The sequence below is a fragment of the Pipra filicauda genome, unplaced genomic scaffold (genome assembly GCF_003945595.2).
Source record: "Pipra filicauda isolate LSUMZ 115617 unplaced genomic scaffold, ASM394559v2 scaffold13_size5146498_pilon, whole genome shotgun sequence".
In the NCBI taxonomy this organism is placed as follows: domain Eukaryota; kingdom Metazoa; phylum Chordata; class Aves; order Passeriformes; family Pipridae; genus Pipra; species Pipra filicauda.
Genome location: NW_024103874.1, coordinates 1,185,454 through 1,326,279, shown reverse-complemented (window position 1 = coordinate 1,326,279; position 140,826 = coordinate 1,185,454). Strand labels below are relative to the sequence as shown.

General features: G+C 44.2%; 7 protein-coding genes across 16 annotated transcripts; 2 read left to right on the top strand and 5 right to left on the bottom strand.

The window, feature by feature from the left end:
• Positions 1 to 10,125: 10,125 nt before the first annotated feature.
• TFAP2C (transcription factor AP-2 gamma) lies at positions 10,126 to 18,298 on the bottom strand. Its single transcript, XM_027710616.2, has 7 exons — positions 18,223 to 18,298; positions 16,576 to 17,052; positions 16,265 to 16,316; positions 14,541 to 14,763; positions 13,792 to 13,910; positions 12,290 to 12,431; positions 10,126 to 10,460 (listed from the first exon to the last, which is right to left on the bottom strand). Exons 1-7 carry the CDS (start codon positions 18,268 to 18,270, stop codon positions 10,175 to 10,177), a joined length of 1,347 nt encoding a protein of 448 aa, XP_027566417.1. The 5' UTR covers positions 18,271 to 18,298; the 3' UTR covers positions 10,126 to 10,174.
• A 24,252-nt stretch (positions 18,299 to 42,550) lies between these two features.
• Positions 42,551 to 69,419, bottom strand: RTF2 (replication termination factor 2). 2 transcript variants are annotated; one of them, XM_027710514.2, is made up of 9 exons: positions 69,317 to 69,418; positions 67,772 to 67,866; positions 67,525 to 67,618; positions 67,185 to 67,324; positions 65,902 to 65,980; positions 49,480 to 49,593; positions 46,319 to 46,373; positions 46,132 to 46,224; positions 42,551 to 44,305 (listed from the first exon to the last, which is right to left on the bottom strand). In XM_027710514.2, exons 1-9 carry the CDS (start codon positions 69,383 to 69,385, stop codon positions 44,121 to 44,123), a joined length of 924 nt encoding a protein of 307 aa, XP_027566315.1. In that variant the 5' UTR covers positions 69,386 to 69,418; the 3' UTR covers positions 42,551 to 44,120. The 2 variants fall into 2 exon arrangements, with proteins under 2 accessions (XP_027566315.1, XP_027566316.1); XM_027710515.2 differs by lacking the exon at positions 46,319 to 46,373 and having other exon boundaries at positions 69,317 to 69,419.
• On the top strand, positions 52,978 to 60,067 carry LOC113982370 (beta-1,3-galactosyl-O-glycosyl-glycoprotein beta-1,6-N-acetylglucosaminyltransferase 7). 5 transcript variants are annotated; one of them, XM_039378508.1, is made up of 7 exons: positions 52,978 to 53,318; positions 55,679 to 55,804; positions 56,297 to 56,415; positions 56,939 to 57,027; positions 57,124 to 58,155; positions 58,597 to 58,692; positions 59,468 to 59,694. In XM_039378508.1, the coding sequence occupies exons 5-7, from the start codon at positions 57,180 to 57,182 to the stop codon at positions 59,692 to 59,694; spliced, it is 1,299 nt and encodes a 432-aa protein (XP_039234442.1). In that variant the 5' UTR covers positions 52,978 to 53,318; positions 55,679 to 55,804; positions 56,297 to 56,415; positions 56,939 to 57,027; positions 57,124 to 57,179. The 5 variants fall into 5 exon arrangements, with proteins under 5 accessions (XP_039234442.1, XP_039234441.1, XP_039234443.1 ...); XM_039378507.1 differs by lacking the exon at positions 56,297 to 56,415; XM_039378509.1 differs by lacking the exon at positions 56,939 to 57,027.
• A 1,310-nt stretch (positions 69,420 to 70,729) lies between the features above and the next one.
• Positions 70,730 to 90,451, bottom strand: CASS4 (Cas scaffold protein family member 4). Its single transcript, XM_027710696.2, has 7 exons — positions 90,391 to 90,451; positions 79,663 to 80,085; positions 76,705 to 76,809; positions 75,652 to 75,801; positions 73,005 to 74,342; positions 72,153 to 72,212; positions 70,730 to 71,515 (listed from the first exon to the last, which is right to left on the bottom strand). Exons 1-7 carry the CDS (start codon positions 90,433 to 90,435, stop codon positions 71,102 to 71,104), a joined length of 2,535 nt encoding a protein of 844 aa, XP_027566497.2. The 5' UTR covers positions 90,436 to 90,451; the 3' UTR covers positions 70,730 to 71,101.
• Positions 90,452 to 92,643: 2,192 nt separating this feature from the next.
• CSTF1 (cleavage stimulation factor subunit 1) lies at positions 92,644 to 101,791 on the bottom strand. 2 transcript variants are annotated; one of them, XM_027710494.2, is made up of 7 exons: positions 101,190 to 101,791; positions 100,182 to 100,346; positions 99,563 to 99,758; positions 97,931 to 98,208; positions 96,501 to 96,698; positions 95,535 to 95,925; positions 92,644 to 94,157 (listed from the first exon to the last, which is right to left on the bottom strand). In XM_027710494.2, exons 1-7 carry the CDS (start codon positions 101,319 to 101,321, stop codon positions 93,898 to 93,900), a joined length of 1,620 nt encoding a protein of 539 aa, XP_027566295.1. In that variant the 5' UTR covers positions 101,322 to 101,791; the 3' UTR covers positions 92,644 to 93,897. The 2 variants fall into 2 exon arrangements, with proteins under 2 accessions (XP_027566295.1, XP_027566296.1); XM_027710495.2 differs by lacking the exons at positions 100,182 to 100,346; positions 101,190 to 101,791 and adding an exon at positions 99,903 to 100,026.
• AURKA (aurora kinase A) lies at positions 101,680 to 108,783 on the top strand. 4 transcript variants are annotated; one of them, XM_039378506.1, is made up of 9 exons: positions 101,680 to 101,778; positions 102,699 to 102,783; positions 103,801 to 104,083; positions 104,642 to 104,720; positions 105,412 to 105,603; positions 106,262 to 106,400; positions 106,776 to 106,924; positions 107,452 to 107,626; positions 108,095 to 108,783. In XM_039378506.1, exons 2-9 carry the CDS (start codon positions 102,730 to 102,732, stop codon positions 108,278 to 108,280), a joined length of 1,257 nt encoding a protein of 418 aa, XP_039234440.1. In that variant the 5' UTR covers positions 101,680 to 101,778; positions 102,699 to 102,729; the 3' UTR covers positions 108,281 to 108,783. The 4 variants fall into 4 exon arrangements, with proteins under 4 accessions (XP_039234440.1, XP_039234438.1, XP_039234437.1 ...); XM_039378504.1 differs by lacking the exon at positions 101,680 to 101,778 and adding an exon at positions 102,163 to 102,256 and having other exon boundaries at positions 103,801 to 104,080; XM_039378503.1 differs by lacking the exon at positions 101,680 to 101,778 and adding an exon at positions 102,163 to 102,256 and having other exon boundaries at positions 107,455 to 107,626.
• A 522-nt stretch (positions 108,784 to 109,305) lies between these two features.
• On the bottom strand, positions 109,306 to 115,769 carry FAM210B (family with sequence similarity 210 member B). Its single transcript, XM_027710581.2, has 3 exons — positions 115,547 to 115,769; positions 113,403 to 113,575; positions 109,306 to 111,986 (listed from the first exon to the last, which is right to left on the bottom strand). Exons 1-3 carry the CDS (start codon positions 115,697 to 115,699, stop codon positions 111,770 to 111,772), a joined length of 543 nt encoding a protein of 180 aa, XP_027566382.1. The 5' UTR covers positions 115,700 to 115,769; the 3' UTR covers positions 109,306 to 111,769.
• Positions 115,770 to 140,826: the final 25,057 nt, after the last annotated feature.

Genomic DNA, 140,826 nt, shown 5'->3' with positions numbered 1-140,826 from the left:
GCATATGATGGTGTTTCAAACCTCAGAAATAAGTACAGGACACAAGTGTCAACTAAAGAGATTTCCAGCAGCCAGACGTCAAATCACCAGCTCCAGAAATGAGCTCTCACACCCAGCAGCAGCAACACAGACAGGTTTACTTGACTCATTATTGTAATGAAACTCATTAAACTGCCAAGAGAGGATATTCCACAACATCCCAACTCCAGCGCATCATGTAATAACCATTTCCACCTTTCCCAGGGTCACACAGAGTGGCTAAATCAGAAGGTACCTCTGGAGGTCATCTAGCCCAACCTGGATGTTCAACCAGTGTCCCCTCAAGCACATGTCAGGATTCTGTCCAGATAGCTTTTGAATATCTCGAGGAAAGAGACTCCACAACCTCCCTGAGCAACCTGTCCCAGTGCTCAGTCACCCTCACAGCAAAGAAGTTTTTCCTCATGTTCAGGCAGCATCAGTTTCTGCCCACTGTTTCTCATCCTGTTGTTTGGCACTACCAAGAAGGGCCTGGCTGTGAAAAAGACCTTTCAAAGGTGATTGAGAGTGCCCTAGAAAGGGGAGAAGAGATGGAAGGAGAAACCTTTCCTAATGGAAGGTGTGATGACATTCCTAAATACACAGTGATCCAGTCCATATTTAGAGTTCAAGCAACTGCATGTTGGAACCACAGGAAGAGTCAGCTCTTCTTGTGTCATCCTAATAAATGCAGTATAACCACACAGCCCATCCAGGATCTGTGCAGGGACACACTATAAAAGAGTCAGGGATATAAACCCAAGGGAAGAACGGGCGGAAAGAAGCAGAAAGCCATTCAGAGATACAGCATGTTCCAAGTGAGCCATATTAGCACAGACATGGAGCTGCTACTCCTCCATGCAATCCTCTCTTTCAACACATTTATTTCTTTTTTACCCTGTTTCTTAGGTTTGCACTTGGTACAAGGCAGGAGATTTCCCCCTCCCCAACTAGTGATTTCATGAGCCTTATTTCATAAGGGATGTGAAAGGGGAGGGAGGAGGAGAAGACACATACCAACCAAAAAAAAAAAAATAAGTCAAAAAAAGTTAAAAATTTTCAATAGACAAGTCCAATTCCTTGTACAACCACTTTTTATGGCCATGCTGACAAGGTAGATTTCCTGTCCACAGCACTTTTTACCCCCAGGACCACAGTGCAGGCCCATTCCTGTCCCTCAGTCCTACAGCAAGCAGCTCTTTGCCTTTTTAGGCATCATTTTGATCTGCAAAGCATTTGGGTATTTCACTGCTATTTATTTCAATAACAGATAGGGGTCCTAAACATGTACCTGATCTAACCATAAATACTTCAGACGTAGCTCACTGTGACCAGACTCAAGTTTCACCTCCTGTGTTCAGATCAAGCAGCTGCCCCTGCCTCTCTACCACGAAGAGATGAATAAAGCCGTGTCCAGGGGCATAGCCATGGACACCACTGCCAAGTCCTGGGGAAAAGCTGAAGACCACAACTCTGGGAGTCCTGCAGGGAGTAGTTGAAACGGGGATTAGTAAACCAAATCCTGCTAAAACAAAGCCTCTCAGGAAATCCAATGCTGCCCCTCATTCAAGTCTCTTCATCACCTACAAGCACAGGGCTGTGCTGGAAGCAGTTTGGTTGGGTCAGAGGGAGCTGGGCACCTGCCCTACACAGCCCAGGGGTCCCACATGCCCCCAAGTTTCACCCTCTCAGGGGAGCAGATGACTCAGTCTCCAAGGCCACACTTACATCCAGCCAGCAGGGACATTTTTTTGCCTTCTCTCATCCCCAAAGTGGCATTTTTATTTTATTTCTTGATGCAACAGCTGTAGCTAATGAGTTCCATGGCCATAGCTACACTCTGGGATATTTAAGCACCAGCCAGCATTTCCTAATGCATCGCAGCAGAGAAAACATCCAAGCTTTGCACTTTCCTGGAATTTTTTTGCCTCGCCTCTACATATTTTTCCACTAAAAAACTTGTGCAGGAGTAGCCCCTGTGGGAAACAGTCAGCCCAGCACAGGAAACACGTGCAGCTGAGCAACAAATCATCATCAGACTGATCAGTATGGTGGCTCTTGTAAGTATATCCAGTGGCTCCCAGAGAGCCAGCACTGGCCAAGTGTGCACATAAGGTGCATTTCTGGAGATCACAGGCCACGGACTGACCTTTGCATTAGTCACCCACTGTAATTAAGCAAAGTGAGAAGCCTTGGTTTGGTGACTCCACAGGCTTTGGCAACACTCTGCTGGAGAAGGAGGGTTTTCTCCTATGTGCAGCATCCAACAGGTTTGGAGAAACAACTCCTTCAAAAGGGATGAGTTCCTCATCACTGGTCCAACATTCTGTTTATGGTCCTACCTCTGGGATTTTGTTTTCCCCAAGTCCTCTATAACAGATTCCCAAATTAGACAGTTACCCTTGAAATAATTTCTGACCAATTACTGATGCTGTCATTCTGAAAACCACAGGTTTCTGACACACTTTTTTTTTTTTTTAACTCTTTCACCTATTTTCTTCTCTTTTATGCAAAAAGTTTCTTCAGTTTTCATCTTGTACAACACATTATGCAAAGGTGTGGGGTTTATGTAAGATGATGGCCCGAGGCCATATCACCCCTGGCCCCGGCTGCGATCTCGTTACATCTCCCAGCCCGAGCAGGCTGGGACCTGCTGTGCTGGCTGGGAGACCTCTGGAGCGATCCAGGTGCTGCCGGAGCCGGGCGGTGCTTCAGTCAGTGCCCGCATCACTGTGAGTCGGCACCGAGCACGACCCAGCCGAGGGACAGCCCAGGACCACAGGGAAAGCCCGAAATCCCCCGCACGAACACTTCGGAGCATCCCCGCATCCAGCCCTGCCTTCACGGAGGGCAGAGCCCTTCCAAGGTGGAAGCCTCGAGGTTTTCAACAAAGGGGCAAAGTCCTGACCGACACACAGGGTTGTTTGACTTGCGTTTGTGATTGGCTTGACTTGCTAATTGTGGTGGTTTTTTCCCCTATCTTTCTTTCCCCTCAGATCTTGAACTACCTGAGGAAAATGAATACAAAAGAAATCCCATAACTGATTTAACACGTTTCTCTCACCTTTTTAGCTCGCACCCAAAGACTCTCACCTTTTTAGCTCTCACCCAAAGACTCTCATCGACCTCTCTGATGCAAGTCATTATCCCCACCCTTGCCAAGGATTGATTTTAGCTACATTTACGTTGCTTTTTAACAGCACGATCACACAAATCCTGAAGAAGAGCAGACAGAAATAATTTTTACTTCCAATATTAACATAGATCACTGAATCCTTCCCCCAGCTTAACAGTTTTTTTGGAGAGAATCCCTAAAAACACTCCACGGGAAAATTAACAGTAGCGTCCCACAACAGCCTTACCAGGATCTAATCAACACTTATCTTCCACCAGACAAAGCCACTGAGTACAGGCATTTGTTCGCCAGTACTTGAGACACTCCCAAGGGGAATTCGGCTCCTACAGAAACATGCATAGTTCTTCTTCTCCCGTAAGTCTTCACAACGACCTCATACACATGCAGATGTACCCTGTCTACACGCTGTTGTGAGACCTTACCTTTGCCGAAATGATGGTCCTGATAAATCCTAACGGAGGAACAACAGCCCAGCAAGCCTCAGAAAGAAGTGTTTCAGGCTTATATCTGCTGCTCTACTGAAGTCAATCAGCCCAAATTCCAGCTGATCCCACTTGCTTGCTCAGGTGACTAATTCCTAAACACTTTAACCTGGGCTTCCAGAATCTGGAAAACGGGAGCCTCTGCAGAAAGGCCAAAATGGTAGCTCTAAGTGATGCCTCTGTCCACATTACACCTTTGTCTGAGTCACATTAACTGGTTACAGCCCAGTTAAAAGCCATAAGTTTTTTCCTTAATATAATAAGACCTCGAATGTGAAAGGGTTTTTTCCTCTTAGGAGGGCAGGGCCAGACCCCACCTGCAATGATGTTTTCTATGCTGTCCCCACAGGTGTTTCTTGTTAAGGTTGTAAAGAACCAGAGCCTCATCCAATGTGCTTCTGGTTTAGAAAATACCCAGTATTTTGCTTAAATGCCAAGGGTAACTTGGCATTAGGTCTCCCCTTGCGGAGAGGTTTGGTGGTCATTGCTTTCTTAGGAATTCAAAGATAGATGTCCAAGCACTGGGCAGTGGCTTTTGGCAGTTTAGGACCTGCCCCAGACCTCACTGACACATTGGCCATCTGGCTTCCTCTGCACCCATGAAAACACAGTTTCCTGGCATCTCCAGCTCTGAACATCCTCCAGCTTCTCTCATGTTTTCTCTGGATTTCACCACACCTTAACCTTAAATATAGAGCACCGTTTTGGGGTAATTAGAGATTCTTAATTAATTAGAGTTATGGATTTAAGGATTCAAAGCTTGACAAATGAGCTCAGGCAAATTTTGCTGCAAGAGTTGGAGAAAATTACTGGTCCCAGGTACCTGCCCTACCTTTCTGCTGGAGGTTAATTACTGTTTCCCTTGCAGAGCCAAAAATATGTGTGCCTCCATCCCAACTGCTTCAGCTCCCAGTCCAGCATCGAGCTCCCAGTCCAGCATCCAGCTCAGTTCCAGCATCATCCAGCTGCCATGTTCCAGCATCATCAGCACCAGCACATCCAGCACGGGCTGTGCTCTGTCTTGGTCCTCCAGCAGACATGGCAGAGGACAACCTCAGACCTGCAGTTTCTTTCCTTAGCCCCTCATGGCTTTTTCAGGTCTGTGGCCCTCCAGCAAAAGCCTAATGCAACATAAGGGGTACCTTACAAAGGCAAATTAATGCCTTTCACTCAGAACTTGCACTATTCATGTAGTTTGGGGGTGTGTGAGGGGATTCTTTCTGTATAGAGTTGATGTGATGCAAAGGGAGAATGACAGGATGAAGACCTGGCGGAAGTGTTTTCTGCTCCCAGGCTGGCACCATCCTACCAGAGGGCTGAAATGAAGTATTTTCCCTTCTCTCTGCTTTAACATTCCTGTTTTTAGCAAGGGAGCTGGCAGAATTTTAGACTACTGAAGAACTCTTTCAATTAATTAGAAATAATTATTTTATTGCAATGATCAGCTAGAGAACACTACCTTTCCAACCCCGACTCTAAACTGCTGCTTTCCCCTTGATGCTACTTGACTCGAAAATATAAACTCTGAAGCTCATCAAAAAGATTCATTCTATTATTTGGTTCGTTGTCCATCTCTGAACTTTCTGCTGCATTCATGAACAAGTGTCATGGTAGAGAGCAAGTGTCTGTTATCATCACATGGTTTTAATGTTAAATTATGGGTAAAACTGTAGATCGCATGGAATATTTAGGGAATGTGTCATGGAATAGTAGTAGCCTGTGAGCAAGGCCTTCACAAAAACCAGTTAAAAAGGCCTGTTTAACCAAAAGAGAGGGAAAACGGAATATTTGTGGCCAGCCCTTACACAACAATGGTACATGGAAACCAGCTGGAACATCCTTGTAAGACATGTGAGAACAGCCAGTGAATGCAAAGGGGCATCTGAAACTGGAGAAAGCTCATTTATATAACCCCGTGAAAGTGAAAATGGGAGAGGGAGAAGGCAGCAAATGATACAGAACAGAAGCTAACAATTTGCCAAAAATATGGTTCCAGTGTAGGCCCTGTGTCATTTTGGCAGAGATGGTCACCCATGCGGTCCCATGGATCATGGGATGTTGGGAAACAGGCAGCAGAAAGAGCCTGGCACCATGGAAATGTCCTGACGGACTGCAACTGGTTGGATAACACAGATTCCATGGTATCTCTGGCTGTGGCCAGGGTTTGGGAACAAATTCCCACGTGCGTGGTCCGTGTGCATTTCCTGTGTCTCACCACCAGACCTTGGGTCACAATCCCAAGGGGACCCTGGAGTGCTCAGCAAAACTGGCTCCAGGTTCCAATCAAATATCCATGAACATGTTCTACTTCAGAGATTTCTTTTAGTGAGAAGGAAGCATCTTTGTCCCTAACCTCATGTTCTTTTGGTGAGTAACAGTTTGGGGACAAAGTCTTAAAAGCACCCTATGTTTTTTTCTAAGTAAAATAAAATAATATAAAATAATCCAGCTGTTATTGCAAAACATGGCCCAGAAGGCAGGTCAGGCCATTGTCATGACCAAGGCTCCATACTATTAGGCCAAAATAGCTATAAGGATGTACATAAAACATTGCATGCAGGAAAAAAACAGAGGAGAAAGGGCTGCAGCCAAGGGTTGGGGTGAAACAAGTCATAACCACTGAAATAAGTGATGGACAAAGAAAAACTGGAGTCAAAAATTAATTTAGCTGGAATCATTTACTAGGGACAGAATTCTTTTTTTTTTCTTGTTTTATTTTAGTAGTTTTGCATCATTATTTCTCTCTGAAGCTGTGAACACTACAAAAGAATTTCTTTTTAAACTGAGAGCAACAGTGCCATGAAGTCACATGGTTTCATGAGCTGGAGTGTTGAGTAGTCCTCAGGTTTGCAGTTAATAATCTGTGGGAATCAGGCCATTTCTCAGGTGATGGGGTTGCAGAGGCCATGCCCTCACCTGCTGCAGGTGGAAGGAAGCAGCACCACTGCTTGCCATGGCTCCAGCACTGCCTGGAAGACCCTAAAATCCTGATGCCCAACTGCTGCTGATGGCCAAGCAAGAGAGGGTTGAAATATTTTCTTATTCCACAAGCCATTTTTATACTGAGTAACATGAATTCAGCTATTTTGTGGGTATGCATCAAATTAACAGTTTTGCAGAAGGGCAATACATAAAAGGCTCTATTTCAGATTTTTTGGTTTTAAACTCTAATAGTTTGAAGTCATTTTTCTTTATACAATGACCAAACCCATTCTTTTTCTGGGAGAATGGCAAGGGAAAAGATTGGACAGTCATTTGAATAGTCCATTTGCAAAGGAAATAAAAAAATGGAACTTCAGAAGAGTCTTACATTAGAACTTCTTTTTCTTTTAGCCAGCTAAAAGGACTAGTGTATAAAAGCAGTAAAATCCCTGAAATTTTGAGGATCAGGAAGAAGCAAACAACTGCCTTCCTGTGTTTCAGGTAACTCTGTTCCTTTTGGAATCCCCAAGAAGTTACTAACCTATTAACATATTCCTTAAGATTATTAATATCACGTGAGACAAGTTCAGATCAGTTTAACTGTTCTTTTCAGTGAATGGAGCAGAAGACATTGTTCTTGTTTCATGTTCCTGGCACAGCTTAGGAGGTAGTTGAGCCTCAAAATAATGTACCAGCTAAAATATACAGTAGGGAAAAGCATTAAGGTAATGGAAACTCAACATTTCTAATGTTCCAAACATATGAATAGAACCCGAGTCAGTACATTAGACAATTGACTGGCTTTGCTTGAATGCACGCAGGAATAAATGGAAACATCCTTATTTCCTATCCCAAGGGGCAATTATTTCACAGCCTGGGTTTGTGCATTAATAAAAAGCAAGATTCCATTGTCTGGTAGCTAAAATATCCTCCTATATATGCTGTATAAGCAGTCCAGCAGCAGAAACAGGAAAAAAGAACAGAACACTAGCATTGCATTCTCTAAACAAGCTCTTCCCATACCCAGCATTTTTCTGTGTGTATATATATATATATACATATATATATGAAATCCATAAAAATACATGATCAGAATGGTACAGTTTGTATATTTTACAAGTTAATAATCTCGTGTCCTGGCTGCTCTTGAGCCTACAGATGGTCCAAAATGCTCATTTCTGAAATGCTACAATGAGTCTAACAAATGCAAAGGCTGGAATTTCACACCTCTAGGAGAAAAGGGACTGGATTACAACTCCAAAAACAGCTTTCTGCCAGCTCACCACTGATATAGTCACTCATTTTTTTGAGCTTCCCTTTCCTTTCTTCTCCTTGCACACCGTCAGTGTTTTGTCTTTATCCTTTAAAGGAAAAAGGAGGACATAAAAATAATTTATAAACAAAGCATTCAGAAATTGTGCATGTTTTTCTCTTCTCCACAGCTGTGGAAGAAACACTGCTATGATGTGAACCCAATTCTCACTCCCCATTCCAGCCCAGTGTCTCCATTCCTGTTTGCCCAAGCCACTGAGCCTCAAGGATGGATGAGGTATGGAAGTGCCAAGGACACAGTAAAGCCCAGATTCATGTTGCTTTTCCAGAGAGCACTGAAAGAAAAAGCCCAGTTTCTCTTCAGGGAGGTTTGTTTGGCAATTTTGCATCTGAGACACCAGAAGCCCCAGCTCCTGCCTCACCACTAAGGCACAAAGCACTTTGGGGACTTTCTGCAAAATGTAAACTTTCTCAAATCGGTAAAACTGGGCCGAAACCAGATGGGAGACCTATCAGATTTCACACCCCAGGTTTTTGCAAATATTTGTCATTAGAGACAGATTATTCTAATAAAGTCAGATTCACTGGGAGACAAAGCTGGTAGGATTGATTTTTATTAAGAAGCCTTGCAGTTTGTGTTTAAGCTGCCTATTTAAGCAGCCAGCAGGCAGGATAATGACATCTGAGTTAAAAAAAAAAAAGATTCTTGGAGATACAGAATGTGTTTAATTGAAACCATTAGTTTTACTGGCAAACAGCTTCATATTTCTGTTCTGTTAATCCGAACAAAGTGCTGCGATTATGACTCAATACATAATGTCCTCTAGTGCTACTCGCCCCACATTCCCCAAGTATAGAAAGAAAACAGAACTGTCTTCAGTTAACAAAACATTCCATGCTTCTATCCAGAATACTTTTATTATATGGTTATCATATACATCAGAATTATATTGGGAACATTTACAAATATGTAAAAGATATTTCGGAACCTCCATTATTCACATACACACTAACTCACACACTCGTTTTCCATGTCTAGTCAGTTATCAGGTGAATGATGCACAAAATTATTGCTTTGTGAACATACACCTCAGATTAAATCTAATCTTCAGTGGCAAGAATTGAGATTAAAAAAAAAAAAAAAGTCTTAAATACCCTGTATGACATACCTGTGCATAAACCTAAAGATATGTTTAGCTTACCCATTACCTTTGAAATACTTACCAAAATTAAAATTTGAAACCCATTTATAAAAAAAAAGTATTAAAAAGTTCACCATTATTTACAAATCCGATTAAATTACACATAAATAAATATTTACATTCAACACACTGCTTCCCTTAATACACATAAAGCCTCCCTGGAAATATTTTTTGGCCTTAATAGGCAAAAAAAATGTAAAAAAAAACAAAACAAAAAAGGTATGTGCCTATTCTTTCAAGTTTCCCCCCCAATTTAAAATACAAGACAATATAAATATGCGAATAAAGCTGCAATATTCTTAGACACAGAAAGTGAATTTTCTAAAAGCATTTCATTTTGAACTATTCCTCGTTAAAAAAATACCAAGATAATATTAACTGCAGCCAACATGACTGCAGTTTTTAAAAGCCTGAATATTTCCATAAAAAATAAGCATGTCAAATGCCATCAGATAACTTTTAAGTCTAGCAGGATTTTAGTACTCTCTTATGGTAATCTGAAAACAATGAAAAAGAAAAAAAAATCCCCAACAAGATAAAACAGAACCAAAAAAAAAAAAGCCCCCCACAGAATAATCTTACTATTTTCAGGTGTTTATAAAAAAAAATTTAATGTACATAAATCTGTATACCATTGTTTAATACTGCTTTATTGTTACTGCTGCGTTTAGAGAGAATAAACCCCTGAAATTGTATCAGATAACAAAACAGGCTTCCACTCTAATATCTGTATGTTAAAAACTGTACATGAAGCTGGTCACCACTAGATACTTAGATGTGGAGAAGAAATCTAAATATATCTCTCTGTGTATTTCCATCAACCCCTCCCTTTATAGCACCACTTTTACAGCAAAGGATTCAATACATTGTACCAAGTACTTATCTTCAGGTAATTGCTTCCACAGAAAAGGGATACTGCAGCTTTTAGAAAGGCTTGTCTCACGGATGGATCCAGGAGGAGTGAAGATCCTGAATGATATTGATATTTTTCCCCTTTTTCCCCTCCTTTCTTTAAAAAAAAAAAATAAAAAAATAAAAAGACAAAACCAAAAGAAAAAACAAAACCACCAAATCTCTATGTTCCCCCTGGCAAGAAGATGCCAGTCTGTGTTTAGGAGGAAGAGTAAAGTCTGGTTTTCCTTTCACTTCCTGTGCTTATCCATTTTATCCATGGTTTTGTTGGTTTCTGCAGGGCTCTGGTCGCCAGCGTTCATGTATGATTTGTCTGCTATTTTTAATGCTTCATTTAGGTAGTTCTGGACGGATGTCATGGCAGCACAGATGGCAGCACTCCCAAAGCCATGTGTGATCAGGCTAAAATGAGTCAAACAGCCCTGGATGCCAGGGTCCAAGATGGGACTGGGTCTTGTGTTTCCAAGAGGAGTTCTGTCCTGAGTGAGGAGGTCTGTGAATTCCTTACAGATCTGCCTGCAAGACACAAAGGGATCACACTTTACACCACGGTGGGAATTTATGCAAAAGCAAATAAATAAATAAAAATAACAGAGGAGTCTGTATCAAATATTTGGCAGTTATGTGGGAATTAGAGAAATTCAGTACTGCCTGAGCAGTGTCCAAAAGTAAAGCCTGTTTATTAGCACCACTTTCTGATGAACCTTCTGTTATATCTACATCATCAAAACACTCTACAAAATAATCTCCCCACCTCTGGTACCTGGCTGGCTCTGCATCATTTGCTCCAGATTTTAAGGGGGGAGTGGGAATTCAGTGCTAGTTTCTATGAGAACTTTCACAGCTGCAGTTTAGTGATTTAGAAAGACTCAAGCAGCTGAACAGGAGATTCAATTCAGTTGTGCATATTCTGTGTATATGCCCCCTTCCAGAGAGACCCAGGCCCTGCTCCTGCAAACACTAACACATATGCCTGGCAAAACATGAGTGGTTAATAATGCTCCAAGCATATGTTGTTTGCTGCTTGCAAATCTGTCCCCTCGAAGGGATTTCACAGGAGCTGAGCAGTCTTAACAGAATCATCACTTTTATCAGAATTTCTCAATCACAAACATCCTCCAGAAGATTATTAGTGCCAATCGCAGTACCAATAATGAGCAGAAAGAGCAGTGCTCAGGAAAAATTATCATCATGTTCAAACTATAGGAAAGAGAGACTAGATTTCTAAATTTATAAGAGATAGAGATCTTTTACAGGAATATTTCTCAGGAAGGCTGGATAAATTCAGCAACAGGAATGTGTTTTGCATGCCTGATCTGAGCCTAAAGTTAGGGCTACACTGCTCTGCAGTTTAAGCAAACTTTTCTCATATCCTCTGCAGAGCAAGGGTGCTGTCATACACAGGGAATTACATTGAGCCCAAACCAGAAAACATGTCAGACCAGAACAAATCATGAACTGAAGCTCTGTTAAACCTCAGCCTGGGAAAGGAACCTCAGCAGGGAGAAGGGGACAGCAAGCACACCAGCCACCAGTTTAAGATTAGCTTAATTTAACACAGATATTTCCTACCAGAGACCTGTTCAGGACGTGGTTTATTTACAGGTACAAAGTGTCTGCAGAACAGCCATAACTAAGCTGCTCTTCTTGACCCCCCCTTCCCTCTTTGTCAAGGTTTGTAATAGGAATTTAGTTTTAAGCACAGGGACTTTCCACACCTACCAAAGGATGGCTTCCAGTGAACTATAAAAATCTTCAGCCATATTAGGGAAAAAGGGACTATCCAGTTCTTGACTCCCAGTGTCCCAGGAGGAAAGCTGTGTGCTGCTACTGCCAAAGGCAGTCAGGAGGACACAGGGGCTGAGCTTCCCCGGCGCCCAGCACGCCCACCAGTAACTCTGCTTGGAGACGCTGCACAAACAGAGATGGGGGAACCATCTCCTGCTCCCAGTCCCAACACTGGTTCACATTCCCAGGCCCTACCTGCTTTCCAGATCCTCAACCCTGTCAGACCCAGGGACATCTCTCCTTAGAGGTATAGTTGTCTGGGTATAGGACATTTTCCTGATGTTTTTACTACAGCTTAAAGCAGTTTGGACCAGTTCTGTTCTTTTTATTTTGAGTTATCCTACAGGATTGTTCCTATTATTGGTTCAGACTAAAATAACTGCTGCCATAATTGAATTCAAACCAAAACCAAATAAAAAGAATTGCTTCATCTTCTCAATTAAAATTATACATGAAAACGTACCAAACTGTCCCGCAGTCACAGATACACATGGGCAGACAAAAGCATGTTTAAAAGGGAGAGGAAAAAAAAAATAAAATCGAAGCTGAAACCTTACTTTGCAGCAAGAAGCATATTCTTTCTGTTTGCCATTTCATTGCGGCCCATGTGTGGTCTGGTTAAATATTCAGCCACTGCTTTGGAAGGAAACTCTGTCTCACAAACGTAACCAAAGTCACGAGCAAGATGTACAGCTTCACCTGGTGTGGGTAAAAGAGTGCTTGTTAAATGGTGTAACATCCATTTAACAGGAGAAAATCGGAGAAATTAAGGAAAAAAATGCTGTGAACTTTTTAAGTGTATTCTTGTTTTAGAAAAGGACACTACGTTACTACTATATCACTCATTACCATTTTCTAATGGATGGATCAGTGTTTCTTTAAGTTTGCATCAAGAAAAAGAAAAATACTTGGTACCTGCTATAAAAGAAAATTATCTTACTTTTATATAAGAAAAATTCTGTCTCTCTCCAGAATAACTGCACAGCAAAGAACAGAACTCAGTTGATATCAAATTATCCACTGATATTTAAGAGTATCTGGCAACTAAATTCCACTTATCCAATAAAAACTTTCAGTTTGTTTTCTACTTTTTGTAAGCATATTCATATAGAAAATAAAATTGCAAGGTGTATAACTAGGCCACTTTTTTTTTTTTTATTAAAGCAATTTGATCAGGCTTACAAAAAATGGATTGACATGGTCAGTGTATTACCTTCAAGGTGCACGTGCACACACATCAGCTCTCTGAAACCCAGCTTCCAAGGAAAAGGTCTTAAATGGAAGTTGCTGTTTTATTTGAGCTGATGTAGAAGTGAATTAGCAGTATTGTTAGATCATTCCTCACTTTTCATTTCAGTTGCTGCTTCTGTTCCTATTAAATTGTGCCGCTACCAGGAGCTGCTTCAAACAGAAACACCAAACAAAAACCACACACATACCTACATATATATACACCCTTCAAGTCAGTTTAACTGACAGAGGGGCCACAGAACATGGTATAGATTAAAGGGGCTCCAGTTTCCTATCAGGAAGTAAAAAGCTATAAATCTCACTTTATATGCTTGTTTATTAGAAAAGCTTCTGAGGATACCGCTGAGGTAGGGCCAGGCTTTGGAGTCAGCTGCCCCAGACTTTTAAAGTTCCCCAATAGGGAACCAAACCCACTAATGTGATGAGTTTCACACCTTTTACCATCCCTGCCTGTCCCTGCACACACCTTTATGAAACCCAAAACAACCTTTAAGAAACACAGACTGGACAAACATGCCTTTTGAACATCTTGGCACTTAGGAGAGTTGCTCCATCCCTTCCACGCAGCTGTGAGGATGAGGAGCATTAGCTGGGTTTGTGTGAGGAGGGCTTAGGGACCAGATTTGAAGGGAGAAGAAGGGGGACAGGAGTCCCTCAAAGGCAACATCCCCATCATGCTCACTTTAAAAATAAATAAAAAGCTCTCCATTACTTTCACTGGCTTTCTAGCCTTTCCATGCTCTGCCCAGAGGATAAAAGCTGTACACAAAGGAAAAAAGTTCATTTTTAAGACATATTCAAGACTGACCTTCCACCAGAGATGTCAATAGTGTCACGTTTGCAGCTTTCCTTCTACCAGCAGGAAGATTCAAGCCAATTTTATCCAGTTTTTCCCTTAATGATCTACCACCATTTTTAGATTTGGCTCTGTAATTAAAGAGAAAAAAATGGCCTTATTTATCTTGGGGGAACACTTCTTTTTAAGATGAGAAATTCCAGTTACTGACATTCAATAGGGTTCTACTGAGGTGAAGATAAAAAACAGGCTCTTTTCAAGTGACCTACTTTTTAAATGCTGTACTACAAACCAGCCAGGATGAAACACAGCAGGTCAAAATCAAAATGTTTCAAACTGCACCACTGAAACCAACAGCTGTAGAACAATCACAAGCCAAATTAGGCGTATGCAAAAAAGGACATCTAAAGTGTCCTCGTAATGATTAATCAGGACCACAAGATTTAATCAAAAAATGGTTCCATGGGGAAACTGTGTTGGCCATGAGCTGGCTTTGAGACAAAAACTGAACTTTAAACAGAGAATGAGAATTGCTGTCAGAGCTGTTAACAGCACTTCTCGAGAGGTAGCAGAAGTGTAAAGAAGTTTTATTTCCAAAGCCTATTAGGATTCAGTGTCGTTGGGCTTCTTAAGAATCAGTAATTCGCTAAAAGGCGTTCTTAGCTCCTCGTTATGCTGATCTGGCCGCTCTCACACCCAGCACAAGGGAAATCACAAACAATAGGCACGGAGGGGATGGTGGGAAGGGGAGTGCAGCCTACCTTCTGAGGACTCCTCCTAGCAAAGAGGCATTGAGACACTCCGGGGGCGAGAGCCGCCTCTGCACCTCTGCTACTGTCACTTTGTATTTCGACGTGGAGCTCAGGAGGGAAAGTCTCCCCGGAACGGAACAAAACACTTCGTTGGGGTTTATGACCACCCCAATTAATCCATCCTTTTGGCAGGGGAGGCTCAGAGCACTGTTTTTCGTTAGGGAAATGGGACCTACAGGAGGAGGAGGGAAAGCAGGTATTTTGTAAAAGGGAAAAATAAATAGGAAGTGGCAACTGAATTTCCTTTCTATAAAAACAACCCAGAAGGCAGGATTTCGTTTGGCATTAAATGCTCACACCACTGACCCCCATCCCCAGTATCGATCTAGGGCACGGGGACTTAAAGGTCCCCACAACTATTCCTGACCAGCTGGACTTTGCCACCGGATTCCAAGGAGCTGCTGAACACAACTAAGAATGCTTTTCATGGCGCACAAACCCCACATCTCTGAAGCAGCAGGCTGCAGGTTACCAAATCCGCGCTTATGAAAAGCCCGACACAACTACAGACTCCAAATTAGCATCCCTCAGCTGCTGCCAAAAACTCTTTCCGAGCCGGGGCAGGGAGAAACCTCCCAGCTCCCGCTGGGGTTCATCTTCCACCTCACACACGCAGATTTAAGAAACCGCCTTTAGAATTTAATCCCAACAAATTCATAACAGACAGTACAACAACAGAGAGGGATGCAGCCCAGGGCTGAACCGAAAGTAAAGCGTTGCTCCTTAATAGCTTCAGCCTTAAGGTGAAGAGGGACAACAAAGGCTTTGCTGGAAGGAGCAAACCACCGATCCAGCTTTTCCATGCCATTGCAAATCCACCCAGTTCACCCAGTGATGTGCTGCTGGCTCAGGGCACCGAGTGAAAGGGTTAAAGAGCTGAGATCGGCCCCACTCCCGGAGGGGGAAGATTTGTCAGCGGTGCATCTGACAGCGAAATTATTCTCCCATGAGCTGAAGGCAGCAATCAGCGCTCTGACACACACTTCTGCTTTTCCTCAGTTAGGTATTTGTTTGAAGTCTTCAGAGGAAACTTCCACTGATTTTTTTTTTTTTTTTAGGACAAATTTGTTTAAAAACAAAAACGGGAAAAAACCTAAATGACTGTAAATTGAGTCAATACGTCTTCCTGCTTCCTCAAAATCTCAGCTACAAACCAATTTCGATTAAGATAAAGCCGAGCAGGCTTCTGTCAGCGATCTCATTCCCTTCTCAAGTCTTGCAAAGAAGTTAAAAAGAAAGTTGGGGAAAAAAAAAAAAAAGGGAAAAATCCCCTGTCTTCGAGTGCTAGAAGCAACAAAAAAACTCAAACAAACAAACAAAAAGCAAAGCCCCGTGTCACTTTACACACACATATTCCAGGGTAGATTAAATTCGGTTCAAGGTCCCGGTTTCGATTAAAGCCACAACACAAGAGCACACGAGTGGGACAGCCGGTGTCCCCCGGAGGAGTCTCACACCCCGGGGCAACCCTGGGGGTTTGTCCCCGCTGCCACCTTCCCTCGGACAGCGTTAGAAAAATCCAGCGACTGAGAAAGTGGAATAAGAACTCCTCCGCCCTCCCGATCCCAAAGGATCCGTCTCTATAAAAATAATAGGACGTCTCTTCACCGGTGCGTTATTAAACTTTTAACTATTGACAAGGGAAAGTTAAACAGCGGTGCCACCTTACTGACCTTTTCTAATGACTGTCTGGTCATGCATTAGTAAGTGTTGATCTTCCACATTCTGGAAAGAGAAAGGGGAGAAAGTTTCGCACCTCGAAGAGCTAAGAGGGAACAAGCTGGGTGGCCTTTGGGAAATCCATCCCCTCTCCGCGCGTCCCCATTTTAAGGGCCGAAGGGGAGAAAAGGTAGATTTCTCTCCAAGGACGGGGATCGGGCAGGTAAAGCCGGGATGTGCAGGAGGGGACAGTGCCAGGGGAGTGCCTGTCCCGCCTCCCCCGATGCGCGGAGCGGCCCGAGGGGGATGCCTGGGGGGTCCTTACCTGCACCTCCTCCATCTGGTGAGCCATGTCGTGCAGGCCCAGGTTATCGGCCAGAGCCGAGGCGTCCAGCCCGTGTCCGTGGGGCAGGAGCAGCTCGGAGCGCCGGTAGGTCTCCCGGCGGCTGCCGGCGGAGCCGCTCTCCAGCGCCGAGAGGTGCGGGACGAGCCCGGGGCGGCCGTGCGGGGCGAGCCCGGCCGGGTCCTGGCTCTGCCGGTTCGGCCAAGCGCTCTGCTGCTGGCTGGGGGGCGGCGGCGGCGGCTGGTGCAGGGGGTTGATGGAGAAGGGGTCCCCGAGGTGCGAGTAGGGGTCGCTGGACTGGGAGTAAGGCAGCGGCTGGTATGGAGGGGGAAAGTAGGGGGGCTGGAAGTCGGAGGCGCCCGAGTGGGAGAGCGGCGGGGCCGGGCTGTACAGGTGCTGGCTGACGGCGGAGAGGTGCGGGAGCCGCGGGTTCCCGTTGCTGCTCCCATCGTGCCGGTCCTGGAAAGCACAGAGGGGTGGGAGAAAAGGGGGCAGCCGTCATTGGGGGTAGCCTGGACCCGGGGACATGGCGGAACGGGGCTGCGGGTGGTGGCACTTGCTGGTACTGGGGAAGGAGAGAGCAGAGCCGAGAGCCGCCCTGCTCCTGCCCAGAGAGCTTGCTCTTAGTAGGGCAATTTTCGGAAGAAGTCAGCCCCGCTCCTAGGGAAGAGACTGCAAACCAGTTCTCGCTGCTCTGCTCATCGCAACTACGCCAGACCAACCCTCCCGCTCGGGCAAGTCATCGGAAGAATCATTAAAATCAGAAAAATTCAAATCAGCGACGCGGCTTCATTTCCGCCGCGCTGCCCTCGCTGGGGAGGAGATACTGGGGCTCGGAGCTGAGGACCCGCCGCCCTTGGAGCGAAAGGCCCAAGGGTCCCCGGCACCCCCATCCCTCCCACCCCCCGAGGTCCCGGGGGCCGCCCGGGGCTGTGCCCGACGGCAGCGGCACGGCTGGGAGGGATGGCGGGGCTGCCTCCAGCCCGTCCCATCGCCGCTACTACCCCGATTTCCAATCTCAGCAGTCAAAGCTGAAATGTCTACATTGAGCTGATCCAGGGATTTAGCAGCTTCTGGCTTCACGGTCATTAAAATAACAGGGCTAGTTAATAAGAGGTGAATGGGGTCCCAATGGAGCGTGAAGCGGGGACTGCAGCTAATCTGTAGGAGCCGAGCAGGCGGAGCGGGGCCGGGGGGGCACAGAGAGACACGGCCGCTTTCGGAGAGATCAAAACCCGGGAGCACCTCGCGGCGGGTGGGAGCCGCTCCCGAGGAGGAGAAACGTGGGAAGAAAGGGTTCGCCCAGCCCGGCTGCTACCTGCCGGCCGGCCCCTCCGCATCGCCCGGCCCTCGCCCGCCCGGGCGGGACCCGCAGCTTCGGGAACACCCGCTCCCGCACGGCGCTGCTCCACGGGCGCCTGGGGGATGCGGGATGCGAGCTCGGTTCTCCCAGCCGGGGCTTTCACCCCGTTTTACTCGAGAGTTCAAAAGACTGGAGGGGAGGCAGAAGAGACGGGTGCCGGCTGGGAGGGAGCGGGGCGGGCAGCGCGGCGCGGGGGCTGCGGAGCTCCGCGCTTGCCCTACGCCCGACCCCCCTTCCCAAAGCTGCCCCCTCCCCGCGCTTCTCACCTCGCAGTCCTCTTCGTACTTGACATTATCTGCTAGTTTCCACAACATGGCGTCCAGCGTCCAAACCAGGTGTGCGGAGCCGAAAACAGACGAGAGTTCAGCCCCCCCCCACGGGCGGTAAATCCACGTCGGCGCTGGGGAAGAGGAGCGGCCCCCCGGACGGAGCTCAGTTGGCAGGCATGAAGGCAGATGACGGACTAACTCTCCGTGCTTATGGTCACTCGGGTTTTTTTCCCTGCCCAGACGCCCTTAATGGCAATAGGATTATCCTAACTCCTCCCTAGGGATGGCTCGGGCGCCGCGGCCGCCAGCCACTCAGGAGGGAGCGCGCAGCCCCAAGCCAATCCTTCCGCGCCCGCGGAGGGGTGGGCGGGCAGCGCGGAGCCAGAGCCCGCCCAACGCCCCCGCAGCGCTCAGGGCACTGGGGGTCAGTCCCACCCCGCGGGGAAGGGGTCATGCCTGGACATCCCTCTGCACCCACTGCAGTGGGGCTTCCCCGAACTCCCACACGTGTTGCATTTTTTTGGGAGGGGGGTGTGGAAGTAATGCTGGGTGTTCCCCCACTCCCCCACGCGTGGAAGGGCTTTGCTAAAATCCACGCTCGGCGGGTGCGGCGGCTTTAGGGCGGAATAAACTCGGAAAAAATCCTCGTAGCAAAAGCGAGAAAGTCCGAGCGTAGACGGGGCTTCATTTGCATAATTGTCAAGAGTTTGAATTACTGATTACAACTTGTAAGCTACCAATGTTTAAGGTATAATTTACTTAATGATCCGACAAGATTATTGCAGTGGTGTTGAACCCCCGGTGGGTAAAGCAGCCCTGATTCAGCGTCCCCGATCCAGGCTCTGCGAATTGTGCGACTGGTTCCTCGCATCATCATTTTTTAATTTTTTTTTTTAATTTATTTTTTTGCAACGAAAATCCCGCCCGTCTAATCTTTTCGGGCAAACTCGGGGCTGGGGAAGCAGGTGGGAGGTGAGACAGGCAATTTCGGACGCCGTGAGCACACTTTCATCTGAGCTTAGAAAATACTTCCCTGCCAAATTGCTACCTTTCTGCAGGCATTTGATCTATGCAGTTATGTGTGTCAGACAAAATGAACATCATTTTCAAAAGCAACGACTTCTCCCAGTGTTTTAAGGTGCATCCGGATCACTGCTCATTTACATGAGAGGAGCAAGTGTTTATTTATTGTGGCAGGGAAAAAAGCTGACCCTGGACGGTGCTGGCTGCGGAGATCTCGGCTATCAGTGCCCGGGGACGAGCCGCCTGAGAGCTGCTATTAAAGGCCCGAGATAGACCCACGACTCCAGATTAAACCAGATCACTCTTCCCTCGGTCTTTTTTTCCCTAAAGCTCAGGGAAGACAAAAATAAAAGAACAATAATTAAAAAAAAAAATCCAAACACTAAACATCATCCGGCTAAATGAATGATCTAAAAATAAACCTGAGGAGGACGGGGGTGCTGGAAGTAACTGTTGGAGGTGTTATCTACCTTATCTAGCACGCAGGTGCTGATTTGCAGCTGTTGCATTAAGTCCATCATTATCAGCGACTCTGAATTATCATTTTTGGTGGAGTCTCTATTTATTTTTTTTTTTAACGACAGTGTTTTTCTTCCAGGGATGTTTCTTTGAAATGCAGTTCGCGACGATTATTAGCGAGTGTGCTTGCGCTGCTCCTGGCGTCATTAAGACTAAGAATCTAAATAATAAAATACAGGGGGAGCTTAAAGTTCATTTGTATTAAAGGGACAAGACGGATTTAGAAAGAAACGAGGAAGGGAACCGTCGAGCTTCCCGCGTTTGAGATCAGTTCTTCTTCCTTCCATAGAAGCATTGGAGGAACATTGGTTATTTTTATTATAACCTCAGAAGCCAGATTTTCTGTCTGCTCAGAAATGTCACGCTGAGAAGCGCACATGATTTCATCATTTTTTGGAATTGTCAGTGCCTGAACGGACACATTTTGGTGGCCAAAATCGCGAGGATGAATTCTGGTTCTTATTATTTGTTATGTATATATGAAAAATATTTATAAATAGAGAAGTGGAAGAGGATGAGGGATTTATAAGGAATTACCTAAACAAGGCGACCAAAATAAGCACTTGGCTTGGTAGAAAACAAACCAAGAAAGCAGAGAAGAGGCTAAATAGGCGAAGTTTGAGACAAACTTTCCCGTTCGTCCACTTGCGCCTCGGTCTCCGCACGCTGCAGCGGCCGCTGCCAGGGACCGGCGCAGGTCCGGGCTCCGCGGGGTGCACACGGGCAGAGCAAGGCGAGGGAAGGGAAGAGAAGGAAAGGTAGGGAGAGAAGGGAAGGCAGGGCAGGGGCGGGCACTGCCCGCCGCCTCCGCTTGTGCCCGGCCCGAGAGCTCGGCCCCGCACCCGGCAGGTGATGCCGCCCCGGGGCGAGCGCGGCCCCTGCGCCGGGTGCTTCTGTCGAGGGATGCTTTGATGAAATGAACGGCCGGGCACCCCGGCAGATCGGCTCGGGTCCTCCCTGAGGGGTTAGCGAGGGGGATAACGCTTTCTGAGCCTCTCCCTCTCCGGAACGTGTCTTTCCGCGACCCTCCGCGGTTCCGCGCAAGCCGAGGGAAGCGGGGCGGGCGGGCCGGGAGTCCCTGCAGAGCCCCCGGCAGCTGCCCCCGGCCGTAGTGCCCTCCCGCGCCCGGCGGAATTCTCCGTTTCCAGGGAACTCCCGGGCACAGGGAAGGCGCAGGCAGCCAGGGCTGCTGCAGGCACACGGAACCTCCCTGGTGAGACGCGGGGCAGAGCTGTGCAGGGACCGAGCAGCAGCCAAGGACGTGGCTCCTGACAGGTGGCGGCTTTTATTTACTTATAAAAAAATATACATATATATAAAACCATGTGCCTTTACTTTAGGAATATCCCCTATTTCCAAGAAAAAGGGATGTCTTCCTTCCTGGGGTCTTAGTTCCCCCGCGCACCTCTTTTGACGGCGATGCAGTTTCCCAGGGAGGACCACGAAGAACCCCCAGGCGTGAACACGCTTCGAGAGGAGAGCCAGAGTCCACTGCTGAGCCTCTGTCACAGTCGGTAGTTTTCCTATTTGGCAGCAATTAAAAGAGAGCGTGGGGATGCTAATTAGTTACATCCCTCTTCCTCTAAAAATTATTTAAACACACGCATATCTGTATTGTTAATGAGGCTGCAGCAACCTGTCCGGATTGTCGCCTAGGCTCCTGCAGAGCTCTACAAAGGGAGCTGCTGCCCCGCGGGCTCGGGAGACTCCGCGGAACTTCCACAGCGACTCTGCGGGGAGGGGCTGAAAGCGGGGTGTCCCCCCCGCCCCGTCCCCCGCGGCGGAGCCCGCCCGGAGGGGCCGGACCCCCGCACACAGCCCGGAGTGGGGGGGCAGAGGGGCTCCTGCGGGGGCGAGGGGGCGCGGGGGGGTCCCCGGGACAAGTGCCGCGGTACGTACTTGCCAGTCGATCCTCGCCAGCGGAGCCACGGGCCGAGCGGCTCCCGCAGCCGCCTCCGCGCCGGGGCCGCGCACACCTGGGCGCGGAGCAGCGCCTGCGCTCCGCTTCCCCCCGCCTGCCCTCCCCCTGCCCAAACCTGCCCACCCCGCGCCCCGGGAGGGCACCGAGAGGCGGCCCCGACGCCGGGGGGGGCGCGGGGGTCCCGCTGCCGCGCACGGCCGTGCCCCGCTGCTGGGCCGATCCCGCCGGCCGCGGCAGAGCCGGGACATTTTAAAGAGTTTTTTTCCCGCTGATCCGTCGTTTCTCCTCCCTTTAAGGAGCCCCGGGGGACGGGGGTGTGTGTCTATGCGTGTGTTTCCCCGTGGCTGCTGGCACCGGGAGCATCCCTGAAATCTCTAACTGGCGGCAGCCCTCAGTTGTGCCCCTCCGGGAGGGCAGCGGCCGCTTGGGAGCCGCTGGTTCATCCGCACAGCCCCGGGCTGCCCTCACCTCCCCCGAGGCTCCCGCAGCCCGGGGCTGGCAGCGCCCAGCGGGGCTCGGGGCACCCGCACCGCTGTTACGGGTGTTCAGGGCCACGTTGGGGCTTGGAGCGACCTGGTCTAGTGGGAGGTGTCCCTAACCATGGCAGGGGCGTTGGAACGAGACGATCTTTAAGGTCCGTTCCAACACAAACCATTCTATGGTTCTACAGCGGTATTAGGGGCTGGCCTCCGTCGGGGCTGTGACACTGACTGCCTTCCCAGCTCCCTGCCTCAGCTTCCAGCCCCTGCTTCTGCAGGAAGCGAGAAGAAAGCATGTCCACACTAAGGCTAGTTTTTTCCCAACCTATTAATTTGCTTAATAAACAAGATTCCAGCTATGTTTTCTGCTGCTCCTTCCTGCTGGAGCTGGAGGAGCTGAGTCCCCTGGCCATAGCGTGCCGTGAGCCCACAGCAGAGAGGATGTTTAGCAATTCCCGGGCAGAAGTGACAGGCTTTGGCACCAGGAGCTCACAGGCCCTGGGTCAGATGCTCCATGGCATGTGGCAGAGGTTCAGCAGGGATGTGCAGCTGCCTCGGGCTCCAGCAAAGGAGTTTCTCTGGCTTTCGTACACAAGAAGTTTTGCCGAGCTGGATGGTTTGCGGCAGGAGACAGATACCTGGGAGAGAGAGTTCACACGAGCCTGCCTGCAGCCACAGCATGGGACAGGGGAGAGGCAGGTCCAGATTCCCAGACTGTCCCTGTCCTTGAGGCAGGGGATGACCACAAATATGACAGCAGCTGCATTTACCTCAGTCTCCTCATTCATAAAACAAGAATTATAGATCCAATGCTGTTGAGGGCTGGATTCTAATCTGCTAGGACCAAGAGAGAGGTGGGAGCCACGATCCCCAAGCTCCTTCCATCCATTTTGCCTGCAGTGGTGTGATCATTCCATTCTAGAGAGATGCCCCGATTTTTTTTTGTTCCCTCCTTTTTAAATCAACAGGAACAGCAGTGCCATAACCTTCATTGCTGTTAGTCAGAGTGGTGCTCCAAAGGCTGCCATTGCTGGACTGTGTGTAACCAAGCTCAGTTCTCTATTGCAGGAAACAGGCTTCACTTAAAAAAAAACCCAAACCAAACAAAAACAAGATCAAAAAAACCCAAAACCAGTCAAAACACCACAATGCTAAACGTAAAATCAGTGTTCATAGATTTACTTAGGCTTTTTCTGAAAGCAAAAAGATAAACAGGTTCTTGGCACAATAGGCATAATTCATACTTTAAAAAATAAAGGTTGGTGGATCATACATTCCTACAGATAATTGCTTATACTACAATAAGAAAAAATACCCAACAGTACCAAAAAAAAAAAAAGAATCCCATAGCTTTAACCAGCTAAAAAGCATTTCAAACACACAGAAACGAGCTGAAAAAACATTGCTCAGCACAATTCAGGCTGTAGTTAATACAGGTCCTTCAATATGAGCTTCCCATTCCTTCTCCCCTTCTAGAAAAAGGAGTGAATGCTGTCACTGAGCTACACTTGCACTGTAAAAACATCTGCCATGAGAGGCTTCTTCATCCTTCCCTCTGCTCCCAAGGTACATGAAGACTACACAATACCTTAAATGATGCACCATCTTTTAGGAAAAAAAGTGCTGAGGCACAATGGTTATGGTTTTGGGGAAGGTTCCTCCATGGACAGAGATGGGCATCAGGTACAAAGGGTCTTTTCCACCCCCAGCTTTGAGGGATCCTGCAGCCTTTGCACCTTCAGGGAATCAATCAAATGTGTTAAGTGTGTTTTTTAAAATATCCACTTCTCCACGTACATACATAGACATACACAGACATGCCAAGTTTAAAATCCTAATAGATAAATAATCTAAATGCTTTCCAAGAGTATTTTGAGCACAATATAAAGCAGAGATGCAGACAGTACCTGTGCAGTAGGGAAAGAATTTACAGAGAATTCAGTTGCCTTATTTCTAGTTACCTTTCACTCTTCAGTCATCTTAAAGGAGTGATGAAATCAGTAAGCTGACCTCGATGTCAGGGAAATGGGTCATGTCAGTTGAAGCTCAGGATTTTCCCTGTAGGCAATTTAAATAAGTAAAGAAAACAAATTCAGTTACTCTTATACTTCCACAGTCCAGTTCCTTGAAAACTCCTAATCCCTCTAAATAGCATGGCACCATGTTCCCTCCTTTGTGGTGTTCTCCATTGCTGGTACCCTGGTGAGCTGCCAACTCCATTGCATGGCAAGATGGAGCAGAGCTGTGTGGGGAAAACAAAATGAACTGCTGGTAAAAATTACATCAGTCAGAACTCTGCACCTAATGCACTCTGCCCATGACAATCACGTTAATAAGGTACCTTGGCAGGGCTGTCAGCATTATAAAGCGCTGCCAGGTGCCAGCAAACACCTCCAAATTCTTCCAAACCTGCTCCAAGCTGCATTCTCGAGGACTTGATTTTAGTTTCTATAGCAAACATATGCAGGTGCTAGGTGTTTTCTTAATAGATCTGTTTTTTTTCCAGGCAAAATTACTTGCAAAACTTCATGCAGCACTACTGCTGCAAAGGCACAAAGTAGATATTCTGTGGTGAAAGAATTCACACTACTTAGAAACCTCTTATTCATGTTTGCCTAATTATGTGCAGGTATGAGTGCAAAAGGACACAGACTTGGGATGTCCAGCTGATTTTTCTTGTGTTAAAACCCTTCAGTTCAAACCTGAATTCAGGCAGCATTTCAGCCATCTTCATTCCTGGGCTTCCAACCTTTTCTGTGTCATCCCTTTCCCCCTCTGCCTGCACACAGGCACCCATGCTCCAAGATCTCCCATCACTGCTGCTGTTAACAGAGTTTTGTGCAGGAGCACCACTGTGACTGGGCAGCTCTGGCTCTCCACACCTGCTCCCCAGGTCTTTCTTTCCCCCTGCTACATTTCTAGTAGACTAGTGAGAAGTGCCCAGTCCAGTCCAGAGAAATTTAAGTGCTGTAACAAAGGTATTTGCTGGACTTCCAACCTCTCACATAGTTGTTTCACAAAAGAGTCAAGAGTTCCCATGGAATGGGATTTAGGAGCCACAGTCCAGACACTGCCAGATAACACAGTGCGAGCTACTTTAAATCTCCTCCTCCTCCTCTAAAAATCCACCACTGGAAAGCACTAAGTCAATATAAATTCACTCTATCAATGCAAATGTATTAAAAATAAAGCTGACTTCAACTTGCAGCAGTTTTACACTACATAAGGTGTTTTTTGTCCACACCATTGCAGCCTGACCTGGTCCATCATCCTGTCACCAAAACCATTTCACAAAAACTCCAAAGCTGACTCTAACCATGTGTTTTGACTGACTCAGCAGAAAGGCAGCCCCAGGTTCACAGCTGATCCAGATTGAATTTGTACTGTTAGATGACTTGGGTGTCCACAGAGCTGGGATTGATGACGAGCCAGCAGCTGAGGAAAGCCTTGGAGGGGATGTAAGAGGAGCTGCTCTCGCCCTCTGGGGCACAGGGAAGCTTTGCTTTGGGGACCCATGGGACAAGGGTCTGTCAAGGAACAAGAGGGAACTTGAAAGGCAGGCAGGGCAGATTTTACAAGTGAGAGTTGAATCAGTGCAAGACGGATGGTGCCTTTGAAAGCCAGCCCTGATGCTGAGAGGAGAGGAACGAGGTCACCACTTCCTTGTGCTGGGCTGCATTAGAATTGAAAACAATCACAAGAGCGAAACAAAACCAGCTCAGCTGAACAGATGCAAATCCAGCGGCAGACACGGGCTCAAACCAGGTCAAGCTGCACCCATGCAAATGATGGGTTAGCCCAGAGCACGGCGAGGTGTCCACGCCGAGGGTGTGTGTGCTGGTGAGCTGCCAGAGTGACCTGAACCCAGCCCGGGTCCCGGCTGTCGGGCACTGCTTGCCCGGGGACAGCCTGGCAAAGTGCCCGGTGCAGGCTCCAAGTCCCCTCGCCGGATGCATCTCTCCTCTCCTCGGATTCTCTGCCCATACAGCTCCACAGCAAGGCTGCAGAGACTCAGTAGCCCGAGGGGAGATTTGCCAGCAGAGCCAGCCCGATAAAGCACTCCCCTTGTGTAAACACAGAATACACCAGCTAAAGTGCTCTTCTGTCAGCATAGCTTATCCCGGCAGAGTTTTGCCAAAGGAACCCTTGCTCGCGTTTCAGCGAGGCTGTAAATCTGCTGTAGCTGTGGTTGGGAGCTGCTCAGAGCAACATCACTGCAAACAGCACAAAGCCCTTCACCAGTTCAAGTCTATTCCCAGTTTCCAAGTCGTGGTGTTGTTCCCTGGTGGGGCAGTGTCACCTGCTCTTTCCCAGCCAGCACAAAAAGCCACCACGGTGGCCAGCAAACTAAGGCCTTTAAGTTAGGGTGCTCCAGAACCCCCAGTGCCCCAGGAACGCCCAGGCTCCTTGTCCATGCCCAAGGCACCAGTTGCCACTTGTGCCTGTGGCTTGTTCCAGCAAAGCAAGACAAACCTCATGAAGCCCACAGCGCCTTCTGGAACCCAAACCTGGCCCTGCTTAATAACAGAGGTGTGTGGATAGTGAGAGAGAGGCTTCCCAATGAATGGGAGGGAGGGATGAGTTCACACTTCTGCTGCCACAGCTGTTGCCCAGTGGTGGTTTCCTGGGACACTGGGTGGAAGAGTCCCACTTTGTCCACATAAAACTCTGCACTAACTGCGGAGGGGAAGGCTCTGAGCACTCACTTTTTTAAATCCTGAGCTCTCCCTCCCTAAAAGTCATTCCTCAGCTTCTCAGGAGAACGTGCTGTGCCCATGAGTCTGGTCAGCAGTGAGGATTGTGTCTGCACACAAGCACGGGGGAATTTACATCTCCAGCAGTCCCAGACTGAACATCTGCCATGCTCTGCTTGCCTTCACAGCCCTGCACTACCTACACACGTAGGCAACACGCCATCTTCCTGTCCCAAAAGTTTGGGGATGCGGCATTTCCTTGTTTATAGTGGGGAAGCAGGAAACACGGAAATGTAAAGCATATCTACAAGCTACAAACACCTCCAGCTCGCCCTGCCCCTGCCCCGAGCTGGCCAGATGTGATCTGGGAGCTGCAGGAGCCCTTGCAGTGCCCAAGACACCGATTCCCTCCTGGAGCAGGAAGAGCCATGGCTGGCGGCCTCCCAGCCCTGCTGACACATGGAGCCAGTTCAGAGCAGGCACAGGGAAAGCTCTGGAATCTGCAGACATGCCCAAAGGGTCCTGCTCAGCGCAGGAAGGCTGCGATGGCAAAGAGGTGATGCTGACTCTGCCGAGACCTGGGCTGCAACCACGGACTCATCTCGTTCCCTATGGAAAATCCCTGGGCGGAGGCTGAGGGCTGTGTCGCCCTGTTGGAGCTCTGCAAGTGGGTTATGGCACAAGGCTCCCCACGCACACACCTCGCTGGCTCCAGTCTCAGGACAGTCTCCCCGAACCATGCAATTGATGCTCCTTGTAATTTTACCTGAGCTGGTGCCATTGCAAATGCCATTCTTATCTCTCTAAGTACAGATCCTCTCTTGAGTTGTTAACAGTGTCATACAGCAATTTGTTACATAAGCTCATTAAGTTTTTTAATGTATCTATGTTAATAGGCACATAAATATGGAAATCTTAATTTCAAACCTGTTTCTGAAAGCATTAGCTGGGAAGCTAGTCTGATAAAAAGCAACCATGGCCCAGAAGTACCCAGGTTTTAGGTATCACTGCTGAATAGAGCAGGAGTGGGGCTGTCAGGAGTTATGCTCCTCACTGATCATCATCTTCGACCCTTTAAAAGCACAGTCTCAACAGAGAACCTTCAGTTAATTTGCTCTGCTCTTCCTACCTTCAGCTAGGCTACAGTGATAGGCTACTGATTGTTTCTATTATTTTTTTTCTCTAATTGCAGGTGGATGGTTGCCACAAATAAAAGGATTGGTTCTCCAAAGGAACTATCAGCACTGACTGCATCCCAAACATCTCCAGTGAACAACTGTAAATAGCGAAGTGCATTTTAAAAGGATTCAGCTGTGTTTCATCTTATTCATTTGCAGCATCATTTGTAATAGTAAATACTTTTTCTATTGAATTTTCTATATTTTTTTTAATATATATTTTTCTACACTTTTTCAGGTGTTCGGCTTGACCCCTTCAATTTGCTGGTGCAACATGGGAGAACATTTACACACTTCGTCATCATTCCCTGAAGTGATCCTGAAAAGAAAGGAGCTCTCAATCCAGATTCCTCTGTTCTGGTCCCTCCACTGTGGCTTCACCAGGAGCATCTGTACATGCTGCATTCATTCTCCAGGCACGTGAGGTACATTTGTACTGCTGTTGATAAATCACCACAACACCCGCTGCCTGCAGATAGAAGGTCACATGAAATTACAGTGCTGTGAAGTTTGCGGCTCCATATTAATCCTCTCTGCAAGGCTGGGCTGCCAGAAGATGCCAGATCCAGTGTGAAGGCATCTGGGTGCCAGATGAGCAATTGCATGCCTGCATTGAAGCAAATTGGTTCAGTTTTATGATATTTTTCCAGGGGTGAATTGGCTGGGGTAGTGGTGAAGTGCAGGCTGGAGGACAGAGCATGGTGCTGGTGGACAGGTCTCACCGTGTGCCCCATCTCAGCACAATAGATGTGTCCTTGTGCTCCTGATGCTCACCAGCTGCTGGATGCTGCAGCAGTGTCCAGATCCACTTGCAGAGCACGTGGCCTCAGGCTGCTCTTTTGTGGGTGTCTGCACCAACACAGCTCACCTGTGCCAAAAAGTGTCTGTCGGGGGGTGGTGGTGGTGTTTCTCTTCCTTCTTTTTTTGAGCTCCCAGCAGCAGGATCCAGCTCCTGGCACTTACTGGATACCTCCATGCATTGCTTCTGTTGTGTGAATTTTCTACTGGACTAGTGGGTTAAAGTGGCCCCCAGAGGACTCCCATGGAGAGCAGATGCCAGCAGGGATCTCCAGCCTTTGAGCCTCCTTACTCCACAGCAGTTTCTGAGTTGCTTTTCCATGTAAGCCAGCCAGGACATTGAAATGCACTTCCTTCTCCCATCACCTTCCTTGTCAGGTAGAGGGAGAGACCATTCCTAGGAAATGTACTCGTGAAAAACCTTCCTCTTGGCATAACTGGGACTGGAGGCAGCGCTCCTGAGCCTGAAGCCCAGCAGCCTGGGCACGTCCTCAGCCTCTGCATCCCACTGCCCAGCCTTCCCAGGAAATATGCTAAGTGCTCTGCAGCCCCCACCCCTGCAAATGGCATCTTGTGTCATTGACACTGATTGTGAAATATTGCAAGTAGTTAATTAGACAATAATGACCGATGGGAAGGGCATTTCCTGGCTGTTAACTGGAGACTCCTGACCTTGAGGTCACTGTCAGTCACCCAGGAATTATTAAAGCGTGGAAGAGGAGGAGAGAAACAGACCAAGAAGAGCAAAAACTTCACCTTTTTAAGGTGATGGGTGCTCCCCCATTGCCCTGCCCAGCAGGATGGCAGGTATCTGTGCCTCAGCCCTGGCTAAGGGCTGCCCAGTGGGTGCTCTGGTCTCTGCCTCTCTCTTCCAGTTATTCCTATTTCCCAATTAACCTCTGTGGTCATGATGAAATAGGACATTAAATATTCAAGGATTATCTTTTTTTTATATATAGCTAAAAGGTGAAGCTGCAATTAGCAATGAGCTCGGCTCCTGGTGGGCCTGTGAGTACTGATCCCTCCCCACTTCTAAAGAGAAGGTTTACACCTACTCCTCTGCTTTAAAATGGGGACCTTTCTCCCATTTAACCCCAGTGCTGGCTCTGCTCTCCCTTACAGGTGGCTGCATTTCAGTACAGTGGCTTCTCAGGGTTAATTAAACTGCTGTGAATTACTGCATTTCCTAAGGGGTGGCCATGTGAAACACCGTGTTTGTGTTTCCACAGAGAAGCACCTCTGGTTAGAGAGGACCAGCAGCACAGGAACCTCTGCAGCCTGGCCCTGGGCCAGGACTCGTGGGCCATGTCTGAAGGACAAGTAGCAACAAAAATTATCATCCCCATGCCCTACTTCTCCACACAGAATTTGGCAAAACGAACACTGCTCTGAGTATAAGCGAAGAGGAGCCAGAAGGGAGCAAAGAACCAGTCAAACAGACGTGGGGTGGGACCCCCCTCCCTTCCTTGTGGTGCTGCCTGGGTGGTGGCCCAGGCATTTGGATTTATACCTGAGTCACCAGCTCATACAACAGCAAAGGGCCAGAAGCCTGACACTGTAGCTGACTCTCCCTCCCTCCTCTAAAGCAAGGATTTATAGGATGGTTTGGGTTGGAAGGGACCTTAAAATTCATCTTGTTCCACCCCTTGCTATGTGAAGGGTCACCTTCCACTAGACCAGGTTGCTCAGTGCCCCAACCAACCTGGCCTTGAACACTTCCAGGGGTATATATGTATATAAATCCTGCATATTTCTTTTCTAGAAAAACTCTTTATATTTGTACCTTGGTAAATGCCAAGAGTAAAAATGAAAGAAATAAGGAAATTTGCTAAGAAGGTGTGTCATTGTTAAAGGCAGAGCTGCTGCAGCTTTTGCTCACCTATTTGTCCAGAAACATTCACCAGTTCCTGAGGACCTGCAAGGGTGATGGTTCTGAGATGTCTTCAGACTAGTAGGAGTAAGTGGTCACACACAGGCTGTTAAGTACTAGATAGGATGCTTTAAATTCTCATTCTTAACCCAAAATATCTTTCATGGTCAAGATTAGCTTTTGGCTAAAGAAACAGTAGTAAAATTATAATACAGAGGAAATTGTCAGGTGCAGAGCTTTGAACATTCAGACTTTCTGGGAAAAAAAATTTAGCTAAAAGCTCAGCCCAAAGTTTGTAGCCTGTTTTTGTTGCCTTATCCTTGGCAGATAGGCAAGGATTGCTCTACCTTGCTAGAAGCTACAGGTAGAGGTGGGTAGCACAGAAACTCCATCCTCAGCAGCTTTGGTGAGAGGATGACAGTAGCCAAAAATAATACTGAAAAATTAACCCATTCAAGCAAACAGATTTTTTTACATGGTATTTCCTATTCCTTTCAGCCTGAGGGATGCTCTGAACATCCCTGTTTAATACTCTTCATATCCAAATGATCTGTCAGCTCATCTCACCTGGATGCAGGTGTGAGTCAGGGTGTTCCTCTCCTTTCCTGTCCAGCTTTGTCTCCCATTCCCAGAAAAAGCAGGTAAGTCCTGTTATCCTGTCTGCTGAACCCTGATTATTTCCTGTGAATGTTCAAGCTAATCATGATATGTTGGCCCCAGAAGTACTAGAATATGAGTGGCTTTTCTAGAACACTTCTTGGGGATCAAAATTCACTCATTTTTTTTCCCCAGGTGATATCATTCCCTTGGGTGGGTGTGCTAAACCAGCAGCACCAGTGGGAGAATGAAAGGACCTGTTATACTCCAGTGCAAGGAGGTTTTCCCACTCTTCATGAGGAGCATAATGCCCTTGAAACTTATTAGGAATCATACAAAACAGGATTTATATGCAGCCTAGATTGATGAGCTGTGTTATGCTACCTTTTAAAAATATCACAAAGCGATCCACACCCAGCACAAATCAGGGGAATAAAGGCTTTTAACAGACAGTTGCTGCCCGTGAATTCTTTAAAAAATATTCCATCCTGTCTCTACAAAAGGTTGGTGAGGAATTTACAAACGTCCTAATCCCCCTCTAATCCTTTAAAATGCCGAGCTGTGATCGCACATGCTGTTTGGTGATTTTGTGTCTTCAAGGGCTTGTTTAGATACTTATTTAAGAGATACCAACTCACTTTTGTCATAGAAAGCCCAAACGGCTTGATATGTTTTCATTGCACATTCTTCTGAAAAGAAACATCAGTCCTGATGGGAAAGGCAAGCCATCCCCATCCTGTGCCACTGCCAGAGCTTTTGGAGACAACCAGGAGCTCTTCCCCATGGAGGAGGTCATGTAGTTCAAGTTTGTAGAATGCTCCTCTCCTTCCTCTCTGCCTCAGCTTCTTCTCCTTTGCGTGTGGGGAGAGCAAGGGCTCATTTCATTTTTTAAAACATTTTATGACCTACATAGAAAAAGCTCTTGAAAATGCTTGTTATTATATTGGTGGTGCCTTTAGCAAGCACTTAATGGAGACTATGGCAGTTTTAAGTTGTGTGTGATATTTCTGTGTGCACAGATAACCAGGGCAGAGCCAACTTTGCTCATGTGTTTAATTAGAGCTGCATTTTTAATCCTTTTAATTTGTATTTCTTTCTTAATAACATCAGCTTGGCAAAGGTTGAAAAGGAGTAAGATTCATTTGAATATTGGGTAAAACTTGGTAACAGCTGAGCAGATTGTTTAGCAAAAAGGTTACAGCATGTTCTTTAAAGACCATGGGTAACAGTTGTCTAACAGCTAAGCCTAGGTTTGCATCCTTTGAAAATTATTTCAGAGAAGCTTAATAAAAATACTCTGGAGCTCAGTAGGTCATCCAAGGTATGGGAAGTTTAACTATATCAAATGGGGTGTTACTTGCTTGTAATCTCAAGGCAAGGAAGACCACAGCAACATCGATTAGTTTTTGCAGCACAGTTCTGAAATCTTAATGCAATTGTGTTATAAATTCATACTTAACTTCTGCCCAAAAGGAGAAAAAGTCATTGCAGACTATTGCAATACCTGCTGATGAAAGGAAACATGCTCGGAGGTTAAAGATCCTACAGGAATGCTCCAAGCTGAATTAGTGAAAACAGTTTCAATAATCTCTAAATCTTGAACCCAGATCTAGTAGGGAGGAATGAACCCATTTCACAAGTACTGGCTGCTTTGTTTCAGATAAATCTGAAAATTGATTTCAGAGAAAAAGAGCTGTCATTAAATACAGGACAACTTGAAAAGAACAACAGATAAAATCAGCAACTTTCAGTTGTAAATACTATCATGGATTTTACCCAACACACTGATGGATGGCCCTCAGTCCCTGCCAATGGCATCTGAACACAGACCAGATTCCTCAGCCAGGTGACTTCTGGTTTAGAAGAAATAAAGCAAAGAAATCATGTAAAAACACAGGGACTTTCAGAGTGACATTTCAGATGTATTGTGTGACAACCTCCTTCTTGACAGCTTTTCTGTGCCATCAAAATCCAACATTTTGGCATGAAAATGACCACGCTGGGAAAATGCCTGTGCCCTTCAAATACACACATAGGGATCTGCTGGGTTTGGTGTATCTGACTAATTACTAATAGGGGCCAGCTCTCAGCATGTTCAATTTTGGTGATCCCCAGACACCTTCAAGTGGAGGTTAGAGACCACCACATAGTGAATGAAAGTTTGTTTTTCTTTGTTATCATGCACAGGTCGTTTGGAAATGGCCCATGAACCCCTGAGCTGCTGTAGCTGGCTGGGGAGCAGCAGAGTAGATTAAAAAAAGGCCAAGTGTAAAAGCAAGGGCTTAATTTGTGCCCTGGCAAAACACAGCATCCTTATCCTCAGGACAACTATCGCACAGGCAGCAGCAACACAAGCTCACAAACAACCTAATTTCTCATTTCTGAGGAGGTAAGGAAATAGCCCAGGTCACAAACAATCCTCAGCCCAAGTGGCGGCACCAAAACTGCTCACCTCTCCTTCACTTTTGATCTGACTCAACAGGAATTCTCCTTGCAGATGCAGAGGGCTCACTGCTCCTTTCAGACAGCATTCCTTCCCCTATGAGAGCCCATGCCTACATTTTAATTCAATATAAAGACATGTCTCCGCACGAAACTTGTTGCAGCTGTTGCATATCTGCATGAAGTGATCTTCAACAGTCGTGTGAGCAGCATGTCTGCACTGCTTTGATTCTCTCTGACTACTCCAATTTTGCCTCGGATTGTTGTGGCCACACAGCACTAGAATGTTTTGAAATCAATAATCGTTGCTCTGGTCAAACTTCTTGCTCAACATTGCTCCACGTCTGTGCTGTCCGTGTTTGATGGGATGTTTCATGCTGGGTATTATATGATACTTCCCAGAAGGCATCAGAGTTCTCAGACAAAATTATATAGTTTTCATAATTCCTTTTGTTCATCCCATCACTCAGCTGTTTTCATATGGACCATTTTCTGACATTGCTGGAAAACAACAATAATCCCTGTGATCTTGACACGCCACCATCTCAGCAGAGCACGCAGAGCTCCCCACAGCAGTGAGGGCTGCAAGGTCTGAGGGCAGAGGGATTTAGGGCTGTTGGTACTTGCAAACACTCTGCTTCCACTCTGCCAGGAAAAAGCTCATTAATGTGATCCTGGAAGTTCAGCTGTCGAGGAGAACCTTCTGTCAAAGAGGTGGATTTTCACGCAAGACATTTTGCTACAACACAGGTAGGGACTGGGCTAAGGAATATACTTCCTTAGGAGGCAGCAGGTAGTATGATGTCCTGTGTTGGGATACAAAATAATGTCTGACAGACACAACACCTTCAAAATGACACTATTGCCATGTGCAGGGGGCTCAGAGGTGTATCCTTCCTTTCTAAGTACAGTTGGTAAGAGTGTGTTTGATCCTTCCGGAGTGAAACAGCAAAGGATTTCATTACTCTGGTTGTTTGGCAGGGGAGCAGTTGTCCTCTCCAGCACAGCTGTGCTGAAAAGTCTATTCCAAGGAGAAGTATCCAGAGCAGAGGAGAACTGACAGCAGCACAGGCTGCCCCCCATTACCCCAGCATTTGCTACTCAGGACCTGCCTATGTCCCTTCTGCTCTTCACCTTTGACACTGTACATCCAAAATGTCACAACTATCCACCCTTGTAAGGGACACAAATTCTTTGAACACCTCCCTGCCTTGGATTACTTTTCTAGCAATACTATTTAGACTGGCAGTCAAGCCAACATCATCAACTACACCTCAGTCAGGGCGTGATGGCAGCTGTGGGGAAAGAAGCAGGAGAGGATGACATCTATTAACTCATCCAGCCTGCAGTGCTAAAACACTGCCTTTTCTTGTTTTGTTTTGGTTTTTTTTCATTAATTTTTTAAAAGTAAGTCAATGCTGAGTGCTGAAATCTCTCACAAACACAGCAGAACTTCTCCAGGTAACAGCAAATTCTGTGCAGCACCTCTGCCAGAGCGGAGCCACTGGCACTGCAGAGCAGGGGCCGGCACTCGGCTCCAGTGAGCAAAGCAGGGAAGGGATCTGTGAGTGCTCCTCATCTCCAAAAGTTACACACACTCCTGCTGTACTAATAAATCCTCAAAAGAAGACTGAGAACACTGAAATACTCGGCCTCACATCAAGCATAGCTTCCAGAGGCAACATCTTTAGTCTGAGTGAACAATAAACAACCCACTAGGATGGGAATGGAAGCAAATCACCACTGACTAGGAGAGCTATGGGCAGTCCCAGCAAAAACACAGCCTGCTCACAGAGGGGCATGACTTCCCCCAGGACGGTGCCACCTCCCAGCAAAGGGCTGTTTGCTCACACCTCGAACACCAAGAGAAGATTGAAGCAAAATTTACCAGCCTGTTGTACCACACGTGGGCAACACGGAGCAACAGGACAGAAGCAGAGCAAGTGCCTCCCTCATTCCCCACTGCCTGAAATGGTCTGAAACCCTGCTCTGATGCCAAGAGCTTTAGTAGGATGCCAACCCAACAAGCACGTCAGATCATTGTGCCATCTCCTCCAAAAATCCTCCTCTGCCTTTGATATGTTAATCCTGTGTAAGGCAAATTCTCCCATTAGAATATAGTCCATTCTGGTCTCCATGCAATCTGCATTATCCAGTTCAAAGTTAAATTAAAAATCCCAACCTGTGTGAATGTTGCAATCGCATTATGAAATCTGTAAATCTATTTTTAATGTCTTAATGCTGCTCTAGTTGAACAAGGCAAAGAGGCTGCATGGCATTTGCTTTACACTTTTTGAGATTCTCATGCACTAGTTAAATATTCACTCTGCAGCGTTTGCATTTCCAGTACTGCAGGACCCTAAAATAGAAGACAAGTTTTTCTTTCCCTCTTTTGTTTTTAAAATTCCAACTACAGGTAACTTGACTCAGGGATCTCTCCAAAACCGCTGTGGAGCACTAAATATTTCAAGGAGAAAATGTTTCAGTGTAATACAGATGCCAGAAAACAGGATTTAAGTGCCAAACATGCAGCTATTTGCAGTGTTTTTATGGGGTGAAAGAACGAAATATTTGATTTCATTTCAAATTTAAGATATATTAAATGTTAATTCTCTGAGTAGCTTGTTTTTATTAAGAAAATATTTGAACATTGCTGGAACAACTCAAGCAACGGATCCAACTCAACTATCCCAAATCAACCTCTTACAGAACATTACTTGGGCGAGTAGTTTGTGCTTTTCATTCTGATCTGGGATGGAAACAAGCTCCAAAGGACTGGAATTTTCTGCATAACGAAACCTCTATTTTCTGACCAACTCGCTTTGAAAAATCAGTGTATTAAGCAGTCACATAAATCCTGCTGTTTTCACTTAAGAGTCATCCTATGAGAGGTCGGGCACTGGCTCTCTCTGCAGTCCGGCTCTTTATCACTATTAGTATTTCCCCACTCGTAACTGCGATGCATTCCCGGTATTAAGTGCATACAAACAACGTATGTATGCAAACAACTGAGAAATAAGGAAAGGACAACAGGGACAATAGAAGTATTCTGAGATCCCAGATTTTTCGGGGCAGACACCCCAGCAAACCTTTGTCTCAGACCCGCAGCAGCTCCCGCTGCTCCCCGGCCCCCGCATGGTGCTGCAGCACCATCTCCTTGTCACTTGGACTCGCAGGGAATCAGGGCACATTCCTGTAGGTGCCAGCAGGGAAAGCTTTAGCAGAGCTGTTAATAGCCGAGACATCGATCACGCCTGAGAAACGGAGATGACTCACAGCACGGTTGGGGAGTTTCGGGAAACTTTGGGCACCAAAGCGAACAAGGACTTTTAGGAGGGCAGAATTTGGGTTGGCAGGGGGTCTTGACGGACCCTGCTCGTCCTGTCCAACCCCTATTTCCCATCTTTCCTCCTCCTGTCCCCTGCTATCCCTCCCAATTCCTCCCAATCCCTCTCTGACCCCTCCTTGTCCCCCCCCCCGTCCCGGCGGTGCCCCGTACCCGTGCCGCTGCCGCCACCTCCCGGCCACCGCTTGGAAGTGCAGCCCGGCCTCGGGACGCGGGGGCAGTTTGGCTCAAAATTCCTAAAATAAAATTAAAATAAAAGAAAAAGTCTCAAAAGACTAAACCCAGCCAAGCGCCCCGCCCTGCGGCAACTCCAGCTCAGCCATTCCCTTCGGGATCCATACATTTCACAGCCCCCAGGATGCTCGGGATGCCTCTGTTCACTCCCTGCTGGGGATGTCGCATTCCCCAGGATGAATTCCCACGTGAATCCTCATTCATTTACAGGTGCTTGTTCTCACGGTAGTCGAGGTAGCTGGGGAAGTTGAATCTTCCCCCATTCAGTCAAATTCCAGCTCTTTTTACGGAAAACACAAGAATGCCAGGCTGGCTGTGCCCAGTCTCCCTGCTGCAGCCAGTCGGGAGGGATGGAGAGTGTTCAGTGATTCCTAAAAGAATGGGGACATGCAAACCAAATGAGGTTGGAGTAGCTTAAATCTCAGTGGGAAAGTAAATGGCTCCAGCTTAAGAGATCCAACCAGCCCAGCATGCCCGCTGCTGACCACAATTCAAATGCAAGCAGATTCTGTTTCACTGAATTAAACAAGAGTGCTTGTTCAAATATTAGGAAAGACAAGAAAAAACAGTCTTGGAGAAACAAATCCTGCTGTGCTGGATGAGCTCCATGGACTAACTAATCCGGGATTCTGTCCTAGGGGTCACCAACACCAAATATCTGAGAAAGGTGCAAGGTACAGACACCTCGTCTCACCTGGGACTGCAGGGATGTGAACAATTAAGGTAAACACAATAAATATATAAGAACTGGGTAGCCTTAAGTAAAAGATTAGAGCTCAACTTCATCAGCTTGAACACACAATGCAGTTATATTGACCGAGTTTTCAATTTTGTTAATGTAATTTATTGGTCCCAGTCAGATCCCAGCAGGGATGAGGAGACCAACTTCTAAGGACAGTTCTGGGCTCACTAAAAATACATGTTAATCACATTAGGAATACCGTGTTCTCACAAGTAACCTGTACTGCAAAGCCTGACTGGCAGCTGGAGCAGACAGGGTGGGAGCAGGGACAGGGCACTGGCTGTGAAAGGGAATCGATGGGGGTGAGAACAGCACACTGGCCAGGCCAGTGCTAATAATCATTCCCATTCATAAGCATAAAAGAGTCAAGTATTTCCACCCCCTTCTCCCCCTCCATTTAAAAAGTATCTGACCTAATTATTACTATCCCTGTTGTGTAAATTCAGCACTTTGTCAGTCTGAATAAATGTACATTAGCCTTAACGTGAGTGAGACAAGTTTAAACAATGAAGGCAGCTTTGTAAAGCTCCCTGCTTTTTAACTTATTTGACACCACACTAAAGAGCCCATTTAGACTAAAGAGTTCAGCACATTTTGGGACCCATTAAATACCCAGGTTGAGACTAGATACTCTCTTTTTCTTTTTTTAATTTGTCCTACCTAGTTGCTAAAGTCAGCATAATTGAGCAATAAGCTGCTTTGCATTTATTTAGCTTTGTAGGCAAGTTGCAGAAAGCTACACCCATCCTGTCCAGCACAGCCCTTCCAAGGCAGGGCAAACCCCACTTATCACTGGGACTAAGTCATTCCTCGAAATTACTTTTAATTAAAAAATTTACTTTTAATTAAAAAAGAGAGGTAACTCATGGCATAAAAATGTGACATTCATGACTGCTAGGGAAACACTCAAATTGTTTCTATTTTAGGCTAACACCACAGTTATTTCCAGAGCCAAGTCAGCCTTTCACGGAATCATTAAGGCTGGAAAATACATCCCAGAGCTCTGAGTGCCACATCCAGTTGTTCCTTGGACACCTCCAGGCATGGAGACTCCACCACCTCCCTCGGCAATGCCTGACCACCCTTTCTGTGAAGAAATTCTTCCTAATCAAGAAATTACAAGCTCCAGGCCTATCCTGACTCAAACTGCCCTCAAACTCAGTAGCCTGGAAGATGGAGGAAGTTCAGCTGGGTGAGGTGGCCTGTCCTTGGCTGCACGAGAAAGGCAGATCAGTCCCAAAAGAGCAAAGAGGGCTGAAAAACCAGACCATCATTACCCTGATCATTCCCTATTCCCTGCCCTCCTCCATCATCGAGCAAAGCATAGTCTGATTTCTGTAGGCAGCAGAAAGGAGGAGGCAAACAAGAGGGAAGAAGGGGAAAACTGGGTGGAAAAAGTAGTAGTGCAGTCAGAGATGAACACTACTGCAAAGGGAAGGGGTTGTTCTTCACCAATGCATCCTTAATTCTTAAGAAAACCTCTTAGAGCTTTCCCAAAGGTTGAGTTCTGCTAAATGTGTAGCAAAGACTTGGTAGGGAAACATTTTAAGAAGAGCATTCCATTTTACTCAATGCCATAATGAAACCGGTTCTTCCCCAAATGAGATCTGTGGTCAATCTGTAAATTGAATTCTGTCACTGACCTGTAAGAGATACTTTAAGCCACATGAAGTTAAATGCTTGACAAAACCACAGCTCTGACATTGTCAGCAGTACCTCCACAGGAACTGGGCACTTGGATGGATATTTAGTTTTAAATCCTGGTTTATAGGCAGAACTGCAGACTGATTAGGATTCCATCCCTCTTACTCATTTTGAAGGTTGGTAAAGTTTGAAACACAGAAAAAAATCCCCCAACTCAATTATAATTTCTAGCTGTCAGGAAGGAATTCTATCAGCTCCATCCTCCAGAAGGAAATCCACACTGTCTAGCAGTAATCAGTTCCATTTGTGATCCTCCCAACAAAACACTTTTTGTCTGTGATTTGTATTCATCTTAGGACACACTGACTTCAGACCCTCTGTGGATTGTAATGTCTAAACAGCCTTTTTATTTTTAAATGCAACTAAGAAACTATTTGGCAGGGTCACCACAGCTCTGAATCTGGAGCAAAATATACCAACTGCAACTGGTGTCTGGGCTGCAAAGCAAGGCAGGGCACTCACAGACAACTGTGTTCCTTCAGTTGTCAAGAATAGGACATTAATAAGAAATATTTTAATCTAACAAGCATCATGTTTTAAAGGGAACTTTCAGCTTTTTTTTTTGTCAATTTGACTGGCATGTGATGATCTCATAGTGTGGAAGCTGGAGACCAAAGCAGACTGCCTTAGCAAACCACGTGCATTTTCCCACTGCACAACTCTCAAACTTCAGTCTCCGTATGGAGGAGGTAGTTCTACATTTACTCCTAAAAAATAAATCATGGAAAATAAACATTAACATATTACAGAATGAAGTCTGACCCTTGAAGCTTACTATTCACTAACTACAGAGTTTTATCAGCAGAATGTCACTAATTCCAGTCTTTCCAGAACAGATACTACATATTCCTCCTCAGCTCTGCCTCCCCAACGGCTGCTGGGGGCACTGCTTTTTCTCTGAAGGGTTTTAGTCTTGTTTTCCAGAGATTCAGGGCTGCTACACCCTCCCCTGTGCCACCAACATTATAAAACATGGTTTAATTTCAACTAAGATTCACAGATATAAAACTCTTTGAAGACAAGCCGTTTTCAGAAGTCTTCTGGAAAAAGATGGCTGGAGAGGGAGGAATCCACCCTAAAACCCACCTCTGTCAGCTCCAGGATAGGAGCAAGGATCAAGGTGTGCAAGGTTCACTGTTCTCCATGGAGACAAAATGCCAAGTTCTCAGCACCTCTGGTTCCCTTCATGGATCCGCATGTGGCACAGGTGAGCACAGGGAGGTGTCTGTCACCTGCAGCAGGACACCACAGCTGCTCCACAGAGTCTGAGGTTGTGGATGCTGTTACGGACTATCTGGGACAAGGGGAAAAGGTAGTTTTTGGATATCCCACGAAACAGCAGGAAATATCCCACCTGATCTGGTGTGAGCAGGAAATGGAGCTGCAGTTCTGAACATCCACCGCCGGGTCTGAATGTGGGAACACCCTCAGATTTTTCGCTTCAGAGGCACCAATATTGGAAGGAGTGAACCTCTGCAAGTGTGCAGCCAGCCAGCCACATCCCAGGATTGTGGCTCAGGATACACAGCTTTCCAGCCCCTTTCCACTCATGCACATCTGGGCCAGGTTTCACGACCAGCGTTTGATCTTTGGGCTGAATTTCAGTCTAGTTCCCAGTGGGCAGGTTCCACATCACAAAAACATCCCCCTATTATGCAACTGACACTAATTGGATCCTTTTTTAAGCTCTTCAGAAGAGAGGCCAAGGCTTGAACATCATGGAAACAAAAGTAACTGTTCTGTGAATTCCCTGGAACAGACACATGGATGCAATGCTGCGGGACACTTATGTGGCATCTCAAAAAATATAGGTTTCAGATTCTAAGACTTCTGCAGTTTTCAACTTTCATCAACATTCAAATTCACCTACATTAAAAGAAAATTAAATTGCCCTCCCCAACAAAAAGCAAACCACAACAAAGCAAACATCCTCCAGCAGACTATTCACTTGAATCCATTAAAACTTGCCAAGTCAACGTTCCAGTCCACACCGCCGATCCGGCCAAGAGCACAAGTGCCAGTTTGGGCTCCTCTGTTTTACACTAACAACAGTCAATTGTGGCCAGGAATTGCATCACATGCCAGCAATATATCACATTCCTTCACTGCTGGTTTTCTGAAAAGGGAAGGAAAAGCCCTCAGCACTCACTGCCAACACTTCTACAAACCATAAACTTTTTAAGAACTTCCATTCACCATGTCAGGATGGTGGAATATCGAACACAACCCTCCCAGAGTGACACAGTACAATCTAATAAACCCAAAGGGATAGGAAGAACCTGTACACTAACTAAATCATGTCAATCATGAAATTATTTTAATATCTGAGCAGATCAAACTGAAAAAAGAAGTCACTATAATGGCCCAATGGGCAGGAAAGTCTGTTACCAGAAGCTGGACTCTGTCTGAATATTAGTAAGAAATAATTTTAAATATTTTGCTACTTCTTTAGCAAAGTAATAGCTAAATGAAAAGCATTAATTTAATTCTCCTTAGGAATTATAACTAGAAGAAAAGTGCACTCATGTATTGTCAAACAATTACACTGCAAATAAAGGACCTGATGTGGTACACCTGTTAGTGCAGTAATTTCATTATCTGTAAGCAACAAGTAATAAAGGATAATAATGAAAAGAATATAGAACAGGGAGAACAAAGCTGATTCCTAGACATGCATACAAAATGTGGCTTCCTGGGAGCTCCAGTAAACCTCAAAGTGTTTGATGTGATGTATATGTGCATTCACAGCTTTGGAAAACAAAAATTCTTACCACCATATAAATTCTACAACAAGCCAATTTTTAATTATACCTGTCAAAATAATAATAAAATCCCAGCAGTTTCATTCACCTTGCTTGAATCAGAGAGACCACCTATGCAAATATCAACACAGCATTTGAATCTTCAGTTAACTATTGCCCAATTATAAATGGGGACACTTTAAAAAATGAATTATGAGGATGATTAATAATTTTCACACACAAAGGTAACATGATGCAGGGGTTTTAAAAGCCTCCCAATTTCTGCATTTCTATTCTGGTTAGTTGGTACCAAGGTTATAAAAGCACATTTCAATTTTAAAAGGGGGAGAAAGGAAGGTGAAAAACTTCCATCCCTCCCTCCGGTCGTTTCATGTAGATATTATTGGATTCAAATATTCAACCACTAAATTATTGCAATGGAACATGAACATTTTAAAAGGATTCCTGCATTTGGGGAAACAGCTAAGACTAAAATGGCTAAAGGAAAGCCATAAAAAGCTGCTCTGTTCCAAGTGACAAAAAAAGCACTTACATACCTGTTCAACTGAACGTGAATGTTATGGTCATATGACAAGAGCAAGTTTTATTGAAATCAATGTCAAAGGCATAAATATGAAAGCAGAACTGAGTGACACACTATGCTGAGCATCTTTCTGTAACAATTAACAGTCAAACAGTTGTTTGCTGTTCAGAATTTTAGGTCAGAAAATAAAACAATGTGCAAATTCAGAATGGTAAATTGCTCCTCTGAGATGGCCACAGAACCTCACTGTTCCAGCAGAAAAGTAAAGAATCCCATACTTTTGTTCCCCTGTACCCTGACCCTCTGACAAAAGGAAGCAAGCTCCCACCTGATACTTCCAATTTCAAACCACACACCCAAAGAAGAAACCCCAAAACCTTGCTGGGAAAACAACAGCCTTTTTACAGGCTCCTCTTTAAAGATAAGATTTATAAGCGAATACTCTGCTACTAAAAACAGGCTATAACAATATATATAAGAAAAATACCACACAAACATTTTCATGATTGTGCTCTCATATATTCTGTCAAAAGGCAAATGATTTGAAAACACCTACAGAACCTTTTAGGATCATACACTAGTTCTACCAAGGGCCCAGTTAGCTTCAAGGAAAAACAGCATTATTGCTCTTTTTGCTGTCAGAGAGTTGCAGGAAGTTTGAATTCTGTACTAATACTCTGAAAACTATAATTACAGGTGTGGTACAAATCAACAGAGGAGAAGAGCAGGCAGAAACTTCTCCCCTTCCTCCTCCTGAGGACACAGCCAGTGTGAATAAGGATGACAACACCCAACTGGAACGAGAAAAGAAAAATTTCCGTGCAAAAAATTCAACATTTTAGAATGAGGTCTGCTGCTACAACGTGGATTCTGGTGATCTATTTCTTCTTTAACAGAAGTTGCAACTAACACGAGTTCATTAGTTATTAGCAAGTTTATAAACAACTTACAAACCGAGTAATTCCAGATAATATCAGATTACGATGAAAGTATCAGAGTTGTACAGAAAAAGCCTTGGGGAAGGAAAGCAGCAGTGGATGTTCCAATCAGGCTGCTCATTGTTTCAGAAATAGTAAGCTGTGTGAGTAACCCAATTGGAACACTCCTCCTTTGAACGTTTTGCTGAGCTGTGTGTTGTAAAAATAGATTTGTACGCCTCAGACTTCTCCTCGCTGTCTGCAATGGGTCTCTTCGTAGTAGCAGAAGGAGCTTTATTGACTTTTGCTGAGACAGATGAATTTCCATTTTCTGGGAGAGAAAAAGGAACAGAGTGAAGCATGAATAACAGCTTAAAATTGATAAAAGGACCTGAATAAAGATGAAAAAGAGTATTTTAAAAATAATGTACAGAGATGAAATACATACACTTCTGAGTTCTATCATAAATATCTCAAATTGTACTCAACAGCTTTCAGAATTCACACTCAAATTCACTTAGAAATCTTGAAAGAAGAATTCTTTCCTATTTGTGTAAATCCCTTGCACTGCAATTCAGTATTGACAATATTTATTCCTCTAAGTGAAAAATGGCTCTGAGCTCTAGTCTGCAGAAACATGAAAGCATCCCACCACCCTGCAGTATTGTTCAGAAATTAGCTATCAAATGCCAAAAGCTAAACTTGTCACATACCTTCCCCAGGGAATCTCTCTCCTCCCTTTATTCTTTGCAAAGTCATTTATGAACAGTAACAATGGCCTGCACCATTTTATATTTGTAGTAGGAAAATGCCCATCCCTCTGTTTCGGATACCATTTCTCTCAGTGGATTATATTACTGCTACAAAAAAACCCCTCTCTTTCTTAACAACTATTGAATCTTCTCCCAATTTGCAGGGTGGTATTTGAAAAAGCACATGCCAAGTCTCTGGTGCAAAGAAATGAACAGAGAAGTTTGCAGAAACTCAACATCCTTAGTTTAATTTAGGCACAACAACTTGTAAATAGCTGTGGGGAGCCTGTCTGAAAATGCACTGAGCTGCCTTCTGCTCACAGACATTGTATGTGCAATCCTAAATCCTCACAGATGAAACCCTTTTATATTTGGAGAATGTTACTTGTAATGCCACCAATAGTTGTCTGGAAAGCATTACCAAGCACTGGATTTGAAAGAATGACTGTGCTGCAAGTCCAGAACCCTCAGGGTGCCGTGTTCACAAATTCATTTCTGTGCCACTGGCATTCCTCATGGATCTTCCTTTATTTTCCCTCTCTCCTCTTACCTCTTGTTGGTCAATATAACTGCTGTCAGAAACAGAAACCAATGACCTGACATTTCAGAAAGTATATTTTTTTCTTTTACGCCCTCAGAAAATAAAAGCTCATTAAACATTATTAGAATTCGGAGGCTGCTAAACATCCAAGAGTAATTATAATTATGTAGAATGAAATATTTTTAAAAGCCTATCCTGTATAAAAGCAGACACTAGAGGGCAGGTCAGGCACTGCAGATGGAATTTCTCCCACAGTTTATCATTTAAACACTTTCAGATTCTTCCAATTATTCTGACTTTTTCTGTAGCTGTAACGGACATGATTTAATACTTTACACAGAAAACTCAGACTGACCTTAAAAATGTACCCATTCTTATAGTTTGGTATGAAAACATCAGTATGAACTGCAGACACTGAATAACAGGATATATATTAAATAAAGAGAGGGCACCATCCTTTGGACTAAAGGGCTGCCAAGTTTACTCATGGCTGCAAGGCTGCTGTAGGTACATCAGTGCATCCTGAATTATACTCCACTACTCCCAGGGACACAGAGCAAATTAGCAGCTAAAAAGGAGGACTACAAGTCAGGTAACCAGGAATTTTTCACACACTTCACCAAAATAAACTGCCAGAATGTATTTCTTGACCACTTGTACCTCAAGAAACTACTAATTTTCCTCCACTACCTCCTAGACAGTAAGACAGATACACCAAACCCTCCACTGCATCACTGTGTGAATAAGAATCTCTGATTTCAATCATTCAGGATGGTTCCCACCAACTTAAAGCAATATTAGAATGACATAAACAAGCAAACCTGTTCAAATTTTTCACATTAAGATTAAAGAATTAACACCAACCTGAACTTTTGGTGAAGATAATCTGTCTCTTTTCCCCAGAACTGGAATTGATAAAATCCTTCCCATTCGTAGCTTTTGAGGGACCAGGAGCATCTAAAAAAAAAAAAAGGAAAGAACAAAAAAAATGAAATCATGAATCTGCTTCATGACTCAGAAGGTGACACAGAATTTGGAGCTGGGACATTACCTTCAGTGGTCTCTTGCTGAGAAGCTGATCCTGCTGACTTGCATTTCTTTGATTTCTGAAACAACACAAGCAGAGTCCTGGTAACATTTCCCTGGTAACAATTCCCAACTTGTATTCCATAGACACACAGCTTCATTTAGTACATTTTTATGTCCTGCACAGTGGAACTCTTCCTTCCACATTTTTTGTATTATTTCTATGTGGAAGAAAAGAATAATCTTGGCAACCCTGGAGTTACATTAAAGAAAACTGTGTAGGTCCAAACTAGATTTTCCTGGATTCAGTATTTTGGTTTTCATACTTCGCAGGGGTGTGTGTTATTATCATTAAGGCTATCTGATACTCTGAACCCACACAGCAGGACAGTAAATTGCAAAACATTAAACAGGACAGTTAACTGTAATCAATATATTTTCTATAAAAATTCCAGAAGAATCCTGTATCTCATATCCACTTAATTTTATTTAGCTGATAAAAAATCCCTTCTGGCTAATCTTCAGTAACAGGGTCCTTTCTTGCATGATTGCTTGGGAAGAAGAGATGCAAATAGTTGATCTAAATCTTTTAAAAGCATCTGTGCAGCAGATTTTCCAAATTAATTTATGTTTTTCCAGATTAAAAACCATAGAGAAACCCAAACTACAGCAATAAGAATCCCACTACTGGCTTTGATTACATAAATGCCAAACTGAAAAAGAAAGATGTATTAAAACAGTCCTTAGCATTGTTTTCACAAAAGTTGGCTGGATACATTCAGAATGGTGTACATGTTTCAAGACATCTGCACAAACTCCAAAGAAATAAATCTATTTAATTCTGTTATAAAAACTAGGAGAACCCACGCTGTGAAGTAAAGGATTAATGCTTGAGGGAAAAAATGCCACTGCAAATGTTGCTGCAAAGCTGAGCCAGGAGGTGGTGGCAGAGGGTTATGGCTCTGAAAGCAAACTTGGCTCTCCTGGTGTCACAGAATCATGGAATGGTTTGGGCTGGAAAAGGACCTTAAAGCTCATCTGGTTCCACCCTCTGCCATGGGCAGGGACACCTTCCACTAGCCCAGGTTGCTCCAAGCCCCAGCCAACCTGGCCTTCAGGGTATCTGAAAAACCTCTGTGCGGGTGTTTCCACCTTTTTGTTATGGGTGGATTTACAAAGAAAAGTTACCTCCCAGTGTCTGGCATCTGAACCACAAGATGTTTGTAAATGTATGGATGCATACATTCTTTATGCATAATATAGAGTACAGATGCATTTCATTATGGGCACATATGACACAGTCGAGCTTGAATAATTTTTTTATGCTTGTGCTGGTGCATCTTCCTGATGTTTTGTCTGATGGAGACAAAGAAAAGGAGTTTGTGCTTCCTGCTCCAAATACAGGGGGTCCACTTAGCTTGCTCTGCAATAACTGAGGAAGAAATCTGTGCCAACAAACTGGAAGTTGTCCTCTCATACTGGGACTGGAGCTCCCAGGTCTCAGATCAGAGCGAATGGTGCCAGTGCCACAGAGACTGGTTTGAGCTGCACACACCAGCTGGGACAGCAACATCAGAACTTGAGGATTAAATGCTGAGAGATTGGCAAATCCTGTTCCCTGCCTGTAATATAAGTCTCCACAGATCAAACAAATAGCATTTGCATATTCACCCAAGGCATAGAGAGCCCAAGGACCAAGGCATGGTGTCCTTTTGGCTGTCACCACAGTGACTGTGCTGGCACTGCAAGAGCCAGGACTGCTCGACACCCTCAGGTACCTCTTTGCTGTGCAAAAGTTGGGGACAGCACCAGCTTTCAGACTATTCCAAATTATCTGACCCAAAGCTAGAGGTGCTTTGTTAGGACCATCCTCTTAAAGAAAATCAAGTGCAAGCAATCACTGCTTTTGGGGCTGAGCACTCATCTGCTGAAATCTGCAATAGTCTATCATCAAATTATCTGTACTTTTTTTTTAAACATTTAAGCACTAAGTACTGAGGGGAAAAAAAAAAAAGAAAAAACATCTGAAGATACATCATGAGGTTTTTGCTCTTATGCCAGGAGCTGTAGGACATGACATGTAGAGGCTATGAAAGAGTGGAAACAGCACAGCAGGATTTCTATGGATAACCATCCTTTTGATGTATTGCCCAGGCCCACTGATGCTGTCCTGGCACAGATGAATAAAGATCTTATGATGAGAAGGAATCATATGCTCACTGGCAAGTAAACAAGTATTTGTTTTAAAACAAACCAGGAAAATATTTGCATGCCACGTAATCTACAGCAGACAAAATCTAGGGCAGTAACAGGGGTGAGATGATCAACCTCCATCTAAAGTCTCAGTTGCTGGAAGTGTCAGACAATGATTCATGTTCTTGAGATTCAGCAAAGTCTGTCTGCACCTGGCCTGAGTCAGCACTGAAGGTTTTGTTTGCTTTGTCATCCTCCAGAACAGCAATGGCAGGTCAGGAAAAAACAGCAAGGCTGAAAAAATTCCCATATGCAGAACTGTCATTTGACTGCTCAGTGCCACAGAACTACTAATACTCCACAGAGGAGTAGTTACACAGCAGAGAGGACACAGAGCTGCAATGACTTTATTTCCATTGTCTTTTGCCTGGTCAGATAAAAAATGCAAAGATCTCAACAGTATGGAGGGAATGAGCACTGCAGTAATTGCAGAGGATTGTGAAAACCACAAAACATGACAAAATTTCCATACTGTGGTCTTACAGCATCACACTAGGAATGTACAGATCCCAATATCATGTTTCTGTGGCCAATAGAAAAGACCTGGAGATTAAAACACTAATAACCTGTCACCAGGAACTACCACGTGAAATACTGGGACAATGTAGATCATTATTAGAATGAATTAATGTCAAGAAAACCCTGAAGTATGGCTGGCACATTGTCCATGTTACCCACAGCACGGAATTCAGTGATTTCCAGAGCACTGGGCACTGCCTGCTGGTCAGCAGAAACTTTCAGTACATACAACTTCAATATGTCATTGGCAAAACATACACACAACCCTACTACTTTTAAAAGTAGTGCTTAAATACAGCACAGCTCACTGACCAAAGTCTTTCATCTGCATAAAGATTAGCAAATTTAAGAGCAGATTGCACTGCAGACAAGAGTTCTTTCAATTTCATATTAAATAACATACGAAACTATTACCTTTTCTAATTTACTTTTAAGTCTTCTGTCCTCCATCCTTTTCTTCAATACTTCCAGATCTTCCTTGTTACCATTAAGGATAATCACATCTTCCTCTTGGAAGGGAACACCACACTTTGTGGAAAAAAAAAAAACAAAAACAAAACCAGAACAAAATTAGTATTATTTTCCAGATTTTTATGCTGGTGAACCTTTGTTAAAATTAATACTGTGTTCTTTCTCTTTTAATAGTCTAATACATCTTCTTACTTCAAATGGCAATGGAAATTGTATATTTATTTCTCTGTCTCTTATAAACAACACCCTGAACTAATTTTTTTTTTTTCATTAAAAAGAGTCCCATAGGGTATTTTCTGTTCATGGGTTGTTTTACTGGCATAAATGTACTTAAACAAAGTAGTTCTAAGTAGAATCTACTCTAGTTTCTGAACCCCACAGCTAAAATTCAGAAGCACTTTCTGATTTTTAGTTATGAAAGCATTTGATTAAGATCTAACCAATATGCCATTCTGCTCTAGAATTTGTCTTTCAACTCAGTGATATGAGAAACAACAACTGACAGGAGCAGTTCCTTTACACTGAGTAGGGACAACACCAAAAGTGTTATTCCTCTACATGTAGAACTGACAGCACCAGGGAACTTGGAGGCCTTCTTTTAAGTAAATAAATAAACAATAACAACAGCAACAACAAAACAACAATATTATTAGTATATTACTATAGGGATAAAAAGAGGTCATAAAAGCAGAAAAAGTCATTCACCTTGCCTTGCTGTCTCACTGTCCTTCATCTGAAGCATCAAACACTCTCAAGTTTCAAACTATTTTCAGAAATTAATCTGGATAATGGATGCAATGTGCTTCGTGTGATTCCATATTTGTTTCATGGTTCAAAACACAGATGTTTCACTGTGCACATTTTCAATCATTTGGTGCACCAGCACATTTGACTATGATGTTTTCTAAGATCTCACTTTCTTTTTATTTTTTTTCTTTTTTTTTGCTGGTTTTTTTTATTTGGTAGGTTGTTTTGGGGTGGTTTTTTTTGTTATTTTGTTAAATCCAGAAGCTTTCTGTTAATCTGCAAGATTAGTTTATAATCCTGCCTCTGTCATTACTCTTCTGTTTTCTGAACAAAGGTTTAGAAAGGTTACTCATGTATTTGCAGTAGGAATTAAACAAATGAAAGGACATATGGGCAGTACTTTGTCCACAGTGTGCTCACGTGCTGAGCACAGTTTAAAAACTGAACCTGTACACAAGTGGTCAGAGATTAGGAAGGAGAAACAAGGGTTAGAGAGAGGCAGAGTAAGTAAATCAGGCAGAATAATAAGTCAAACACAAGAAATGGGTGAGTAGCCCAAATTTTTCCATTCCTACTCAATGAGCCAGTGTTAGAAACACCAGCCTTGAATGATCTCAGACACTTGAGAGGGAGATGTCTACAAAATCAAGACAGTCTTCATATTGAGGCAGGAGCAACTGGCAGCTGATTTGATTCTAAAGAAGCCCCACACATTCATTTTTTGTGGGGTGTTTCCTCACACAGCATTCAAAAAGCACATTCTGTCACTAGGACTCTACTTTCAATAAATGCAGCATTTTGAAAGAGCAAGTGAATCCAGGTTCCTATCTGGAAAACACAGGTGGAATTGTTCAAAAATGAAAAGTATTTACAAGAAACAGGGAAATATAGACAGTGTGTTCTTTCCATTCCCTGAAACAGGTATTTTTTGCCATGACAACAGCTGGATTATATCACAGAGACCATCCCCTTCCAAACATACTTGAAGTACAGCAAGTTATAGGCACAGAACCATCTTCACCTCTCTGTATTTCACTAACTCCTGTAGGGACTATTTGCTGTTGCATCATACAGGGCATCAAATGTCAGTTCTGTTGGGTGCAAAGCTTTAATTCTGATTTTGTAAAAAGCTCACTATCTCTTCATGCAAAAAAAGGAAAGATTTTTTTGACATTTTGATAATGAGACAAAAAGCAGAAAGAAATTTCAGTTTTGCAAATCCAGAAGGACTGTTCCTTCACGTTAATTAAGGTCTTTTGGGGCAGAGCTTTGTTTTATAATATCACAGGTTCTCCTTTGCTGTACCTTGTTTATCTTGGGACTTTAAACACCTACGAAGGTACTTGCTGTAGTTCTTAGAACCTTGAATAGAAGACATTCCTAAATGAGACTGAACTTCTAAACTGTTCTGCAATGGACAAAGCATTAGAAGAGCAGTTTGCAGATCCAAATCCAAGATTTAATCTGTAATTGAAGAGTGGGATGTCAAGGAGGAGGGAGAAGCTGCACAAGCAGCGTGATTTTGGTCCAAAAGCCCTTGTGGGGTTGAATTATAGAAGCATGTTCAAAACTTTTTATATCTAAATGGCTTAACACCATTGCATCAAGGAATTATTTAAAGAGGTGAAGATATGATCAGTCTTCAAAGTCTGATACTCATAAATTTATGCACCCTATATGTGCATGTGTACATAGCCCACGTGTACATACAAACATATATACACACAAATCAACTCCTCAGAAAACCAAACCAAATCCATCCCCCAAAATTTGAAATAATTAGAACAATAAAGGTATTATGAGCTGTAACAGGTATATTAGCTTTGGTATAAATATAATCTGTTTAACTAGAAAAAGAAATAGCGAAATTACTCATTAAACAGGGCAGGTATTGAGGACTGAACAAACACAGAGATTGAACATCCACGGACCATATCACTGTTCATCTCCCAGCCACACAAACTGATGTATTAAAGATTATTGTCTCTTATCACAGTTAACTAAAACATGTTCTGAGAGAGTTTGCCAGAGGTTTATCCATTAAAAGATCAGTAGTGTAGGATTTGTTGAACATAACTTTCGACACTGCTGTCCCACCCAGACAAACAACAGGTCAGAGGGTAAAGGACAACTTGGGACGAGTGGAAAGTCTCCTACAAACTAATTCACAGAATGGGAACTTTCACTCAGGAGTTGCAGCATCTACCACAAAAACAGTCCAAGCCAAAGCCTCTATTTAAAAAGTTTCTGTGGAAGTCAATGATTATTTTGTACCTGCTATACCTGCAGCTGTGACTTAATTTACTTTGAGGTTTCTTATTTATTTCTGACCAACGCGCTATTTTTATCAAAACGTGTCCAAAACACACCATCCTTCTCACTTGTTTCTAGAACCCCAAAGCTTCCTAATTCCAGTAAATCCAAGCCACTAACTCGTCACTTATTTAAACCTTTAAGAAGGTTTATTAAAACCCGTAAGAACCTTTATAGGGGCAGTAACGGCAAACATTCAGTTTGTGACGGAGACCTTTCATTTAAGCTTCCAGTTTAAATACCCAGAGGCAGCTCCCAGCTGTAGTTATTTGCTACAAACTGGAAAGTTTCAGCAGGCAAAGAGTTAAGGACTTGGGGGAGGCGGAGGAGGAGGAGGCGGCTGGTTCCCAGTTCTCCATCCACATGCTCGGTGAGGTGCGGGGGTTAAAGGCTCTGGGGCAAAGCAATTCTTTGGAACCGTCAGCGATGTCCTGCCCAGCCCTGCACGGCTGATTTCAGCAGGGATGAGAAGTTTTCTCTCATTACTGCGAAGCAAAGGACGGCTCTGAAGGCAGGGAGAGCTGTGCTGCAGGATAAATATGCTAAACATTGCGGGGAGTCGGAGGGAAGTTGAAATGAAAACAATCCCCGTTAATGTTTAACCCCCTCGCCGAGGGATCTCCGCAAGCCGCAGGATGAGGGACACCGACTCCTGCTGAAGGACAAGGAGACCCGGGATTTATTTTTATTATGCTGCCGTCTCCTGGCTAATTTTGGACAAGGTAAGACTGCATCAGTTAGACTGCAGGATTCAGTCTTTTGCTTTTCCTTTGCTAAAAACATGTTTTAATTTATGTAAAGTGACAAATATTTTTCACTTCAAGACCATTTCACTCAAATCTGCAGTAGGGTTCATATATTTTTTTCTTCTTTACCTTGCCACAGATGCACAGTAGGACAGAGGTCATTACTACTAGTTGTTTGTATTATAAAAATCACAATAATTATGCTCACTCAAGCAACTTAATTTTTTTTTACAGCCCTGTAACTTAAGGGTTTAAATAGCTTTCATAGTATTTGTTTTACATTATTACAAGGTCAAACGCACAAGGAAAACTAAACAGGAAAAATAGCAAAGATGAACGCTAAAACTCTGTAAATCTGAATATGCATCAGTAAATTCTAATGCACCATTTTTAAAATAATGATTTAAAATTTTTAAGGCAATATTAACAGGGTTTGATGAAGAAATGCTTTTACTCAATGCATGTCAGAACCTAAAGCAGACTCACATCCCGACCCAGGCTTAAACAAAAACCAACAATGGGAAAAGCAGTTAAAACTACTGATTTTAACATTAAGTTTTTAAAATATCCCTGTTTATAAAATATCTACTCTAATGCCTACATAAACAACTTTCAAACAAATAAACACAGATATAAAAAGATTTGAAAATAAAGAGTTAATGCTTTTTTACCATTTTGTTAGAAGATGAAGTATTTCCCCCTGTCATTTGCTTCACTAAATTACAAAGTCATATGAAGCAAATACAAAGAGTACAGAGAAAACAAAATATTTAGAGGTGCAGTGATGCAGTCCAAAACCCAATGGCAGGAAGAAACTCCAAATGCAAAACGAGTTTTTCCTATGAAATGCAGTCAAATATCTGCTAATGGGGTCTTAATGAGCTGAGATGACATTTCACAGGGCTTTTTCCAGGCATAATCATAATTCCTGTTTTCTCTAGAGTTTACCTTGTTAATTGAGATGGAGGAGCTTAGGCTTACAAAATTTTTCTGTTAAGTAATATCCATAAAAGCAGCCACAGAGGTGCTTGAAAACCCCTACAAAAATGGGGTTTTTGTTTTCTTTCTTTTTAAGAATGTCACACACTATTCTGTTTTCTAAAAATTAATACAACTTTATCCTCCATATTTAAAAAAACCTAAATGTAACATAAAAAAAGGCTGTTCAAAGAGACATTCTGCTAACAAAAAATACCTATAATGGCACTCTTGCATAATGAGACTAAAGGGCAAGATAGTCACAAACTGGGTTATGCCTGGACAGAGGACATTCCCAACAGGATCTCTTGCTCCTCAAGGGCAGGAGGAAACCTGGGAACATAGTCCTTGCCTAGAGGATTCTGCTAAAGGACAAATTCCATACGCAGTGGGACTAACAGCTGCAATCCCAGCTCTCAGTCTGGTAAAACACTAACAGAAAGCCATGGCTTTCGTGCTGTAATGTCCCCCGAGGCTGAAAGATGTCAAATTCTGTTCTTGTAGGCCAGGCTTCATCATTCAGTCATTCCCCATAAACATGTTCACGCTGGAGAGGAATTGCTGCTTCTTACCTGATAATGGGGTGTTTGTGTACTTTGCTGCTGCCATATAAAATAACAGTTTCTAGATGCCATGTAGTTCAATAGGAAAAAATCCATAGTAAACACTTAACAGCCCGAAACATCCCTGGAAGCTATTACTTGAAGGGTAATAAAAATTTAAGTGTATGAAACAAGCAGGTTCCCAAGGGAACTACCCTTTGCAACCTGTCCAAAGAGGTATTTAAGGAAAAAAACCTGGCAAACACGGTCATTCTGTACAATGTTCTATATTTAAGCAGGTATAAAGTCCCAAATATTTCTACAGCTGCCCAGTGTCTTCAGTGTAATAGTTATGTCCAGAATGAACCTTCCCTGTGACATACCAGAGATCTCATGACATTCACTAATTCTCAGGAATCTCAAAGCTCCTCCTGCAGTTACTTCCTCAGAATAGGCCAGTTGGTCTGAGTCCAGGTCCACAGAAACCAGTGCTTCCCTAACAGACACTCCCCAGTTTCAGCCCCTGGGTACCTAATGGCCCTCATGCAAATCTCCTCTGGCACAGGATGCAGCAGCCTGGGTGTAATTCACTTTTACTGCAAAAATCCTGGTTTTCACCTTCCAGTGGCATTCCTTTTCTCCTGCTTTCTGCACAGTATCAAAAGGTTGATTTGATTTGCTCAATTTTTTTGTTGAAATGGATTAAAATACTTCTGTCAAGCTTGTTTACCCAGTAAATGTATCCCTGAGGAGCTCTGAGGCAAAAAGATTCTTCAGGGACCTGATTTTGTCATGTTTTTCTTGCATCCAACGCAGACGGAAGAGCTGCTGCCAGAACACCCAGGGAAAATGGATGAACCCTCCACCTAACACACAACTCCACTTTCTGGAATGCTCAGTGGAAAAGAGGCATTCTTCCAGCATGAAATCCAGTGCATACCAGTAAGGACCAAAAGATAAATACATTCTTCCCCAACAGCCTAATACAATCTTAAAAATGTGATAATAGCCATTCTCTTGGGTCAATTTCTGTGTTCTTAATGCTTTTTAAATGGTATGTCTCATTGCTGCTTTAACTGCAATGCCCTCTTTATTTTCAGATTTTTAAGAGAGATATATACAGAGTTTTTATTAAAAAAAGTATTGTCCACTTCTTTCTAATGAAAACCTGGAGCCTTCTAACCATAACAGCATTCCTGTAATGAAACTACCTTTATAGAAATATGTTTGGTCTCTGCTCCTATAGAAAGCCAAATGCTTTGTGATGTTGACAGCTGCAAAGCGTAAAATATTTCAAGGTGAAATGCAAATTTTGTTTTAAAAAAATCACTGAATAAAATGAGAAGAGAAAATTAATCACCTTTAAAATAAAAAAAAAAGCTTTTAAAATTAAACTTTTAAGCTTAATGGCAGTTGGTAGACTCTTCTCCCTAGTATTTTCTCTAGGAATTTCAATACCAAATGCTTCAAGGATAAAGACTTCACGTAACTGCTGTGGGATTCAGGACTGCTGCATTCTCATTCTTCTGACTCTTTAACAAGGTGGATGTAAGGTAAAAAGCACAATGGAAAAACTCCTGTGCCAGTAACTGCAGTAAATTCCAGTTATCTCTGAATGCTAATATTGGCAGTGGTGTCCTTATCTCAGGGTGTGCACATATGCTAAAAATAAGAAAAGAGCGTTGTCTGTATGTTCTGTTTTCCAGAGCACTCTAATACAAAGATGTCTGAGGAAGAAAAAAAAAAAAAAACAACCTCTCTCAAATAGTCAGAAACATTTGCTGACTTTATAAGGATAAAACCCAGTGTATTTTGTGGATTACATTTTAGTCTCTTCCTTCTGTTTATTTAATAAGTTTTCTGTTGATTTAATTTACTGAATTCTGATCCTCTGGCAGATCTCAAGGTTTCCCAGGCCTTGAGGAAATCTCAGCAGCAGCTGTTCCTCAGCACACAGTGCTTCCATGTCTTTCCTGGGGCACTGTACTCAACAAACTCCTACCTGATGGGCTGAGCTCCCCATGGGTCAAACAATGAAAATACAAAGCCATTTTGGGCTCTTTTATATCATTTTAGGATAATTTTGTCCTGGAAAGGCCGCTTCGTGGCTCTGCAAGTCCCATTCCCTGTACACTGCAGCACAGGCACAGGGTTCCTCCTAGCAGGTATCCCAGCATTTATAAATGCATCACTAACATGTCATTTATTTTAAAAGAAATAAACAAAAAGGTTCTCTCCTCCTATCTCAATTTTCCTTTCAGATAATCTGAATGCTTAATTAAACTATGATGAGAAGACAGTATCTGGAAAACAAAAGATGAACCCGCTTCATGCAAAGAAATCAAGATTTTTAGTGTGCGTTGCTGTCTGTACGTTCATCTACACTTTCATCTACCTAAAGGTTCCTCTTTCTGAAGAGCCAAATGAACAGAAATTAAACGTTAGAAGAGCAGAGTGTGGTTTTTACCCAGATGAACTTTGTTCAGCTCTTTTCGTGGGGAAACCTGCCGCCTTTAAGATTGGAAACTTCTGTCAGAACTCCTACCAACCCAAACCACTGAGCTGCATTCAGACTTCGTGCAGCTGCTCCACAGTTCTGAAGACTCTGCATTTTATCACGAGCCCACTGTCAGATGAAGAAGGAAATTTCTCATTGGCTTACATTATTACAATTCACAAGGAGCTGGAAATGTTTGTAAAGCTGCTAAGAGCTATTTATATGCCTCAGAATATTTACTGCATACATATTGATGAGAAGTCACCAAGAGATTATAAAACTGCTGTACAGAACATCGTTAATTGCTTTGAAAATATTTTCATTTCCTCAAAAAGAGAACATGTTGTTTATGCAGGATTTTCAAGATTACAAGCTGATATTAATTGCATGAGAGACCTAGTTAATTCCAAAGTTCAGTGGAATTATGTTATTAATCTATGTGGTCAAGATTTTCCTCTTAAAACAAATAAAGAAATTATACAATACATGAAAAGTAAGTGGAATGGTAAAAATATTACTCCTGGGATAGTCCAACCACTTCATATGAAACACAGAACACAGCTTAGTTACAGAGAATATGTACATTCTGGAGTGCCATACTTGTATCCAGGAAAGACTACGAAAGCTAAACCTCCACATAATATGACAATATATTTTGGCAGTGCCTATTATGTGCTCACTAAAGAATTTGTAGAGTTTACATTGACTGATGCACGTGCAAAAGATCTGCTTGAGTGGTCGAGAGACACGTACAGCCCGGATGAGCATTACTGGGTCACCCTGAACCGTTTACCTGGTAAGGATTCTGTGATTTCTGCTGTGAATAACCCCTGGGCCCAGAGCAGTGGGAGGCCTCTGGCAGGGAGAGGTGTTGAGCTCCAGCTCAGAGCTTAACATCCCTTAATTGCATAAATATGGGCATTTCTTCGGCCTTGATGCTGCCCTTTCAAAAACTCACATCAAACAAAGCTTGATTCCAGAAAAGTACTACTTACAGTGCAGGCCACGAGCTACAGGGCTAGAAAAATGTTGTTTAAAAAGGATTTTTATGCTACATGAAAGCTCATGCTCTTAAGGAATAAAAAAAAGCAGTAAAACTGAGAATGATGTCTGTTCTTGCTACGTAAATATGTACAAATAAATACTTAATGTGACTACAATTAAAAAGGTTTCAGCAGTGAAAATTTCCCCTTTATTAAGTAGGAAAGAATCTCATCAGAGCCTTATGTTTTTAAAGATGCTCCAGGAGCTACACCCAATGCAGGCTGGAAAGGAAACCTAAGAGCCATTAAATGGAAAGATCAAGAAGGATCCTCACACAAAGGCTGCAAAGGTAACGTGAATGTTGATCATGAACTCACATTTGATTCACTGATGAGCATTAACTGGAGATTACATGTTATTTAAACTAGCTGTTAAATGTGTCTCAGCGATTATATATATTTTGTTTTGGAAGTATCAAAACAAGGCACCCTAGTAAATTACTGTACTGTATCCAATATCAATATCTTGATACATATTTTTATATATTAATATATTTTTATATAATACAATATTATTGATATTTTATATATTTTGAGAACATCACAGTATCCATACACTGACAACCCTTCTTTCAGCCCCCAGTTACCAAAGCACTAACTCAACTGACTGCTTTTTAGTGGAGGGGCTTTACCTGACAGTAACGTTTGTCAGATACTTTTTAACACTGGGTTAAATCTCTTCAATTTGAACAATATCTAAAAGAATAGTGCTGACCACATAGAAAGCATGCAAAAATAATTAAAATATGTAACTGTGTAAGCTGAGCACAGTGAAGCACTGAATGACTGAACAGGTAATCCAGATAGATCAGAACAGATGCCCAGCTACGAGACACAACATTAAGCAGAGCAACATGTCAGTGAGGCAGCTGGAGGTAACAAGCATCCATTTGTGTAAAACAAACCCAAACCCTTGCCTTTATAATACTCTTTATTATCCTCTAGCTACTCAGTAAGAAATCAAAAGGTATTTTTTGTTGATGACAGTACAGAGTGAAACTACTTTTTAAAATGCTTCAGTTCCTCTTTCTGCTGCTTCCAGATACCTTCAATTTGTCTTTGCAGGTCATTACATCAGAGACATTTGTATCTACGGACTAGGGGATTTGCAGTGGATTATTGAGTCACCTCATTTGTTTGCCAACAAATTCGAGCCTGCAAAGTACCCCCTGGTCATGGACTGCCTGGAGAGACGCCTGAGGCTCCGGATGCTGCGCCAGGCAGAGGTGCCCATCCAGGACCACTGGCGTTTCCAGGAGCACAGCTACTTCAACATGAGGCTGGATGTCTGAGCTTAGCTAACATCCAAACAAGTGTTCACAATACTGACAGAAACCATGAACATTTTTAGCCATAGACTTCACTGTGTGCATTACAGCATGAGGGTAAAGCACAGTCCTGTACTACCAATAAACGGGTTTTATTTATTACACTAACAGCTGCTGGTGGGTTAATTCTCAAAGGAAATGACATGTCTAAATCTGTAACTTACTGAGGCCAAGGGGGAAGTTCATAATCTATTAAGTGACTTATTTAGCTGGAAAAATCAATATTCCTTGTGTCCACAGCCAAAGAATGACTAACTGGTATGAAAATAATAAAACAGAAGCAATGGCTGGATGAAAATAAAATATGGAGAACACAATTAAAGTCATGGTTACTGAGTGTCTTCTGAAATGGATTGTTTTGAATAATGAAGTTCATGATAAATTTGCAGAGCTTGTACATAAACAAGTGACAGCCAGTTTCAGACACAGTCCATGTCACCGTGGGTTTGGGGTTTGTTTGTTTTCCCCATGGCCAGCTGCCTCCCTAATTTCATTGTGTAGCATGGCAACATCACTGCTGCCCTTCCCAGGCTTTGCTCCTAATGAGGGGGGTGTGTGTGTATGTGTGTGTGTGTGTACCAGGAACAGTCACAGGGTGTGCATGTTTATCTCTTAAGTCCCTGTTTCTGAGTCTCTGCAGGAGTTTAGGGCAAAGAGACATGGAAAATTTGAGGCCAGGGAACACAGGAAAACTGAATGAAAGGCCGTCCTTCAATCCTGGTGTACCTGACTTCCCTGAACCTTGGAACAGCCTGTGGCAAGTGCAGATAACACCTGGCAGCAACCAGGACCAGCAACTCATTTCTCAAAACCTCTGCAGACCAAACTCAGCACTCACTGGGTCCTGCAGCAAGAAAGAGGCTTTCAACACACAAGGGGCAAACCCAGGGAACAGTAGTTGATCAGGGATCCAGCCCTTTTCCAGGCAAGAGTTGCTCTTTCCTCCTCAGAACTCTTAAATTAATCCTTTCACTCGTGCAACAGACAGGGGAATATAAAGAAACAGAGGATATAGGTGGCCTTTCATACAACATAATAACTCTTCCATGGAATTAAAGATCTCACAAGGCTGTGTCTACACTCTGACCTCCAAAGGTCTGGAGGACTGGAAGAGACTATGAGAAACCTGAATTGTAAGAAGTCACTTAAAACCGTTCATCCTCCTTTACAAGTATTTTGGCAAGGATGCAGATCAAAGTTGCATTCCAATAAATCCAAATTCTCAGTTAATTTGTATGAACTCTGATGCAAACTAATAAAATATATCTTGTTATTTATGAGCACACTTGATTAAAAACTACAAATTACATTTAAATTTTTAGGAGCAATCTGGATGAAAGCTTCGATATGCAGCCAAAACATCCCTCAGTTTTTACAAGAAAACTGATAACAGATTTTTTTTTCCCAAAATATTCAAATGAATGAAATGAGTCAACAATAGAACATGAAAGTTTCTTATTACAAACTTAGTCCCAGGTTCCTGGAATTGTCCTGCTCATTTTCCCACACGAGTTTCTCGGAAACATAATTTCTTTCAGATGAACTTTAACCTGAAGAAAGACCATCTGGTCCCTATTTATTTACAAACTCAACCCAAAGGCGTGTACTCAGTTTCATGTATAATCCAGGACTTATCTTGTGGCTAAATATTGCTGGAGATGCTTTTTTATGGAGGGAAATAATGAAGGAAAAAAAAAGGAAAATAAAAGCTCAGCTCGTTGAGAGTCCCTCTCAAAACCATTACTGAAGCTAATGGGTCTCTGGCACGTATAAATCAGAGCAATATTCATAATTAATTTCTCTCCAGTCCACTGAAGGGCACTGCCAGCATTTATCCACTCCATGTTGTCTTTTAAAATGTGAATGGAACGTTCCTCATTCCCATCATTAGAGCAAATCCAGTATCTTGTTTTTACCTTTGGCACCATCACACAGAACAATTGTTGTATATCACTTTGAACTGAATTAGAAGGAGAAATGCAATATCAAGGCACTATATAACAGGGGCTCCTTTTGCAGAAATTGAACCAGCCAAACTCTGGTTTGCACAAAAAGCCCTCTTAAAGCACAATTTAGGTGTGACTTTACCCATGTCAATTTAGGAAAATCACTGCAGTATGACCCTCCTTCCTTAAAGGATTTTGTATTTTAAACAAAATTTTAGGAAAATCATAATTAAACCATTCTCAGTCGGTAAGAAATAGTATTCAAGTCATTATTCTGATTACGACCACATTCTATTCTTGAGACACACACAAAAAGCCTTCATGAATTCTGTGTTACCATGTTATGAGTAGATGGATCACAACTTTTAGGCTTCAACAACCAACGTTTGCTAATCCTGGTGACTTGATCTAAGAGCAGATAATGCCAAAGTGACCCTGTTCCAGGAGCCACTGTGCTCTGTACCCTGCTGCACACGTGAACTCTGTATGTCAAAGATAAATTCTGTTTCAAGAAGCTCTGTATCTAAGTTAAACATGTGATTAAGTGTTTTATATGGCACAGAGTTTAATAGCTAGGGTACTATTTCAAGTGTGTAGTTGACTCTGAAAACAATTCCAAAATAAACTTTAAAGTGATACAAGAAAGTACATTTTAAAATGTAATCTGGTCCTTAACTTTCAAAGTGACTCCCAGAAGGACTCCACCATTGATTCAATAACCACTCTCCCATCTCCAAACCACTTCTAGGATACTGTTACACCAATAGGAACTTCTGAGACAAGAGAGTCAACATCCAAATTGATAATGCATAAAGCCTAATTTTTGTCAAGTAGCAGACTTTCAATTTAGCAGCACCAAAACCTGCCCATGCAAGAACCTGGAAGCCAGTTAGAACAGGAGCTCCAAAACATATGGAGAATCTACAGACCAACATAAATCACCACAAACTTACAATCTTCAACATCTCATCGAATAAAAAGCAGAGTGAGTAGAGACTTGTTTGTTCTTTTACATTTAGTAGTCTGTTGGAGAATTAAACACCTTACTCAAAAGGGCAAGTTTTAAACTGACAGATTCCATGTCACATGTAATTCCTGAAGAACAGGAAGGAGGAGGCAGCAGAAACCCCATGATCTCCAGAGCTGCTGCTACAGAGCATACATCACCAAACTCTGGAAGCAAAGTTGTTTTTCTCTTCCTGATGACTGAAATGTGATTAAGTCACATTTTAGCATGTGACTTAGTGTTGATAGTTTAAATTTTCCCTTCTCACTGTACAAAAGCTCAAAAATACGCCTCAAACAAAAGACGTTTCTGTGTGAAAAGGTATTACAAGTTTTATCTGCATTCATAAGTTGCTCTGTTTTAGTCAAAGCTCTTTTCCAACTCTTTTCAGTCTACACAGAAGGTTCAAAATTTGTCTCAAGCACTTCATCTACCAATCTGAGTCTCCAGCATAAGCCACCACTAAAAAAATTCCCATTGCTCTTTCAAAAATCTTTGTCCAGGAAGTTTTATATTTTGTCAAGACAGTTCAAAGCATTCACCCTTCAGGCAATGAGAGACAACCTCTGTCTCTCTCTCTGCTCTGCTACAGTGGCTGTTTGTTTGCCTTAGAGCTTTCCTATTTTAATGTTATTTTTTAACTTGAATCCTTCACTGTAGTGGTACTTAGGATGAGAAGCAAGAAAGAACAGAGACTTACAAAAGGCCTCACACATTAATTACAGTTGCTTTACTAAGAGCCCCCCACCCACGACAGTTCCCTCTCCTGTTCCAGTGCCTTTCCCTAGTACCAATACAGTCTTTTTAACAATTCCAGTAAAAGCAGATAAATACATGTATTTTATATTGTCAGCTCTTCATGTCAAGTTTCTATTGAGGCAAAATGTTTTTTTTTTATGGAAGAGAACTCTGACAGAAAGACTGCTTCATCCTCCCTGTACCCAGACTCCATAAACCCTTCCAAATCCAGTACTACACAAATGCTGTCAAGATAAACCAAGGAATTCTGAATCCTTCCTCTTAGTATTTTCCATTGTCTTGATTTAGACAAAATCTGCATACGCATTCTGCTTTTTCCTAAACACTTATTTGCATGTCACTGGGCAAAAGCATCCCTCTGTTTCTTTTATGAGCTGCCCCAGCAAAAGGAGGAGCAAACTGAGCAGTGAGATATCTGCTGGATCTCTGTATTCCCTGGGGAATGTTTTCACTGCATCATAACAGCATTTGCTCACCAGAGTCCTTTGGGAAACTTGCTGTTTACAATGGAGCACAATGGCAAGGCTGCTCTGAGGGCTCACAGGCAAAGTGAACACCCAGGAAGAGCTTGTTTTGAAGGAGCTTTCCTGAATTCCACGTGAGTGGGGATGGGCACGGCCATGCAGTTCCAAAACTGACACTCCTCCAGTCCCCACCCACTACAAACCTCGGGGATGAAGTGAAAACACAGATCCTGCTGGCTGAGAGAGACTGAATACAGCACAACAGCAAATACAGGGGGATCCTTTTGCACTACCCTCATCTGGGCACAGAATTAAGACAGAAGGTGACCAGGAAATAAGAAAATTCTGTGGCTCATCTGGATCTCACAGGCTCGATTTTAGTTCAAAAAACATACTATAATTCTTAAAATACAGCATAAACATATATATGATAATCCACAACATTCAAATATTCTGTACATTAAATTTTTTTTTGCATTACAGACTATGTATCAGAAGAGAATTCATTAATAAAAAGTTTCTAATCTGAGCACATACAATACTTCATTTTTTCTTCTTTCTTAGTTCATTTCACTGCATGTCCCATTGCTGCCTAAAGATAGACTGTGCTGGGGGAATGCTGCTAATTAGTGCTTTGGATATATAAACAGTTAGCTACCAGAAAGCACAGCAAGCAGTTCCCTGTGATCCTGTTCAGAAGAGGCCTCTAGTCCCCTTCTTGATTCTGGATGAGAACATTATCAGTTTACACCCAAAGATCTACCAAATCACTCTTTGACCTTAATTAAAGGGCTAAAATATGTTCTCTCAGCTGGTTACCACTGTCTTTGTGCATCAAAAACCAATAGTGATAAAGATGATAGACTAGATATTACATCCGCTTCATTATTTCTAGAAGCATCCTTCTGAATATTGTGAGGAATTCACATGTTTGTGAAACCAGCTGCATGCAAATATGAGCCTATGCTAAATTCTCATTATTAAAAATATCCAGAAAACATGTGAGATTCATTTTGTTTTTATAAGATTATCAGCCTGACCAAACCATGGACAAAACATCTCAATCCTGCATCTACTGATCTAGTTACATCCATCTATCAACCAAAATTTAGATGCAGACAAAAAACCTCATTAAAAATAAATAGGATCTGCCAAGAGGAAACAAAGCCATTAGGACTAAAGCAATACTCTAGAAAACAAAATGAGCACTGAGAGCAGCAAAATTCCACATCACCTGCAGCAGGTCTTGTTTAATACCAGTACACTGTATGTTTTACCCAATATCAGGGTGCTCACTGAAAAATAGCTTTCTAAATGTGGCAACTATCACAAGTCTTGAGAATAATAAATGCAGTGATGGGAGAAAAAAAGTATTTGCAACTTTTAGCTACAAAGAAACCAATCTAATGAGATCAAAAGTGCAGTCAGTACTTTCTACAATAATTCATGTAACTGCTGAAAATTCTACAAAGAGTTGCCCCCAGTCCAAAAAACCCAAACAAAACAGCACCAGATGCTCTTTAAAAATACAGGGATCAAAACATAATCTGAAAATACAACCAGTTTAAGCGCACAGAGCAGACACTGATCAAACACTAGCCCTGTGCATTCAGGAAGAAAATACAACCAAACAAAAGCCCCAAAATCCCAAAGCAAAAACAAACACCCTTTTAAAAAGTGAAATTATAACCAAATATTTGAAAAAAATGAGAATTCTAAGGTAGTTCTTGCAAAATCAAACTGCCTCTGAGAATAAAAATATTCCTTTTTACATCTACTTAGAAACACTTTTTTATTAAAAAAGGCCATGGAGAATTACTGCAGGTCAGCACAGAACAGACCTTTTACAAGTCCCATTTCAATATGGATATTCAGATTAAAAACCCCACTTTACAGTATTGGATGTGAATGCAATTGTATATATGGACCTGTATCTATAGATCTACCTGTGGAGGGCACATGTGACCCCCCTGCTTGTAAAGTTGAAGAAACTCACCTTGTGACAAACTTCTGATTTAATTTCTTTGAGGGCACGTTCAGAGAACACACAGCCACAGTTTCTCAGGAAGCAAAACCTTCAAAGAAAAGACAAGACACAACATGATTTTAAGAAACCCTGTGCCCAAGAGAGACCTGTGCAGTGCTGGTTGAACACAGAAATAATACTGCAATGGGTTAGCAGGACACAACTAACTTTATTTACTAGTTCTTGCATCTGATATAACTATCAGCACCTTTAAAGAGGCAATTAATTTATTATTGGTTTGCAAAATGTAAGACTAGAACAAAAAATATTGTGTACATTAAACCACCACACTTATTTTGTTATTTCATCCTCACAATCTCCTGGCTAATCACTGTCTGGAGGAAGAAATACTTAGCAACTGTCAAGCTGTGAACCACCATCATCTCACTCATCAGGGTGAACATGCACAGACAAAGAAACTGCTCAAACCAGGATGTGAGGAAATGCTCTGCCCCAGCCCAATAAAACCCAGATTACTGCAGGATTAGGACACAGAAGCCATCTCCACTCTGGTCCTAACACAGGCAGAGGGAGAATGGAGCAGCTCTGCTGTGAGGAAAGGCTGAGAGAATTGGGATTGTTCAGCCTGGCTCTGGGGTGACCTAATTGTGGCCTTCAAGTGCCTGAAGAAACTACAGGAAAGATGGAGAGAGGCTATTTACAGGGGCCTGGAGTGACAGGACAAGGGGGAATGGCTTCCCACTGACAGAGGGCAGGGTTAGACGGGATATTGGGAAGAAATTGTTCCCTGTGAGGGTGGGGAGGCCCTGGCACAGGTTTCCCAGAGAAGCTGTGGCTGCCCCATCCCTGGAAGTGTCCAAGGCTGGGTTGGATGGGGCTTGGAGCAACCTGGGATGGTGGAAGGTGTCCCTGCCCATGGCAGGGGTTGGAATGAGATGATCTTTAAGGTTCCTTCCAACCCAAACCATTTTGGGATTCTAAGTGCTTGATGTGATACAAAGAGAGGTCTCATCAATCTCCTGTGGTTTGGCCTCCAAACATTGCCCTCTACTCCTTTATTATACATCTAAATTCAGTTAGAAAAGGGTTAGCTTTTATCTTTCTTCTTGAACATGCAATGAAAGGACACTCAGTGGTCTCTTAAACTCCCTTCTGAAAGAGAGACAAACATTCCCCACAAAGGCCTGGGCAGATACAAGATTTGCAGCATTATCCATTCAGATATCTGCTCTGTGTTCAGTTCAGCCCAGTGCTCACTTCTAAACCCAAAATGCAGACCCTGAAACACTGACCTGTGCCTCCCATTCATCTCCAGCCCCACGACAGGGCAGATAAATCGTGCAGACTGCAGGTCATCGTACTTGTCACCTTTTATACTCTCCTTATCCCCACTCCAGGCTGGATTATCCACAAGGTTCAGTTCTGTCACGTTCTGAAAAATAAAAATGCAGGCCTTGAGCTTTTAACCAATGATTTGGAGCCATGATAACATTCCTTAAGATATTTTTCTGTTGTGTTTTGGTACTTTTAACACTTTAATTCAGGGTGAGAACACAAGCAGATGGAGGTCTTACAGCATGACTGAATTTCCCTCATGATTTTAACTTTTAAAATCAGACAAAACCTGTTTACCTTGATGCTCTTGATGTGGGATGCAGATTCCATGGGGGTCTTATCAGGTGACTTGTCCAGCAAAAACTCAATGATGGCATCTTTGTTGTACAACCTGTAACATCGAAATTCCAGTGATCACGTTTGATTGCCATGGCATTTGTATTTATAAATTTATCTATAAATTATTTTTATAATATTTATATTATTTATAATGATGATCATATTTAATGATCATTATTTTTCCCCCCTGTGGAACCACCCCTACCTGCCCAGCTCACAGGCCACGATGGGCCGACGCAGCTTCTCCTGGCTCAGGGCACAGTAGAACCACCTGGCCACCAACTCAGCAACTTTGTCGACCTGAAGGAACAAAAAAAAAAAAAAAACAAACCCTCATTATTTTAAAACAGCTTTTATATTTGCAAATTGTTTAAGCATAAAATCAGGTAATACTCAAAGCATTAGTGAGATCCTCAGGTTTCTTACCAAACCTACCTTCTGCACTGTTAATTAATTCATAAAATAACTTTAGCAAGGCTGTTTAGCAACGTTCATGATCAGGTTTGAGGCTCTGCCTACTGACTCCATTTCTTTGTCATGGAACAAGAGACCTCTCTGCCTAAATCCAACTCAGTTTTTATATTTTTGTCACTTTCACCAGTCCCCTCTTGATGCTTTTTTTACTCTTCACATGTTCTCCACCACTCTCTTCTCTCCGGTTCTACATCTCAGCCCTGCTTGGGTCAACTACCGCTTCCACTCCCTGGAAAGAATGAGGTGAGGAAGAAATCCTTCCCTGTGAGGGTGGGGAGGCCCTGGCACAGGTGCCCAGAGAAGCTGTGGCTGCCCCATCCCTTCAGGAGACCCTTGAACCCCTTGTATTCTGCAGATGGCAAATCCCAGAATTACTGAGGTTGGAAAAGCCCTCCCAGCCCATGGAGTCCCAGCTGTGCCTGATGCCCACCTTGGGACCCAGCCCAGAGCACTGAGTGCCACGTCCAGTCATTCCTTGGACCCTCCAGGGATGGGGACTCCAGCCCCTCCCTGGGCAGCCTCTGCCAAGGCCTGAACACCCTCTCTGTGCAGAAATCCCTCCTGATGTCCAACCTGAACCTCTCCTGGCATAGCCTGAGGCCATTCCCTCTCCTCCTATCCCTTGTTCTCTGGGAGCAGAGCCCGACCCCCACCAGCTCCCTGCTCCTGTCAGGGAGTTGAGGAGAGTGAGAAGGTCCCTCCTGAGCCTCCTTTTCTCCAGGCTAAGCCCCCCCCCCAGCTCCCTCAGCTGCTCCTGGTGCTCCAGACCCTTCCCCAGTTCTGTTCCCTTCCCTGGACACGCTCCAGCCCCTAAATGTCCTTCTTATTGTGAGGGGCTCAGACCTGGACACAGTACTGGAGATGTGACCCCACCAGTGCCCAGCACAGAGGGACAATCCCTGCCCTGTGGCCACGCCGTTGATACAGCCCAGGTACTGTTGGCCTTCTTGCCCACCTGGGCTCACGTTCGGTTGTTGTCACCAGCACCCCCAGGGCCTTCTCCAGCTTTCCAGACGCTCCTCCCCCATCCCGGAGCGCTGCCGGAGATCGTTGTCACCCCAGAGCAGGGCCCAGCACTCGAACCTCGTGTCTTAACCCCCCCAGGAGACAAAGGGCCTCCCCTGCAGACACATACACAGACACACAGTCACAGACAGAGACAGATACCCGCGAGCCGGCCCACGGCGCTCCCCTCCCCCTGCCAGCGCCGGGAGCGCCATGCCCGGCTCTCCCTCCCTCTCCCTCCCCCTGCCTCCCCCTCGGAGCCCCCTCGGACCTTCTCGACTTTTCGGGGCCCCTTGACCAGCTCGTGCCGCTTGGGGATGGTGCCGCCATCGCACCCCATCGCACTTCCGGGTTCTCCTCCCCCGCGCACTTCCGGCTCGCACAGATGACGTTGCCGCTATTGCTTAGCAACCAGCCGGCTGGGGGCGTGGCCATGGGGGCACCCGGGTGGGCGAGTCCATCGCAGCAGGGCTGGGAGGGGTGCGGGACGTACCAACGGAGCGCGCGGGGAGGGGGGTCACAGCGCCCCCGCGCGGCCGCGGGAGGAGCTGCGGGCGCCGCTCCCTCCCCTTCCCCATCCCGGTCCTTCCCCATCCCGCCCCTTCCCCACCCCGGCCCCGCGGGTTTATCTCTTGTTTTTGTGAGAGAAACCCCCACCCCGGCCACCCATTTTGGGGGATTTAGGGCCAAACGAGGCTCTCCCGCGCCGGGCCGGGCTGGCTGCAGGATGAGGGGCCGCCGTCCCGCCCTCAGCCCCGGGGCGATGTCAGGGCACGGACACGGGTGGTGTGAGGGGCGAGTTTAATCCAACACGCACAAAGCCAGCGGGAGAGGGAAACACTGCGTTTAACTTTGCAAACAGGAATATTTACACGTGTCGGCGTTAAATACCGGTGTAAAACGCGGCGGGTGCCGAGGGAAGCTCGAGGATGCTGAGGCGGGAGCTGGTTCCCAACAGACGCTGTGCGGGTCAGCTCTGCCCCCAAAATTCATTGTCCCACCAGTAAAAGACACCGATAAAACATCGCCAAGAAAGGCCAAGAAAGGCCAGACATTGAAATTACAGGTACAAACATTAAAATAAATTAATCAGGGAAGCTACAAGTCACACGGGTGTACCCACGCTCTGCCTGCGCAATCGCGGCGTCTTTGTCGTTGGATTTCACACCCAGAAAATTTGGGGATAAAGTTAAAAAGCTGCACGGACCAAGGCAGCTGAACCCCTGGGCAGCTGTGCCAGCGCCGGGTGTATCTTGCTGGTATTCCAGTAAGGAATAACGTCACCTTTGCAGTCTGTGGGAAGAGCTTTGGAACCCTCTGCACGTTTAGTGACTAAAATAAATTCTGTCTCAGTTGGAGAAATGCTCTGAACAGCTTCAGGCTGCGACAGAGGACGACTGAGGTGCTCCCTGTACATTTATCACTCCTCCAAGTCAGTTTTCCTCTGTGCTCAGGTGCCAGCCTGGAGCATTCCCCATTAATATCTAGGCTATGTTTAGTACCAGATTTTGTACCATAATAGGTTTGTTGCATTTGTATGTTAAACCCAAAAATTAGCTTTGCAGCTGCTTGGGAAAAAATACTGTAACTACAAGTTCTGAGTAAAGTCCTCAGGAAACAATTGATCATAAGCTACAGAACATTGTGCAGCTAAATCTGGAGATAGACTTTGCATGCCTGAATAGAAAAAAAATACAAAAGGAAAAGACAGTTATCTGACCTATAGAGAGAATAAAAAATAAGAAATAAGTCAGATAATAAAACCATTTTGCTCTAATACACAGCAAACATTCCTGCCCAGCCACTCCGACGATGATATTTCCAGGCAGGATCTGAACAGTGGAGAAGAAAGAATAGATTTAATTCTACAAATCTTCTCCTACATCTGCTGTTGTCTGGATTTTCACCTGCTAAAATTGCATCAGCACCCCGGGAACTCCCGGCAGGAACTTTGAGGTGACTGAAAATTGGTGTCACTGAGCTGGTTTTGCTCCCCTTTAGCTGCCAAAGGGGCAACAGCAGTGGAGAATGTGTGAAAACAGTGACATTCCGTGTCTCATTCCATCATTGCTCTGAACTGCTGCGTGTACTTGGACAGCTCCTCGGTCCGATCCCGAAGTTCCCTCGTGGCATCCGCATTGGGATATTTTATGGCAGCATTTTTGGTGGCCAGAGCCAGGTTCTTCAAGAGGCTGCAGAACCGGCTGCTGCTGTGGAGGACGTCGCTCCGGGCATCCCTTTCCTGAGTCTCCTGGCACAGAGAATCCACCAGCTTTTGTCCCACCATGATGATCAGTTTGCTGTGGGATATGAACACTTCGGGGGGCTGGCTGTTGTTCAGGCTGTTGGTGAACACCCCGATGGCCTTGTGCAGGGCAGCGAAACACAGCCTGCAGTGCTCGGGGAGAGGGATTTTCTTGGCATAGTCCTGCTTGCTTTGAATTCCAGCCTTTTTTGCAGTTGGCAAAGCCTGGAGAAAGGTTTAAAAAAACATTCATCTCGGTGTCACACACTGATTGTTTCTTTAGTTGCTCCAGCCTAAATTCTTAGTTCATACTCTCCAAATTGCCCCAGCCCAGGAGCTTTTACAATAATTTCTCTTCCCATAAAGTATTGGAAATTCTCCCAATTGCCTTTTTGCCCCTAAATACGATTTTAATAATGGATAGCACACAAAGTGCTGCAGCCAAACACCAACCCTTTACACGTTCTGGATTTGAAGCTTTCAGATAATACAAAACATTAATCTTTACTGGGCTTAATCGGGGTTATGAATGATTAAAATGGACAAAACAAGAGTCAATTTTGTACCAGTGCATGACAAGATATTTTGAAATACTAGTCCTCACAGCCTTATCCCAAATGATGCACAAAGACAAGAAAATAAATAATATGACGTTGAACTGGAGGGCTTCATTATGTTTGAGGAAAATAAATGTTTTTCACAATTTTCAGCAGTAATTCTAAGATTGAGTTCTGGGAAATGAACAATGAAAAGCAAATAGATTATGGATAGAGATGTGTGTCTGAATGCTTTGAATTTTGGCAAGCACAGAAATCAGGGACTAGAAGTCCTCATAAATAATAGTTTTCAAAATCAGAAATACCTTCAGTTTTGAATCTGTGCTCTTCTTTGCTACTTCTTTACCTGAAATGATTTTCTGTGCCTGTTATAAATTAAAATGAAAGCAAAGTTGAAATGACTTACAAGAAGATTTAAATATAAATATGTTTTTCTCTTATTTCACGAGGAAACAACTACTTGCTCTGCAGCCTTCATGTTATGGACAACAATGGTACATTTATTAGAAAAAACTGTAGGTTTTTTCCTACTAAAAATATAGTGTCTCCTCCTGCAAGATCTAAAACTGAAAGCAACATGAACAAAATAACCTTTCCTAAATCCTAAGGACACGCCAACATTTCTTTGTGAAACCAAGAGAGATGTTCTTGGTAGATATTTCAGTAGTTCTAAGGAGAATGGTTCCAACAAACATCCAGAATGATTCTAACAAATAAATTTGATAATTCACAGTAAGAGTTTGATTTGTTACAGCAAAATTTTCTATGAAAACATGCACCTCAAGTTAGAAAGTAACATTTCTTGTCCAGTCATGTCAGAGCCAAACACAATGAACTGGCAAGAAGAGAACTAAAAGGCAAAAGAGAAGAAAGGATTTGCAAACCCCCAGCTAAAACCTGTCTCCCAAAGGAATTGAAACAGATTATAAAGATGTTTTGTTTGGTGCTGGCTGGATAAATTCTCAAACTCCAGTTCTCTTTATGGATTAAAATGATTCTCATTTCACATGTGCCACCCAGCACTGGAAAAAAATCAGTCTGGAAAATGGGAAGTAGTGCAAACTGAATCTGGCATTGATGCAAAGGTAAAATAGTGGCAATAGCTTAATATCTGCAAACAATGAAGAACATAGAAAGTAAAGCCCAGTTTTACTGACCTGTAACTGCACATAATCACAATCCTCAGTGGCATTTTCCTCCTTTTTCTCCAAAGGCACCCGACTCTGGCTGGGTTTGTCAGGAGCGTTTCTCTGGAGCGACTCTATTTCTATTCTTCTTGGCACTGGGATTTGTTTTGCCATTTTGCATTCTGGGCTCCCTTTTGGCTGCTTTATTTCTTGTTCCTTGTCATTCTTTCTGAAGAGCAGCTTCCCATTGGCGATGATGATGGACACAAACCTCTTGATGTCGTCGGGAATCGTGCGGGCCACCATGACGAAGCGGTCGAGGTCATCTGGGTTGTTCTGGGGGCTCCTGAGGACCAAGGCCTCGAGTGACCAGTTGCAATTGTTTAGAGCTTCCCTTGTCTCTGTTAAAATTTGGAAGGAGTTCACAAGGATCTCTAACTGCTTTTTAATCCTGGTCTGAAGGTTGCTATCAGTGAGGTGAGAGGCGTTTCCCTTTATGGCTTGGGCAAAGGCCAGGAATTCTCCCAGGGACACCTTGATGTGATCCACGGCTCTGTGGATTTCCTCAATGCTCTTCTCCAGGTGTTCCTGCAATCGCCACTTACTGCTCACAAAGATCATTAAACTCGCAACTGAGCTGGACACGCTGTGCTGCAGCCTGGTCAGGGTCTCTATGGCTACTTCAAGGCCCATTTTGATTTCTTTGCCAGGCTCTTCCGATGATGAGGACGTAGAAAACAACTCAGCAGATGAGCTGGAGGATGTGGAGAGTGTGCTGCTCCTGCTGTCCACACTAGAAACAGATGAGATGTCTCGTCCTAATTTGGCACCTCTGGGGAGCTTTGGAGAAGCACCATGTGCTTGTTCTCCAGAGCTGTCACTGTTGTTTTCCATCTCTTTCTTGGACTGCCCAGGGGTGGGCAAACCTTTTGGAATATCATAAACATTCCCTTCAGAGATCTGACTCTCAGCCTTTGGAGCCAGGAGACTCGGGGGTACATCACAGCTACTGCTCTGCGGCAAAAGGAGCACATCCCGTGAGGATGGAACGTCATAAAGAGGGATATCTGGAAGTGTTAATTTCTGTTGTGTCGGTGGGATATTGTATAATTGTGGATTTACAACCTTGGCTTCAGCATTTGTTGTTGGCACCTTGTACCTGGCTGGTGGGATATCATACAGCACCTGGTTCTCCAAGGAGTGGCCAGAAGGGTGCTGTTTTAATCCTGATTTTTCAGGTGATACTGGAATATCATAAATCCATTCTGACTTCCGAGGATTTGGCAAAGTATTGTACTGGCCCCAGCACTTTTTTTGAGATTTGTTTTCTGAAGCATCAGTTTCTCTTTTGGGAGGGACATCATACAACTGCAACAGAGCACAGAGGGCTTATAAACCACGAGCACAGAGGGTTTATAAACCACCCTTGTTTATAAAACAAGAAGTAAGAAACAAAACTGAATTCTCAGAGCACATAAATGTGTGCAACTCCACTGATGTCAGTGGAACTACACCACGAAAGGACTGGCCTGTGTTTTTTATATTCTAAAATGCACAAGCTACACATGTAGAAGGTAAAATATTTTGAGCACAGGTAATTAGATCATACTGCAGTGTCCCCAGCCAGGGACATCTGTAGACACTTGATTTTTTTCCCATTCATGTGCATACCCTGTCAAAAAATAAATAACCAGCAGACATCACTGACTCTTCTCAAATACCTTCAATTAATTTAAATTTTTGCTTGATACAGGTTTGCTAAGATGGGAACAGAGTTTATCCAGTGCCTTAAAAATATGTGTGTCTACAGCTGAAGTCCAATTTGGAAAAGGCAAATGCAGGACTACTTCTTGTGTAATAAAATCCAGACTAACACTAACATTTAAGGAAAGATCCTGCCTGCATGAAGCACATCCACGGGGGGAATGCAAGGAACTACAGGAATGTGCAGCAATGAGAAATAACTGAAAGTTGCTATATAATACAGATTTTAGGAAAAAACTAACCAGGTCAGGCTTCCCCATTTGTGAAAAATGTGCATGAGAAGGGGAGGCAAGGAATGACAAGGGTGTTTCAGGCCAACTCTAGAATTTTCCAAATTGCCCATGAACAAGGCATTCTAAGAAAATTTGATTTTGGAAGCAATGATAAACCATGATCTCTGAAAGGAAATCTGGTCCCAGGCTGGTGCAGCTGGTTGGTACAATTCCTAACAGCCATGGAAATGCTGGGAATGCCAGTTTAGATGAGCAGTTGCTCATGTGCCAATTCCCCAGTTCTGGGTGGCACCACTCCGGCTGTCACTGCTGAACAGGCTCTGTGCAAGACTGGCTTCTGCAGCCCTGAACCTACAGCACTGCTCTTTAAACCCACAAAACCAGGGAGCCTCAGATTCCCTGTGCTGGAATGGTCCTGCTCCTCAGCCCTAGGCACTAAGGAGCCTGTCAAAATCCTCTTAGATCCTAAAGCCATTCAGGAAACCTGAAATACTTGGCACTCAACTAATAAAAAGTTTCCATTGAGACATTTTCTTAGTTGTGAAATTTCAGATCAGCCTTTTCTTCAAGGATGGTGCTTGGCAAACACGGGGGGAGAGGTGGGAAACCTGCCCCTCCGCCCAAGGTGGGTGTCATGGCACTGACGGATTGTTCTCTTGGGTCTGACAAATCTTACTTACATTGCCTGCTGGTGAGTCTTTCTGGATCCCAGCTCCTGCCTTTTCTGGGCTGGATGGGATGTTGTAAAGCTGCTCCTGCTCTGCCTGGAAGTTCTCGGTGGGTCTGACTGGCACGGAGCCCTTCCGTGCAGTGGGTGGAGTGGCACCGCTCTGGGAAAAGGGGAAAAAAAACCCTGATTGACTTTGATTCTTTTTAGATCTCATTGAATGCTCTGGTGGAATCAAAGGCTTGTGGGAGTAGCTCCTGGTTTGGACAGCGTGGGTCACCCTCAGCCTGCAGGGGAGCTGCTGGAGCCTTCCTGCAGTGCTGGGTGGGAGGACGAGCCCCACAATGGAGTGGGCTTAATCCTGCCCTGCCAGCTGCTGCCAAGATAAAGTGCGTGGGGAGGGTCCATGGACATGCTCCAGTCCCACCCACACCTTGCATGGGAGGTGACAGGGCTGGGGCCTGGTGCCTGTCCCATCCCGGTGACCTGAGGGATTGAGGGAATGTGACATTCACTCTCCTCAGGGAAGCACAGCAGGACCAAGAGCAGGATGATGCAACAGGACACTTCAGTGGTGGATGTGATCCTCCTGATCACAAATCCATGGGATGTTCTTCCCCAGGAGGTGGGTGGGGTGGGTGACATTGAGTTTTTTTTTGAACATGCACTTGTGACTCTTGTGTAAACACCCTGAAATCGTCCCGATCAAATGACACAGACACAAAGCATATTTCCTCATGGATTCCAAGCAGAGAGGGTGACCCTCTGATACTGAGAATTCTGTAGGACATCAGTAGTGTCAATCTCTCTGCCTTGGAATCCAGCAAGAAATGCCTTAATAATGGTAAAACTGAAAGTGTTCATTAGAAGCATACCAAATTTAGGACCAGTTTCTCTGAATTTCTAAGAAACTCAAGAGAACTGCTTTAGGTTTTGAGCTAAAAATAAATTATTTTCTTCCCAATTTTACAAAAAGCGAACAGGGAGGTACTGGAATTTGCCTCAACATCTATTCTGAGGTTCTACAGAGTCCCAGCTGCAGGGAGAGCACCACGGCAGGACCCACCTGTGTGAGCAGGGACTCCCGGCGCTGTGTGGAGGGAACGTCGTACACCTCACTCCTGATGTTTGGGGCTGAAGCCCGGCAGGCTCTCGGGAGAGTAAACAGGTGCTTGGAGGGGGAGAAAAACAATAATGAGAAAGCTGCAGTGAGCAGGAAGCTCAGGACATCTTTGGAAACTCATTTAACTGGATAGGCCACTGTTGCAGTGATCACTCTTAAGTGATTAAAAACCTCCAGCTCTTCACTGAAGCCGGGGCAGGAACTGAGCTTAGAAGCAGGTGGCATTCTTCCCTCATAATTCTCCTTTGCCAGCATTTCTGCTGTATTTCAGGTGAGATAAGAACTGGCACATACAAATCAAAGACAATCTGCCTGAGTAACCATGGGAGGGAAAAGATTTGGAGGAAATCCAGCTTCACTTATCACTTAAATCTTTAGACTAACCAAAAGCAGAACCACTGAAAAAGGAAGTGGGGAAATTTCTGCTTCTCCAGGCACACAGAGCCATGGGGTCAAGCCATATTTAGTGTAAGAGCAGCAAAAAGGTGCGGGCTGAGCATTATTCTGTAGTTATGAAAGACTGACTCATTTGGAAGGAGTAAACCTTGATGTCCTGTTCAGCTCCGTAAACAGGGAAGTCTGATATGAGAATTACATTATTGGTCTGTATCGAATTCTCCTGTTTGCTTAAAACATAATTTGAGAAGGCATGACCACATCTGTGGGATAATTAGTTAAGGTCCCAAAGTATGAATGTTGAGTAGGATTTTTTTTTTATAAAATCAGTTTTGTTCCTTCAGCCTGTCTTTAGCTTGGCTGTCCTCAGCTAGATTATAAATGGACCTTTCCAAACCCTTGACCCACAAAAACACCACTGCAGATGAGATGTTACAATAATTATTTAAAATTGGAGGTAGCGATCTCCATCATGTGAGTGTTGTAGCAAAGTAATTTAGGGGAAATATGGTAGAGGAACTAGACTTCACCCTTACAACTGCCTGTTTCAGCTTTGTGAAAGCTCTTAACTCTCATCTGAAGAAAGGGGAGGAGGAGTGAAGATAAATCCCCTTAGTGCTCTATGACACAGAATCACAGAATCACTGAGTGGTTTGGGTTGGAAGGGACCTTAAAGGCTGTCCAGTTACACCCCCTGCCATGGGCAGGGACACCTTCCACCATCCCAGGTTGCTCCAAGCCCCATCCAGCCTGGTCTTGGACACTTTCTGGGGTGGGGCAGCCACAGTTTCTCTGGGCAACCTGTGCCAGGACCTGGTGATCACCTTTACCTGCAAACAGAGGCGTAAAAGAGACTTCCCTGAGCAGAAAGGGTAAAAGACAAGAGGTATCAAGAAAGCCATCCTTAGCCCAGCTCTGTTTTCAGGTGGACAAATCTCACTATACAGCAAAAAGGAAACTCACTGGATATCACCTCTTACTACTTTTTAAAGTCCTTTCAGTGACAGTAAAACACGAAGGTGCCCTGTGTGTCAGGCAGCAGCAACGAGGCTTCTCTGTGGGCTCTGAGGGATTTTGTTTTGTTTTATTGCTTTCAATCACAGTGGCTTTACCCAGCTGCTCAGAGGACAGCTGACTATGCCAGGAGCTTTGCCAGTTGTCCCACAGGCTCTGTGCGGGGCGGTCCGAGTGCTGCAGTTCATCCTGGCCTTTCACAGGCTGCTCTCCCTGAGCCTTCCCTGCATCTGGGCATGGCTTGTGACCACCACAGTGCAGTTGGTGTGGGAACAGCTGGGACACTGTGCAAGAGACAGCTCAGCTCTGAACTTCTAGATCATAAATGCAGGCTGGGGCATTTCCTTTTCATTCTCGGTTAGAGTAGACAAAGCTTAGGTGTATAAACTCAGGAGATGAGAGGAAGAGCCAAGGAGCTCTTCTGTTGGGCCATTCATTCAGAAAATGAGTAGATGAACATTTTCCACCTGATTTGCTGGCACAACGTGGAAAATTTGTCCCAGTCTCGCATTCAGTTTGCAAATGGCTCCTTTAGGATCGGGAATGTGGAGAAATCAGATCCCAGTAAGTGCAAAAAGGTCCTTTGCAGCTCTTAGCTTGAGTTTGCAGTTGTGGGAACTGCACACAAGGTCTGCACTGCAGCTGCAGTGCTGAAAATTAGGTTTCAGTCATCAGGGTTGCACCGAGTTTGTCTGTTTTCCAGCACCCATCTGCCACACAGCAGGAAGCAGCATCTTGGTTTCCACGACTTGCCTCCCAGCACAGTGGGAGGGAAGGTGGCCCCATAAATCAAATGATCATTAAATCAGCCTAAAAGACTGTATATCTCAGGGCTGAATTTCCTTCCTTTTCCTTTTTCAATTAGCATTTCTAACGTGATTTTCCTACACAGAATAAAGAGCCACCCGGGGCTGAAGAGCTCATGGAACTGAACAAAAACTTGCACTTGAATTTTGTACTCACTTGCTCTATTTACCTTTCATTATAAAACAGTCCCCATTCATTTTTTCCTGAAGAAAGCACAAGTTTTTGATCTTAAGACACTTGATGCAACATGTACATGTTCCATGTGCAGATGGATGTAAAGACTCCACATGTGCCCAGGGGACTCTGGATGGCCACATGCTGTGAACAATCAGAGGAGATAGTTCTGTGTCTTGTTATTTTAACTTCGGGGAAGGTTTGTAAATAATTTCTAGATTCTCCCAAAGAAATGGCATATTCTTTGCTTCCTGCCCTATTTTACAGCTGCTTTAAACTGTCAAAAAAGTGAGGGACTACAGAATACAGAGACTCTCATATGTTGCCCAGAGCAGTGTTTCTCACATAATGCTATAAACTGTAGTAGAATTGATGGGAGTTTCCTAAGCACCATCATTCTTTTGCTGCAAATTCCACTGAAAAGCTCAGGCTGACAGCCTTTGTTATTTTCCCACTCCCAATGGTTGTTTCAATAATAACATTTGTTACTTTCAGGGATGTTTGCCTTACCTGGCGTGTGGAGCTTTTGGTCCTCTCACTGAGCAGCTGCGCAGCCAAGGCTGGCACTTGATATATGGCTTGGGCAGGCGTGGCAGAGAGCCTGCCTGGGGGTTTGACCCACCCCTCCATCTTCTCATAGGTGGACGACACCACGGTGGGTTTGGGGCCGGAGGGAACCTGGTAGATGTTTTGTTGGCCCGCTGGCAGCTCCGTGGGGTCGCTCCGCGTGGAAGGAAGCAGCAGGATGGTGGGAGAGAGCAGCTGGAGGCGGTTGGCGGGGGCCAGGCCCTGCCTGCCATGCAGGGAGCACTTCCACCAGCCCTCGCTGCCGAGGACGTGCTGGTCCAGCACGGTCAGGATGTCTCCCTTGCGGAAGGCCAGCTCGTCCGAGCACTCGGCCTTGTTGTCGTAGAGCGCCTTGGCCAGGGTGTTCTGGGGACACAGAGAACACCAGCATTGCACTGTTACACCCACAGCACTGGTCATTGGGTTCTGCTTTGGTGTTTATCCCCACCTCGATTTCGATTTAGTTCAAGCACAGCCGTTATCACATCAAACCACCTTTCTCAGAGCACTGGTCTCAGGAGTTAAACTTCTGCCTGTGCAAACTTTAGTGCAAACTTTAGCCTGTGCCTGCTACGTTCAGTGCATAAAGAAATAGATAATAATAACTAAACAACAAGGTCATGGGTTCAATCTCCTGCTCAGTCCTCTGTTCAATCCCCTGTATGGGCCATTCACTTAAGAGTTGGACTCAATGATCCTTGTGGGTCCTTTCCAACTCAGAATGTTCTGTGATTCTGTGATAATACTACAATATATTTCTTCAGCACCTTTTCCCCACAAAGCTCTTGAAGAGTGCTGCTAATGTTCATTATTTAGATTTATTATATTAGACATATATATATGAGACTTATAAGCTAAAACACAAGAAGTTCCACCTCAACATGAAGAAGAACTTCTTTCCGTGGAGGGTTTGGCAGAGCATTGGAACAGCTGCCTTGGGAGGGTGGAGAGTCTCCCTCTCTGGAGACATTCTAAACCCACCTGGATGTGTTCCTGTGTTGCCTGCTCCAGGTGACCCTGCCTGGGCAGGGGGGTTGGACTGGATCATCTCCAGAGGTCACTTCCAACCCTAATGATTCTGTGGTTCTATGATTACTGATGAACATTCCTATATGAAAAATAGATGTTTTTCCCGTTGTCATTCTGTGAATTCTTCATTCCAACCCCTGCCATGGGCAGTGACACCTGCCACTATCCCAGGTTGCTCCAAGCCCCGTGCAACCTGACCTTGAACACTTGCAGGGATGGGGCAGCCACAGCTTCTCTGGGCAACCTGTGCCAGGGCCCCACCAGCCTCACAGGGAAGAATTCCTTCCTGACATCTAATCAAAAACCGCCTCTCTGTCAGTTTGAAGATGGCACTTAAAAAAAATGAAAAGTACTAACATCAGGTGGCTTTGGTCACCTGAGGTGTTTGTGCAAAGGTTAGAGAAAGCTGTGGATGTGGTTGTTTTCAGTACAAGATAGAATTTGCTTTCAGCTCCAAAATGGGACTGTCTGCTTCCCAGGCAGAGGGACACGGGCTGTGTCTCAGCGTGAGTTTATCAGAAAGTGCAAGTAATGCCCAAAGAGATAGCACCCAAATAGGAAATGTGATGCCTTGTATTTTTGTCCAGAGCATTTGCTGTAAAGCAACAGCTGGCTCGAAGCTGCAGCAGAAGAACCCCAATTTGTCAGCTCAGCTGGTGAGAAGGGCCCGTTGTTGGCTGCACACGATCCGTGGTCGGGGTGGCCACGAACAATGGCCTGTTTGTGAGCTGTGGGCTTGTCCCTCAGCAGCTGCCAGGGGTGGACAACAGCCCCTTTTACCTTGTGTCCCAGCCTGGTTTTAGCCTTGAACATGGGAGTCCCCCTTCTGCTTGGACAATGCCAAATGTTGCAGTCAGGCCCCCAGGAATCCCATCACGAGCACAGCCTGGGCTTCACACGTCGTTGCAATTGTGGGAAAAAAAAAAAAAAGGAAAACATCCAATTTTTCCTATTATTCATCAACACTTTGAGATCCTTGTTGTTGGATGGTGTACAGACACAATGAAAAGCAGACTCTGTTCTTCATCCCTGAGGAGGATGGGCAGAGGAACTCTCTCCCCCTTTTCCAACGTGAAGAGCCTTATCCAGGCGCACGCAGGAAATGGGTGGCGGGGCAGGAAGCCTGAACTCGGGAGTGGAGCCTGGCACAAACAAGGCTGTCCTTCCTAATTGCACCAACACAAACAAGAGGAAGATTTGTTTCACTGTGTGGTTTTAAAAGGCATCTAAATGTTGACATTTCCCCAGCTAAGTCTTTCCCGTGGCAGTAGCACACTCAAAACATTGCTGGGCCTAATGCTTTAATCAAACAATGTATGAAACCACACATCTATTTTCAAATCTCATTTCTTCTAGAGCAACTATGCATCCAGGCCAGAACTACCAATTCACATCTAGTCTGCTAGTGGTAAGAAATAGGGTTACTTCTTAGTAACACAGGATGCCATCCCTGTTCCAGTTTGCCTTCCAAAGATACCTCATTTTTCAAGACAACTCGTCCCAGCCAATTGATTTTGTGATCACAACAACAGGAGGAGAAATTCTATAGACAACATTTCCAGGAGGTGGGTGCTTGATAGGACTGCACAGATTGCTAAGGTCCACCAAGTGTGTCTCCAGTGGTGTGGAGTGAGGTTATCTGTACTCCAGGCTCTGGATCATCTAATGTGGGGCTGTTTGCCAGAAATCCAGCCCTATCTGCACTCTCAGCTCTCTGGGACATGTGTGAGGGATCACTGTGGCAGCCCCTTCCTATCGTAAGCAAAAGCATCTCTGACCTGCCAGTGACTATAAACAAGAACTGAATTCCCAGGATCACAGAGACCTTTGGGGATGCTCAGCTCAGAGGAGGCCATGCTTTGGGGGCAGTGAGATCTGCATTTTTTCCCTGTTAGCCAGAGGAAACTGTCTGTCCAACGTGTCACCCACAATGTGCCAGCCAGGGCCAGCTGGGTGGGGCTCTTTGGTATTTTATGTGACCTTGTTAATGTGTCCTTACAATAACCAACATGTAATAAGCACTAAAGCAACACAGATGAGATCAAAGTGTTTTTCCTCCTTTGACATTTGTTGTTTCATCCTCTTCAGCAGTGCTGAAAACACTCTCCTAAGACAAAGAACATCCTAAAAGGCAGTTCTTGCCCCATGAGAGACCACCTTGGCTGTGACTTTTCTCTCACTGAGCAGATTTTAATGAGATGATGACAGAGCACAGACCTAGAAAACAGAGGTGTTCCCTGCAGCCCCTTCCCGAGGCTTTGTGCCCCCTCCAGAGCCCACAGCTGCCCAAGGGCAATGCAAATGTGTCACACACTGAAGGGATTTACTGTGCCAGGTCTCTGGAAACAGCTTCAGTTAAAAAGTTTATGTGTAGCTGGAAGTGTGTCTCCTTTATTGGAGTGCGGATCAGATGTTAATTCCTCCTACAGACTGGACTGTTCACACCTTTACTGTTTGCATACCCTTTTCCAGCCGTGCTCCCCTATAAAACCTAACAGCCCTTGAGAGTCATCGAAGTGAAAGCTGTTAACTCATGTTTATTAATGGAGAGAGGGGAAATTTATTTAAGAGGCAGTGAAGATGACCAGTGTACAATTCTATAATATAAAATTCTATACCATCCAAATGGGAATGCTCACAGACTGACTCTATGTACACAACAGGAAAAAACACCTCAGTATTACCAAGATCTCCTGATCCCTCTCCTATCCCAAGCCCAATCCTCAGCCTATAGTACTATGCAGCAGAAAAAAACATCCTTATAAAATATATGCAAATGTTGCTAGAAAAATCCAAGTGATACCCAGTGATGTGTACCAAGTGATAATTTCAGCATCCTGCCTGCAAGCCTGACACAATAATTTCTCTATTCCCTCTTCCCACTCAGTTTGTGTTTGGAAATGTCAATTTATCACCACAGATTATTTCACATGATACACAGGTAAGGCACTGCTTCACAGCATTTCAAATAAAACAATGTTTTTCATTTATTGTCTTAAATTTGCTTCTTGGAAAATCTATTGAAATAATGTAAATAAAGAGACAGCTTTAATCATGGGAGGTTTTGTGTGGATCAAGATAATTATTTCTCAGCTGCATTTTGCACACAAATACATGTGTAAGCACTTTTACTGCAGGAAAACGGGACTTAAAATATTTGAGGGGGAAGAGACACAGCTAAAGGCGTCGGGTTGTGTTTGCTAAACAGTTCTGTTCGTGCATCAGTGACACCTCTGACATGTTTACAGAGCGGCTTCCAGTTAATCTCTTCATCTCCCAACAAAGCTGGAGGAATAAACATTCTCCATCGTCCATTAGCTGGGAACCGGCTTCCCAGAGAATTCCCTTTTAAACAGCAAGCGTCTTCGAGTCCGTTCAGTTTTGTCCAGTCAATTGTAGAGAGTTCCCATCGTCAACCTCCCCAGGAAAAAGGAGAATTTACCTTAAGTGATCAGGTCTTTCTCTACATGCAGGTGCCTCCCTGTGGCCACGGGGCTGCACGTCCCTCTGATGTGCAGCGTTTCCTCTGACTTGCAGAAAGTCCTTCTGCTGCATTTTTTGGCTTGTTTATGTATTTTGGAAAATAAACGTTCAGGTCATACAGAAGTTTTGTGTGAGCTGCAATGAGGAACCGTTGTCAGGACTTGCTTTTATTGCCTTTCCAACAGTTAATTGATTTTGGGAGGGTGGAACCAGGTGCTAACCAGCAGGTTTTAAATTCTCAAATGGTCAAATCGGTTCTTGATAAAATAAAGAGCCACTTTGAAAATTCAAGCAGGACCACTTAGAAATCCTGCAGCTTCCCCCAAGTCAGCGCTCCACATACAGTGGCAAATACAAGCCGGTTCCGTTAATTTTCCCCAAACTCTTTTTTCTCCACAAATCTAGTTAATCACATTCTAGCTGTGTTAAAATCAACAGAGCTGGCAAGTGCACACAGGATTTCACACCATTCACAGCATTTTTGCATCTGTGGTCTTATGGCCAAGTTCAAGAGAAAATAAACTGCCATTTCCTGATGTTTCAAACCCTGACTCTGTGTGTAGTTCTGGGATTTGGGTCCTCCTACTATCCAAAGGTTTTTGCCCATATGCTCCCAATTACTTTGCTTTTTAAACCTTTTAGTATCTTAATTACATTTTACCACAACATTTACTTCCAGACATGGATTTACAGACACAGAAACTTCTGATGAGTACAAGTTTTCTCCTGTTCCTCAGAATTAGGTGCTTCACAGCCACTCCTTAGAGCAAGGTCCTTGCCCTCCTTCTTCCCCTTGCTCAGGGAACACACAAAAAATTCTTGGGGCACGTTGTCAGGAGCAAACTGCATGTTTTTCATTGGTAGGGACTGCTGTGTGTTCCTCTCCTGGGTGCACAGATGTGACAGGATAGTGTCCTTGCATCCCATCTGACCCGTGGTGGAGTTTCTGCCCATTTCCTGGATGAGGCAGAAGGGACAGAAGAGGAGAGGTCGGGGTGGGCGTTTTCTGATTCATAATGAATCAGCAGCAGCATCACAACTCCCAAATGCTGTGGCTTCCTGCGTCTCTCTCGCTGCAGTTATCTGCCCCCAAAATCAGTTCTTTTTTTAACACTTTGGACAATGCTGCAATGGTAATATCGCTGCCCGGGTGGCAGCTGGACGTTCCCCTTTCCCTGTCATTAGCACGGGACCCATGGTGACAGTGCAGACCCTTCCCGAGCCACAGCTGCCAGGGATCAGCTGTGACAGGGGGAGTCATTTAGTTGTGTGACAGCCAAAGCACAAAGCCAAGGCTGGGGGTCCCTGAGCTGTGGGGGAGTCTGGGCAAAAACACTGACATACGACTGCAAAATGGATTTGATCCATCCACCTATTCCCCCCTCCTCGCAGGGGACAACAGTATTTCCTAAAAATGAGCACTGCCACCACTCCTTTCCTCCTTTGAGCTTCACTTCTCGTTGCAAACAGCACTGCAGGACGTGGCCAGTCATTATCCTAGAGAGCACAGGCTTTCCCAGGCTCACATAGCTCCTATTGCAATTACTTGGCGTTTTTCTTATCACAGTATGACTCAAATTGTTGAAACATTTCCATTACCTCTTTTCTAGCAATCAATGCTAAAAACATAATCTTTTTCTAGATAAAGTCCAGCTCAAGTGTTAGTCATTTAACCTCCTTGTTTCCAGGAAAATAGGGAAATGGCCAGTCAGGGTCATTCAGGATAACTTTGTAATAAGGCATATTATGCATGGTAGAAACCTTTACCCTCCTTAGCCATATTGTTCTTGATAAAGCATTTTTTTCTCAGTTTTACTTGGATAATATTTTAAAAATTAAGCCCACGTGCTCTGTTAGTGATGTGCAAATCAGATGAACACAATCACAAAGGGACCCTGCCAGATGCAGATTTTACACTACAAATGAAATCAGTAAAGTCATTAAATTAACTGCAACAGAAAGAAAATAATCCAGTACTTACATTGACCTTCATTTTGTTGCCTCTTATTTCCCTGCTAGTCCATCACCTGAGGAGGAGGAGGATGATCTCCCCCAGCCTGGCCAGTGGATCAGGCAGCACTAGAGAGTCTGGCTGGAAGCCTGGAGGGGGAAGGCTCAGCCTCTGGCACCTCCTGCTCACTGGGAGCCCCAGGAAAGGGGCTCTGGGGGATGGAGGGAGCTCATTACGTAGCAGATTTATCTGCAGGGAGCCACTGGGCTGCAGCTGGTGACGGTGCAGGACACACAGACATCCTTCCTGCAGACACCCCGGGGAAGTGCCTTCCCTGCTCTGAAGAGAAAACCCAGGGCAGCAAGGCTGGACCAGAAAAAAGGATCGGATTTGGAAGCATTTTTGCAGCAGCATTTTTTACTCCTGGGTTTTTTGTTTGAGTTTGTTGTTTTTGGTTTTGTTGTTGTTGTTGTTGGTTTTTTTAACTTAAAAGTGGTTTGAGGTTTGATACACTCTGCAATTTTCCTGTTCAGGTCTCTAGAAAACTTAGCAGGTCCCTTTTGTGGTTATGGAAAACCCTGCAAAGCAACCTCACCCTACAGAGGCAGAAAACCCCGGGAGGAAGGCTAAACATGACCTGCAGCTGAAGGGTTTTGTTTCTTTGATTATTTTAAAAAAATCCTTTAATATTATTAAACTATAATGTTATTTAAAATTATTCGTGGTTGCCGTTTGCTCAGCAGCAGTTCAGCCCAGGTCACACTTATGCAAATGCACAGGTTTTACCACTTTGGACTTGTGAATGTCTTGGGGTTTGCAAACTTTTACCGGTTTTTCTTTTGTGCATGCTGCCTTTTCTTTGACAAAAGCCTTTTCCTTCCTCTTTCCATGGTAGCTTCAAGATGAAATTAGACACTTACTCCCAAAGCCACAATCACTTCACTAGAAAAGACTTGTGCATCTTGGAGAGAAAATGCTGAATTGAAAATGCTTTCTCAACAAAATCTACACCTCTGGGCTGGGAGCAGGGCAGCTGCCCAAAGGAGAAAAAATTCCTGGCATGAACCATCCCATTTGAATGTCGTGGGGGGTTTTCTTTTCTGGCCGTGTTGTTGGTTTTTTTTTAGTATTAAAACCAACAGTTTTTCTCCTTCAAACAGTCCATGCAGATGATAAAGAGCCATTCAGTTGCTACCCTGGAATTTTAAAGGTGCTCCAGCCTTTGAAATGATGGAGAGTATAAACAACAAAGCCACAATTTGTGGCCACAAAACTACTTTCAAATGCAATTAAATGTTCTCTTGAATGAATCCCAGAAACCTCTGTGAAGGACCTGGGGTGGACTGAGTGTACCCCCTAAAAAGTAAGGCAAGTTGAGACCAGGAAGGGGGAGGAAAGGTGTTTACTCAAGTGTTTCCTTAATTGTTCATGGTTTATTCTTTCTCAATCACCCAAATCAGAAGTTTGTGTTAACTGGCATTAAATTACATGAGGTGAAAATTCCCTGGGTCAAGACTGTTCTGTACATGACAACTAAAGTTTCACCTTTAAGATTTCCCCAGGAAAGTTGGGCATTGACTCTAATTCCATCCCTGAGAATAGCCCCAAGTTTATTGTCTGAGGCCCAGGAAAACAGAGACTTCACCATTTTCTCCAGTATTTCCTCTTGGCTATTGAAGTAACTCCTTGCTCAGTATATCATCTCTGGCAAATCCTATTTTGAAACACATTGTTTGCTCCTGAGTGTTTGAGATGGAGACTGGGGGGTGACAGCAGAGCCCTGGGGCTGCAGGTGAACACATCCCCAGGAGCAGAGGGACCCACAAAACAAATCAGAGAGTCACAGAATGGGTTGGGTTAGAAGGGACCTTAAAGATCATCTCATTCCAACCCCTGCCATGGGCAGGGACACCTTCCACTAGCCCAGGTTGCTCCAAGCCCTGTCCAACCTGGCCTTGGACACTTCCAGGGATGGGGCAGCCACAGCTTCTCTGGGCAACCTGTGCCAGGGCCTCTCCAACCCTCCCAGGGAACAATTTCTTCCTAGTATCCCAACTAACCCTACTCTCTGTCAGTTTGAAGCCATTCCCCCTTGTCATGTCACTCCAGGCCCCTGTAAATAGTCTCTCCATCCTTCCTGAAGCTCTTTCAGGTCCCGGAAGGCCACAATTAGGTCACCCCAAAGCTTCTCCTCTCCAGGCTGAACAATCCCAACTCTCTCAGCCTTCCCTCCCAGCAGAGCTGCTCCATCCCTCTGATCATCTTGGTGCCTCCTCTGGACTTGCTCCAACAGCTCCATGTCCTTATTTTGGGGACCCCAGAGCTGGAGGCAGCTCTGCAGGTGGGGCCTCACCAGAGAAGAGCAGAGAGGCAGAGAATCCACATCATTCCTCACACACGTGTTTGTGGATGAGATGGGAAGATGCGAAGTGGGCATTTTAAGAGAGACAAACCTCAGATCCACATCCTCATGTGTGTTTCAAACACTGTGTTTGTCCTCTGGCAGCAGCACAGCCAGTGTTGTCAAACAGCAGGAGCACTATTTCGTGAGCAGCCCGTCGTGCTCACAGTGCTTGAAATTGCACCAAGGGGTGCAACGCTTCCTGTGCAGCCTTTGCCCCATGTGGATGCATAACAACAAAACAAAAACAATGTTTTCTGCCTGCACTCACAGACTGAATTAATTTTTAGAAGGTGGAATAGCTGGGGCACAGGGATAATTACAAAATGTTGCCATCGCAGTAACACTGCTGAGGGTTGGTGCTTCAAGGAGTCCAGATAATAGAAAAAAAAACCCTTAATGTTTTTGTATTAAGCATAATATTCAAATATTATAATAAACAGTACTGCCAGGGTAGTAGGAACCTTATAAACAGCTCATAAATGATGTAGCAGAAATAAGTTTGACTTTCTCAGTTATTACTCAACTGAAGTTGACTGGGTGTGCTACAACCGTGTCTAAAGAGCTCACAACAGAACAGGGAATCATGAATTTACCATTGACAATCCATTTAAGAAAATTGGAAATATCAAACCTAGAAATAGAAAATTTCTCTGTATAGAGATGAAAAATGTCCTGCCTCACTTACTGTGACTCAATGTGAAAAATAGCCCCCTAATCTTTACACACCTCAATGGAAAATTGACTCATGGAGCTCATACTAAGCTTTTTCCCCCCACTACATTTTGTATCAAATTTCCAGGAGGCAGCTTATTTACAGCAAACACTGAGATCATAATCCAGGATGAAAATCACAATTTCATTACACTGCTTATTAGACTTGCAGACAGTAGGACAATGAAGGCACTGACTTGGAATCAAGACCTCAGCATTCTCTAACCCTTACAGCTGCAGCAAGGCATTTTAGCTATGTATATATATAAAATTAAACTAGATGTAATATGAATACACAAATGTAAAAACCCTATATAAATTAGTTCCAGTCTTTCAAAATAAAAATAAAATAGTGCTTCAAAATGTTTTCTGTTTTGCTCATAACGTAGAGATGCAACTGGTCACTTGGACTGTCACTGAAAGCCTCTGACAATGTAACCATGTCTGCAATGTCACTACAGGATAGCAGTATGACAGGTGGAACCTTGAAGTTATATATTTGTAATTTCACAAATGTGGTTATCTAGAGGCATGTGGTATTTAGGAATCCTGCTTTATTCAGAATCCTCTCCAAGAAGACCTTTCTTGCAGTCAATAATTCTGTCACAATGAAAAGCAGAGGGTGACATCAGGTACATGAGCATTCTAAGAGCCTTCTGGCCCCTTGAGATGAGAAATCCAAACACTTCACAGAGTCACAGAATCATTAAGGTCGGAAAAGCCCTCCCAGACCAACGAGTCCAACCTGTGCCCCATCCCCACCTTGCCCCCCAGCCCAGAGCACTGAGTGCCACGTCCAGTCATTCCTTGGACACCTCCAGGGATGGGCACTCCACCACCTCCCTGGGCAGCCCCTTCCCATGCCTGAACACCCTTTCCATGACTAATTCCTCCTGATGTCCAACCTGAACCTGCCCTGTCACAGCTTGAGGCCATTTCTAGGGCCCAGAACTGGGCACAGCTCTTGAGGTGTGGCCTCACCAGTGCGACCTCCATCATCATCAAGCATCACACCGAATTCAAACATCAAACCCTTCCCTTGGGCCCCCGTTTCTTACTTGTTCATATGCAGAACTCAAAAAACCAGACGTACCGTTGCCGTTCTGTTGACCCCTGTATTTTTATCCATTGTTGTCATTCCCCAGCAGCACCACTTGAGCAATACAGAGAATTACAGCAGGGTGAAGAGACTTCAGCCTTGCACAGGCACCGTGTTCCGAAACTGCGCCTCAGGAGAGCCCATCTGACAGCTCTGCCCCTAACAGCACTTGGGAGCTTGGTGAAAAGATTCTTATGAAAGATAATTTCTGTGACAACAGAGGAGATAAAAAAAAGGACAGAACGCAAACCAGAAAAACCCAACTGGTGACCAGAAGTGAGAAAAAAAGTCTGCCTGCAAGTGGAATTTTCCTTGGTCTATCTGTCACTAACTTGTCGCAATTAACCGCAGTGGGAAGTCTCACCCCTCTTTTGCTACGTGTTCCTGTGTTTCCTCTTTTAGCAACGCAATGAATACCAGGCAGTGGTACCACAGGGAGCTGCACAGGGCTTGATAACAACACGGCTGCCACAGTGGTGGAAATCCAGGATTTTGAGGCCAACAGTTTTCATGGCTTTCGAAGTAGTTTCTGCTTTCATGGCACCGACAGTTTTTTGCCATGAAGGGGCTTTTGGGAAGCTGGGTGCGTTCCCAGCCCCACCTGGGTGGATGCTGATCCTCCTGCCTGCACCACAGCTCCAACAGGCGTGGGAAATGCACAGCTCCTGCCCCAGTGTCCTGCTCAGGGAGCAGAGCAGCTGTGCTGCAGCACATCTGAAGGGTCCCCTACGGCCACACCGAGAATTTCCCAGCCTGAACCACAATTACCTTCACTACTTTTACTTCTTTGGTTTTTCCTGAGATTCAGTCTCACAGGGCATCTCTGGTGGAAAAACAGCCTCTGTGTCCAGGAAGTAAGAAATGTTTATCCCAGAGCAGTATTTCCTCTTAAACAGAAAGTTTGATGCCTAACTCCAGAAGTGGTCTCTTAGGAAAGACCCTTAGAGCCACATGCCAGTTCCTGACTGCCAAATCAGCATCCCAAGGAATGCTAGTGGCTGAAAGCTACAAAAAGAAATGATTTGTCTCCAGAGTTTTTTTTGGCTTTCACATTGGCACAGCTCACGTGTTATCTGTGGCATCACCTTGCCACATTTCCACAGGAGCTTATTCTGAGGAGAGGTGAAAGTAGGTTACACATCAGATGGATACAATGGACCTTTAGACAATGATAGAGACCTTCCTGACGTGGTAAATTCCAAGTATGACAGTGCTTCTCTGAGCAGAGCAGCTGGGATGTCTTTACCAAGAGGTACAGACTGTGAAACTCATGAAAGGCAACTGGAACTGTAATTATCAAATACAGCTTTGAGGGGTGAAGCTCCTCTGACCGCAGGAGGGAGCAGGAGCCCATGAGGAATGGTCACTCAAGATACTTCCAGACTTCCACACTGGAAAGATCTTTTCAGCTTATGTTGGAAGGGACCTTAAAGCTCATCTCATTCCACCCCACTAGATCTGGTTGCTCCAAGTCCCATCCAACCTGAGCAAAGTTTCTTCCAGCTTTTATTCCTCAAACGGAAACCCACCAAACCTCTGGCCTCAGGAAGAGGACCAGGATATGAAAAGCCAGCAGGGCACCCACGGCAGGATGGTTTTGTGTTAACAAGAGTAATTTCTACACTGCAAGTTCAAGACCGCAGAATTAAGGAAGCTTGAGGTGAGAGCTCATGTTAACACTGTTTAACACCCACAGCAGTGCTTTAATACATGAACCACCACAGGAGTGTTCTGAAAGGTTGCAAACCCCAGTAACAAATGCATTAGTTATGGACAGCTGCTTTAAGAGAATTTAAAAAAGGTGACACTCCAAATGAAAATGCCACTGCTGTCTGTGGCAGAGCTGCTGTCACCCAGCACACACCACTCATCAATGGCTGTGTCAGGACTTCCCTTTTCCCTCCCCCAAGCTCTGCTTCTCCTTGTTTCTCCACCAAAAAAGCCACCAGAACCACTATCTCCGGCCACCCATGTTTCTGAAGTTTCAGAAACTCAAAGGGAGGCAGAGGAGGAGCAAAGAGGATTCTTAAGCCCAGGAAATATTTTGCATAGCAGGAGCTTTTAAAGAGAACATTGAATTCCATTCTCTCTTTTAAAACCACCATCCCACTTTGTTAAATCTGTGGCTGTGCCTGGTTCAGGTGTAACACAATGAATTCATAAAGCTTTAACAAGTCCCTAAAGACCCAGCTTTCCATATTTGATCCGTTTCTCCCTTGTTATACAAAAAACAAATACAATCCCTTCTTTATGTATCAAAGAACTTTTTAAAAGGCAATTTTTATTTAAATACAGACAAAATCTGTACCCTCATCAGCCCTTGACAATTCTTCAGTGTAATGGGAAGTTAATCCAGCAGCAAGAACAATCTTACATTTAAAAATCCTCATGAAGGCAAGTGCTGAGCTTGGACCAAAGCAACCTCCCAGATGTGACACTCAAGAGCCCTGCACAGGGAGGCCTGAAAAAACATGTTTACAACTCTGCTCAGGCTGTCCTCTGTGAAAATAAGTAGTGAATTTTCAAACTTACAGGAAGTTTTAAGCACAGTCTCTTAACAATCTGCACTGGGTTTTTAAGTAATTAAAAAAGAATGTCATTCAATGCTGTGTAACAGAGCATGAAAAATTCTTGGTAAAATGAAATAGTGACGTTTCTGAGGTACATATACAAAAATTCATATGTACAAGTTTCTTGCTTTGAGAGGATACTAAAGGTCTCTAAGGCAAAATAATTCCCATTTTCATCTGCAGCAGCACTGTCACATTTTAGTTGCAATGTGGATATTCCTTGAAAATATTATGAATTTATTATGAAGTCCCACTTGTTCAGATAAATTCAAAAGAAGATGAGATGGAGTCTGAGGTTTAACACCAGAACTAGAAGACCATTTCTTGAACTTATCTAAACAATTTAAAATCCTGTTTGAATTCTTATGGCACAAGACAGCTCAGAACTGAAGGTCCACTTGGCCAATTCAAAAAAATAAAAAAAAAGATCCACCAAACCCCCAGACTAAAAGATACAAACCAGAGCTTTACAAAGGATGAACTGGGGCTGAAGGCAGCTTAAGGCTTCATTAAAGTATCTGCCAAGTTCTGCTGCTCCTTGTGTAATCCATTAACAGACTTCAGTGGGATTGCACAGACAAAACACGGAGCAGAAATGGCTCACTCTGCCCAGTTTGAGCAAGACACAGTTATATTATCTTTTTTGTGATTCAGAAAGGCAGGAGAAAAAGTTTAGCCCTTCCTGCCAGGATCATTTTATTCTCCACCCCTTCCCTTGAGTACTATTAGAGATGACTTACAAAAATTAAACCACACACACTAATGAAAAAATTAGTGTGGGGCTAAGAGTCTCAGTATTTTGTTGTTTTCCTGCCACGTTTGACAGAATTAAAAACCAGACACAGCACGGTTTTCACGCAGGCAGCTGCTGGCGGTACAATCAACAGAAGGTGGTGTGTGAGTTGGATCACTCCTGTCTGTAAAGCTGTCCTTAGTCTGTTGTTGACCTCCTGTACCAGAACCTGGCCCTGTAGTCGTCACTGCAGGTCATGAAGCCGGGGTTGGTGGGGGAGTGGACAATGCAGCGGACGATGCTGTTGTGCCCGAGGGAGAGGAGGTTCCTCCGCTCAGCAGTTCTGGAATCCCAGCAGCAGAGACTTATGGTCCTTTCATCTGGGAGCAGCACATAATCTTCTGTGTGGTTGAAGACAGCTTGTGTCCTGTGTACTTGTCGGCCACTCAAACCGGCACCTGAATATACACAGCAAAATATTGTTAAGTTTTAGGAAGTTTCCAAAGACCTAAGAATAAACTTTGCGTAAGTATCAATTCCTGCAGTCTATGAAGGAGTTGTATTTTCTCTGCTTTCCTACCACTTCCACCTGCAACAGGAGACCAATAATGAATATTCTTTTGTAGAATCATAAAGGTGGGAAAATATCGAGTCAACCTGTGCCCGATCCCCACCTTGTCCCAGAGCACTGAGTGCCACTTCCAGTCATTCCTTGGACACCCCCAGGGATGGGGACCCCACCACCTCCTTGGCAGCCTGACCACCCTTTCCATGAAGAAATTCTTCCTGATGTCCATGCATGGATACGTAATATATTGCAAAATTCCTTAGAGGATGGAAGGAATACTTACTCCAGCTGTGCCCAACCCCTCGGTATGAGCACAATCATTTACCTTTAAAGAGCACTTTTGCTTTATATTTTTGCATAAGGCTTTCAGCTGTAACCAAGTGGAAAGAGCACAGACAGGAGAACACACAGATTCTCATGATCACTGAGGACCTTTTTAATGTATATATCATATGGCCTGTTGTATGAGCTTCCCTGGCCATACCTTCAATAAAATGTGTGTTTCCCATACAGACATTTACTATGCACTGCACACACTCGATCCTACAAGTTTCCTGGGAAGGTGCTGCTCCCTGCTGGCTGGGAGCAGGAGAGAGCTGGAGTGCAAAAAGGGACCTACACAGCCCAAAAGCTGAGCCAACTTTCAGCATCCTCTTCTCTTTTATGCTATGGCTCCTACTGCTGAAGCACTTAGTGTTTGACACCAAAGCCTCTCCCAGCACACAGCTCCTGCCACATGCAAAGCTCTACCTCCTTCATCATTCCCTAATTCCTGCTGAGATCAAAGCATGGCACTGTTACCATGCTCCAAAGGTTGCACACAACTGCATCCTTGGAAAAAAAATAAGCAAAAAAAGAAACAAACCAACTGCAGCCACATTTCAGACTATTGCCATGGCTACAGAGCTATTTTTTGCACCCGAGTTAATGGTTAAAACAACTGCCCTGAAGTAGGTTCAGTGCTTCTTTTTCCCAATTTAAGGATAACATTCTTTTCTTTTCCCCAATTTAAGGATAACATCCTTCCAAAGCAAAGAGATGTCAGAAAAGTCTCCAAAATCTACTCAGACTAAATACATTTACACCGACACAGAAGGATCACAGCTTCTCTTATGGAATTAGTTTATCTGTTTTCAAAAATTTGGGGCAATTTATCCTCAAAGCAGCAGTCTCTCATTGCCTTTAATTGTTCTTTGACAGTATTTCCACCCCTGCCATGGGTTAATACCTGAAAAAGAAGGTGTTTGGGAGGTCACCTGCCACATACCTGTGTATTTGACCAGCGTCCTACCAGTGGATATCTCCCAGAGCTTAGCTACAGAGTCTTTTCCACTCGACAAGATATACTTGGAATTTTTGGAAAAAATAGCAGAGCAGACTTCGGCTCCATCGTGTGCCTTCTCAAAGGTGGTGATGCAGCGGTTGGAGACCCCATCCCAGAGTTTGATGCAGCCATCCTTGCTGCCCGTCACGTACATGTTGGCGCTGGCGTTGTAGTTGACGGAGCAAATGGCGTCCGTGTGCTGGTCCTGGGGGTTGCAGGACACGAAGCACTGGAAGGTGTTGATGTCGTACAGTCGTAACGTCGGGTGCTGGGTCCCAACCAGGATGAAATCTCCAGAGGGGTGGAAAGAAATGGAGCGCAACATCTCCGCTTCCTGTTTGCAAAAATGCACAAATGGGTAAGGAAGGACAAAACCTGCAATGGAAGGGTGAGTTCTGGTGGCACCAAAGTGCTAAAAAACTGCTTAAATGATCACTTAGCACAACGGGTTCTGGTTTTGCAAACTAGAAAATGCTTCCTAAATAGGATTTAATGGCAAATAGGATTAAAATGACAGGCTACCTGTAACTGTATCACAGTTCTTGTCCTAGAGCAGCCTGCAGTGCCTCCTCATTTTTGGGATATCACACAAAAGTGACAGGAGGCTCTGTCAGCCAGCCACACAGCCCCCAGCCCACCATCACCTAATCCCAAGGTCCCCTCCAAAACTAATGATATAACTGACTTCAAACTTAGGCATATTAGATTTAGTCTAGATGAGCAAAAAGCTGATAGGCACTAGATTTACATACTGTGTCCATTAAGCACCAACTCTTCACCATAATGCCTGCAAATGTTATATCTGTGTCCTCCTACATCCCTAATCAACTCAGGCACAACTCAACTCACTGATGCCTCAGCAATTAAACATTCCAGCTTTGGCTGCTCTGAACTGGTACTGTATCTAACCTGTATATATTTGAAGGCTCTTTTGGCAGAAGGTTTTGAATAATCAAACAATTTAAGTGTGTAGTCCCTTGAACCAGATGCCAGGATCTGTTCTGTTGGATGGAAAGCTAAACATGTCACTTCATCCACGTGATCATACAGAGTCCGGATAACAGGGTGGTTTTCCATGTTTTGCTGTGCTGTCTCATTCATCATGACCTACAGGGAACATTCAGCAAAGTTATTGTTAGAAACCAGAATGTTTTTGACAAGAAAAGTAGGTTCTAGGCTTGCCAAATAGCAGCTCCTTTCCAACATAACCAGGCACACAATCTTTTTTCTTCATTGTTTTGATGCCTTAGAATTTTTAAGATTTTTGGCAAATATGGATTTTTAGTATGGCTGTAAAGTTTCTCACACTTCAGAATAGCAGTTGACAGTTACCAAACCTGTTCTCGTGCTTCATATTGAATTTTCTAAAGTCTTTAGGCTTGTTTAATGTTCTTCTCAAAGAAAGAGACTTTAGCAAGGACATTCCATTGGGACATGCACCCGGACTGGAATAACAAGATACGTGGTAGACAAAACAAGATATAAGGACCCTTGGAGGGGCTCCAGTGGGGCAGTTCTGAGGGTGGCAGCAGGGCAAAAGGACTGCATGTACCCACTAGACATGATAATTAGTTAAAGATATAAAAGTGTAAGAATTCTGTACGTAGGTGTGTGCCTATGTACTGTGTGCACCTGAAGGCCTTCATTAAAGAGCTGCTCTCTATCTCATTTATACTGATATTGTTTGGAGTATTTTTTCTTCCATTTCAGGCATCAGTTTGAAGGCCTTTTATATACTGTCAACAAACTAAATCCCTGTATCTTTACAAAGGTCAAACAACTTGCTCAAGGACAAACTAGTTTCAGTAGTAGAGAACTGGTGAAAGAAAACATCACCTTCATAAACAGCCCAAAGCAAAACACTGCACTGTTATAAGAACTGAGGGAAGCTGCACCAGAATTGCAGCTTTTTGCTGAGAATTTAGTGTGCACTCTGTGCAAAAAAGCCCACTTTTAAATGCCACCTGATAACTGCCTTGGAAAAAGATAAAGCAAATCAGTATGTATTGTATGAAACAGTTCGGAAACACCCAGTGAAACACATTGCCACGTGGGGCTGCAGAGGCCAAAAGTGCAAGTGGGTTCAAGGTGAACTGTGTTCAGACAATACAGCAAAGACCAGCAACCAGAGGAAGCAATTCCTGGCTCAATTCTCTCTCTGCTGCCAGGAGCGACACAGGTGTCCTTGCCCTAGTTCTTCCTTTTCTTCCAAGGTCTATGAGCCACTGTTGGTGCAGGAAATACACTGAGACAGGTATTCAGTCCCACTCACAGAGGCAGCCACACGATACAGACATGGCAAGGACACAACTCCCAAAGGGTTACAATTCCCATGTTACCTCAATGGGCATGGCACTCTTGGCCAACATCCTCTCTGTATCCAGGATTTTGATGGAGGCATCAGCAGAGCCTGTAGCTATTAACTGTCCATCTCTGCTGTAGGTGGCCACACGACAGGGCCCTTTGTGAGATGTGACGTAGCAGGTCTCGTACTCTGAGGCCTCAGGAGACATGGTCTGCACGTCTGCATCGAATTCCAGGTCAATTCCCGTGCCCGGAGCCACCGTATCCGACCGGCCAATTGCGTATTGGACAGCGCTGTCATCGTTCTCCATGCCTGGAATGAGAGAAGGGGGGGCACTTAACCAGGGGAACCTTCTCCTCAGACAGAGGACAGACCCTGCCATGGTTCCAGGGCAGGTTTTGGGAAAGGGAACCGCGAGGGGCAAGGCTGAGCTGGCAGAGCAGGTTTGGTCACACAGCAGCACTTGTGGTGAGCAATGAATGAGGTGCTTGGGCTGCACCAGAGCAGGCACAGCTCAAACTGTGGAAATACAACCAGTGAATATTGTAGTGTTCAGTGCTGGTAAATGCACTGAGAATCAGCTACTGGCCATGGACAGGCCTCTGCTCAGCTTTTCACAGGGGGTGAAACAAACCCCAACACCATTACATGAGTGTTAAAGTAAAAAAATGAAGCATTCGCTGATTCTTTTCTTATTTTATTGCACTCGAGAACAAAGCCTACTTCACAAACAACTATGCCTGTATTGCAAGGCAAAAATTTTACTGTTCTGCACACCCAATTTATAGATTTTTATTTCTGGGATGCACTTGCAGAACAGAGAGTTCAGCACTGACAATCACAACAGGGCAGACACAAGAGTTTTCAGCCCTGTGCCCAGCGGTGATCATCAAATGATCAAATGCAGTAGAACAGATTTTTGCTGCTTTCATCTGCAAATTTCAAGTCTCTCATTCATATTTCAAACAGACATGAGGTCTCACGTATTTATACCCTTGGAACTCAACCAGTTCAGGCAGCAAAACCAGCTGAGTTACAGACAAGACATGATGTCATGGCCAGAGCTCTTCCAGGACTTGTCAGCTCGTTCCAAGAGCAGCTCAGGTGTTTTCCCTACACACTGAGGCCCTTCCAGAGAGGAGGTACGGGGAGAGGACACACGACACCTCTGCTGAGACCTCAGACTGGGAAGATTTCCTGAAGACTGATACATAAAAGCCAGCAAAGATTGCCAATGGAATGACTTGCTCCCTTTCCAGCACTGCCAGGAAGAACCACATAGAAACTATTTCTAAAGTTGGCAGAACTGTGAGGGTGGAGTTTTCTCTCACATCTGTGGACTCAGTGATCCTCTTCACTGAGGTGTTTTTAGAAAGCTGCCACTCACCCAGGACCTAGGGCAAGTGTTCTTATATGGTACAGGAGTTCAGACAAACAGATCTGGACAACACTCAGATCTGTGTTGCTTTTAATGCTCACTAAAGGATAACACAGGGATGCCCTCCAAAAAACACCACAGAGGCAAAGGCTGTACCCAAATATGAAGCGTGGTGCTATTACCAGACACAACCTTTGCATCAAAGATGTGTTTCCAGTGACACCAACCTCTTCATTCACTGGGGATTTAGAAACTAGACTTTTATGTCAGCTTTTGGTTGTGGCTTACCTAACTTAATTAGGTGCAGCAGTTGTTCAGATGGAGCACAGACAGACTGAGGTTTGATCTCATTTATCAAGCCATTGGCAATGTTGATGTATCCATCATAGAGCAGCTGACTAATGATCAGTTTGTAAAGTTGCTGACGGTCTTTCAAACTGACTTTTGTCCTATACATTGTGAGCAAGGACTGCCTTGGAGGGGCCTGAAACGGAGAAGAAAAATCACATACAAGAGAGTTGCATGAAACCACCACAACCTTCCAAGAAATTTCAGTGCAGGCACCAAATATTGCCGTGATTTAGGTGAGAATCAGAGACAGAAAGGGGAGAGAAAGGGGAGAAAAAACCTGTTTCACTTGTCTGCAGCGGAAATGAGAATCTGACCCATAACCGGGCCCGGCACTGCACGAAGCAGCCCCGGAGCCCGCAGTGTTACCGAGGGACAGTGCTGGTGCTCCCGGCGGGCCCGCGCTCCGATGGATGGATGCACGGGGCGCGCAGGGCAGCACCGCGCCGGCCCCGCTGTCCTCCCCCCGCGGTCCCCGCGCCCTGCCCGCCCCCCCGCGGCCCCGGGCGGTGCCGGGTTCCCGTGCCGGCGGCCCCGAGCCCCGCGGTCCGGTACGTACCGACCCTTCCTTCTGCCGCCCGCGCTCTGCCCCTAAGATGGCGGCGGGAGCGCGGAGCGCATCGAGCGGCGGCGGCGGCGGCAGCGGCGGGGGCGGCCGGGCCCGCAGGACGCTCCTCCGCGAAGGCGGCTGCATCGAGCGCCCGCACATCGATGGGAGGCGGCTCTTGAGGGGGGGCGACAGAACGGGGCGGCGTCACGTGACCGGGCACCGCGTGGGTCACGTGACGGGGGAGGCGGAGGCCCCAGGGGGGAGCCCGGGGGACCCTCTGCCCGTTCCAGGGATCCCGGGGGACCCTCTCCCCACTCCCTCTTCCGGGGGTCCCCAAGGTCCCATTCCCCATACCAGGAATCCTGGGTGTCCCTCTCCCCATTCCCCCCAGCAGGGATCCCCCGGGGTCCCTCTCCCCGTTCCCCCTTCCGGGGATCCAGAAGTCCCTCTCCCCATCCCCCCAACCAGGGGTCCCGAGGGTCCCTTTTCCCGTTCCCCCTTCCAGGGGTCCTTCTTCCCATTTCCCCTTCCGGAGGTCCAGAGGTTCCTCTCCCCATTCCCGTTTCCATTCCCCTTTCCGGGATTCCCGGAGGTCCTTCTTCCTATTCCCCTTTCCGGGGATCACGATGGTCCCTCTCCCCATTCCCACTCCCACTCCCACTCCCCCTCCAAGGGGTCCCGAGGGTCCCTCTCCCCATTCCCCCTTCCAGGGATCCCGGTGGTCCCCATTCCCCGTTCCACATCCAGCGGGCCCTCGCTCCGTGCGGGCTGCGGGGCGGGCTCAGCGCGGGCCGTCCCCGCACAGGACGCAGGTTGGGGGGGAGGCCCGGGGGGTTCTTTTGTGTCGCAGCCGCGAAGCTCCGAAGCGGCGCTTCCAGCAGAGCGGGGTTCCCCCCCCGGGGCCGTGCCGGGGCTGGGCGACAAGTTGCCGGGCGCTGCAGGCCGGGCCGGCCCCACCGGCGGCGCCTCGCCCCGCCCGTGCCCAGCACAGCCCGACCCCTCCCCGGTCCTACTCACGTCAGCCTCGAGGAAGGGCAGGCGGAGCGGGCGCGGGTCGAGCAGCGGCGCCGCCATGGGCGCTGCCATGGCCCCCATGCCCCGGGGCAGCTGTCGTCTGTCACACGCTGCGGCCACTCGGCGGCCCGACATCTTCTTCTTCCCTATCCTGACCCGCTTTGCAAACACCCACACACAACAACCAGGGGCTCTCTCCCTTCGCTCTTGTTTTCAGCACCGCGGGCGCAGCGGAAAGTTGCCTTCGGTCGCGGTTCTTCGCTGGATGGAGTTTTTCCTCCCCTGGGCGGCCGCGGAGCCTCACGGGGGCTCCGGGGCAGCACCGGCACCGCCTCACAGCTCACGGGCCGCACTCGCTGTCCCGGCTCTGGCCGGGTCCGGGAGTGCCACACGCGGGGTCCGCGCGTCCCTCGGGCCGCTGCCTTCGCGCTGTAACGCCTGCGGCACGTGGCGCTGCCCGCGCTGCCGGGACGGGTCGGGAACGCTCCGGGGACGCTCCGGGAGAGGCTCCGGCCCTGCTCGGCCCGTCCGCGGGATCACCCACACAATGGCCCCGGCGGCGCTGGGCCCCGCGCGCGGCGGTGCGCGGAGGGTGCGGAGTGGGCGCGGGGGGCGCGCGCGTGTGCCGGAGGGGGCGGCGGGACTGACCTGGCGGCGCGGCGGGGGCGCGGGGCGGGCGCGGCGGCGGCCACAGGTGCGAGCGCGGCGGGCGGGGCGCGGGCGCGTTACGCACTTTGCGCAGCGGCAGCGGCGGAAGCGGCCGGCGGGAAGTGCGCGGGCGGCGCGCGCCGCGGGGCGCGGGCGCTACGCAAAGTGCGTAACGCGCGAGCGGCGCGGCCACCGACACGGCGCGGGCAGGGCAGGGCACTGCGCGTGCGCCCCGCGAAGGGGGCGGGCACGGCGGGACAGCCAATGGGAGGGCGGGGCCGCCTCGCGGGGGGAGCCAATCAGGGAGCGCGGGCGGTGGCAGGGCGGCCAATGGCGGACGGCCGGGGTTTAAAGGGGTATTTAAGGCGCGGCGGTTTGAATTCAAACAGACGCGCAGCAGCCTCTGAGGCGGCCGGACTGGGGTGAGAATAGGGATACTGGGAAGGATGGAGAGGGTCCCGAGGCTTTGTGGGAGTGTATCTGTTCGCTGGGGGCGTCCCTGCGGCTTTGGGGGGGGTCTCTACCTGCCGGAGGGTCCCTGTGGTGCTGAGGGGTGGTCCCTGCCCGCAGAGGGGTCTTTGTCCTTCTGTAAGGGGACCCTGTGATTTTGGGGGGTGGGTTCCCCGCCCGCCGAGGAATCCCTGTGGTTGTGGGGATGTCCTCTGCCCGCCGGGAGGGTCCCTGCGGTTCTAGAGGGTGTCCCAGCCCGCCGAGGGGTCCCTATGGCTTTGTGGGGGTGTCCCTGCCCACCGGGGGGACTACCCCGGACGGCCTTCAGTGGCGGTGGAAGGGGGGTGTTGATAAGAGCCCCGAGAGCTCGCGTGTTCTTTGAGCTGACCCCTTTTCCCCACCGTCTCCTCCCAGGCCGAGCCGGGTGTCACTCTCCTCGGGCGCTATGGACAGGAACAAGAAGGAGAACCACGCTGCCTACCTCGGCCGCGCTGCCAAGGTTAATGTCCGAATTACAAGGTTTTTATATTAGTTCTCCTGAGCCGTTTCTTATGCTGGATCGCTGGTCTTGCTACGTGAATTCTTGTGAGATTGCCATGACGATTCTGTGGGTCTGTCTGGTTGGGTTTGGGGTTGGCAGTTTTTGCTTTATTTTTTAGTAGGGGCGTTGGTAGGGTGTATTTCTCCCCGGAACTAGAGGTTTCAAACTCCGTGGTAGTGTTATCCTTATGTAGCTTTCTCTTGGAGACAACAGTGCCCAGAGCTTACTTTTTTTTTTTATTGTTGCTAATATTAGCGTGACTTACTTGATTTGGGAAATCCTCCGTACATTGTAAGTACTTTAAGATCTCTTAGAGAGAGAGTAAGTGTGTATAATCAACTTATTCCAGATAGTTTTCAAAAGCAAGCACTGTGTCAATGTTGCTGTTAACACAAGCATGTAGCAGTGCTCAAGATCACCCTGATTACATATATTTTCTATTTAGAAACACAAGCACTTTCTCAATTTTTTAACTTAATACCAAATAGTCCTGGTAAAATTTTGGATTAGCGTAAACAAAACTTCCTTTTAATGAATCTGTCAATGCATTATTTTTAGTGAACTGAACCAGAAATAATATCTAGGGGGAGAAAAAAGTACAAACTGTTGCATAAGTACAATTAGAGGGTCAAAAATGTAGGAATGCTGATCATTAGCATTTGAACTTAACTGTAGCCAAAGGACTCTAAAATGACTAAGATTTTCTTAAATATAAATTAACTTTTCTCACTGGAAACAAAAGATTGAAAGTATAAAAGCAGGTGAACCTTCTGAATTTGCTTTGTTCTGCTGACTTCCTCTTGCAGTGGCAGATAGATTAGGATGGACAGTACTAAGGGCAGCAATGACTCAAAGCTGGGTATGTGTTTGTAGCGAGCATCTGCTGTCTTAATACCTTTGGCTGATGTTCTTCAGATGTGGAAAAGTTCTGCCATGAATTTTTCTACAATTAACATAAATCTTTCCTTTTTGCAGGTTGCTAATCCCCTTGGGGATGGCCCCAGACGTGTCCCTGTGTCTCAGCATACTGCCCAGAGCCGGTTACCGACCAGTGGAGCTCAAGCACAACGTGTCCTGTGTCCTGCAAACCTTCCCCAGCGAGTTCCTGTGCAGTCCCAAAAACCCGTGCTGTCAACCCAAAAACTGTGCCAAAACCCGACAGCGCAGCAGCTCCGACCCAAACAGCCCGTCCAGGCCACTGTGAAGCCTCGGTTTCCAAGCAAGAACGGCGAGAAACCCCAACAGGCTCCAGAACGTGGTAATTCTGAGGATGATGTGCCTGTGGTCACACAGCTGTGACACTGGGGATACTCCTGTGGACCAGAGTGGAGTGCAGGAAACCTAAAGCTGCTGCTAATCTGGGAACAGCCCTGTAGAGAAGTTCTTTGTTGTGACCCAAAAGCAGCACGTGCTTCACCTTAGATGTTAATGCACTATCCTTGTAAACTTATCTTCAAACTGACCATTTAGAGCCAAAATGTGTGTTAAAAGCTTCTAGGTGCTCACTGGCCAGCTGTGAGTTAATGTAATTGGCACTCAGATATCACAGGTTTTTGAGGATTGATGTTAATCTTTTACACACAAGAATATACTTTGGGGGTAGGGGGAACCTCATGGGGTTCATTTTTTAAGAAAACTGTTAAAATTACATTTTGCTAGCCCTCTTTCCTTCCCAGCAGTCAGCTATGCCAGGTTGCTTTAAGTGTCATAGAACGTATTCTAAGAATGTCTTCAGATAGTGCACAAAGCTTAGATTTGTTCCTGTGTGAGTGTTTGTAGGTCTGGTTCATAAATTGATTTACTTCTCTGTTCATAGCAAAAAATCCTGAAGCAGAAAGCACCTCTAAACAGAAAACTGAAGAGACTGCCAAAAAGAAAAGTGAAGAGACTAAAAAGTAAGTTTTATACCTAAATTCTAGATAAGTGAGGCCTGTTGGATTAGGCTTGTTTTTCACTTCTAGAACTTCATGCTACAGTTAAACTGAAGGCTACTTGAGCCCCTTAGTTGTGGAGACTGATGATCCCTACACTTTGCAGTGACAACATGTGAATCACTAGGAAATCTTCCTTTGAACTGATAATTCTCAGGAACAAGGACTTGCTGTAAACTAAACAAAACTTTATGCATTTAGCATAAATGCATAGTAGCTCTTCACATGAGAGGACACTGATAGCTGCTGCTCCAAGATGTACTCTTGAAAACAAAGCCTCCTTCATCTGGGCAAGAGGCTGGAGTCTAATTCAGGATGAAGTTGGATTTGTTTGTGGCTGCCTTAAATAGTTCTGACATGCACTACTGATGTGTTTGTGTTAAATGTATCCAAAGGAGCCAGTCTTGATTTTGTAGTAGTGTGGTTGGTGTTAGTCTCCATTTATTATCAAGGTTAGTCTGCATAAATTTTAGGAAGGAATAAAACAGCTTTCAGAACTTTCTTTTGGAAAGTCTCATTGCATACTTTTAGTCTTCTGGTGTTCTCTTCAAGACTAAAATCACTAAGAATCTATTGAACAGGAGCATTAAAAGTGACTGTAAATTTAGGAGGCAAAGCCCAAAAAAGAATCTAGCTTTTAACTTTCCTCTTGCAGAAGACAATGGTCCCTTGAAGATTTTGAAATTGGTCGTCCTTTGGGAAAAGGAAAATTTGGGAACGTTTACCTGGCACGTGAAAAACAGAGTAAATTTATTCTTGCACTGAAAGTGCTCTTTAAAACACAACTTGAAGAAGCTGGTGTAGAACATCAACTAAGAAGAGAAGTTGAAATACAGTCCCATCTTAGGTAAAGTTTAGTGACTAATTACTCTGCTTTGTTTGCATTCAAATATATGAAGTAACCTGGATTATGATAAGGTTTCTTTATGATAAGATTTCTTCTTTCTTGAAAGAAAAGAGAAGTTTCTTTTTAAACATATGACACCCTGGTATTCCTAGTCAGGATTTTTGCCTTTCTGCACCATAATTTACCTTTGTCTACCTTGCAATGAAGTGACTTCTGGTAACAAATCTTCCTATTACAAAAATGCTGCTTGGATTTATGTGGCTGCAATTTCTCGTGTCTGAGCTTGTTTCTGGTGTTCTGCTTCCTGGAAAATAGGAAGAAATTGAGTTTTCACAGAAAATACTTAAGCTTCAATTCCCAAACCTATAGGAATTGGCACCTTCAGTGGTAATTAGTCTTCCAGCTGCTGTAGAAAATTATGTTCAGAAGACAAGAATTAGCCAAACTCTTGGCTGGCTGCTTCCAATAGGGGCTCTAAGCTGCTGCTTTGGTGAACACCATCTCTCTGCTATGAAGCTCTTTTTGATTTGTTGTGAGCAGAAGGAACACTTATGAGATGAAGTTCCCATGCTGGTCTTGAAATGGGAGAGGCAGGAAAGGGAAATTAAAGGTTTTGGACAAATACCTTGTTCAGAATAACACTTAAATCTCTTTGCAGGCACCCCAACATTCTCAGATTATATGGCTACTTCCATGATGCCAGCAGAGTCTACCTGATCCTGGAGTATGCACCTCGTGGAGAAGTCTACAAAGAACTTCAGAAGCTCACCAAGTTTGATGAACAAAGAACTGCTACAGTAGGTTGTTCCAGCTTCCTATACATCACTTTTAGTAGCTGGAATATCTGCAGGATAAAGCCAGCTCTTCACATAAAGTTCTGTATTCTGCTATGACACTGAGATTCCTTGGATGCTGGTTTGCATATGGGCTTGTAACAGGGAATAAGTTGGGAACACAGTTACATTAGTGCTGTGTAATAACGTATGTTCACAACTGCTTGATTTTGCAAGTGCTTGGTCACTTCAGGCATAGCCTGTATTGCCAGATTTCAAGGGTTTAAGGAATAATTGCTTTAACTTAACACTACTAATTATGCCTAGAAAAAGCTGTACTGCAGCCAGATAAACTCTAGTGACAATGTCTTTATTAAAGATTGTTCTCTCTCAACGCAGTACATCACCGAACTAGCAGATGCCCTCTCATACTGTCACTCGAAGAGCGTCATTCACCGCGACATAAAGCCAGAAAACCTGCTTCTTGGCTCAAATGGAGAATTAAAAATCGCTGACTTTGGGTGGTCAGTGCATGCTCCATCTTCTAGGTGAGAATTCAATGTAGTGAAATCTTTCTCTAGTGAAAATAGCAGTTTTTTTGTCACACAGTTGTGGAATGAACTTCTTAAAATACTGGGAAAAAGTGCTACCACAACAAAGGTCTTAATAGTGAACTGGTGTAGCAGAGGAGTGTTGTTATCCTGTTTTTTCAACAGTTCAAACCTTGCTGACCCTGAAAGAGGGTTTGGTGTAGGGTTACAGTGGTCTCTGAGATGACAGACCAATACTGGCAATATGGTTATTTCCTACTGAGTGTGAAATTGCACCTAAAAAAGGAGGACTGTATTTGTTCTCGCAGGTGAGGTGAAAAAAGGAGAGGAAAGTGATTGCAGGGACTGAGATAGAAGGAGAAAATGTACTGCTGGCAGTTCTTTGCCAGATATTCTGGTGGTGCTGAGCCCATTCAGGTGGACTATACTGAGGTACTGATGATGGTCAGCATTAGTTTTTATCTGTCTCTGGAAATAGATCCTATAATTGCCATAATCAGTGATTAACTTGGACTTTCCTGCAGAAGGTCAACTCTCTGTGGAACACTTGATTACCTCCCTCCTGAAATGATTGAGGGAAGAACACACGATGAAAAGGTGGATATTTGGAGCCTGGGAGTTCTGTGCTATGAATTCCTTGTAGGGAAACCACCATTTGAAGCAACAACGTATCAGGAAACCTACAGAGCTATTTCTAGGGTAAGTGCCAGTGCTTATTTGGACAAGTTGCCTTTCAGCTCTAGAAATTTTGAATGACAGATGGATTTTCACTAGAACTGTTGCATGACATAACGATCTGTGTAAAACTGTATCCCCAAAACTGTCTTCAGTCATTCAGTGCAATGACTATAAAGAGACTTCAAGATACCTTGTCTTGCTTCCTTGGTTCTACCCTGTTTCTGCCTACATCTGAATTTCTATGTTTCATAAAGCAACTCACCTTCTAACAGCTTTTCTAATTGATAAAGTGAATATTTAACATTCAAGGTGTTATTAAAAATACATAACTTTTCCTGTTGCATACCCCAGAAAGGTTTCAGCAAACTAGTTTTGTTTGAAGCAGGCTGAAAATATACACAACTATACAAATACTTCTACAAGCAGTGAGAGCCTTGTTCAGGATTATGATGAACTTTTCCCTCATCTTTAGTGTCCTTTTTTTCTTAGGTGGAGTTCAAGTTTCCTCCATTTGTAACAGAAGGCGCGAGGGATTTAATTTCCAAGCTTCTGAAGCACAACCCATTCCATCGACTGCCCCTGAAGGATGTTCTTCTCCACCCCTGGATCACGGCAAACTCTACAAAGATGCCCAGCAGCAGAAAGAGTGATGTTGCTGCCCCATCCAAAACGTAGTTTTAGGAGGACCTCATGGGATCAACAAGAGGAGTCTTGTACTGTGACTACTGTAATGCTTACAAATAGGAAAAGCAGGTCTTGGAATCTAATGGCAATTGGAATCCTTGTTGTTGTCTTACACTCTAATTGCAACATAAAGTTCTTTGACTTCCAGCTGGAGGTTGTGGAATATTTAATATACTTGATATCCAGGTACTTGTGGGCCAGGTTTGATGTAAGTGTTAAGCTGTTCAAGGCTCTTGTGGTCAGTGCTGGTAATGGTTTGTTGTTCCAACCAGAGGAAGTTGTTGCTTTGGCTCATTGAACAGTGCAATATCCTGGAGGAACCTGCTCCTCGCTTCCTGGGCTGCTAAGGGTGTCTTAACTGTGGTGTAACCTGAGACTGAGAGAGTTGAATGCATTTCTCAAGTGCTTTAAAAATGATGTGTCAGATATTTTTTGTCTCTAGTTTGTTTTCAATGTGAGCACTCAACTTTGAAATAAAGATTTGTTACACTGCAGCCAGCATGGTGGGGTTCCTTGTGGCACTGGTTGTCTCTAACAGCAGCACAGCTGAACTCCTCCTCTGTGGTCACTGAGTAAGTTTAATTCCCACCTCTGTCAAAAAGGAAGCTGGTATAAAGTTCTTTTCAGAGTGCTGGTACCACCAAGCAGGTACACTTAATTAACAGCAACTGCATTAATGGAAAAAAAGCACTTAAGTACTATCTTAAATTAGCATGAATGACTATCCCTCAATCCCAAATCAGGATTACAAGGTAAGTACCAAAGGTATTGCTCCTTACCTTGGTAATTTATTTAGACTTTAGCCTGCTTTGTCCTTTCTTAAATGAATTCATTCAAACACAACATGATCTGCAAGCACTTCTAAGAGAAAGGTCTGGAAAGTATTGTTATCAAATCGGATATGTCATATTAATGTCTGGCATTGGAAGACATTCTTTAAAATGTACCAAGGGTCAGGACCTTTGCCACCAAAATCTGCAGACCAACTATTTTCCAGTAAAACACTTCATGCAAACTAAGAGAAAGCAATTTATTGTATTTTCATTATAAGACTTCAATGTCGTCTTCACTATTTTACAAACGCTTTTAAAAAAATGATCCTTTTACAAGCAAGGATTCTAGAATTCAAAATATATTCTCAAATTAATTTAAAATATACTTTGCCAAAAAAACACTTCATCTAAACAAATTGCCAGTAGTTTATACAACCATCATTATAAGTAATCTGAATTCTGGTCATAATTTATATGAAGCTGTTTCTTTTTATAGCAAGAAAACTAGTGCTGGTGCCTTGTAATGACACTTGCTTTAAATTATTCCAGCTTTACATGTGATTTTTGAGAAAGAGAAGGAAGAGTAAAAGCTTGTTCTATCAAGTTCAGGACAAAACAGACTTAGCAGAACTGATTCTAAATAAAAAACAAGGCTGCCTCATACTTATTCTGGAATTCTTTTATTATTATTTGGCTGTTTTCTTACACTCTAATTGCAACATAAAGTTCTTGACTTCTAGCTGAAGCTTGTGGAATATTTAATATACTTGAAATCCAGGTAACTGTGGGTTTGATGTAAGGTGCACTTCAAAATATATATTCTCAAATTAATTTAAAATATACAATATACTTTGCAAAAAACCCCCTTCATCTAAACAAATTGCTAGTAGTTTATAAAACCATCTTTATTTTAAGTAATCTGAATTCTGGTCATAATTTATATGAAGCTGTTTGTTTTTACATCAAGAAAATTAGTTTAGTGCTGGAGCCTTCTAATGACTTTTAGGTACATTTGCTTTAACTGATTCCAGCTTTACATGTGATTTTTGAGAAAGAACAAGCTTTGACTATTCCTTCAAGTTTAGGACAAAACAGACTTATCAGAACTGATTCTAAATGAAGAAAACAAGGCTGCCTCATACTTATTCTGGAATTCTGTTATCTTTGTACAGATGGAGCTGGGGAACTTCAGTGCATCCAACCTGCCTCTGGATTGGACTTTCTATGTGAGGAAGGAGTTAAGGTGCAATTTAATTTTATGGCAATAGGCTGCTCATAACAAGAAGTTATTTGCTTTTTCTCTCCCTCAGCCAACTCTCATCCTCATCTCATGATTCCTTCCTCTTAATTCACTAAATTTCAGAAAAAAAAGTTGATCATCAGGGCAACTTCCTCTCTTTTACTTTAATCAAATTCCTCTATGGGCAGATGTGTCAGAGCCACCTTGGGGCCAGTGTAAGGACAAAGAGAAGGTGAAAAGACCTGGAAGGAGGAACAGGTCCAAAACACCACAGATCTGGCTCAGCCTGTCTCACACCAGCACAGTTCTGAGTCTCAAAGCCAGGCTTACCCCAGAGTGCTACCCTGACTACTCAGTTTTGGGATTCAGTCTTTAGTTGGAAGGTGGAATGTGAAAATGCACATGTGTATCTACATTCTAATAGAAGTGGAAGGAGAAGCAGAAAAATAGAATAAGGAAAGGAAAAGCAGCTCTAATTGGTACATTCACCAGTCTCAGTCAAAACCATAGGAATTGTTCCTCAGAAGCCATGAATTGGAATGTCTGGACTTTGGGTGCAGGTTTAAGACTCCTCCCCAGGAGCAGAAACTGCTTGGGTTACTTTTAAGATAAAAATGTGTTTCCGGTACAAAGCCAGATCTCAAGACATTAAAACACCACAGCTTGTCTCTGACTTGATTCTCTTTGGAGCGTGTTCACATAGGAGGTAACTCTGGTTACACTGATTTCAGTAGACTCAAGATCCCTTCTGAGACTATAGGCATAAAAAAAATTAAAGTAAAGCAGTTCAGTAAGACCAGCTCCCAGCCTATAAATAAAACACATTTTCAAACAATAAAATCTTGGAATATGGAAGCAGTACAATGGAGCTGTAGTTTCAGACCAGTGCACCACCTATTCTGGCTAAAACAATTATCACTGCAATAATTAATCACAGGGGTACTCCCACTAAAGTTAGTTCAGTGTATGTGTTGTACTGCAAGACAGGCCATAATAAAACCCTTTTCTAACAAAAAAAACATCCACTTGCCACTTTAGATTCCAATATAAACCCTTACCAAAAGAACTACCTGTGTAGTAGGATATTATTCTACTGGAAAAAGAATCTTACTGTTTTTCAGCTACACAGTAATGAACTAATGCTGAGACTCAGTTCTGACAAGGAAAAAAATTAAGGCCCAAAAAGAAAGATTGTAAAGCCCCAGGATGTGTTAAGAGACTGCTCGTTGTAAAGCATTTATACTACTAGCTGCAGTGCAAACCAGATACCATTTTAACAGGTTTTTCCAAAGGAGAGGTGGCAAAAGGGAAAGAAGGTAAGGATAGCATTTTTCACAGTGACATTTACCTGAAAGAACAAGTCAGAAATGCAAGGTGAAGTCAGCACGAACATAGAATCCAAGGAAGTCTTTTAAAGAAACTTTGTGGATATGGAGCATTTAAAAACCCAAATCCAGTGACAAATCATCATGGGTTGGAGGCAGGAGGTTTGAAGAACCCGATTTTGCGGCAGTACCGGACAACAAAGGGCACAGAAACCACTGTGATGCTGATCCGGACCGGAGCAAACAACTTGTGCACAGCATAGGCCAGGACGAAGGTGCTGGTGCCTGCAGCCATCCTGGACTGCAGGGAGGATTCACTGAAACCAAGCTTCAGGAGAACTGCAGTCATATCCACACCACTGGGGGGACAGAGAACAAGACTCCTTTAGTTAATTCTAAGGTTTGTATTTTTTAAAATATAAAGTGCAGTTTAACGTGGCACACTTCCAGCTCTGGAACTGATGTGCAAAGTAGATGCTGTTAAATATTGAAAACGATGGGTTATTTCAGCAGTAACAGCTTAAATTACTTCTGTATCAACAACACATGCAGTATTTCCTGATTTCAATTTTTTTCTTAAATTGGCAAGTTCCTTGTGAAGTCAAATATCTCCTCAGTTTTCCAAATGTACAGTTGCAGCACGTGCATGGAAAATACTGATAGAATCACAGAATGGTTTGGGCTGGAAGTGATCTTAGAGATCATCTAGTTCCAACCCTTCAGCTCAACCTTTGGAGAGAAAATAATCTGTTTTTCCACACAGGGATTTTCAAAAAGTTAGTGTGAATCTGTGTTGGAAATGTGTCTTTCCAAATTTCACAATAAAGTCTATCCTGTCTCTGGAGGAAATGTATCACTTAAACATAGAATAATGCAAACCAAATGAGGTACCTGTTGTTGGGCTTAGAGTGTTCTAACACAGGGGTACAAAGCTGCTACAATGAGAAGTATCTTATCTAAAATCTAGCAAGTGAAGGAAGTAGTATGGATCTCAAATGAGCATTATCCACCAAATCCATGAATATTTTAGTTCTCTATACACATAGCAGCTTTCATCAAGGTTCCTGTGTTTGGAGCAATTTTTCAAAAGAAGATGTTAGTGTGACTTTTCTCCCTTCAGTTGCCAGTACAGTACCTTTTAACTGGGAGTTCATTGTCACCCTGTGCCACAAAGTAGTAAATGGGAGAAATTCCTGTATTCCCACTGGAGTCAGGAGGAAGCAGCAGGGAATGTTTGTCTCCTCAGCTGAAATACCTCATTTCAGCAGACATTTGTACCTGATGCACTCCCACCAAAGCCACACACACAATTTCTGTATACATTGCATGTTCTTTTTACTCTAATCCTGTTTTAGTGGCCGTTGTTTCCCGCAGTTGAACTGCAGAAACTGTGTTCAACACCCAGAAAAATAAGTTTATCTCTAAGCCCCAATGCTTTTGCATGGCTCTATCTCTACAGACCATGGCACTGTGTGAGAACAAGAGATATCTCTGCCAAACAAAGACATTCTTTCCTCTGTTCAGTTACTCTGGTGCAGTCTCTGCTGTTTTCACTGACGGTAAAACTGTGCAAAAATATCATGCACAACTTCTCTCATGGCTGATGGGAGATCAGACCCACTTATGGACCCATCCACACTCAAAATTCAGGTTACTGTGTATAGATCCTACAGGCATAAGGTACACGTCTCCTGCCAGGAATAAGCACAATGCTTAATATATTTTTCTTGGCCAAACCACTACTTTGAGGCAACAGACAACTGTACAAACCTCACCTTGACACAGCCAGGTAGAAGATTCCTAGAGATACTAATGAAATTCCAACATGGAATGAAACCCCTACAGCACCATATTCTTTAAAAACTTGTTTCAGCTGCTGGGATTTGTTGAGTTTCTTGTTCTCCCCACTGGGATCAGTGGCTGTGTATTTGGGGGGTTCACGTGCATCCTAAAGAGAAAACAATTAAAAGTATTTATTAGTATTAAGCACAAGGTCAGTTGAACCAATGTGAAATAATGAAAGCAGTGTCCTGCAAACAGTGATTTGGGAAAACAGTAACACACTTCTGCTCTTTCACATCAGCAGAGCAGATGCCTGTGGCAGAGCCCAGGCAAGGTCCCTTTTCCCAAGTATTCCTATCAAAGGGATACACTGAGCTTGGTGTAAGTTCTTGCATAATTCAATTTTCATAATTAAAATCAGATTATTTTATCCAAATGTGTTTGGAGGCACACCCACACAAAGAGAGAGATGAGACTGAGGTGGCAGAGCCCCTTGCTTACACCCACTGCTCAGCTTTCTGCAGTGAATTCTTGGAATGCAGCTTTTTATTCCAGGGCTAAGCAGCTGGTGGCACTGGAAGCCAACCTGATACCAGGCTGCTGCTGGCTTAGTAATAACTCATTGGTGGAAGAAATCCAATGTTTAAGTTCCTATAAATCATCCTGTGTAGATCAGCTGATAAAAGGAAGAACTGCAGAACTGCAAGTGTTGACAGCAACGAGCAATTCTGTTGCCACGGTGTAGACAACAACTACAAGGACATGCCAGGGCTGGTGTGAAGAGCCCAACTGCACTGAAAATGTTTGTCAGAGTAGAAGTGATTGACAGCTTTTTATCTGGGCACATTTAAAGTGCAAAACTTCACACTAAACAGACCCCAAAGCAAACTGAAATCAGACACTGTTGATAGCAACAAGACAGCCCCTGTGCTTGCCAGAGAAGAAATACCAACAGGAAGAAAGCATTGCTACAAAAGCCTCAGGATTTGGCAAATGAGGAAAAAAACACTCAAAACCATTTTTTAAGCAAGCTCACTAAAGAAAAGAATGGATTCATAGTTAGACACTCTAATTACTTTCAGCCCCCGGAAGGAATTAGATTCCATGATTGTACTCCATGGCTGCTGCTTCATTGTGTTTCAGAACTCACCCTCTTATTCTTCAGTGTTATTATAGGAAGGAATTATTTACTGGGGAGGAGGGAAAAATGCTGTTTTGACTCCCAGCTTGTAAAATTTAAATACTGAGTTACTGAATGCAACTATCTGAATAACAAAATAGTTTCATAATACCTTCTGCCAAAAGCTGTCCCAACAATTCAATCACTGCCACATGCTTAGTCAAGAACACTCATTTATTTTACAGCATCATTTTCTTAAAAGCCAAGCATGGTTTGAATGGTATTTTAAAATTTAATAGCTTACAGTGAATTTTTCATACGAACAAAGATGATCGTTACCTATTTAAGGAGCCAAACGTGGATTTTCCTCAGAAAGCTGCTGAGAAAACAGGATCTGACAAACTACAGAGGTACATGAGCCTCAGGGGAACTGTGGTACAGATGGATTATATGTATTCACCCCTGTTCCCAGTCTCACACACCAGGCAATTTTGGAATGATATTGAAGAAAGACGTTAAAATAGAATCACTTCAGCAGATGTTATTTGGACCACCCAGGGTGGTCATGCCCTGAATAATGCACAGCTTAGCAAAGAAAGCTGCTGCTGCTACAGTATTTCTGCTAGAAACACAATTTTATTCACATAATTTCGGTGATTTAAGGCATGAAAACGCGTCTGAAACATCCTGTTATGCTTTGTAACGAGGCTACAGAAATCACCCCGCAAATTAAAATGCAGAAATTAAAACTATAAACGAGGCGTATCGGAAAGCTCACGTTCACAGTCTTGGCACCAGCAGGCGTAAAACAGCTCCCCCCGTCTCCTACAGAAACCGGGGATAAACACGATCTCATGATCCCATGCCCCCGGGTTGGGGGGGTGGGATGGGTGGGACCGAACTTCTAAAGGCACCCCAAAAAAAACCCGAAAAACGCTTGGGAGTCAGGGCATTTTGTGCTTTAACCCAAAGCTCGCCCGCTCCACCGAGAGGCGCCCCCTCGCCCCCCTCACGTACCTTGGCGGAGCTGCCGGCGGCGCATCCCCGGGGGATCGGCAGCGGCACCGGCGGCCGGAGCGCGGCCCAGGCGGGCCGGGGGACGCGGGGCCCGGCGGGGCCCGGCGGGCTGTGGGGACACAGGCGGGGACACAGCCGGGCCAGGCGGTACATGGCTGTTCATGGCACCGGGGCGGCCCCGGCCCTGCGCGCATGACGAGCCCCACACACACCGCAAACCCGCCTCCTTAAAGCCGCAGCGGCCCCGTTCGCGGGGCTGCGTGAGGCGGGGGCACCTTCCTTTAGTTTGAAGCCGTTTCCGTGTCACTCAAGGGCCTTGTAAATAGTCGCAGAGCCACAGGATATCCTGGGTTGGAAGGGACCCACAAGGATCGTCGAGTCCTGTCCCTGTCCCTGAGAGCGTTGTCCAAAGGCTCCTTGAGCTCTGTCAGCCATGGTGCTGTGCCCGCTGCCCTGGGGAGCCTGGTCAGTGCCCCACCACCCTCTGGGGGAAGAACCTTTTCCCGATATCCAACCTAAACCTGCCCTGACACAGCTCCAGCCGTTCCCTCGGGTCCTGTCCCTGGTCCCCACAGAGCAGAGCTCAGTGCCCGCCCTTCCTCTGCCCCTCCCGAGGAAGCTGTAACTGCAATGAAGTCTCCCTTCAGCCTCCTCTTCTCCAGCTGAACAGACCAAGTGCCCTCAGACCCTCCTCTTTCCATCTTTCTTGTCGGCTCCCTTCAGGCACTAGAAGGCCACAATTAGGTCACCCTGAATCTTCTCTTCTCCAGGCTGAACAGGTCTTTGGTGACCAGTGACCTTTGGTGACCTGAGGGAATGAGCCTGGCAGAGCCCAAGGAGCATTTGGACAAATTGTCTCAGGCACATGGTGGGATTGTTGGGGTGTCAGGTTCCCTTCTCTCAGCCTGAAGCCATTCCCCCTTGTCCTGTCACTCCTGTTCCTGACAAAGAGTCCCTCTCTGGCTTCCATGTAGCCCATTCAGAAACTGGAGGGTCCTTTGAGGTTTCCACACAGCATTCTCTTCTCCAGGCTGAACAGCCCCAACTTTCTCAGTCTCACTTCATAGAGAGGTTGCTCTAGTAGCCTTATCGACTTCATGGCCTCCTTTGGACTTGCTCCAGCAGTTCCATGTCCTTCTTATGTTGGAGACCCAGAGCTGGAGGTCCCACTGCAGGTGGGGTCTCACCTGAGTGGGGCAAAGGGGCAGAATCCCCCCCTCACCTGCTGCCCTCACTGTGGGATCAGCCCAGGACACAGGGGGTGTCTGGGCTGTGAAGGCACATGGCCAGGGCATGTTGAGCTTCTCACCCACCAGTGCCCCAAGCCCTTCTCCTCAGGGTTGCTCTCAATCCATCCTTCACCCAACCTGCAGGTGTGCCTGGGATTGCCTGGACCCAGGCACAGGACCTTGAACTTGGCTTTGTTGAACTTCGCACAGTCCCACCTCTCAAGCCTGTCCAGGTCCTGCTGGATGCCATCCTGTTCCTCCAGTGCGTGACAGCCCCACAGATCAGTGTCACCAGTGAACTTGCAGAGGGTACCCTCATACCTGTGATCACGACTTTGTCACAGCTGCCATGGCTGCAGTTTTCCGAAATGGCTCTGTGCCATCACAGACACTCCCTGTGGGGGGAAGGGTGAATATCACATTAACTGCATTAATGTCCTCAAACTGCACCTCAGTGCTGAACCCCAGCAATAAAATCCTGCTCTTTGCCCAACTGCAAAGCCTTCCCTCCTCAGCCACGCTGTAGTTTCTGCAGCGATGGAAGCACAGAGGGCTGAGTACAATGGGATAACTGTGTCCCATAAACAGAAGGGCTTCCCTCTGGAAGAACTTGTGCTTTAGGAGTACAGACTGGAGCGGCATAGGACAACACTGAGTGTTACAATGCTGGAACAGCGTGGTGGGAGGCTCTTGTTAAGTGCAGTGCACCACAGAACAGATGGGTTTCAAGAAGGATCTCGGAGGAAGAGAGGGGGAGAGCTTTGCTTGTATTGAAATAGGCTGTTCTGGGTATAATCAACAGGACTGCCAGTTCTAGGGTGTTTTTCCTTGAGTTCTTGCTTCATAGATCTGGTCTCTCTCTGAATGCTTTGTAGAAAAACACTTTCTTAGAACACAATTTCATCTATTTATTATGTTTATTACTGTTCCAAAGCAATTTGCTAATGTGTTTTCTATGACTGTTTACACACCAGAACTACCTGAGCAGACAGATGATATTACTGTGGCAGTGCTTTAAGCAAGACCACACTACAATATTGTCCTTTTTGTTTCTGAATAATAAAAAATCTCAGGAATTAATTCTGGTCTCAGCGAAGGAGATGTCAGTGAAGTTCCACTGGCACAAGCCACCTCTGGGCTCTGCACATGGACACGGACACTTCCCTGAGTTTGTCTGGTGTATCTAATCTATTGTGGTGTATTGTAATCCATTGTGGGACAGAGACCACAGAGCTGCTCTCCCATGAGAGATGTGTTACACTGCTGCTGGACATCTAGAAATCCTGGGCAAGTGCAGAAAGGAGCAGGAGGTCAGCTAATGAGGCATAAAAGCATTAAGGCTGGCAGTTTTATGTGTACAGTCTGTCTGGCTGCTGTCTCCAAAATCTCAGTGGGTGGTTTTGCTCAGAAGCAGGAAGGAACAATATAGTAAACATCCAGTGATATATGCTCAGTGAAAAAGGAGCAAACACTGCCAAGATACCTTAATGGGAAGATGGTTTATAAGTGCAGGGGAAAAAGACATTAACTCTGTCGTGCTCACTGTAACTAAGACAAAGGGGAGAGGGTACAACTCATGTAGTTTACTATTATTTTCCTTTTTTAATTTTCCAACAGCCAGATAGTGCTGTTCTGGTTCTGTGTTATTTGTGCCATTGCAGCTACTGTTTATCATCAGTAAGTGGAAAGCTGGGAAATGAGCTGAGAGACACCAAAGAGGCAGTAAGTATAATGTCACCAGAAGATGCATTTGGATTCCTGTGAGGCAAAGACTTTTCCATAATGGCCATTCTGTATAATTTGTCAGAAATGTTTGTCATGCTTTTATCAGAATGTGTATGATGCAGTGACATAGCAAAGGTATCTATTATAAACCTCTTAGATAATAATTTCCCTTCCATAATTTGACTTTTTGAAGTCAAAATCTCTCTGGGTTTGTCAGCGCTGCAGGAACAGTGATAGAACTGAAATGTGCAATTTCTGTAACTAGAAATCAATGTTGCAGAGTTGTTCAATCTGTGGTTTGCCAAGAGACCAAGCTAAATTCTGCCCCTGACGCTTGTGGGACTCTGCAACGAGCACTATAGGTCAGGAGTTAAATCCATTTGTAGGGATAAATGTGATTAGTAATTCAGTAGCAGCCTGCATGTAAGAATGTCTTGGTCCAACTACAAGGATGTTTTGATGATGAAGAAGTCTTGGAAGTCTGCTAAGTTTTATAAATTGCATGAGAGCAAATTCATTACACGTTTTTCAAATCATTTAATCTACAAATAATTCAGGGATTGTGAATGTGCTAGTTCCAAAATATAATGTCTTCTAATGGACACATAGGAATTGGTTCCTGTGTGAGAGAGGGAGGCAATTGCTTCTGCGTGCTGGAAGCCGTTTCATTTAACTTTATTACCAATGTAGTAATGCCATGTATATAAATATAATGAGAGAAGCTGGGAGCTGATCATGAACCTCGTTCAGAAAAGGACCTAAGGTAAATGTTTTCATACTATAATAAATTAAGGGCATGGCATATGAACTAGTTTTAAGTGACCTAGTTCTTTAGTGCATTGGCTTTTCACATCATGTTCCAGGAGTGTTTAAATCATGAAGGTGAGATAATGTGGCTAGTTGATGAGATGAATATGAATTAAAATTATATCAGGAAAGGAATATCCATATGCAGTTGATAAACATTTTTATTAGGAAATTCTTGTGTCACGAATGTTCAAGTACATACAGTCAGCTTTCAGGGACATCTTTCTTCTCGAGCAAAACCAGTGAAAACTTGGTATCTTCTATTCAAGTGGGAAAAGTCTGCAGTGCCAGGATAGCTAAATCCAAAGGAAACCAACCCGAGTATTTTTGTCTGTGAGAGGAATTTAGGGTAAGAGAAATCTTAAACAGGACTGCAAAGGGGGAATTATTTACTTTATTTTTCTCCAAGTCCTTGAAGAATGAGGCTGTGTGGGCCTCTTTCCTTTCCCTGACCTGGAGAGGTGTGGGAACTTCCATGGTTGTCCAAGCAAGGGGAGCCGTGGCTTCAACTGAAATCCTTTATAAAGAAAATCAGGCCATTTATGTGATGACTTGTGGGATCCTCTGCCCAAAGGTGAATTTCACCTACTAAGCAGCTCTTGCTCTTTGATTTCTTAGTCTTGTTGAGCAAAAAAGGTGTGTAAAGTAAAACCAGAAGAAAACAAAGGTGAAAATATCCATATTGCTTGTATTTATAGCACCTGTTGCTGATTCCATGTGCACATGTGTGTGAGCAGACTTGCTGCTGAGCACTGAAGGTCCCTCTCTTTCTTATGGAGTTCTCATAGTTGTTTCTGGATCTTTGTCTTGTAGCTGACACAAGTCAGCAGCATTAATTCTCCTCTCCACAAGATCCTCCCCAGTAATCTTCTGATGAGGTGATTTTTCATCTGGCTTGTGTGATGTGTAGCCACTTGGTTCTGTGTGAGTGAAAATCACATCCAACATCTCCTGCTGGGTATGGGATTGACAGCCCCAGCAAGGCAGGAAGGTTGTTTTTTCGCAGACCAGCTAAACTGCAGGGAGTGACAGCAGAAGCAGCTTCCTCGGCACTCACTAATGTGTTTCACCCTGATGTGGAGGGTAACTTGGCTCCATGTCCAAACAGCTCTTCGTCTTTTTGCCTGTCCCTGTGTGCACTGAGGACACACAACTTCCTTCACAGAAGCCACCAGCTGTTCTCACCTTGCAGTAACTGGGTTACATATGAGGAGGAATAATTGCTGTGCTCATCACCGACCCATTCCAAGTTTGAAGACAGACTTTAACATTTAACTCCAGTCACCTTTTTTGGTATCCAGAAAAGTTTGCATAAGTCAGGTCTGGGAAGAATTTACCATTCTCTACCCTTAGATTGATATTTATGTTGCAGTGAAGTGTAAACAATTCACTCAGGTACATGGGGTTTGGCATTTGGATAAGATTTCTGATGGCTATTTGTTTATCATTCAGTGCAACCCACTGTTTATCATTCAGTGCCGCCCACTCCAAGCAGAGGTGTCTGCTTTAGACCTGCATCTCTGGGAAAGAGCTTTCAAACTTCTAAGCCACATGAAGTTGAGTAGCCCAGGGAAAAGTGCAGTGTCTTGTGTTGATTACTAAACGCAGAGAGGGATGTAAAATGATGCTGTTTAGTGAGTTCTGTTTAATGTCTTCTGCCATTAAAATGGGTAAAGGGGTATTTTGTAAAGCGAAAAATTATGGGGCCAAACTTGGAAGCTGAGCATTTAAACTGCTTTGCTTCCTCAAGGTGTTTTACACCTCATCTGATTCCCATGGACTTTCAAAGTTGCACAGAGACTCTTCTTTAGATCTAAAACCTTCTTCTTTAGATTTAATTTTTGATTCCTCTCTCTACTGTACTGATGATAATTTAGCTTCATGACAACTTAATAAAAATTAGGCAAGGGCTGCTCAAGACAATTAGGAAGAAGATTGTCCAAGGCCAGGTTGGATGGGGCTTGAAGCAACCTGGTCTAGTGGAAGGTGTCTCTGCCCATGGCAGGGGATGGAATGAGATGATCTTTAAGGTCCCCTCCAACCCACACCATTCTGTGATTCTATATGATTTGTATTTGTTTTTCTAAATGTTCAGCAATTTCAAATTGTTTTTGCACTACTATGAAAGTCAATTGTCCTCTTCTCCTTGAGGCTTAAAAGCCGTAAATAATTGATAACATCCTCTTGTAGCAGCCTATAACTCACATTCTCAAGGGCAGATTTTCCTACCCTTTGCTCCTTCTCAATATTACTGTAAAGCAAATTGTCGGTCCATTTAGTTGAAACAAGTAACAGCCAAGGGCAGATTCCCTCTTTTCCACCACTCACTGCAAAATGCCATAATGAGATTCTGCTCAAACAGCTCAGGGCAATGCAATATTCAATCTGCAGTGCACTCAGAAAAGGCTGATGTGAATTACTGAGCACAGTCATCAGCCACTGTTTGTCTGAGGTTACTGGAAATTGTTCCCACACCTTGCTGGTGGTTCCACTGCTCCGCTGGGACACGGCCTTGGAAGGGACTGACGCACACGCTCTGTGCTCTTACTGCGTGTGAGTGCATCTGGCAGCTCTGGAATATACACCTTTAGTTTGCCAGGGAGGTTCTGATGTCATTGGCCATAAGGGAAAAAACCTTCTGTGAACTTCCTTAAAGCTTGGATAAAGGGACCAAGGGGGTCCTCAACTCCTGCCTGCTCTACACTCATGAGCAGAGCAGCAAGAGCCTTTGGCAGAAGGGGAGGTCCTCCTGCTTGTACCTTATGTCTGCTCTTGGATCTGAAGAATGGCTTCCCACTCACCAAGAGTAGGCTTAGATTAGATAGTAGTAAAGAATTCTGCCCTGGGAGGATGGGGAGGCCCTGGCACAGGTTGCCCAGAGAAGCTGTGGCTGCCCCATTCCTAGAAGTGTCCAAGGCCGGATTGGATGGGGCTTGGAGCAACCTGGGATGGTGGAAGGTGTCCCTGCCCACGGCAGGAGGTTGGAACAAGATAGTCTTTAATGTCTCTTTCAGCCCAAACCATTCTATGATTCTAAGTATTCTGAGACCAGCAGAGCAGCAGGTGCAGGAGGAGAGGTGCCTTCCTTTGGTGTCTTCTTCTGCTGTTTTCTTTCAGCCAGAATTTGAGATACACTGACTATTGTAACTAATGTGAATGACTAAGCCTTAAGTAATATGTATCACTTGCATTGATACAGGCATTTAATAGATGTGAGTAGCTTATAATATGAGCCCGTAGCCAGAGGGCACTGTACATTATCCCCAGAGTTAGAAGCAGCCTTTTAGTCTGCTGACCTTTCTAACAATCCCTAACAGTGGTGAATAATCTTTTAAAACGTCTGTCATTTATCAAGGATTTATGTCACATTTTCAAGTGTGATTTGGTGAAGTAGGACCACTACAACTAGAGACATTCTGTCTAGAGTTGTCAGCTTTGAGATCTTACAAAATAAGGAGCCTCTTTTTGGGCTCTGGCATGTGCTGCCCTGTTCTCAGCTGTATTACTGGTGCCATTAGTACCTGGTTCTGATGTTGCTTCATGGTGGTGTTTATTAGATGATCTCAAGAGGAGAAAAGAGCCCATTCTTTGGCTCTGGGCATGTGATAACCCTGTGACTTGCCATGTTCTCTTTGTGGCACTGATTAGCTGGCACAAGCACCCACCCATCACGAGTCAGCAAGTGTGAACACAGATATTCCCTCTGTATGTGTGAAGTCTTTCATGTGTGTGGCAGCTGCTGCTTGAGAGTAGGCATTGTAGGAGCTTGTTTGGGGCCTGACTGATGTAGGGAGACTTTAGCAAATTATCTGCAACAGCAGGAAGGCAGGATGGAGGGGTGTTGCCTGTCTGCAGGTGGATATTTCTCCCCCGACAAACACATGCCTTACAGAGTTCAGTCAATGGATGGCACTGCTGGCTTTGCACAGCTGGGCTAGTTTTGGGAGCTGGCTTCTCTAGTGCATTTGTGACTCATTGTTCAGCTTAAACCATGTCTGAAAATGTGCTGTTGTAAAGTGGTTACTTCAATAGTAGTCATGCAGTTCCCCTGGAACAAGGAGAAAAGAGAGTGGGATGCTGATTATGGAGAAGGCCTAAAGCACATTTTATTAATATAAGCTCAACCTGCTTGGGCTTGACCTGGATCCACTGCCAAGTCTGAGCACATCTGCTTCGAATGTCATAGAATTGTATCATACAATCGTGGAATGGTTTGGGTTGGAAGGGACCTTTAAAGCCCATCCAGTTCCACTCCCTGCCATGGGCAGGGACACCTTCCACTAGCCCAGGTTTCTTCAAGCCCTGTCCAACCTGGCCTTGGACACTTGCAGGGATGGGGCAGCCACAGCTTCTCTGGGTAACCTGTGCCAGGGACTCACCATCCTCACAGGAATAAATATGGACAGATATCGACTAAATTGCTGAATATTTTTTTACTGCTGCAGGAGGTTTTTTACTTGTTCTTCAGGTATGCATCCAGTTGCCAAAATATTCTTTCAAGAACTACTTTATAAACTCTACTACAAGTAGCAAGTCTGGAGGAAGTAGGCTCAGAGGTATCCTCAGCACTAGGGAAAGAGGGAGAAAAGCTGTTATTAATTATTTCTTATAAATAAGGAGTAGGAAATTTTTCATTATTTGTTATCCTATGGGATAGTACATGAGAATTCACTTATTATTCAAAGATTTAGCAAGCTTACGGGTTTATTATAGACTACTTCTCATTTGAGCTTTCTGAAGCAAATTCTTAATTACTCTGTTGTAAATCCAGAGTTTGTAAAATGGGAGATAAGAGCAAGGAGATAAAGCAATGTGAATTTAAAGGGGGAGCCAGAAAGAAGAGCTGAAAAATTGATAGCAATGAGGATCTTGAATGCTGTACAAAGGTTACCAAGCATTCAAAGAGAAGAAGAAACAGAAAAAATGAAAAGGCAAAGTTAGGAGCAAAGTTATCTGTGAACAGATCTTCACAGAACAGGGTAGGGTTTTAAAAAAATAACCTGATTCCAAATGCTCCTAAAGAACCTCAACCTGATAACACTCTTGGTTTAGCTGGATGCAGTTCAGTGATGTGAATAGTGTTGCAATGGTATAAAACTGACATAAATCACATTTATCTGTGCTTTAATTAGCAGTCCTGTGGAAACCCCAAGTGGTTTCTGTGGTGCATAACCCCCACATACTAATTGGTCACTTGCCTTCTAGAAATACTTTCCAGATAATTAAGAAAAATAATAAATTGGGAGATTGTTTTTGCTTCTAATTGGGTGTCAGACATATTGAGCCCTTGAAAAAGTGAAGGTTTTGCTAATCATCAAAACCCATCAGCTTTCGTTGGTGCTACCTGCTTTGTTCTGAGTTGTTTGTGAAGTGTCAGGTTTTTAATGGATGTTACATGCACAGATAACCGAGGGACTTTGGTTTTGGAGAAGCTGTTCTGCTGCCAAAGTGAGACTGAATTTTGCTGGCCTGAAAATAAGGTATTTCTCATCTTCGGGGTTACAAAACCTGATTTTGCCTGCTATTAGAAAAGCCTTCAGCTGCCTCTGACAGTACTGCAGGCAAAGTAATTATACTGGAGAAAAAGATCTAAAATATGCTTTGTCTGCTTTAAACTTCACTAGATTAAGCAATTCTGCTTTGTGCTGTCTCATGAAGTAAATAAACATCAGAGTGTATCAACTGCTGAGAATGGGCCTTATGAATTCAGCTTTTTGACACGGTCTTTGGGATTTGAAGTTCCTGGATGATGCTTGAACCCACAAACATTAGGCATGTGCTTGTAAGTGGTTTCCATGGAAATAGCATTAAAAGGTATTTAAAGAGTAGAAGAAAAATGTACACATCTTTTACAGATTTTTATGCCAAAATAATTGATCCTAAAAGCTGGTGTGAAGCAGTTCACACGCTGATGCAACAGGGCACAGAGATCTTTAGTTCTGGTTTTGTTAGGGGTGAAGTATTTCTAAATGCTTGTGACAGACAAACACTGCAGAGAGAAGTTATATAAACATTTATAATTCTGCTTTATCTTCACTTTATGTGCAGAGGAACTGTACTGATAAACACTTCAGCCTTTTGTAAGGCAGTATTTAACATCACTGTTTATTTCCCAGTGAACAGAAAGAGCTCAGGCTTAGTTCAGATTCTCTCTTTCTCTTTTGTTATCAGAATAAAGTCAGAAATTTGGGAGATAAAAATGAACTCTCTGGTCTTTTTTGAAGTTGAGCACTGGAGTAACAAAGCAGGGCATTCAGCACTCACAGACACCTCAGAATAATAAACCAGCACGTAAACAGACAGTGAAAAAAAGGGGGGAAACTAGCCTGTAAAAAACCCCCAAAACCCTTTCTGAGTAACTCTGCCTTTTCCATGGGTAACTGCAGGGTGCAGGGAAGGGAAAGAAAAGGGTGGGAATGGGGGCAGAATCGATCGGAGAAGCAGAATCGCGTTACAGGCTGCCAGGGGACTGCCAGAAAATGTACATTATTAATTCAACAAACCTGAAACACGCCCTATCAGGGTCATTTTGAATTGGGCCACTGTTGCTCCAGTGCAGTATCATCATCAGGGCTGGATGTGATGAAATTAAAGAAACTGGGAATGTTAATTGTGAAGCAGCTCGGCTGCCTTTGACTGGTAGCGACAGTGTCATCCAGCTCTGCCACCTGAATAGATTTTCTCCCACACCATTGGCAGACACTAATTTTTAGCAGCTGATAGACCCCAGATCAATAACTTACATAATACATTTCCTGAGCCACCTGCAAGTAAAGTTTACACATGAGAAATTGGAAAGAAACAGTCTGGAGCTCGTGATACCCCACAATGGGCAAGGCTGGGAGAGGCCACAGTGGGTCAGCTGCTCCAGTTCTCTTTCCCATCCCCTCTTACAGCTGTTTTCCTTGGAATAGGGTGTTTTCCCCAGGCATCAGGGTGTGCCCAGCTCCCCTGTGCCACACAGGCAGCATCTTCTGCCTGCTCCTTTGAGCTGTTCTGTGCTGAGCAGCACCAGCAGGCTGGGATTGAACGAGGGGAAGCTCACTCCTTCCAGAAAGTTCCCCTTTTATGGTGGAGTGGATGTAAAATGTGACCCTAGAAGCACATGGGAACATTTCCCTCGGTTCAAGTTGCCAAACACAGCAATTAGGGCCTGACCTTGCAGCAAATCATCATGTGCTGCAAGAGATGCTTAAAAAACCTTGGGACTTTTCAGGTCTTTATTTAGAGGAATGAGGAGATAATAAGTTCACAGGATGCACTTCAGTGGACAATACCAATCTAAATGAAATTTTAAACTGTATATTCAAGCTCGGCAATAGATTTTTTTTTTTTTTTATTTTAATGATGTCAAATGCCAGATAGAAAAGTGTTTTCCATCTAGGTTAACAATGGGAGTTCTTGCATAAGCCACTGGAGCTTTAAAAAATGCTTAAAAATAATTTCCTGAAGCCTTTTAAATGGAACGGACCGAAGATAAGATTTGCAATAATTTCCTCTGGGACCTACGTTATTTTTAACTTCTTGTTATCAACGTCTGAATTGAATTTCTAAGGCAGAAGCCATATGTGCTCACAAATTAGAACCTATACTGCAGGCTTTGATTTTAGTAGTTAGAAATGCTCCAAATGAACAGAGGAACCTTTGTTTTTAGGAAAGAAAAAATCTTAATGATAACTAAAAACCCTCATCTTGCCCATGATGCCTAAAATGGAAGAAAAAATTCTCCAAACAATATTAAAGGTTGCTTTGGCTACAATGATATCTTGTTTTTCTGATTCAGGTGCACATGTCCGACCCACAAGTTTGTTAGAGCCTTTTGCCCTGGAAAGAACATTAAATAAACCAAAACAATTTAGAAAACTTGATATGAAATGTGAGGACGTGGTTTGGTAACTGTCAAGTGCTATTCTAAAGTGTGAGAAACTTTGCAGCCATACTAAAAATCTGCATTTGCTATAAATCTTAAAAATGCTAAGGCTATTCCTTCCATAGAATAACAGAGGCCAACTTTATATTTTAATTCTACAGCTGGGGATTTGTGTATTATGAGGGTACGAGAATGTCCAGCAGGGAAGAGATTCAATTTTCTGGAAATTTGTTGAAGGCCATGGAATGTTACCATCTATTTTTCTGTTCTAAATATACAGTTATTTTCTAAACATGTCATTGAACATTTAATAAATATTACAGAATTTGTGACATTACCATTCCCATTTCTGTCTTAATGTGAAAGGACCCAAAGGTTGCACATTTCCATGCTCAAAAGTTCAGATCCTTGGCAACTGGAAAACAAAACTAGATGAACAAGCTCTAATGAATAATGAGGGGGTTTTATGTTTATTTATTTATTTATTTTTGGTGTGTGACTATGGGGAAAAGTCTGATTAGCAGATTTGTCTTCTTCTGATTTCAAAAGCATTCATATTTCTTCTTCACTTTCTTTCTTAAACCACGGTGTAAGACTGCTGTGTGCTCTCAGGCTCAGGTTAATTTGTACCTCAGAAAAATTTGGTGACTGTTCCAACATTTCTTGAAGCACACAAGACAAAAAGAATTCTATTGGTGAGCAAGTTAAAGCCCTATTTGGGGCTCTGTAAAAAAAACCAAACAATACTTGTCCTGTTATATAAAATATTTATATAATAAATATTATATATTTATATGCTTCCTCGTTCATATGAAATTTTATTCTTATTTTTTAAAAAAAAAACCCTCTTATAATGGGCTTTGTAATGTACACTCTGGGCTGTTTGTAGTGCTGAGTTCTTTCACCCTGCTGATTTCACATGGAGATGTGGGGCAGTTCCTTGCTGGACAACTGCTTCCCAGAAATAATCCAACATGCAGATACTGAGCTTTAATGAAAGACTAATTATCTGGTCGTGGCTGAGCCTGGCTGTGTCTCCAGGCTGTATCTCCAGGCTTTGGCTCCAGTTTCTGTGGCAGGAGCTGCCCCTTTCACACTGGGTTTTATCTGTTTTGGTCCCAGCTCAGCACAGTCGCACCCTTGTCACCACCAGGCCCAGAAGGTGAAAGAGAAAAACATCAATTTCCTTCAAAATTCACGTGGAGTTCAGTTCAAACTTCAGAAGATACAGTTGCTAATGACCCAGAGGTGATTCATCCTTTATCAGATAATCTGCCTTTAGCTGAATTTATTTAAATCCAGGGAGTTGAAGACAAAACCCCCCAATGTTCTAGAACAGAGAGAACTGCCCATAGAAATTAATATTTTAAGTTAACTGTAATGAGTATTTCAAGTTAACTGAACACTTTCAAAATTGAAAAAAGTCTGGCTGCTTTGGACTCCTCAGTGGAAGCAAAGCAGAAGGAAATCTGATTGTCCATACATTTAGGTGGGCTTCCCAGCTTCTTTGTACAAAGTAGCAGGCTGAGGCTGGAATATCTGGCTGTTAGTTTTAACCTTTCCTTTTTCCTCTTTTTTTTTTTTTTTTAAAAAAAAAATAATAATTATGGAATGAACAGTTCTTGGACTTGTTTAAAGATTAAAGTGAGCAGATGCTCACTCAACACGGCTTGACACCTATGGTTTTCAAATCTGGTTCAAATTCTGGATTTCGAATTCTGTTTCATCAGTTGTATCCTGATTAAAAGGCCCTGGACCATTTTCTGATGTTTGATGTTAGAACTTTGGTTTTGGAAAATCTCCTGGGTTTTAACATTCAATAAGCCAAGAAGCAGAGAGGGCTGAGGTAGCTGGAGTGCTGAGGGCTGTTAGCACAATCTGTGGACCAGAGCAATACCTTTAATTGGCAATAACTAGACTTTATGTGGCTTTGGACCCTGATATTTATTTTTCAAGGGCTTCTCACTAATAAGGTCCTTTCCTTTTTTTTTTTCTTTTCCTTCCTTTCTTCCTTCTTTTCTTTCCTTTCTTTCCCTTTTGGCTTTAGATAGAAATGGCTTATTTAATAGATTTGTCAGCTTTCCCATCCTGTCAGAAATCAGACAAATAGCCACTCAACTATAGTGGAATCAGTCTAGTGGAAGGTGTCCCTGCCCACACAGGGGGATTGGACCAAGATGATCTTCAAGGTCCTTTCCAACCCAAACAATTTCATGATTCTGTGATCCTGAGTAAGGCAAAGAAGGGGTTTATCTACTGATATTCTGTGAGGGGGGAAACAAACTGAGTGTCTGATCCTGCAACTCTATTCACAGCAAAGCTCATATTAAATCCTGGGTTTTCCACGAAGAAGCCATAGTCTGGCAGAGTATTAATAAATAAATAAATAATCTCTTAGTTTTACAAAGCTGACATTGATGGATGAGCAGTTTCGTGTCTCATTTGATGTACCTGGATGAGACTGTAGCCTGGAAAGTAGCTTTACCTTCTGCTGAGGGGAATACTTATCATCTTACTTATTTTTGTATTTATAGAGGAAAATATGTGAGATAAGCTTTTGGAAGAACCAGTGACTATTTTAATGTAATGTTTCTTTGTTTTTCCAGGAACTGGACACCTCTGTTATATACTCTGGATCTGAATCATCCTCACTCTGAAGTTAAATATTGCTGATGAATTCTCCCCTGTATCACTTGTAGGTCATTTGTTTCTTTGTTTACTGAGTTTGATTTTCATCTTGCATTGATGAAATCTTGCACAAGCTTTCTCAGGGTGGGTACCCAAGGTACCAAACTAACACAGAGGATTCTTCTCATGTCATGTACTTGCCATTTTTAAATTTAAGCCACCATAAAAGAACACACAAGAGAGATATAGCTGTCCAGTGATAACTCCCTGCTTCCTCCACATCTATTTTTTTGTACCCTTCTTCCATTTTCTGTGCTGCCTGTAGTTTTGTACCCTGTGATGAGAAAACTGACCTCTGCAGGTTGCCAGTTCTGGAAGAGTCCTTAAAAAATCACTTGTGTAACTAAAGATGCCACTGACCCCTTGATTGCTTCCTGACTGCACGGAACAACAGCCTCTTACTGCTGGGGCACACTGAGGTTCGGTGCCCTGAACATGACAGGAAAGAATCAGGAGAAATTTTCAAGAGGGATCCTTTCCATGAAGAGAGGCTGTCCATGGTCGTGGAGACACAAGGCAGGAATGAATTTCACTAAATCTGAAATGATGACTTTTTCTTTGAATCAAAAGGTGAAGTCACCCTGACAGATGAGGAGGAAAGAAGAAAGAAATAATCTCTGGGTTTCTTTCACCACCCTGACACCCAGAACATGACTTTTTTTGTACTTTTAGAGAGCATCTGTGACTTAAAAAAACCCAACAAAACCAATCCACAACAAAAACAACATACAAAACTTGTCCACTAAGCCCCTCTACTAAAACACCATGCCATTCTGTCTGCAAGACACACCAGTCTTTTACGTGGCCTTTTTGAAGGCGGCCAGCTAAACAACTTGTGATGCTAATGATGCAATTGTTCTCCATCAGATCTTCAATGCTGGAAAGACAAAGCCCAGTTTTCCTGTTCTGAGCCAGCCACTGCCGTCACTCTTCTCTGTTCCAGCAGGTGGAGTTCACCAGTGCGACGGAGAGGGACGGGACACAGAAGTCAGCAAACTGCAAAGCAAGACCGTTCCTGATCCAGAAACCCTTTGTTTTATTTGTTTTATTTAGAGCCCAAACCTGACTCCCCCCCTTTTTTTTTCCTTTAAAGAAAAATGAACTGATCAACGAATGTTTCCAATGTAACATATTCTTTTCTCACGGAGCAAGATGACTTTCATATCCAAGGAAAAATTGCTGTTTCACAGCTCCCTAGAGGTGCAGAATTTAAGGATTAAGTGAAAGACTGAGTGATACACGAAGCAACAGACAAATTCCTTCTTTTGAAGTACAATCCTGCCTTTTGATGTAGGTTGGCTCAAACTTTGAGAGCCTGGCTCTGGGAAACTGGACCTTAATCTTTCTCCTGGACTTTCTGGAAGTGTCCTGTTTACTGAAGGTCTGAATCCCTTCAGCATCCACCAGCATTTCTCTTGCCTCAATCCTCCTGCCCGAATCTCAGCACCCGAGAACACGATAGTTAGAACATGATAGTTTGAGGTTGTATCAAGATGAACTCTGTACTTTCAATCTAATATAATGTTTGATCTTTCTGACCCCAAATCAAAGCTATTTTCTGAAGCATTGCCATGGTGATGCACAACACAGTGTGTTGTCATTGCCAGGGCTTTTAGAGCTTTATTGAAATGCTTTTGAGCTGGGGAAAAAGATATATGTGAAATAATGGTACATTATGTTGGAGATTGACTTACAATGGGCTGCTATATGAAGTATTTAATAGAATCTCTAAAATTATATCAAGGCAAGTTACCAGAAAATTAAAAATACCAAAGTATATAGAGCTGCAAACATAAACATTAATGTGTTAGTACAACCAGGCCTCTCCTTCCAAAGCTCTGAAGGAAAATATGTTTGCTGGCAAATTGAGTAATTGTTTCTGAAAATTGGCAGCTATATGGTTTCTGGGTAAGCCTTCAGTATTATCTATTCCTAAGAAACTTCTTTGGATTCACAGAGTGCTTACTATTGTGAAGCTAATAGATATGTTTTTGATGAATACATTTTCCCATTTGAATTATGAGAGCAGTAACCTTTAGTCATCCACAGACGAGATCATTTAAATTCTAGGCTTAGTCCAGCAAAATTGCTTGATTCAGAATCTGATATGTTCATTGGCTTAGTTATTTTTTTTTGTGTGTGTGTGTTTGGGTTTTTTTTTACATTGTGACTAATCTTATGCGACGACCAGATAGTGAGGTTTATTTTATGTGTAGGGTACATTCACCTCTGGTCTGATGATCTTATTTCTCCTCTGCTTTCCCCTGCTCTTAAAAAAATATACAAGATTGCTTTTATTGCTTTTTTAGAACAGCCTTTGTAAACATCATATTCTGTAATTCTATCTTCCCCGGCAACCCTGATGTGAAATCCTGACCCTATTCAGGGTTTAGCAGGAATCTTTAACCATTTAGCAGGAATCTTAACTAACTAACAGGTAGTTCAGACTCCACTCAGTGCAAAGGAGGGTCAAAACCCATTCATTCCCCAGGTCAGGCAAGAGTCCTACAGCTCTGCTGCTGAAATGTGGCACTGACTGATGAATCTGTGTGTCTGCTGTGATTCAGGCAGGTAAAAGTGCAGTCAGTGTTATGTGGTTTACCTTGTATAGCATTAATTTTAACATATTTTGTCATTTTCTCCCCAAATTCATTAATGAAAATAGAAACATTAAATTTACATACATCAATGACTAAGCAGTTGTGTTAACCAGATTGTTAGAAACATTGATACTGCTTGAAAGCAGGTCTAATTATATGCTGCTTCCCATTTTGGATGTTTCTTCTGTCTGAATTGTAATGTGACTAAATTATTATTTTTATTAAACTGATGAGTTCATTCTCATTTATCTCCTTCTGATTTATTTCATTCAGAAACCTTTTAAACCTACTCAGCTGCCCCACTCTGAGAAGCCTCCCACTAAAATTCAAGCAGTACAGGGCTATCTTTCCCAGGACAGAATTATTGGAAACTGGGAGGAGGAAAAGAACAGGACATTCTCAATCCATATGGATATTTTAAGTCATAGTACTGAACTTTCTGAGTGACTTTGGACATTACTGGGGAAGTTTGTGTTATTGCAAATCAATGCAAATCAGTTCAGCTTTGCATCCAAGAAGCCCAATAAATGGATTGAACTAACAGACCTGAACTTGCCTGCTCTAACAGTCACCCTGATTAGCTGCCTTTTCCCAGCAGGTCCTTACCAAGTCTGGAAAAATTCTTTCCCAAGGATCTTTGTTTTCCATTCCATGTGTCATTTCCTGAGACTGATGCCCTGCTAGTTGGTAATCACTGTTTCTCCTGAAGGAGGCACCTGTCAGATTCACGAGGCCATTTCCTAAATAATGGGAGAGATTGTACAAGTCCTTTCAGCATTAATGAGAGCTCTCAGTGGTGGGCTCTTGGCACAGAAGTCATGAGGCTGACAAGACACTCCTGCTTGTTCTTATTGTCTCCCCATCATGTGAATAGGGCTCCATGGAGTCGGTAGGGAGCACAGAATAAAGCTGAGTGCCAGAAGACTCTCCAATCCAACACAGAATCACAGAATTTTCTGAGTTGGAAGGGACCCACAAGGATCATTGAGTCCAACTCTTACACATAGTGTTTGTCTTATCTAAAGAAGTGACACAGCTCTTCATTTCCAGATCCATTTACAAGGCTCGTTAACATTTGGTTTACTAAGAAAAAATAAGAATTAAAAAAACAAACAAACAAACAAAAAACCAAGGAAACATAGCAATTAAAGGAACAAGTTGGGAATTACAGGAATTGTGGCTAAGCATTAGAGCTCAATTGGTCACTTGTTTGAATTGTACCTAATCAGCTCCCCTTGTTGCACAACTTCTAGTTAGAATGTGAGAACTGTGATTGTGTCCAGCTAAAGCCTTGCAGACATGGTTAAGGGTGAAGGACAGCTCTTCTATGTGACATTTTTGGGCCATGTGGAGCTTTGTGTGCTGTGAGCTGGAGGTAGGTACCAGAGACAACGCTGGGGCTCTACCTGTGACAGTACTGTAGATTTAAAGGACTGGCTTTACATTTTACCTTGTACTGGGTTGGTGCTACTCTGCTTTTCCCAGGGAGGTGGTGGAGTCCCTATCCCTGGAGGTATCCAAGGAATGACTGGATGTGGCACTCGGTGCTCTGGGCTGGGTGACAAGGTGGGGATCGGGCACAGGTTGGACTCAATCTTGGAGGTTTTTTCCAACCTCAAAGCTTTTGTGATTCTGTAACCCCAACAAAATTCTTCAAACATTGCTGGTTGCATCTGAGCTTTGCCAGACCTCTCTTCTTTCTGGCTGTGATGCTCAGAGTACCCACTAGCAACATGCTACAGAAGAGTGACACAGCTACACTGGCTTTCCTCCCACACTCCGTGTCTGACCTTTGCACATGTGTGTTTAGCAATTGACTTCCCCATTCTCAGTGAACCACTACCTAAAGGGTAAACTACCAGCCACAATCACATGCTAATTAAACCAGTAAACAGATTAAATACTGCATTGTTTTACATTAAAAAAATGCTTCAGATTACCAAAGAGATTTTGGGGTTTGGCTGGATATCTTGAGCCTAGTCCTGCTCCCAGGGGAGTTACAGCCAGGTAGTCTGTGTTGTGGGCTGTCTTCTCACATGGGAAGACCTATTCCTATTGTAGGGGGGTGGCACCGTTCTCCAGACAAGCCAGTCTTTGTTTCTGGCTCTCTCTCTCTCAAATACAAGCTGTGCACCAGCTCTATCTCCCTGGGCAGTCTGGATTCAAGGCAGAGTAACTTAATTAAGGATGCTCTGTGGGGAAAAGCGAAGGCTGCGGCAGCCAGAGGACAGCACAGCAAAGCAGAGCATCCACTGCAGCTAAATGAGCAATTGTATTGCAAAAAGAATCATGGATCCAGCCACAAGTTGGAAAAAAGACAATTTGTATGAATCAAGGATCCCATGTTATGTTCAGAATCAGGACACAGCACACGCTTGCATGCGCAGCTCATAAAAAAGGCAGTACGAGTGTTGTGTCTTACTGCATTGTTTCATCTTTCTAATTGGGCCAAGACATTTAGTGAAACTGTGATTTTCTCCTCATTAATAATGCAAAATATTTGAACAGTATGTAGCATTGCTTTCAGAGGCTTTGTTGCTCTAAGAAGGACTGATTAGCCTCAGTAAGAGAAAAAGGATGGTCTGATCATTTCTGTGAGTTTAGGAACTGCAGGGCTCCAGTAGAAGAATCTACAATCCTGTTTAAGGAGCTAATTTTCCCAGAAGTGGTACAAGGAGCTTTTCTATCTTGCCAGCAGTTTCCAGCATCCTGGACTCTCCAGCTCCTGCAGAGCCATCTTCAAAGGAAGCTGGAGTTGGAGTGCCTAGAGATGTACCCATATGTTCCACTGGGCACATATGAACCTCCTTTTTAAGACTTTTATCTCTGTGTGTGGCACAGGATAGTGGGTCAGAGAGTTAACGAGTCTCCATTTTGTTACTTTACTTCTTTTGTCAAACTTCCTGATTCCCTGAGGCTTTTAGAGGGAGAAAGGACCTTCTAAATTGATCTTAGATTCAAATAGACAAAAAAAAATCAAAGGTCCACATTCTTCTCTCCACAATTGTTGTGGCATTGTCAGAGCAATTCTAATTTCACTGATGGTACTGAAAAAAAAACTACTTCAAAGTTTCCCCATTGCAGCAGGAATGTTGAGATTATTGTGATGCTGAAACTATTTTAAAATTTAAGTGCTGTAGCTGAATCAGAAGCTGGCTTAAAAATCTATAAATCCAAACTCATTCTAATGTTAATTACACTGAACTACATACTGGACTAATTGCAAAGCTTTTAGCTATTTTGGTTGTTCATGTACTCCTCACTTCCTTGTCCAGAAGTCCCAAATTACATATAATGAAAAAAATGAAAGCATTAAATGGTTACTGCAAGTGGTTAGATTGCAGTCTGCCATCACATCCACGGCATCAGCACAGGAAACAAAAAATGTTATTGTCTGGAAAATTTCCATTCAGAGAATCAGAGAATTGTTTGGTTTGGATGGGAGCTTAAAGAACACTTTGTTCCACCCCCTGCCATGGGCAGGACACCTTCCACTAGCCCAGGTTGCTCCAAGCCCCATCCAACCTGGCCTTGGACACTTCCAGGGATGGGGCAGCCACAGCTTCTCTGGGCAACCTGTGCCAGTGATTCATCAGCCTCTGAGTAAGTAAATTTCTGCCTAGTGATTAATCTAAATCTGCCCTCTGTCAGCTTGAAGCCATTCCCCCTTGTCCTTGTAAAAAGTCCCTCTCCAGCTCTCCTGGAGTTCCTTTATGTACTGGAAGGTACTAGAAGGTTTTCCAGAGCCTCCAAAAAGATAGTTCATTTAAGAGACATGGGGGAGGCCAAGCACTTGACTTTTAAATGAAAAATTATTATATCTTTATATACTACAAAACAATAAAAGTGGTTTTCTTAGAATGTGATTGTGGAAGACTTCTAAAAGCTGTAGCTTTACAACTAAGGATTGTAGATTAGATAATAAAGAACCTGAGCAAAATAACAGAATTCCTTGGTTTTGGTGGTTACTGCTTTAAGTATAATGTCTTGGTAAAAAAAAAAGTGATAGTGAGAGGGCTTGTCACAAGGACAAATACTCCTTGTTCCCTCTCGAAGTCCTCAAAGAAGGAAACTCATAAATGGAAATGCCACAAAGCTATTTTTTTGTTGAGGCCTCTTCTGATGCAGGAGAAGCTGGAAGGTTTGCAGAGCAACAGGAAACATGTAACCACCTGTTCCTTCTCTGGTAAGGAATGACATTCTGCCATGGTGGAGTGTGCAAAATTGCAAAGCTCCACCAAAACTGAGCTCTGGCACGGTGTGAACAAGGTCATCCAGGGCTGGGCAGGCTGGACTGTCTGCAGCACATTTTACCTGCACTTGGCACTGTAAATATTCACCTGGTTTTCTTGTTGTGGAGGTCAACTGCTTGTGCTGTGCAGCAGAACTGAATGGCTACAAATATTTCCCTATGTTTAATTTTTCCGTGATTATTGAAGTAGTGCTTGGCTTCCATCACGTTTTCACCATAATGAAAAGCAATCCACATGAATTATTTGGTTTTGCTTGTTACTGTTTCCCACATGCTGGTGATGGACTGTGTAATTCAGCACCAGGTGGGCACTGCCAAGTTTTTCTGTGGCTGCAGCAAACCAGAAATGTTTGCCAGTGACTTATGTTCAAAGATGATAAAAGCATCCCAGTACCAGTCAGTGAGCAGAATAGTCCCTGCTGGAGGTCTGTGCTTGACTGGCTGTTCAGCATAACCAGAATGAATGTATTTGTGCTGCTTGGCAGGTACCTGAAAACAAATTTTCCTTGAAAACACTGTGCTATATTACATTGCCCTTCAATAACCTCCTACTTCTGAAACTGCTGTGAGGAAGACCTTTGCCACTGATAATAGAGGTGTTAAAATGAAAAAAAACAAACCACTCTATCATTTTTCTTCAGGAGGTCCTGAAAAGGAGAAGAAACAAGTCTTCGTGGTTTTTTGATTTTTTTTTTTGACTATTCTACTCTGTAGTTATATCCTTACCCCTGTAGCATAGAAATATCTTCATAAAACATGAATTCATCCCCTGGGTGAGAAGGAAATAGACTGAGAAGAAAGGGAAGCCTTAAGAATTCTACTACAAAAGTGTGTATGTGCTTTTCATGCTCACTTATGATCTGCAGCAATCCCTTATCTATATTGTAACTATTTCCAGTCCAGATATGAAGTTGCTGGTCTTTGACATGAGCTACATCATGGAATGACATGAGCTTTGACATGAGCTGCACCCTCAATGATAGATTGGAAGCAGTTGTGCTTTCCAAATAGGATATAACCCATTGGAACCACAGCTATCAGGGGGAGTTCACAGAATCATTGAATTATTGAGGTTGGAAAAGACCTTTAAGACCATTGAGTCTGATTGTAAACCTAACGCTGCCAAGTCCAGCTCTACCCATCAAAGACAATCAAAAGCCTTGGGAAAGGGCAGTAAAATGGTTAATTCTACAGCTTCTGAAGTTATTAGAGAGGCCTGTTGCTTTGGGCCTCTCCACCAGCTCCAGCAACAGGAATTCTGCATCTCCTCTTGAAGTGAGCTACCTTGAACCCTTGTGGAAAACTGATAATAAATTGGGCTGATCCTAACTGATCAGTCTACCAAGCAGTGTCATTAGGAGTGTTGCAAAATACTCCCCCACCCAATGAAACCCACAAAAAACGACCTCCTCCCTCCAAACCCCTGAATGCAACTCCTGCTTTTGTTCTGGCAGCTTGGAACAAGAAATTGAGGAAAACGAGTAACAATTTCAGCATGAAATATTTACCATGTGTGGCACAGGCCTTCATCTTTTAACTTATCAAGGTCCTGGAGGTCAGATCTTGTACATCCACTGACAGTCCTGCTGGTCTCCCCATTTTACCCTGCTCTCAGACATTAGAGGTTGTAGCAGTAACCACAAAGTCCTGGGGCATTGTTCATTTTAAACAGTGTCATGTAATTTGGGAAAAAGTGTATGAAGTCTGCTTTTGTCTACAGAAATAGCAGCATCACTCCAGTCTTTCTTCCTTGTATTATCTGGAGGAAAAACAAACATTCTCTTTCCAGTGCCTTATGGCAAACTTTTAAGAGACAGCATCTCTGAGGTGAGAATGTTATCAGGTTCATACAGCCAGAATAAATTGGAGTGAGCTTGGCTGACCTCTTGCTGTTGTTCAGAAACACCACTGAGAGCCTCCCAGCTGTTTTTTCTGCTTTGCAGGAGCACCCCAGAGAGAGGATGATCATCTATTGTCAAAAAGTGACACATTTTCTAACAAGAACAGTAGAATTAGAGGCACGAATGTGGAATTATGGCAGCATGTTATAAACGAGAGCATCCAGGAGACAACCAATGCACAAATCTGCTTCCTGAACAAAGTACAGGAAAGGCACAATTGGCATGAACCAAGATAATAAAAGCAGCATGAAAAGAAATCATTGATGGGTATAAGAAATCCTGATGCACTGAAAACGTCTGTCCTCTCTTTCATTCTCCATGGACACGTGCTTCAACTTACTTGGCAATCAGCTGCTGGCAGTTTAATTTAATTTGGAGAAAGCAGATATAAATACTTACGTATTGTCAGCCAAACTCAGAACAGATTATAGGGAAATGGGCCACCTGGGCTGTTGTGTCTTCTGTTTGATCCCAGTCCCGCTGCTCACTGTTCCTGGGAGGGCTCTTCTGCCACTGAGGCTTCCAGGAGCAGCCTGAGCCCTCTGGGAAGGACACTGGCAGACTTTGGGAGCGGTGATGTTTTCAGAGGTGAACTTTCTCTTTTAGATGAAGTTGTTCTCTTCTGAAAAATCTGTGTCAGCAAAGCCTAAATGTCAAGTCTCCAGATACTGTAGTGTCATCAAGTTTGAATCATGGCACCTTAGATTTGTGTGTCTCTCCCTGAACTCTTGCTCCTGTCTTTTGCTTTCTTGCAGTTTGAGACTTGCAAGGAGTTAAACTATGCAAGTCCTGGTCACCACCAGAGTTTCCTTTTCCTCATGGATCTTGCTGTACTGCTCCAAGCAGGCTGGGTGAGAAGGAAGGCACTGAATTACCTTGCCCTCGAGCAGCACAGGTCAATCCCAAATTCAGGCCAAAGAGGAGGCACAGACTGAGTTTTCAGAAAAACCTTGTTGAACCAGATCCTTTGGCAGTGGGATGGAGTCGTCCCAACAGTGAGAGACCATTTTTGCAGGATGGGTGTGTGATAGTTATGATTTTCCCCTTGATTAATAATTCACCCTGTGGAGTTTAAGTGACTTTTTCAAGCATTTTTGTTGCTGCTGTTGAAGGTTACTGGAGTCTGAAGCTGGCCAGTGTAATGAGTCAGGGCTGGAAGCATTTGCTTATACAGCCTAGAAAAGCCCCTGCCAGTATCTCACAGTGTGGTGTCAAGAAAGCCTTAATTTTCATGTGCTTGACAGTAAGAGCTAGTTGATTTGTAATTTACCTTGGGTTTGTTTTGATCTGTTTTTTTAATAAGAAATTTCTCTAATTGTCATTTAATGTGCACTGTTCTATCTAATGCTTAACTTTTTCCACTTGAGTGACTCTTCCCATAGTGGTTCCTGCTCAAAACTGAGATTTTTGTGAAAGCAAGATTCTTGATGGCTCCATAATCTTGCTCCCTTGAAAGAAAGCAATTATTCAACCAAAATATATACACTTTGGTTATTATGTCAACATATCCACTTCCTGCTGGGTATTAAACTGTATTATTCCTGGAGTCTGAACTGGGAATATGATTAATAACAGGTTCTGATATATAAGATAGCAAATGAAGGCAGAGTAATAGTAATTTTTCATTTGAATCACAGACAAATTGGCTGTTTTGCAGTACTTGTCTATGGCAATTACATGTTGTTTTGCTTCCTGATGTTGATTTCCTTCCACAGTTTATTAGCATGAATGTCAGGGAAACACTGGCATACTGTTTTTGTCTATAAACACTTGTGGCCAGGTGGAGAAGGCAGCCCTGCCTGAACTGCTGATTAGATCTGTTTGAATCCAGGCACTCCTGCAAGACAGAGCTTTTGCCAAGTGCCTCCTGCTCCTGCCTCTGGTGTGGCAGAACAAGCTGCTCTCAGCCCCAACCTGCCCGAGGTGGTCACCTGTGAACGGCCGGGTTTGGAAATCTGGGGACAAGCTGTGCAAACCTTCTGCAGATGGAGTGTGTTCCCAAAGCCAGATCATCCTCTGGCTGGCACAATTCCCCTTGTTTAACCTGAACTGCAGGTTTGGGCTCTGCTTCGGAGCGGTGCCAAGCTGCTCCAAAAGCTTTCACTTATTTGTTATTCCAAAACAGGATCTTGTTCAGAAATGTTCAGAAATCTGACCTGCTGAGTTAGATTTGCAATCAAACTTTGGATAGATCTGAACAAGAATTTC

Coding starts and splice junctions, on each gene's coding strand:
- TFAP2C (XM_027710616.2), bottom strand. CDS start 18,270: ATGTTGTGGAAACTAGCAGATAATGTCAAGTACGAAGAGGACTGCGAG. Junction 13,911..14,540: donor CTAGGAGGAGTCCTCAGAAG/GTAGGCTGCACT, acceptor CTTTAATTACAG/AGCCAAATCTAAAAATGGTG. Junction 12,432..13,791: donor ATTGACATCTCTGGTGGAAG/GTCAGTCTTGAA, acceptor TACCCACACCAG/GTGAAGCTGTACATCTTGCT.
- LOC113982370 (XM_027710513.2), top strand. CDS start 57,180: ATGAACCCGCTTCATGCAAAGAAATCAAGATTTTTAGTGTGCGTTGCT. Junction 58,156..58,596: donor CACCCTGAACCGTTTACCTG/GTAAGGATTCTG, acceptor ATGTTTTTAAAG/ATGCTCCAGGAGCTACACCC. Junction 58,693..59,467: donor CTCACACAAAGGCTGCAAAG/GTAACGTGAATG, acceptor TTGTCTTTGCAG/GTCATTACATCAGAGACATT.
- RTF2 (XM_027710515.2), bottom strand. CDS start 69,385: ATGGGGTGCGATGGCGGCACCATCCCCAAGCGGCACGAGCTGGTCAAG. Junction 67,325..67,524: donor CCCACATCAAGAGCATCAAG/GTAAACAGGTTT, acceptor TTTATTTTTCAG/AACGTGACAGAACTGAACCT. Junction 44,306..46,131: donor TATCTTCACCAAAAGTTCAG/GTTGGTGTTAAT, acceptor TTTCTCTCCCAG/AAAATGGAAATTCATCTGTC.
- CASS4 (XM_027710696.2), bottom strand. CDS start 90,435: ATGACAACAATGGATAAAAATACAGGGGTCAACAGAACGGCAACG. Junction 80,086..90,390: donor GGGTCAACAGAACGGCAACG/GTACGTCTGGTT, acceptor CTGTGTCCCCAG/AACACCCTGGCCAAGGCGCT. Junction 72,213..73,004: donor GTGATTATGTGCAGTTACAG/GTCAGTAAAACT, acceptor AATTTATAACAG/GCACAGAAAATCATTTCAGG.
- CSTF1 (XM_027710494.2), bottom strand. CDS start 101,321: ATGTCGGGCCGCCGAGTGGCCGCAGCGTGTGACAGACGACAGCTGCCC. Junction 99,759..100,181: donor GGCGGCAGAAGGAAGGGTCG/GTACGTACCGGA, acceptor TCTCCGTTTCAG/GCCCCTCCAAGGCAGTCCTT. Junction 96,699..97,930: donor AGAGTGCCATGCCCATTGAG/GTAACATGGGAA, acceptor TGTTCCCTGTAG/GTCATGATGAATGAGACAGC.
- AURKA (XM_027710496.2), top strand. CDS start 102,165: ATGGCGGACGGCCGGGGTTTAAAGGGGTATTTAAGGCGCGGCGGTTTG. Junction 102,257..102,698: donor TCTGAGGCGGCCGGACTGGG/GTGAGAATAGGG, acceptor GTCTCCTCCCAG/GCCGAGCCGGGTGTCACTCT. Junction 106,401..106,775: donor ATGAACAAAGAACTGCTACA/GTAGGTTGTTCC, acceptor CTCTCAACGCAG/TACATCACCGAACTAGCAGA.
- FAM210B (XM_027710581.2), bottom strand. CDS start 115,699: ATGTACCGCCTGGCCCGGCTGTGTCCCCGCCTGTGTCCCCACAGCCCG. Junction 113,576..115,546: donor CCGCCGGCAGCTCCGCCAAG/GTACGTGAGGGG, acceptor TTTTCTCTTTAG/GATGCACGTGAACCCCCCAA. Junction 111,987..113,402: donor TTCTACCTGGCTGTGTCAAG/GTGAGGTTTGTA, acceptor CTGTCCCCCCAG/TGGTGTGGATATGACTGCAG.